Source organism: Oryza sativa, chromosome 5 (genome assembly GCF_034140825.1).
Source record: "Oryza sativa Japonica Group chromosome 5, ASM3414082v1".
NCBI classification, from domain to species: Eukaryota; Viridiplantae; Streptophyta; class Magnoliopsida; order Poales; family Poaceae; genus Oryza; species Oryza sativa.
In genome coordinates, this window is record NC_089039.1 from 23,041,104 (window position 1) to 23,155,402 (window position 114,299).

Genomic DNA, 114,299 nt, shown 5'->3' on the forward strand with positions numbered 1-114,299 from the left:
GCTCGGCCCGCGGCCCGCATATGCCCGGCGGCCGCTTCGGCGGCGGTGGCTTCGATGGCGTTCGGTGAGCCCAGCGGCGGTGGCGGTAGAGGCTACGGCGATGACTTCGACGATGGTCGACGAGATCAGGAAGCGGCTTCAACAACGGCAGTGGCGGCGGCGAGTGATGGCCGTGACGGAGGCAACAGCGGGAAACGGCGGTGACTTCGACGATGGTTGATGAGCCCAGCGGCAGCGGCTTCGATGGCGGTGGTGGCGACGGAGGTGGCTGTGGCCAGGCAGCAGTGAGCAACAGCGGCGGCATCGACGACGGTCAGTGAGCGCGGCGGCAGCGGCTTCGACGGTGGCAGATGGCGAGCGACGCTGAGGGCAATTTTGTCTTTTTGAAATTTCTCTCCCATCTTTTTAATCAGAAATGATAAAATATTGTCTCGGGTGTCTTATAACAAATTACATGAATTTTGTGGTATCCATCAGCAATGACACGATTTTATAGTGTCTCACAACCAATTACACAATTTTTGGGTGTCCCATGGCAAATTTTGCCTAGTAGTATAGCCCACTACTAGCTCCAACTCATCCATAGCCGATCTAATAGCCAATTCATACAATAGTTGCTTACTATACTATTAACGATGAATTGGAGCTAGTAGTTGGCTATAATATTAGAGCTCATTCATACAATAGTTACTTACTACACTATTAATATCTAGTCCCACCTGTCATACACACCGCGTCTTGGAGTCCGTGCTATAGCTAGCTACAAATCTGTAGCCCGCTGCTCTTCTCTCTCCCCATTTATCTTTTTAAAATATATTTGTAGCTGGCTTATAGCATGCTATTGTACCTGCTCTTATGGCACCCGCAATGGTTATCTATAGGTTCTCTGCAAGAGATCCATGTCAGCATATTTTCCTATTTGAAAGAGATTGAATGAAGAGAGAGAACAAAACTATCTACTAATCTGAAGATAGTCTATAGAGAAAAACGAGGCAATGCATTAGAGAGCTATAGATACCAATGTAGACATACTATTGAGGTGATTTACTATTAATCTAGTCTATTACTGAGATGTACATATTTTATAGAGAGCATCTTACTTTAATATTGCGGGTGCTCTTATACTTACTGTTATCATTGATCGCTCCTCGTAAAACGGCAAATTCCACAGCATTCCGCTAAACCCAAAAAGAAGCCCAGATTAACATTGCGAGTGTACGAGCGTGATGTTCGTACGTGTGTGTTATCCGCATAATAAAAAAAAACTGAATTACATTTTCGATAGAATAGATTTATCCCTATCGAAGAGCCATTGGTGCGCGTACCAAACCCCCGGGGATTAAACAAAACGGGCCTTGCCGTGCCGGTTCAGCCCAGCTTTACGCCTCCCTTTCCACGCCGAGGGCGCCATCATGCGCCGGCCCGCGCACGGTGTTCCCCTCCTCCCTTCCTTCCCTTGTGCCCCACTCCCGCCAAAAAGCAGGGCGCCTTCCTCCTAACCATTGGTGCCTTAATCTTAATCAAATCCCATCGCAATAATAACTCCCCGTCTAAGAGCGGGTATAATGGCAGGCTATAAGCTAGCTGCATATATATTTTAAGAAGATAAATAATAAGAGAGAAGGACAGCGGGCTACAGATTTGTAGCACGGACTCCAAAACGCAGTGTGTATGACATGTGAGACCAAGTATTAATAGTGTAGTACTCCCTCCATCTACTTTTAATAGTCATATTTCCAAATCTGAAAATTTTATTTTTGATATGCATATTTCAATCCAACAACTTATCATCTTAATGATTTTCTTGGATTTAATACATGACTCTTCATTCTTCCATATAAGATTGGTTGCATGAGCATCGAGAAATATAAATATTAATGAATCGCTTGTTTACGAGGAATGACTAGTAGCATATTTAAATGGATGATAAGTAGAATCACTTATTTTTTGTCTGTGTGTCAAGATGAAATATGACTATCAAAAGTAGATGAAGGGAGTATGTAACTATTATATGAATGAGCTATTAGATTGGCTATAAATGAATTGGAGCTAGTAGTTGGCTATACTATTAAAATTGCTCTAACTACCGAACAGCTGTTTGCTCTCATCGCAATAATAACTCCCCGTCTAACTACCGAACAACTGTGTTCGCATGCAACTTTTCCCATCCCCTCTCTAGTTTTCCACACGCACGCTTTTCAAACTGCTAAATGGTACGTTTTTACAAAAAGTTTCTATACGAAAGTTGATTAAAAAAATAAAATCAATATATTTTTAAAAAAGAATTTAGCTAATACTTAATTAATCACGCGTTAATAAACTGCTCCGTTTTTCGTGCGATAGGAGTTGGGTTCTCATATCCCCCGTCCGAACTCAGCCGCAGTCACGCGGGCAGCCTGCCTCGCTAGCTACCGCGTGTGCGTGTCCTACTCCTATCAGTATCACCACATGACCACATCGCACGTACGCACGCATTCGCGCTACGGTTGTGTTTGCAATCCTGTTACCAACCCCTCTCCATCGTATTCCACGCGCACGTTTTTCAAACTGCTAAACGGTATGTTTTTAAAAATATTTTTGTACGAAAGTTGCTTAAAAAATCATGTTGATCTATTTTTTTAAAAAATAATTAATACTTAATTAATCACGTGCTAATAGATCGTTCCGTTTTTCGTACGTACTATGCATGTCGGGAACCCAGGATTGCAAACACACCCGGTTCCGGTTAGCTGGCAGTGTGGGGCTTATGATGATTTCTAAACTTCAACTCTAATTTTTTTTTTGTATGTTAGTCGCTTTCCAAACCGATAAACAATGTGTTTTAAGTAAAAAAGAATTTCTTTACACAAGTGTTTAAATAAAAAAATGTTTTTAAATTTATAATAGTTAATACCTAACTAAGTACTCACTCCATTCCATAATATAATGCACAACCACTTTTTTTAGATGTTCCATAATATAAGACATGCATGCAAACATACAATCAACCATGGCATCTTCTCTATTAAATTATTACTTTTTCAAATTCTCCACTCTCATGTTATCTAATCCTATTGGATGCATGCATTACATTTATTAGGATGATTCAAACTACATTCTTGGTCTTTGGATTAAGGGTGACTGTGCCTTATATTTTGGAATGGATGGAGTATATTGTAATAAATCGCTTTTTTACTCAATGTTAATATGATATTTCAATATGTGGAGTTTCAATTTTCGAACTAGCCGTCAACTCGTAATAATCGTAGGGAAGCCTAAAACCGACCGCTGCGTGTCTGTTGCTGCTGTTGATATGGTGCCACAATGTCGCCTTGTCGCCTGTCGGACCATATAAGCCGAGATGACTGAACGAGTTGGAGTGGACACTGGAGTGCACAGTTCGGAGTTCGGTTAATGATTGCACGTTTCACTTTCGCCTTACACCACCAAAGTTTTACCGCACGAGTTCGAGTGGTGAGCACTTATGGCGTGTCGCTGGAAGAAAGGAAATATTTGAAGCTGTTCTCGTAGCATTCAGGCGGTAGAGAGAAGATTCTCTCTCAAAAGACGTAAGTCGAGGAAATTGCACAGGAATCGCCTTTGGAGTAGAGCATTTTCTTCCCGCCGGTAGAGGTAGCTCGTAGACTCGTAGTAGCTCCCGTTCTCCCAAAGCTGCACCGAAATTTACCAGAAAAGCGCCCAGTCATGCTGGAATAGTGCTTGACTTGATCACAATGGTGGTATGGAATTGGGCCGATGCTAATTGCTACCCATTTGGGAATAAGTCTATTTTGCCTCCCTCTTCTTTTACCTTGATCGAATCGCATACCTCAACCACAAAACTGGATATAACACATCCCTCAACTTCAGAAATCGGTGCAAATCAATTCCTTCGATGATTTAGAAAGTGGTTTACGTTGACATGGTAAGCTAACCACGTTTGACTTGCCGAGTCAGCAGAAAAACTTAAGGGCACGTTCACTTTTATGCTATTTTTAACTATATCATTTTTTGGTAAAGCTGCCAAAAAAATGTCTACATTTAGTTTGTTGCTAAATTTGGTCAATACATAAGAAATCCTGCCAAAATTTTGGCAATTATTACTATTATGCCAAAATTTTGGCATTGACAAAACTTAGTAAGGTTTATTTTGGCTACAATCCAAACAGCCACTAAAATATCATAGTGGCCCCCATGTGTCGTCCACCCATCTCTCTCCCTCATTCCATTGCCTCCTCATCCTCCACCGATGCTATTATTTGTTTATGTCCTTGTCCACCTCCACTCGCACGCTCCCGCTCCTCCTCTTCCTTGTGCTCCTCACCAACCTCACCTTCCTCCTATACCACTCTGCCCCCACCGCATGTGTGAGCTCCGCCTCGATCGATTCCACACCAACCTATTCATGTTCCTGGTCGTCAACCTCGAGGTTGCCGTGGAGGAAGATGGCAACATGAGGGGAAGAGAGGGCTACAGCGGTGGTAGTCATTGTTGTGGGCCCCGCGTGTCATCATCATTGCTGTCCTCTTCCGCCCGCCAAGCGCATCCTTTGCTGCCGACTGCCGTGACAGTCCCCTCCCCTTCCTCCTGCGGCAATGACGCCAAGGCGACATGTTGAGATGCGGGTTGCGTCTGCATGGTGCGTCGAGATTGAGAGGGGAGGAATAGGGCTGACAAGTGGGCACTATAGTTTCTTTTTTACCTTGTTACGGCCCCACTTTTATTTTCAATTCATTTGATGACTAGGCTTCCACATTAGCACAGATGGACCAAGTCAACCTACCACATCAGCATAAACTGCTTGCTAAATCTCTGAATAAATTGATTTGCACTAGTTCTAGAAGCTGAGGGAGGTGTTATAACCAGTTTTGTGATGAGGGATGCGATTCGACCGAGAGCAACAAATGAGGTAGTAGGCAACATAGACTTATTCCACCAAATGGTCTGCAAATCGCAGAGGGCTAGAGCCCATATTTCCAATCTAGCCCAGGAGGCCTAGAGCCCAACGAGACACTCTTGCAGAACACCGCGCGACCCAAAAAGACGGAGGTCGGCCTTCACCATCGGAGCGACGGAGCCCGACCACTACCAAAGATTCCCCCACCTTCCCGGCCTTGTTCGCGCTGTTCCTATAAACTCCCACTGACAACTGGGACCCGCATATCCGCGGCCCACCTGTCAGTGACCCAAGCGGAAGCTTCGTCGCTCCCTCATCGCATCGCGTCGCCGGTCGCGGGTCGTCCTCCTTCCGTTCCGCGTCCTCTCAAAAGGTTGGGAGGAGGAGGAGGCGACGCGGAGCGCAGCAGTGTGAGTAGTGGTAAGCCATGGACCGCGTGCAGCTCCTCCTCGTCGGTCTCCCCGCCCTCCTCTTCCTCTCCGACCTCTCCCACATCTTCGCGCCGCCGCCGCCGCATCTCCGGCACCCCCACCACCACCCGCCGCACCACCATCCCCATCCGCCTCACCACCACCCCCCGCATCACCCCCACCCGCCTCACCACCCGCATCCGCCGCATCACCCCCACCCGCCTCACCACCCGCATCCGCCGCACCATCACCCCCACCCTCACCCCGATCCCGCCGCGGAGGCCATACAGGTGGGTGGGTCGTGAACCCTAGCCCGAGTTTCTGTTGCTGCGATCTAAGCGGCGTGCTGATTTTCTTTTTTTTGGGGGGTTTGGCACGGTTGTAGCAGGCTAACGTTGATGGAGCTGGATATGGCACCACCGTCGAGCTGCAATTCTGCGCCTCCTGCTCGTACAAGTGAGTTTCGTTAGTCCAGTGTGTTTTGCGTTCATGTGGTATCAGTGGCCGCAGTTGGTTCGTTGGATTATTTCTGTGCAGATTAAATGAGCATACTATTGTTGTAGCGAGCACCAAGCGGCTTAGTTGTGTGCTTGCCACAGTTGATAATATTCAGTTCGATTTATCCTGCACAAAACCATCTAAAAAAAAATCTACTCCGCACAAAGATTTGCTAGGTGGGATTGCTTGGTACTCCACTCTAGTGCTACATATGATCGATTACTGCCATACGTCCTGTGTTCATATGTACACTCATAACACTCCATGCTTGGTAGTTGTAAGCCTCACTCCAGTTCGCTTCTTAAATTCACGATTACATCTTAGCAGTAGTGGGGAACTTTGTATGGGATATGGGTTCTGCAGTTATCGTTAATACACAGTGTGAATGATCTGTTGGACATATTAGAAAGAAAAATGTAAATGATAACAGTCATACACAGTGTGAATCACCTATATAAGGATGGAGGGGAGGACCCAGTCTAATCCTATCCAACCGACTCTATCCCGTCCCTAAGACCTCGATCTCTCTGCCCACCGCCTATGACACTCATCTCATTTAGCTCTTTCTATTTTGAGATGAGACAATTTGTGATGATACATTGCATATATGTGCTGATCCATGCTTTCAGCTGCTTTGCACATATAAGCCTCTAGCTTGCGTTCAGAATTTCAGATGTTACATGCCAATGCCGAGTATGTGTGATTCAGTTAGTATGAAATGCCGGTATTTGTGCATTCACTGAATATCACACTTTCCCTACTTATAGCTTTGGGATCAGAAAGTTTTAGCTTGGATTCGTTGTGGATCAATAGATATTTGCAGATTTTACTTTTTATGCTTAACTTGTTGCGATGTTCCTACACTCTCTATTTTTTTGGTAAAACACATTTTGTTCCATGGAATTAGTTATGCACCTGAGGAGGCTTATTTGTTCCATGGAAAGTTTGATTACTCAGACAAATACCACAAGTTTGCTCTAAGATCATGCTATGACAAAGTAGTAGGACATTCCAAAAATGCTCAATAGGCAGTAAAAGAACTCTTTGAATTATTTGTATACTGTTACCAGACAATTGAATTTTAGGTTACAGTGAAATATTGCATGCAATAAAATGTGATATGGACCATATAAAAAATTGTTATATATGGATATAGATCTCCTAAGCTGAAAGCATGAGTATTTACTTAATTTACTTTGTATTTATAACATAGAACATAATTAGTTATTATAGTTAAAGTTTGATATGTATATTTCTCAATCTGTGGACTTTGGTACTTGTTGTCTTACCTTGATTACTAATGGATTTTAGTTGAAAGAGCAATTAAAGTTGTGTGCCTAAATAGCCTCTCCTCTTCTTTCTAATTTATAAAAATATCTTTTGTCCATCCAAAAGACAATTCAATAGATTCTATGCTTTGCATCTGCAGGTTACACTGATAGTTTGAGTAACATTTTGTAGGGGGACTGCAATGACTATGAAGCGCATGCTGGAAACATCATTTCCAGGCATTCATGTTATCTTGCACAATTACCCTCCACCCTTCCCCAAACGTGTACTTGGCAAACTTGTGCCAATTCTTCAGGTTGGAGCCATTGCAACAATAATGGCTGGTGATCATATTTTCCCCAGACTTGGAATGGTTCCACCCCCATGGTACTACTCACTGCGTGCCAATAGATTTGGAACCATGGCAACAATCTGGCTATTTGGCAATTTTGCGCAATCTTTCCTACAAAGTTCTGGTGCCTTTGAAGTTTACTGCAATGGAGATTTGGTATGCTTTCTATGTCAGACACACCTGTAAAACTTCTTTTTATCTGCCATTTTTACATTACGGGCTAATTTTATTTCTAGGATTAAACCAATTAAAAATTACTTTTACCTTGATATGCAAGTACAGAGATATGTGAATACTTTGTTTCAGCATGTATGTTTTTCTCCATGTTTCTTTGTACCTTTCTACTAAGAACTGCTACATGGAAAGAGGCTTTGATTTACGATCATGACTTGAGCAGTAAACAACCTCCTTACTTCTTCCTTAACGAAAATTGCTTACACTTTTCAGGTTTTCTCAAAATTAGCTGAGCAGAGGTTCCCTAGTGAGTTTGAACTGCGGGATCTCATCAACAGCAGATTACCAGATTCTCTGGTTGGGAAAAATGTGGGAAAATCCTTGTCTTAGACAATGACATTGGAATATCACATGCCAATGCGACATCTTGCTATCAAGGTAGTACTATATTGTTTGCTGTTTGACGTCGAGCAGTTTGGAAGCTCTGCAGCTTGTCTGTGAACACTACTATTCAATTAAATGGCTTGTAAAGGATAACCTAGAGTGAGATAGTGACTCAATTGTATGAACTTATTAGTTATGCCACAAAAAAAATCATCATTTCCTGTTTATTTTCTGAGAGGTTGATAAAATATTGTAGTATTCGTCACCTTTGGTGTGATTCATACTGTTTTATACTTGTATGCATTATGTATTTCTGGGAAATTTCTATGCATGCTCAAGCGGGCATGAGAATTGAGACAGCGCTGAAATTGGAAACCGGAATGCAGGAGAGTGACAATCCTATGCTAGCCAGCTTCTGAATGTCTATCTGAAGCTGTAGGATATATCGCAAAACACCACTGCGCAGAACTCAATCTGAAGCTGTATGTTGCAGCCCTAGTATAAATTGCACATGATCTCAGTTCATATATTTAACCATCAATCTGAACCTGTGTCACCTTATGCATCATTCAGACACTCAGACCTGACATGGATGGCTCTGGCTCCCCGTATACCTGTTCGCCGACGGCCTCCGCCTCGCCATTGATGAAGCCTGAAGCACTCGTCGTTGTCTACGACCTCCACCCCAAAATTTATTTTTCATCTCAAAATATAAAAATAAAATATAGAAACCTAGTAGGGGATAGGATATTTTTTGAAGCACTCTCGTTGTTGTCTACTACCGCCACCCCGAAATTTAACTATCTTTATATCAAAATATAAAAATAAAATATATAAACTTAGTATGGAATATGATATTTCATAGTGCTATGAATCTGACGGATCTTTTATTAAGATTTATAATACTAAGAAATGTTTATTTCGTATTATGTTTTTATATTTTAAGATAGAGGGCATATTTGCCTCAAATCGAAGGCTCAATCACGTGTCGCCACTGGTGCAGTGGTGCTTTGCCAAGCCGGCAAAAGCCCCATGCTCGTCGGCTCGGCGCTGCCCTTTGGCGGGAAATTAATGGCTAGTTGTGTCATTAATGTGTTATAAACAGGATTCCAACTAAAGCCGAGGCAGCTCAAACAGTCAAAGCACATTCAAAGTTCAAACTCACCTCCTGCCTCCTGGACATCTGTTGCCCATCCTCTGTGAACAAGGTCCATAGACCTACAGTAACTGACAATACTCGTCTCCGCGGACCATCACCCAAACTGTTTCGTGGCACATGTCCACCGTGTCTTTAGCTGTGCCACCAGCTGTCAGACCTGCGCGAACCGAGTCCATGTGAACCGAAAAAACCCCAACTCCATCTCCATCCCAATCCACGGCACATGCAGTACTGCTCGCTGACACGTGGACCCCATATAACACTCGGGTCCACATAAACCCTCCTCCGGAAATGGATTCTAATAGTTCGAGTGGACGTCCACCCGTTTATTATATGTCAACTAAATGGCTATGAAAAATTTTCAAAAAAATTGGCAAGATAGATCAATATGTAATATATCACTCCACAAACATTCAAGTTAAAATTCAACTTCTACAAATTGTAACAAAAATAACAAATTTAACTGTAAATATACATATAGTATTTTGAGTTTTGTTTGTTATTTTTGTTACAATCTATAGAAGTTGAATTTTAACTTGTATGTTTGTGGATTGATATATTACATATTTATCTATCTTATTCATATATTTTTAATTTTTTTCATAACTATTTAGATGAGATGAAATAAACGGGTGGACATCACTCGAGCTGTTAAATAGTTTCCCACCCTCCTCCCTCTCCTCGACTCCTCCTCGCCGGCTTTGGGAAAATGTCGCTGCTGCTCCGCCGCCTCGCCGGCGCCGCAGCGGGCCGCCATCTCCGCCGCGCGCTCTCCACGGCCGCGTCACGCCCTCCGTGGCGCATGATCCTAACCGAGGCGGAGCTGGACAGGTCAGGGGCGCCGTCGCGGAGCGCGCGGGCGTCCTTGGACCTCGTCGAGCCCCCGCGCTCCTCCCGCCTCTCCGTCCCCGCCCACTTCGTCAACCCCGGCCCCCTCCCGGACGCCGAAGGGGACGCCGTCGGCTTCGTCGGCTGGGTCATCGGCGGCAGCGGCGACGGGCTCCTCCTCCTCAAGTTCTACGACACCCGCTACCACGCCCCCGTCGTCGCCAACGTCCGCCTCGCCGTGGCGCTCCAGCTGTCCAGGACGACGAGCGAGGGCGTCCTCGACCCGGACGTCGCGCACTTCGTCTGCAACCCGCTCAGCGGCCAGATGTACCGCCTCCCGCCCGCCATCGAGACCACCAAGTACAGCACGGGGCGCGGCCTCCTCACCCGATCCGAGTCCCGGCACGGGCCGCCCGACAGGTACGTGGTCGCGGAGCTCACCAGGGGGGAGTCCGGGAGCAGCGTGCTGCGCCGGTTCATGTCGGAGACCGAGGAGTGGGACGATGTGGCGACGGTGCGGTCCTCCTCGGGCTCGGAGAGGGCGGCGGCGGCCGAGCGGGTGATGCACCTGGACCACCAGGTGGTGGCCTTCGGCGGCCGGCTGTGGTGGGTGGACGTGAGCTGGGGCGCCCTCTCCGTCGACCCGTTCAGCGACCGGCCGGAGGAGCGCTTCGTCGAGCTGCCCAAGGGCAGCGTACTGCCGGACCTGACCGGAATTGGGGGGAGACGGATTCTTGGCTTGTATCGGCGGATGGGGGTCAGCGAGGGGAAGCTCCGGTACGTCGAGGTGTCCAATGCGAAGAAGCCGTTCGTGGTCAGCGCATTCTCGCTCGACGATGAGGGCAGCAGCTGGACGCTGGAGCACAGGATGGAGATCACCCCAAGCTGGAAGGGTGAGCTCAAGGTGCCCGAGAAGCCGCGGATCGGCGCCATCGATCCACTGAACGCCAACGTTGTGTACCTGATATTCCTCCACGAGGTTCTTGCCGTGGACATGGCCAAGGGCGAGGTGATTGGGAGGAGTTCTCCTGATGACGTCAACTCTAGTTCAGTTGTGCCATGCATCCTACCACCGTGGCTCGAATCATGTCAGATCCCCTCTGCAGGTATATCCTCGTATGTTCGATATGTTTGAGTATTGAGGTACTATACTGCAATTGTAATTGTTAAATTGCACCGAGTATTGGAAGTGCAGGAGTTCACTATGCTGCAATCATTGGATTGCACATACGGTTCTTTTGAAATCGCGTGCTTGCAGATTTGAGCAATTTATGGATTTCTGTTGATAAATACATACCTGCTGTATCCGTATTGTGGTTTCTCAAGGGAGTGCATCTGTTTGTCATCACTGTAGAAAGAGTCGAGTTTTTCTGCTTCAAACTATAGCAGCATGTCTAATATTGGGATTAGATTTATGCAGAGTTTGCGAATTTCGATTTTTTCACAAGGTTTTCCTTGATTCCTATCTTCTCAAATAGTCTAATGCAGTACTATTCAAATGTTCCATTGAAGTGGTGCTGCGTAGATGCCCTCAAATTAAGTGGTGCACTGGTGCTACTGATATGTTAAGCAGAGTCAATCGTCCCTGATAAGACTTACACTTACACAGTAAATTGACTATAGCAGTGATGATCATGGACAGATATCAGCACCAGAACTTGGTATTGGCAGAAGAACCTCACATCCTTTTGTCATTGGAGTGGAATGTCTGTTATGTAACACCTATGTTGTTCATGTGTAGTTAATGCCCGAGTGTTTTGATGCAATGTTCATTGCCAATGTCTTTTGCAATTATTGGATACATACATCGTTCCTGTCGCTATCATCTCTGTGCTACTATTGTTAAAGTTCTTGTACACATGGTTGCAGCAACCCTTTCGAGCAAGAAGACTGATGTTGAAAGAAATACTCTGGCAGACACACTGGTTCGTGTGGATAGAGGCAGTTAAAACTGAACTGCATCAGTCGATTCATCTTTTGGTATTTTTCTCGTCTAACTTGTGTCTGTGTACCCTTATTTTATTATCCATTATTAGCCGTATTTCATTGTTCTGTCCGGATTACTCATGCATTATCTGTAGTCAATGCAATGGGTAATGGTTTACTTTTAAGAAACAATTCGTTCAGTGTGCTAATTGTTACATCCTCAGTAGTCTCTCGTAATTACCTAATACTCCCGGAGAACTGAATTTTGTTCTCCTAGCGTCATTTTTTTTACTAGAGGGGGTATCTCAATGCTATTGATGTTTGTAATCCCATATTGTTTGGTTGAATTCTTTGTTGTTCTTAAATGATAGTTGTTACATTTGTCTGCCTCCTAAAATTGGCGTTACCTTTTAAATCTTATACTCAAATTGTGGTGAAGTACTTGCTCTGTTCATACATCTGAAGTGCCAGATGTTAGTGCTGCCGACTGCTGAGAATTGTCACTTCGCTAAAGGATGGTCACTACTGTCAGAACCAGCAGACATGAACTATCTCAAACCTAAAGTTACTCAGCGTCTTAACCAATTTCGCCTTCACTGTCCTCCCGAAAATTCTATAACCCGTTGATCAAGAGTAAACTAAAGCTTGTTGCCTGCTCCTTTACTACTAGTAGTCACTAGACAGGTTGTAATTTTTGCTTCAGTCAACACTTAGACATGCAATGCCACATCCTTGACTGATAGAGTAGGAACAAAACCAAAAGGATGCTCTGGTTTCAGTATATTTGTGGTTATACTGAATCAACTACTTTTTTTATCGGATGTATCCGAAGAGACTGAATCAACTTAATTTGACAATTGTTCATTTCATCTGTTCTGTTCTCTTCTCTGTTTATGAGATAGGGAGACTGATGTGTACTCATCTGCTTTGTAGGTTCCTTGGGACTGACTGGAAGAGATGTTCGAGAGAACTTGTTTAGATGGTAGCAGTTTCCTGAAGTACCTGAACTCTCGTTTTTGGGGGATGCTGTGAGAAGTTTGGGTTTTGATGCGCATTTGGACTTTGCTGGTCCAACTTGTTGAATTTCGTTTTGGACAAACACCGGGGAATGTTAACATATTTTCGTATTTTTCCTTTTCTTCCATACCTGTTGAATGGTTAAGTAGAATGAGTATCTCCAAGTAGAAGCTGGGCATGGTACTCCTATGAACCCAATGTTTGTTTTCAGGACACTTATCTCTCATAAGCATTTAAACTATCTTCGCTTGTAAGACGACATGTTTGATCGTGCAATTTCGAGGGATAAGTTTTTGCGTATCGTCATTAAGAAATAAGCAACACTATTCGTTCTTGTTGAATGAACTAGTGCTACTGAGAATTTTTTTTTTGAGGGAAACGTGCTACTGAGAATTTGGGTTTGTTTTCATCAGTTCCCTCTCTCGGCCCAGGGTCATCTGACTCATTTCTGGGCCTTATCTCCTAAGCGGGCCAATCAAAATGGGCCATCACTACAACTTTTTGGCGGGAAACTAGACGTAGTATCGGAGTGGATCACGGAAAGAGAAATCCTGCGTTCTCCTACAGTAGCACAGGTTTTCTCCGTGCCTCCGTCTCAGTGGACCATAGGCACTGACATGTGGGGTCCCTGAGCACGTGCTCAGGAGAGAAACCGGTGGACCAGGTGCACGCTGCTCTCTACTGTAGCTCTGTGGCACAGTGCCGCCACCTCAGAGCTGCGTGAACCAAGTCCACGAGACCACGACCACCTCCCAAAGCGGGAGCAGCGGCCGTCTTCTTCTTCCTCGATTCCGTCACGCCCCTCCTCCTCCTCCTCGCCGCCCGGCGGCGGCCGCCCCCTTCTCCTCTCCGCCAGCGCGGGCTCCCCCGTCGCAGTGCATCTGCGGCGCCGCCCACGATCGGTCGCCGACGCCCATCTACGCGCTGCCGCGCCGGCGTCGGCCGCAGGCTCGCCGTCGTCTCCGCAGGTTCAGCCTCGGACACCCCCACGCGCTGTACTCCTCGAACATTTGGTTACTTGCTTGCTTACTTTGGGTTTTTGTGTTGAGACTAGAGGATAGAGGGAAGACCCGCTTTCATGGCGATTAGGATTCCTTCTTCATATGAAATCCAAGCTAGAAACCCTCTCACTGGATCAGATGGGGTTAGGAACTGAGAACGCCGCGATGGTGCCAGACGAATGGCCGATATGGGGGTTCGGTGCGTCTCGTGAGTTAGCTGGGTCGCGGAACTGGGTGCTTGGTTGGGGTGGGGTGAGATGGGGGGGGGGGGGGGGGTGCGTCGCCGCGGCGGCGGGAGAGCGACGGGGAGCCCAGTTGAACGTTGGGAGCTCATTTTGCTATTGCTGATACCCGTAATCCAATCCAAACGACCTTTGTCTTACGGGGAAGGAGGAGGATTCTTCCAATTCCATATGAAAATGTGGTCGGATTTTAGTGAAAACTAAGCATCGGTGGAAGAAACCAAAGAGTAGTCCAACAGGAGTGGTTCAAAAGCCCTCTCATCTACCAACCTTAGTAGGGTTTCCTACTTGATATTTTGAGAAGTGAAGAGTTGCTGGGAGATGCTTCAGATATCTTGCCTCTGATCACTTAGTATCAGCCTGCAGAGATCTTGTGAGTTGCATACTCTGTTTGGATCAGGTCCTGGTGCATGCTGGTAGGCGTCGTAGTCCTCACTCCTCACACATCAAGAGCATGTCATTGTGCCGGAGCTCATAACTCCTGTTTTGTCCCTGATGTAAGGGATGAGAAGTCACTGGACTGTCTTTTAAATACAAATTGTTAATTAATTGTGGTGCTTACTACTTGATGGCTTATTTCTCAATTTTTCTCTGTTCTTATCAAACTTGTTCATTTGGCACAGGCAGGGATACATGAAGTAAATCGACATGATGGTGGTCACAGCGGAAGAACTTCACAGCATTATGTGCAATAAGAACAACATTCGGAATGTATTGGTTATTGCTGATGCTGGCCATGGTAAGATTGAAATGTAGTGGTGTGAGATTCTTAAAATGTGGTTGTTTTACTTGTTTGTTTATGAAATTACATTAATTCTCACATTTACGACGTGGCATCTTAGTAGAATTTCTAGTTATTCTTTTCAGCCATTTCTTTCCATTAACATATTGAATCTGAATGATTTGTATCGCTGGAATTATCTTCCTGTATGTAAATATCGATTTCTGGTGGGTCTAGTATATATTGAGATTGGTATGGAACTGTTGTACTACATAATGTCCGGAGTATTTGAGTTTGTAACCTTGATATCTTGTCTTTCTTCTACTATTCGTTATAGGATGTACTTCTCTTGTACTTTTTTTGCTGCTTCCATTTGTAATTTTGTTGTGAAAATATTTTTTGTACTAATATTTTGTCTTGTACCATTTTTAAAGGAAAAACTGCAATATTGGATTCCCTGGTAGCAACTGCTGGAATTACTTCCCAGGAAGTTACTGAAAGCAATAGCCTAATTTCTCTGTACTATGAAATGCCTGAAGATTCTCTGAGAAGCTACAAGGATAAGAGAGCTGGTAACGGACACTTGATCAATCTTATTGACTCTCCTGTGTGTTGCAACTTGTCTAATGATGTCCAACCTGCCCTTTGCATAATGGATGGTGCTCTAGTTGTAGTGGACAGTTTTGAGGGTGTTACTTTATGGACCAAGACTTCTATTCGTGAGGCTCTTAATATGAAGATTCAGCCTGTTTTTACTCTGAATAAGATCGACAGATTCTTCCTTGAGCAGAATGTTGATGGTGAGAAAGCTTATCAGACCCTCTCCAGTCTAATTGATAGTGTCAATGCTACCATGTCTTCACACAAAGATGCTCAGGTGTATCCCACTAAGGGAACTGTTGTGTTCTCATCTGGTCTGCACGGATGGGCAGTTGCAATTTCTAATTTTGCTAAGATGTATTCCTCCAAATTCAAAGTTGAGGAATCTAAGATGATAGACAGATTATGGGGTGAGAACTTCTTTGACCTGGCCACAAAGAAATGGACAAAAAAGAACACTGGCACAGCTACATGCAAGAGGGGCTTTGTTCAGTTTTGCTATGAACCTATCAGAGAGATCATGAACGCCTGCATGAATAGCAAGCACAAATTGTGGCCTATGCTAGAAAAGATTCATGTCACTGTGAGTTCTCCAGCTAAGGAACTTGTTGGCATTGAACTCGTAAAGTATGTGATCCAAGCTTGGCTGCCAGCATGCAGTGCACTTTCTGAGATGATGATGTACCACATCCCCTCTCCAGAGAAGGCGCAAAGACATTGTGTTGGGAATTTTGGTGTGGATCTTGACAACATTTACCATACCTCTGTTAGAAATTGTGATGCTGAAGGGCCCCTTGTTCTTTATGTTTCCAAGATGACCCTAGCATTAGGCAAAGGCAGGTATTTTGCTTTAGGACGTGTCTTCTCCGGGAAAGTCACATCTGGAATGAATGTCCAATTCTTGAGTCCCAGCTATGGTATTGGTGAAAGAAAAGATTTGTATATCAAATGCATTAAGAGTTCCCTTATTTGGATAGGAGATAAAAGGGAGTTAGTTGAGGGTTCTTCTTGCTCCTCTATCCCTGGTCATAGAGACTTATTTGACAAGGCCACATACACTACAGTTAATTGTATGGAACATAAACAGGGATTAGAAAATCATAGTCACTGGAAACATTGTGTATGTGTTTACTTCAGACCAGTTAATTAAGAAGAACTCTACATTGACAAGTGTGAAGGTTATGCCCATGAGAGCCCCTGCTGTAACAGTTCGTGTTGATTGCAAAGCCTACCCTGACCTTCCAAAGTTTCTTGAAGCTCTGAAGAAGTTGGCAAACACTCCAGTTAAGACTAGGTTAAATGACATCCCCTTAAGTGAATTAGAAGGCTGCAGCCGTTATCCACCAGTAAGTTTCTATCCGTTGCAACCTTTTAGTGCAATTTAATGACACTTCTTCCTTATCGTTTATACTTGTTGCTTCTTTTTACAGAACTATCACTTCCTGAATTTGGATGAACCTGATCCTTGGTTACTTTATGAGAATATGATGGACTGCATAGGCAATCATCGCTTCTGGACTCTATCTCACTCAGATAATGTTTATGACTTCGATTGTCCGGAATCCAGAAGTTGGACCACACCCCAAAAGGGCCACTATCTACAGTATGTCCAAGTAGATGGGATTGTGATGTGCTTTGTAGGCAATGCTTCAACAAGTTGGCTACATGGTGTTATCACAGAGGGGTTTGTTGCTGAATTTATTAAGAAGCCACCTGGAGATCCAAAAGAAGTTGCAAAACCGACACATTATATAACAACGCCAGAGAGGGAAAAGAGTGATAGATTTATTAAGAAGCCACCTGGAGATCCAAAACAAGTTGCAAAACCGACACATTATATAACAACGACAGGGCGGACAAGAAGTGATATACCTATATCAGGGAACTACCATCGCCGGTTGTCTACATTTGCATTTGGGCCAGCAGGCTTCAGAAAAGCTTGCAAAAGTCTCTATATGTATGTAATAGGTGAGTTGTCTGCTTCTGCGGACTATCTTGACATGATTGTTACAATCATTATTCTGCACCTTTGGGACACATCACGAAACAATGATGTGCTGGACAAAGCACTGATGGCATTTCATCCAGACAACACAGAACAGATAGTACTTGGAGATGATTGCCGTGTAATGCTGCAAAGGTGGAAAAGAGTTTCATGTGAAACTGTTAGCTCTATTGATGAAAGAAGAGATTATGTGCCTATTGCTTACACAACTCCCAAATGTGTTTCCAAAGCATGTGATATAATAAGAATCCTGTATGGTGAAGTCCATGACCATTCACCATTCGATGATAAATTTCTTCCCTTGAGCTTTGATGCTCAAATTGATTCACAATCTGATGATGAAAATGACAAGTCTGGGCATGGTAGGATCAAGGGAAACTATCATAGCAAAAAAGGTGACAAAACATACCCATCTTGGATTGTCAAACGATGTTCAGCATATGGATTTGCGCAAAATGACAGTACACACAGAGTGCATCGTTGTCTTTTACATGCCAATAAAATAAGGTGTAATTCTCGTTCATCTGTCTATATCTTTTGGATCACACTCATTGCTAATTATACAAACATTGTCTTGCAGAAGTGTACGGGTCAATGCGATGGAGCAATGCCAAGCTGAAAGCATTTGGTATATATCCGCTAAATCCTTAACTCTTAACCTGTTTTTCCTTACCAGATAATATCAATTGCTCACAATTCTTTGTGCTCTTCTATCAGTACCCGAGAGTCATCAACTCATATATGGACTGTTGATTACAAAGGATCCCTTCACTTATCAACTTTGAAAAGTTATAACTTCGAGGTAGGTGCAAATGCGTGCCGTGTCCTCAGGTTGTCAGTAAATGATCTGCATGTTCAACATTTGGGGGAAATCACGAAAAATATATTCAGCAGTAAACCCTAGATGGTAGTGAAGGTTATATACATATACATGGGCCAAATGGGCTAAGTGGACCAACTGAACCAAAACAGAAATATATATATGGTGTATACATTAACACCCCCCGTCAAACTCTAGGTGGATCAACAGCCTTGAGTTTGGAAAGAAGAAAATCATGCTGGTCTCGTGTTTGCGGTTTGGTGAAGAAGTCAGCAACTTGAAGTTCAGAGGGCAAGTAATGAAGACAGATTGTCCTGTGTTGATAATGAAATCGGGTAAAAGAAGCATCAGTCCCTATGTGTTTGCTGAGTTCATGTTTGACAGGATTTGAGGCTATTTGGATAGCACTTGTGTTATCACAAAACAATGAAGTTGGTTGTGAGAGGACAACACCAAGATCTGCAAGTAGCCAACGGAGCCATATAACTTCAGCTGTTGTAGTTGCAAGAGCTCGTAATTCAGCCTCAGCGCTTGAACGAGAGATAGCTGTCTGTTTCTTTGACTTCCAAGCAAGAAGAGAAGATCCCAGGAAGATACAATAACCAGTAATAGAGCATCGATCAACAGGGTCACTTGCCCAAGTGGAATCTGAATAAGCTTGAAGCTCTAGTGAGCTATCACGGGAGAAAAATATACCACGAGATGGTGTCCCACGTAGATAGCGGAGCACTCGTAATAGGTGAGCATAATGGACAGATGTAGGGGCACTAGTAAATTGACTGAGAACATGAACAGCATGTGAGATATCCGGTCGAGTAACAGCAAGATATACAAGACTTCCAACAATATGTCGGTATCGAGAAGGATCTGAAAGTGGATTCCCATCAGTAGGACGAATCTTGAGATGAAGCTCCATAGGAGTGGCAGCAGTTTTATCATCACTTAGACCAGAGCGAGATAGTAAGTCGAGAGTATATCGATGCTGAGACAAATGAAAACCATTCGGTGTTGAAGCAACCTCAATGCCCAGAAAATACTTTAGTGGTCCAAGATCAGTCATCATGAATTGCTCACTTAGACGTTGCTTCACGAAGGCAACATGAGAAGCGTCATCACCCGTTATGATCATATCATCAACATAGAGCAAGAGAATTGTACGACCTCGAGAAGAAGTGTGGATAAATAGGGCAGAATCATGCTCACTAGCAACAAATCCAGCTTTTAGAACAACTGAGCTAAAGCGCTCAAACCAAGCTCGTGGAGATTGCTTAAGACCATATAAAGCACGGCGTAGGCGCAACACATGACCAGATGGACATGTCAAACCTGGTGGAGGCTGCATGTAGACTTCCTCTTGCAAATCACCATGAAGAAATGCATTCTTCACGTCCATCTGTGAGATCTCCCATTGACGAGTTGCAGCTACAGCTATAAGGGTACGGACAGTAGTTATGTGAGCAACTGGGGCAAAAGTCTCATCATAATCTCGACCATATTCCTGCTGAAAACCACGAGCAACCAAGCGGGCCTTATACCGTTCAATAGATCCATTAGAGCGAGTTTTCACCTTAAACACCCACTTGCAAGTAATTGGAACAGCATGATGGGGAAGAGGAACAACATCCCATGTACCCGTGTGCTCTAAGGCAGAAAGTTCCTCATTCATAGCCAATTTCCATTCATTAATTGTAACAGCCTCTTGATATGTGCGAGGCTCCTGAACACCATCAGCTATTGCACAACTGTAACGAGGATGTGGCATAATTTTACTGCGATCTCGAAGACCATATCGTGCTGCAGGAGAAGATGGTGATGATGGTATAGGCATATCATCAACAGGTAGCTCATTAGAATCATCAATTGATAGCTCGCTGGATTTAGTCAAACGAGAGGGCGACTGATCACCTACAGTGATTTGAGGACGACGAGTGTAATGCAAAGGATAAGGTGAGACAGAAATGGGAGGCAAAGATGAAGTAGCAGGAGGAGTACTAGTCACTGGGGAAGAGGGAGTAACAGGAGGAACAATAGTAGTAGATGTAGGAGGAACAGAAGTAGTGGATGGAACAGTAGGATCTGTAGGGGTTTGAACAGGAGACAACTCAATTGGTGGAAGAAACAGAAAAGACACATCCTCAGTAGGAGAAGAAGAGCGTGTAGAGGAGGGCGAATAATAGAAAGGACGGTTCTCTACAAAAGAAACATCCCTAGAAATACGCATTCTACGATTAGAAGGATCATAACAACGATATCCTTTATGCTCAAGACTATAACCCAGAAAAACACATTCAACTGATTGAGCAGATAATTTGGTGCGTTCATGTTGTGGAAGAAGAACATAGCATGTACAACCAAAGACTCGAAGATGGTCATACCTTGGAGGAGAGGAATAAAGACACTCACCAGCACTGCGGCCTTGAAGGATTGATGAAGGCTGAAGATTAATTAGATAAACAGAGGTGGATACAGCCTCAGCCCAAAAATGTGGTGGAACATGAGACGCAATTAGAAGAGTACGAGCAGTCTCTATGATATGGCGGTGTTTTCGTTCAGCGACGCCATTTTGTGCATGAGCACCGGGACATGAAAGTTGTGGAAGAGTTCCATGGTCACTTAAAAGCTGGCGGAAGGCATTAGACAAGTACTCTCCCCCGGAGTCGGAACGAAAATTTTTTATAGATGTAGAAAACTGTGTATGAACCATGGAAGCAAAGGATTTGTAAACTTGATAGAGCTCACTGCGATGTTTCATGAAATAGATCCAAGTGTATCGAGAGAAATCATCGACAAAAATGACATAATATCGGTGACCTCCTTTAGAATGAAATGGGGCAGGACCCCATACATCTGAATGAACTAATGCAAAAGGAGAGGTAGACCGAGACATGCTAGAACGATAAGGAAGTTGTACTTGTTTACCGAGCTTGCAACCCTTGCACACGAAATCAGTCTCAATAGAGACATTTCCTAGGACACCCTGTTGAACAAGAGTAGACAAGCGAGAACCACATAAATGACCAAGTCTATGATGCCACTGAGGAAAAGAGGCTGACAAAGAGGAATAAACAGAGGAATTGGAAGTTATAGAGGTGGCAGAAGCAGAGTTTCCAGGAAAACCAGAGGAAGTAGAAGTGGGAAGATGCAAATGATCAAGCACATAAAGTCCCCTAGGACCATTGAGTCGATGACCAGCTCCAACAAGATTGCCTGTAGCACGATCCAGTACATAACAAGCAGCCTCATCAAAAACCACATGGCACTTCATATCGGTAAGCTGACCAACAGATATAAGTTTCATAGATAGATTGGGCACATAAAAGACATCTGGAATTGTGTATTCTTTAGTTTGGAGAGTGCCTTGAAGAGAAACCGGTAGAATGGTGCCATCAGCTGTCTGAACACTTGATGCTTTTGTCAAAGAGCATGACTGGAGCTGTGAAATGTCCGGTGTCATGTGAAAGGATGCCCCTGAGTCCAATATCCAACAAGAGTCTGTAACATTTGCTGAAAGTGAACAGCCCGTAATATCCATACTAACATCAGCAATACATGAGGATGGATCTGTTTTCAAAGGGGTGTGTGCAAGCTGGTTCAAGAATGTGGCAAATTCAGACTTAGCATCCTTATCATGAATATGTGGTTTATTTGACTGGAGATGACAACGATACTGATTGCAATTTCTTTGAATATGACCCCAGTTCAAACAGGAATGGCATTGTTTCAGCCAAGTAGGTGGAGAAATAGAGCTCACTGGGGGTAAAGGAAGAATCCCTACTGAAGAAATCATAATGGACAGAAGTGACAAATCCACAATAATACTTCAGTACTAGCAGCCTCTGTAACACACATGAACCAAGCTACAGACCAAATCAAACACCATGTAGCAGCAGTTTTTTTTTGAAAGAACCCAGCAAGCTGGTTTTATATTATAGAAGAAGTGAGAGAAACTGTACAGAACAGAAGGCAGGGGAGACGTTCCCGGAGGAATTCTTCCTGCCTGCACTCCCTAAAAAAACAAAAGCCTAATCTCTTAACATAATACACTTCACTCCCTTGGCACCTACCATTTCCCACAAACGAAGCTCATCTATGATCTTGCTAGCAAGTGCCGATGGTGTAGATTCTTTCCCTCTGAAGATGCGATCGTTCCTTTCCATCCAAATCTCCCAAAGCGTGGTCAAGACTGCTGAACGTAGCCCTTTCTGTTGCAACTTTTCTGCCTCATCTGTTTGCTCGCGCCACCAATTGAGGAGAGTGTTGTCTGTGGTCACATGTAGGAAACGTTGCGGTCTGAATTTGCGACCAATGTCCCGCCATACCTGCTGCGTGAAGGGGCACTCCATGAAGAGGTGTTGTACCGTTTCGAGATTTCTGAAACAGAGTTGGCAGAAATAGTTATTTGGCCAGCCCCTGCATTGCAAATGATCTGCCGTCCATATTCTATTTTGCGCCAGCAACCACGCGAAGAATTTGTGTTTCCCCGGTGCCCAAGTTTCCCATACAAGCTCAGTAGAATCCGAAAACGTTTTGCCCATGAACTGCATGACATATGCTGATTTTGCCGTATACAAGCCACTGGCCGACCACCTCCAGAGGATTGTGTCCTCAGCCCCTTCATGGATCACCTCTCCTGCGTTGTGGAGCACTTCCCATACGCATATATATTCCTGAAGCAGCTGTATTGTCACCCCTCCGCGGATGTCTTCGATCCAAGCATCATTGGTTATTGCCTCAAGAACCGACCTGTTTTTCCTTTTGGAGTGCTTGAAGAGGTTTGGGGCTAGGTATTTCAGCGGCTGATCTCCTATCTAGTTGGATTCCCAAAATTTTGCCTTTCGTCCATCTCCGACCGATACTTTGGTGGCAGCAGCAAACAAAGCACGATCGGTGTCATCACAGGGCGGCGGGGTTCCTATCCATGGTTTTTCCGGGCTTGTCCACTCATACCAGAGCCAACGTAGCCTCAGCGATTGTGAGAACTTCTCCAAACAAGGTATGCCCAATCCACCATGTATAGTCGGAGAACATACTTGCTGCCAATTCACTTTACATTTTCCGCCCAAGCTTTCTTGGTCTCTGGCCCAAAGAAATTTTCGTCGCGCTTTGTCAACATCATTTAGGAATCCTTTTGGTGGTTTAAGAATGGTCAGCAAGTAGGTTGGAATGGCACTGAGAACTAATTGCACAAGAACCTTCCGCCCGCTTTGATAAACTAGCTTGTTTTTTTAGCCCCCCATCCTTGCTCTGATTTTGTCCATTACCGGCTGCAAATGGACCCGCTTTAACTTCCCCGTAGTAAGAGGCAGTCCAACCATGTAGCAGCAGTAACCAGCAGCAGCCGTGGGTGTAGAGACAAGGGAAACCTATTGCTTCCTAGCAGATTCGGTAGGCAGCAGCAAAGAAGATTGAGGACAGGGGAAACTTGCCGGCGGAGGAGAAGAGATTATTAGCAGCAGAGCAGATCGCTGATGCGACGTCCAGGACGCAGCTCCGGCGAATCCCAGGCAAGCTCTGATACCATGTTCAACATTTGGGGGAAATCACGAAAAATATATTCAGCAGTAAACCCTAGATGGTAGTGAAGGTTATATACATATACATGGGCCAAATGGGCTAAGTGGGCCAACTGAACCAAAACAGAAATATATATATGGTGTATACATTAACACTGCATTCCTTCATACTGTCCTCAATTCTATATATGGAATTTTTGGGAAATTGGTTTCACATGAACCAGCAATTGGCCATTGATGTGTTCCAAAAAAATCTGTGCAGCATGTATGCAACCATGAATTTGTGAGTTTTAGGTACATTTATTTGATAAATTGACCCATACTTCATGTTTCCCTTATCACTTTATGTGCTGACCAGATATCAACATCATGTTCTAGTGTAACTTTGTTGCATTGCTGCTCAACAATTTGAAATTTAAAATGGTGTTTGTATTTTTTTTTGAAATGCCCCTGATGTGTATACAAATGATCATGGTACTATATTATTGATGGTCGCGTGACAGATGGATAAATGGTGGTACCTATGATCTTTGGGGTGCACCTATCACAGCATTTAGTTTCTTTTTTTAGCGAAGGGTTACACATTCCATATTTGTTTTCACGGTTGTCTGTTCCCATGTAGGCATCACAGCATGCTGGTATTCTGTTGTTCAGATTTGCTAAAGCACTTTTGGAAGACTTGTCCAGCACAAGATTTCTGTATGAAAGGAATGTGTGGCGTTGGCACGGGGTTAGTCAAGTGCATTACTTATTTTCTCTTCATAAACAAACAGAAAGTAACACTGAATCTGTGAGTTTCTCTTGATTTAGGCCGAAGGGAGAAGTTGTACCTCAAACATTGGAGTTTTGAACTCAGGAAGTCTCAATTATTGGTCTGCCCACAACTCTGAGGTAACTACGTAAGTTGTATCAGTAAGATTGCATTTTAGCAACATGCCACTGCAACTAAACTGAACTGGTAAATAACAGAACCTAACAAAGGTGCACTAGTTGTTAAACCACGCATTTGCATGGGCTATTGATATTAAGTATATCTGCCTAACTATACTAGTTATTAAATTGAAATTATATGTAAACAGATGTTTAGTAACCTTCTTTTTCGAAACCTATTTATATACAAATGAAATTTATATTTAATATTTACTAATTCTGAAGTTTTATGTGGGAATTTTCCTGAGGTAACTAGTTAGGTGTAGATAGATTTCTCTCTCTAGGATGTTACTACTACCTGGTCTCATACTTTCATCTAGTTGAGATGTTATTTTCTATCATTTGATCTTTATAATGCCAGTGGGCTAATTTCCTTCCAAAACTTAAATCCCATATATTCTCTTACAATCTAGTTTCTATTAATAGTTTGTAGTTTTTTCACGTATGTCAATTGTTGATTTTCTATGTTTACATCAAGAATGACAACCAAATGCAGGTATATTAGACTTACCAGATGGCACTCACTTACCCATTGTGGTTTCGTGTTTAAGGAAGAAGCTATGCCATAGTGGTAATATTATGACCTTAAGACTCAAAAGTAAAGAATTCCGAATTGTTACCTTTCTTCGCAGTTCCAGGAGATGAAGGATATGCTCTGGCGGACTGGTGGCTGCAGAACAGAGCACGTTGCCGGATGAGCTACAGAGCGTCCTTTGACTGCCTCTTCATACTGGTATGCTGGCTGATTTGGAAGGAAAGAAACGGGAGAATTTTCGACCAATGTCTCAGGACGATAGAGCACTTGGTGAATGACATCAAAGAGGAAATTATCATCTGGACAGAGGCATGAATTTTTCGCCCGGGTAATTAATTGAGTATACAGTTTCTGTCCAGTCTTTAGGCTTTTTCTGTTCACGGGACTGAGGCGTCTTGCATTGGACCTGATCGACATCCTCCTATCGATGTAACACACTTGTGCACTTTAATTTTCTTCCAATTCTTAATGAAATTGGTCAGCCACCTCTTCGGCCGACCCGACAAAAAAATTGTTCCCTTTCTTTTGTCTAATTCCGAACTGTTTTCTCTAGAGTAATAATAATATCTACTGAAAGTCCAATATCAAAAAGAAAAAGAAAATAGCATTTGAAAGTGTATATATGCAATTCAGTAATGACGGTTAACAATTTCTTTTATGCATATTAATCAGTTCCATTGGCGAATAAATCCTTTGTTTTGTTGCAGCTTAACCAGTTCCTTTGATGACTGCCTTGCAAATTCCAACAATACTGTTTGGTAATAGAACCTATTATCCATTTAACAGTAACAGGAAATGACTCAAAGCAACAGAGGAACAAGTAGTGTGTCGAGGATCATTGATCTTCCCGACTTCAACAAAATATCAAATAATGATATTCAAAACTGCGTATTACCTTTCTAATGATTTTTCTCCTGACTAGATCATATACTCAATTCGCATAATTGCACCTTTAATTTATTAAATGAGTGGCTCACATAGAAATTTGCTATTGGTTGCATTGAAAGATTTCCTTGATGAGATGGTGATGGTTAATTAGCACTACTCTACAGTCCTACTCGGGAAGTGTTTATTGCCGGCCGGTTAAAGATGACGGTTTTTTTTTTTTGAACGAAAATTAAAGATGAAGGTTGAGCCAGCCAAATTTGACCGGCTTCTTCTAGTAAATTATTACTGGCCTTATTTTAGACAATAGACCCATGATTTATGAACTTATAAAGAGACATTGGTTTATATATTATTGGGATTTGTCACAGTTTCATGCTAAGCATATTGGAGACTTCCCCTAAACTCCTCCCAAGCCCAAAATCAGAGACTTTTAGAGGTAAAAGCATCACTCCAACAGATCCCTTAACCACCTATCCGTCTCATTTTAGATGCAGTTATGGTTTTAATGTCTAATGTTTAACCGTCCGTTTTAATTTTAAAAAATATGACTCATATTTTTATTGTTATTAGATGATAAAACATAAATAGTACTTTATGTGTGACTTATTTTTAATTTTATAAGTTTTTCAAATAAGATGAATGGTCAAACGTTAGGCACGAAAATCCATGACTGCACTTAAAATAAGACGGAGAGAGTACCTAAGAATTGGAGAGTTAATTTCAGTCTTAGGGCATGTATAAAGGTGTCAGGTATGAGCTCTACGTTATTTAGAGATCCTACAATAGTTAGAGACAATATAAGCTCTAATCATTAATGTATTAAAATATTTTTTTTTTACTATTCTTTCCTTTCTTTCACCACCATGCAACAAAATTTGCTCTAATAAATGCTAAGAGTCGACTCTGAGCCGTTGCCATGCATAACAACCATATTTTTCTTTCCTCATTTATCTTTCATCTATGTTATCAAATTTACTTGCATGATAATAGAGAGATATAGAGACTATTGTAAATGTCCTTGTAAATTAGGAGGCTCACGATCCGCCACTCGAAGCTTCCCTGTACACGGGAAGCGCTGCACCGGGATAAGGAATTGAGCGTGTAGGGGAAAGGATTAATTCTGTTGATAGTTTTTGTCGTAGCCTACTTTTCTTGTTTTAGAAAGTTAATTAGGCCATCTGTTTGAGGGTAAGATATTTTTCATGCCTTTAAATCTCACTGAAGATATTTTTTTTAAAGAAAATATATAAGAGCATCACCGAATGGATCCTAATCCCAAAATTTTAGGCTTTTTCTTTTGAAAGTTGCCTCGAACAGTTTCCCTAATTACCTTCCTATAAAAACCAGAATCCTCTTTTCTATTCTTTAATTACCTTCCTAAAATTAGAATCCTCTTTTCTATCCTTCTTGCTCTTCACTAGTTGGTGTAGATATCTTTTGGTGATGCTATGATAGTTTAGTATTAATCGCATGTTATGAGAACATGTATTTCTAAGCACTGTATGGATTTTGTATTTTTTAAAAAAAATTACAGTAGGTATTCTGATTGCATAAAAACGCTTGTATTGATTAATCGACGCAATTAATTTGCCTACGTACTATGAAGATATCATCAACCTACATACTATAAAAAATCCATGGCAGCAAGTGCTAGATCAGCTCAGTTGTGAATTCATGACAAACAAGATTTGACTGCCCGTCTGTGGTCAGTCCCTACTTCAACGGGTGACTCAAACTTTGGAAAACATACAAGCATCCATATCACAGCGAAAGAAACTGACGATCGATAAAACATCATTATCGATTTCAGTTAAAATACAACTTACGGATTTCAGTATCAAATCACAACTCTTAAACATTTCACAGCCCAGGAAAACGAAATGCTCTAGAGCAAAATAGCAGTTCTTGCAGTCATTTGTTCTACATCTCTCCCGTGTTATAGTAACCCATCGTAGAAAACGTGACCTCCAGGCAAGCTCTAGGCAGATTCTTATGCCCCGACTTCTTCTCTGCCAACTGAAACCAAAACGGTTTCTTACAGCTTCCATGCTTTAATACAGGCACAGCAATATTGCCATCAAAATGAGACGAACCATACGTGCCAAATGCTTTGATATGTAACAACTCGTCTAAAGGAACAATTACAACGGCTGTAAACTTGGTATGCTGTCCAACACGGTCCTTGTAAAGCGTCATGGAATCCTCGCCTGAAAATGCTACAAGCAAAATATCATAAGCTTCAGATGTGCTGCCCAGATCAATATCGATAGTGGCCTCAATCCCATTCTTTAAGAAGATATAACGCATATCAAGTGGACCGAACGGGCCATCAATTCTTGATATCAACTTTTTGTCATGCTCAATGGTCTCATAGTCGAACTCCATACAGGCGTTAATGAGTATGTCATCATCTGAACTACTATCACTGTCACTGCCCTTAACCTTCAAGTGAAACTCGATTAAAGCACTGTCCCATACGGAGATGCCACGCATGGGGGGACTAATCTCCAATGAAGGCGAATCCTGCATTTTGACCAAAGAGAAAAGGATAAGGTCAAAATATGGTTATGTTACTCCACACATATCACTGGTTTGAATCAGATTATTAGGAATTCCAAAATAAACATGGTAAGCCGCTACCAATGTCAAGATGTTACCAAGATCTTAACAAGAAATAATGGGCTAGACCTACCTCATGTGATTCTATGCAAGTATAATTTGCACATTTGAACTAGAGACACTCCCTTCCAATATTATAAGTAGCTAGCACTTCATGCTCAATTTTTCCCAGCTTTTACCATCAATATATCAAAATAAAGGATTGACTACATGAGATTGGTACAATGAGATTCATCCTACACATATAATTTAGTGCAGTTTTTGTGATATGATTATATAGATATCAGTGAACAAAGAACTACATTCTATGCTAAGTCAAATGACAAAAATGACTGATTGAGGCTTAGAGGAATGCTATATTTAGCTACGGCAAGCTAAATGCTGCAAATAGTCTGAAGCAATAACATCATTTTCCATGTTAAATATAGGACTCTCATAGCATATTCAACCGTGTTTTTTAAAGTTTTCAGTCATATATATAGTTCCCTCTGTACAACCCAGTCAGGTGTGTTCTTTTCACTTCAAAATTGAACCAAATCATGATATTACTGAACACAGTGCAATCCAAAGAGTTTAGCGTACAACTGGAGTATTGGACTGAATATAAGATTTATTGGGCCAAAAAACAAAGAGAAGTGCTTTCTCTTCGTTTTCCTAGCACACACATATATATTCCTAGCACATTCATGGCGCCATTCTTTAGACATATTTACTAATATGTAGAAGTGCTTGTTCTGCTACAGAAGTCTTAAGCCGGACCTACCACTTATTCCTCCTACTTTCAGGTGGGTGTTTTCTACAAAGCATGCTCTACAATATGGATGGGAAAGGAAAAGGCATATGGCCATTTAAGAGGGAAAATGGGAGGGAAGGGAATGTTGTGCATTTAGGAGATTCTATACTCCTTTAAAAGGGAATAGTGGTGGTGGTTCAGCCACCTTCCTTTTTTCGGAGGAAAAAAAGACAGTTGGGCTAGAGGCCCCACATATCAACCCCACCCACCCCCCCCCCCCCCCCCCCCAAAACCAACTCTCTACTTTTTGCGAGAAAGGAAATGGATAGTGTAGGGCCAAAGAGGTCATATGGCAGTATCAAATATACACAGCAATTAAGAGGTAATATGTGCAGAAAATGATGGTAATAATGGGTTAATGATAATTTTCTTTAATTAAAATCCTGTTGCAATGCATGGGCAATATGCTACTAATCAATAAATCCTCCAAAGTTATAGACACTAAAAAAATAAGCGCTAGCTATGGACGCTCATTATATACCAATCAAAATACAATCAACTGTAGAAAAAGTCTTTGAGTATAGATGTACTAACCAGGTTCAATTGACAAGCCTTCTCCCTGCTGACATTGAAGATATAGTTCCTCAATGGCTCTTTATCATCCCTCACAGCCACAAAACCATAAACATGCATGGACCGGCCATGTGGGAAATCTCCAGTAAACACTAGTCCATTGATCCGCAGCATAGTTGATGCAACATACTTGTCTTCATGTGCAAAGCGCTTACACCCCCAAGTGGCTGTGAGTGGCATAAGCAATAGATCAAAATGAAACGTTACGACTCTGGGAAAACAAGAAATCAAAAAACAACAAAGATAATACGACAGTGCCCCTGAACTATTGCAGATCTAAGAAAGGACATAAGTTGCAGAGTCCTGCTATGGTTGACTGTAAAAGATTTGAAATCGATATTAGAAGCAGCTTGTACTCGTGTCAGGCAAGAGTACATTTTACTTCAGACTCCAATGTTTATGACATAATCACATATAGATATTATAATAACACCCTTAAATATATAAAACGTTGATCCTTATAATCCTAGATCAAATGAGTTAGAACTGATATAAACATATAACACTGACACTACTCCATGATTGTTTGCTAAACTATTTGAGATCCCTTGGGGTGCATGGGACAGACAGTACATGAAAAATCTAGAGTTATTTCAAATCCACTGATACTGGAACCTTCAATAATGAAGAAGCTAAGAAAAGCAACTTGTTTTAATAATAAACTGTAGAAGCATTTACTTGGAGAAGTGTCATTCAAGCGATAGTCAACGTAAAACCCAATCTTGGAAAAACGCAAGTCCTCAAGGTCCCGTGGCCAGATGCAGGCAGGGAAGAAATGCTGATCCAGAGGGAGAGTGGCATTCAACTCTACAATCTTTCTCATACAGTCTTCAGAGTAATTGATAATCTTCATTGCCATCTTTATACTGCGTTCTGAAAGTAGAAGTAAGCTCAGACCATTGGCAAATAAAATCTAACTGTACACAATGCCCGTAGCTCAAATAATATCACAAGTTGCGAACTTGCGACATGGGTCCAGCAAAGCAATTTAGGAAGCAGACTACATTGTTTTACAGTTAAAAAAAATCAGAGAAACTACCGTAATTCTTCTACCTCAGAGAAGCTACCCTAATTCTTCTACCCCATATCTCATTCTTTGTACAATGGCACCCCCATAAGTGAATAAACTTCCCCAAATAAGACTTCATAAGTGAATAAACTTCCCCAAATAAGACTTCATTATTTGCTTGCTCTTCTTTTCTTGTACAATAAAATCAATCATGTGCTTACTCCGTAAAGCTTTCTCTGAATCTTTCTTGGAATTGTCCAACGACGACTGAGCGACTGTGGGGGGATTTGGAGTCCTCTCCGATGAGGCTGCATGATCAGATAAATATTGTGTGAGATAGGGGGTTACCCAGTAACACGGGAAGGAGGGAAAAACAAATACGAAGAGAAACAAGGGGGAAAAACCAACTTACCCTGACCCTCTTCCATCCGCCTCGTCGCCGCACAAGGACAGCCACATCCTCCGGGGGCGGAAGTGCGGTGCGCGGCGAAGTGGGTGACCTTGATCAACGGGAGGAGGCGGTCTAGCTCGTCGTCATCTAGGTCTGCGAGGCGACGAGAATCGGTCGCCGCCATGAGGCCTCGGAGTGGATCGGAATCGGGTGGAGGAGCAATCGAGGAGGACGAGAGATGAGTAGCTCGGTTAGGGTTTCACTGGTCCCGCGCCTCGTCTCTCTAGAATCTCGATGTTTACGGTCGGGAAGACGAAGGAGACCGGCTATTCTTTTTTTTTTTAAGGAAATTTTTTTTCTTCAACTTTTGCTTTTCTCCTTTTTTTAAAAAAAAATCTCCAACTTGGAAAGGTTTGTAGTCTGAGATAAATTACTGTAGATGGGCTACAGGCCCAACAGTTAACTATAAAGGTTTCATTAGGCCCTTCGATTTTGTCACCTGAGAAAGCACTATAGACCCGTTCAGTTTGAAAACAGTCAATCCACGACGCAGAATCCTCGTCATTGTTCTGGACTTCAAGATTTTTTATCCCAGCACCACCTTTTTTCCTTCGGAGAACAAACAATGTCCCACGCAATTTTGCAGTTGTCACCATGGCAGTGTTCATCCCCTGTCCAGAAGAAAGCTCTTCGGCATTTGTCAATGGCGGCAACACACCCTTAGGGAGAAGGATGGCTCCCATCATATAGGAAGGGAGGGCGGAGAGCACCGAATTGATGAGAGTGAGCCGTCCATCAGAAGACAGAAGGTGACCGCGCCAACCGGCAAGACGTTCGTCAATCCTAGCGATGAGCGGTTGGAAGTCCGCGAGGCATAGCTTGGTAACAGAGAGAGGGAGGCCTAAATAAGGTTGGGGGAAGGAAGCTATCGGGCAACCGAGAGTCCCAGCCAGCCGAACCGCCTCATCATGCAGGACATTGATAGGGAGGAAGGTGCTCTTGTGAAAATTAATTTTTAGCCCAGTGGCCTCGGAGAAGGAATCAAGGATGGCTTTGAGCACCACAAGTTGTTCTTGCTCTGCCGGCAAGATGACGAGTCCAGCAAAGCAATCTAGGAAGCAGACTACATTTGTTTACAGAAAAAAAAACAGACAAACAATCGTAATTCTTCTACCCCATATCTCATTCTTTGTACAATGGCACCCCCATAAGTTTTTTTTTATGCTGGAAGGTAGATATACTCTACCTTATAACCATTTTATTAATGATGGGTCGGGTAATACATGCCACCCCCATAAGTGAGTAAATTAACTTCCCACAATTATTGGCTTTATTATTTGCTTGCTTTTCTTTTCTTGTATGATAAAATCATGTACTTACTGCGTAAAGCTTTCTCGGAGTCTTTCTTGGAATTGTCCAAAGGCGACTGAGCGATTGTGGGGGGGATTTGGAGTCCTCTCCGACGAGGCTGCATGATCAGATAAATCATGCAGATAGTCCTAAAACCAACACAAGAGAAATATGGGGAAAAAAACTATTTACCCTGAGACTCCTCCATCCGCCTCGGCGCCGCACAAGGACAACCACATCCTCTGGGGGCAGAAGTGCGGTGCGCGGCGAAGGGGGTGACCTTGATCAACGGGAGGAGGCGGTCCAGCTCGTCGACATCTAGGTCTGCAAGGCGACGAGAATCGGTCGCCGCCATGAGGCCTCGGAGTGGATCGGAATCAGGGGAGGAGCAATCGAGGAGGACGATTGATGAGTATAAGTCAGTTAGGGTTTACGGACGGGAAGATGAAGGAGACCGGCTTTTCTTTTTTTTTTAAAGGAAATTTTTTTTCTCCAACTTTGCTTTTCTCCTTTTTAAAAAAAAAATTCTACAACTCGGGAAGGTTTGTAGTCGGAGTCTCATAGATAAATTACTGTAGATGGGCTACAGGCCCAACAGTTATCTTAACTATAAAGGTTTTATTAGGCCCTTCGATTTTGTCACCTGAGAAAGCATTAGGGGCGCGTTCAGTTTGAGAAAATTTCTAAATTATTTGGATTTCTAAAAATTAATTCCTACTGAAATACCATTAAATGCAGCTTTGTAGTTAAAATATCCAAAGTAATTAAATGCAGCTTGTAATTAAAGAAAAAAAAATATCCGAGTACAGCTTGATAGTAAAGTCTGAAGAGTCTTCCCTTCTTCTTTTGACCACGCTGCTTTTCCTTGGTCCGTAGAGCGAGTTCATGTTCATTCCGCATCCCCTTCTCTCGGTTTCTCCCACAAACACAAAACCCTCTTCTCCCCTTCTCTGCTACCAGTAGTACACTACAGGCTACTACTACTACTACTACTACACCAAATCACCGCGACCTCCACCTCCACGCCTCCGCGCGCGATGCTCCGCCTCCGCCGCCTCACCGGCGCCGTCTCCGGCGGCCTCGCCCGCTACCTCTCCACGCGCGCCGCGTCGCCGGCGCGGCCCCCGTGGGCGCTGCTCCAGCTGTCGAAGATGGACCGGTCCGGGGCGTCGTCGCAGCCGGGCGCGTCGCTCCACGCCGACTACCCGCCGTGCGTCTCCTACCTCACCTTCGCCGCCAGCTTCGTCGACCCCCGCCTCCGCCACGACGCCGAGTCCGAGATGTTCGGCACGGTCTCCACGGACGTCCGCGCCACGAGCGGCGACGGCCTCGTCCCCGTCCGCTTCTACGACTCCCGCAACCACCTCCCCACCGTCGGCAGCCGCGGCGGCGAGCCGATGCGCGAGTGGGCCCTCGACGGCGTCGACCGCGACCCGGAGGTGACGCGGTTCATCTGCAACCCGCTCAGCGGCGAGATGTACCGCCTCCCCGACCTCAACGGCACGAAGAAGACCTCGAGGTACCTCCACTTCGGGCTCCTCACCCAGTCCGATGCCGGTCAGGGGCCGCCTGCTCGGTACGCGGTGGCGGAGCTCGACGGCAACCGCGAGGAAGACGGCCAGGGGTGGCTCGTGCGGCGATTTCTCTCGGATTCCGGGGAGTGGGACAAGCTGGTGGGCATGCCGTCCCCATTGCCAGCCAGGAGGACGGTCGACATCGACCAGGAGGTGGTGGCCTTCGGCGACCGGCTATGGTGGGTCGATGCGAGCTGGGGCGCCGTCACCATCGACCCCTTCAGCGACCGGCCGGAGCTCCGGTTCGTCGAGCTGCCCAAGGAGAGCGTGCTGCCTGACCTTGACGACGTGGTGATGCTAAGGGAGCTTGGCAAGTACAGGCGCATGGGGGTCAGCGAGGGCAAGCTCCGCTATGTCGAGGTGTCTTTGGGGAAGCAGTTCTTGATCAGGTCGTTCTCGCTCGCCGACGACGACGAGGGCGGCGACTCCTGGACGCTGGAGCACGAGGTGGCCTTCGGCCCGATCTGGAAGGATGAGCACCACGCGTCGGTTCCCTTGGGTGGCATGCCAAGGATTGGGGCCATTGATCCACTGAACGCCAACATCGTGCACCTCATAGTTGGTGATCAGATGCTCAGCATAGACATGATTAAGGAGAGGGCGATTGACAGTTCTCGTTTGGGTTGTGCTGACTTTCCCCTCCTGCCTTGTGTACTCCCACCGTGGCTTGAATCAAGCCAGATTCCTGAAGGTATTTGTTTACTTTTGAAACAAGATTCATACTTTTATTTGTAGTCACGCTTCTTCTATGATGCTTGTTTGAGTTATCCAATTGCTGAAGTGCACTATGTAAATGTTAGTTGGAGTTAGTATATTTCGTTTTAACATGTCTTTAAAATCCTTATTTTACCAATTGTACTAGAATTTTGGGGCAAATCGGGAATAGTTGTGGCGAAATGGTGAATTTGGGGAGAAAGAGTGGAACTTGGATACTTTTGTAGCCAAGGTTGAAACAGGAAGCATTTAGGAGTAGATGTAAAGCCAAAGGATGCTGATTTCTCTCTCTCTCTCTCTCTCTCTCTCTCTCTCTCTCTCTCTCTCTCTCTCTCTCTCTCTCTCTCTCGGCTAATTTGAATATAGTATGTTTATTATTATGCATTCCATTCATCTAATTTAGTGTAAACGCCGGAGATGTAATCCATTTCCATTATCTAAAAATTGGGTGTAAACGTATATCTATGTGATGCCCCTGTTCAGTGTCTTATTTCGTTTGCTGTTTTATATCTTGGATACATTGTAGAGAAGCATATACTGATTGTTTAGTTTCTTATCTTTGTGAATAAAGGGATCCATTGGAGCAAGAAGGCCAAGATGAAAAGCAATACTCCGTCATACTCAGACATGTCGGTTCATGTAGACATAGAACTGAAGAAGTGAATTTTATCAGCTTTTGATCTCATGGTACTTTCTGTTAACTAACTTTCACTGTTTTATCAATTAGTGGCGGTATCTGATTGCTTTCCAAGTTCAGGATGGTTTGTTTATTTACATGTATTTGCAATGTCATTTTTCTTTTGCGGAAGATGTAGAATAGTTGTGTATTTTGAATTAATTTGCAATAAGAGACTTGGCAGACACAAGTATAAATGTATAATGCTCAACTGTAAGTGTGCTGACTGCCAATAGGGACTATTGCTGCCCTCTAGTTCATTATGACTTATTGGAAAACATGGGGCTGTAAGTATATGGCACATATTATTACCAACTGATCTTGCCTAGACTGAATGCTGTTGTTGTTGTTGTTGCTCCTTAACTATTGATCATGTTAGAATTCTGTGTTATATAAATTGAATGAGTTCTTGGAGTGCCCTTGACTCCTTGGGAGTATTGACTATGGAGAGGTTCAGTATACAAACCCATGAGTCATGATTAACACTAGAACATACTCCCATGGACCCTAAAAACCCTCAAATTAAATTATGTCGCAATGCTGTTGAGACGCAGCTCATTATTTCAGTGTTTAAACTATAAAGCTAGACGGCATCTCATTATGTAGTGGCGTTTCTATTTACTTGTTTATTTTCACTGAATTAAAAACAGATAAATGTAGCTCTTCTTCATGTGTGTTCATATGCCCCTAGTGTTTACTTCTTTGTCAGAATTATTACAAAGATAGTAGAGACAAGGGAGTCTCATGTTTATTATTTGATTTGCAGGGTTTCTCAAAATTGACAGACGAGGTTTTTCTGGAGAATTAGGAGGCGAATGGTGATGGTTTCTGACACACCTTGTGGGAATGCTGTGAAAAGTTTGGGTTTTGGGGCTTTCCTGATGAACTTTGTGGCCCCTCATTTTGACAAATTCTGGGAAACATTTTGCAACTTCTCTTAGCTATGCACGAGCCATGTTTATTATTATTTCAGTGAAATGACTTGATTCCATCGCCAGTTGAGCTTTGAACCGCAGTCTAGAACAACACATACAACGATTACATTTTTGCATCATGCATATGCTCCTTATATCTAAGTTTTCTTCGATGTTATGTGTTCATCATTCATCAATGGAATATGTTTTTTCGGGGTCTTTTGAATTCTGACACTGGTGCTTTGCTTGCTAGCTATCTGACGGTAAAAAATAGAACCCCCCAACATTACATTCCAAACTACTCCCTCCGTTTCATATTATAAGACTTTCTAACATTGCCTACATCAATATAAATGTTAATGAATATATATATATATATAGATTTATTAATATCTATATAAATATGGGCAATGTTAGAAAGTATTGTATTATAAAACAGATGAGGTACCAATGGCGTAGGATAGACTTTCAAAGATCAGTTCAGCAAATTCATATCCTTATGTGCATGTTATGTTCTACCCCGTACAATATGAAGTAGGAATTGGAGATTGCTTCTCTGTACAGGTTGTTCCTTTGAAGACTCACAAGGACCCAAGTCCATAACTTGCTTGAGCTATTCAGTACTTCTCTAGAAATCCCTGGCCTTATGATGAATCTTTCAAGATTTAATTTTCTCTGTTAATTTTTTGGGTAAAATTCTTCCGTTCAAAAGAGAGATTATCTATTATCTCCGGTCGCTTGTCGTCTTGTCGATGCCTTCGATGTAGTAGATGCCTCCAGCTGAGCCGTGAGCCCATGGGCCGTGGCCACTTGTGGGCTATGATATGATATGACCCGCAGGCCCAATCAGCTACTAAGACCTAAAATATTTTTGGCGGGAAACAGGTGACGTGGATCGGGTCATGTGCAGACCTGCCACAGTCGCCACAGCCAATCGAGGCAATTCAAACGTTCAAAAAAAAATCCCTTCGCTTTTCGCACCAAAAAAGCAAGCAAACTTTGGGCCTGTTTAGTCCCCAAATTTTTTTTCCAAAAACATCACATCGAATCTTTGGACACATGTATAGAGCATCAAATATAGATAAAAAGACAAACTAATTGCACAGTTTGCATATAAATTGCGAGACGAATCTTTTGAGCTTAATTAGTCCATGATTAACCATAAGTGCTATAGTAACTCACATTTGCTGATGACGGATTAATTAGGTTTAAAAGATTCGTCTCGCGGTTTTCATGCGAGTTATGAAATTATTTTTTTCATTCATGTTCGAAAACCACTTCCGACATCCGGTCAAACGTGATATGACCCAAAATTTTTCATTTCGCCGACAGGCCGTAGTAGACTGTACTCGTATCGTACGGCCGTTCCAAATGGAGCAACGGCGAAAAGCCTCTCCGTGAACCAACACCCATAGACCATTGTGACTGACAAATGGGCCCGAGTAGAGCTCCCTCTCACCGCTCCCAGGAAGACCAACCCCACGGCCATTTCTCCACGCAACCAAACGTATCCTCGCCGCGTGCGCCGAGTCCACATGCACCAGGCTCTGCGCCTCTGCGCCTCTCTGAGGAGTAGTAATTGCAAAAGCCTCCTCCCGTTTTCTCAATTTTCTCATCCCCTCGACAAGGCGAGACGAGACGCCGCGCCGCGCCGCGCCGCCGCGATGCAGCTCCGGCGCCGCCTCCTTGGCCTCTCCGGTGAGGTCTCCGGCCGCCTCCGCCGCTCCCTCTCCACGGGCCCCTCGCGCCCTCAGTGGGCGATGGTGAACACCGTGACGCCGCTCCCCAAGCCGAACGTGCCGCTGGAGACGCGCGCGACGTTCCGCCTCGCCGAGCCCCCGCTCGCCTCCGAGCTCGTCGTCCCCTACGGCGCCCTCTGGCGCCGCCCCAGCGGGCCTGCAGCCGGCCTGGAGGGAGAGATCCGGCGGTACGGCCCGAGGTACACCGCGAACAGCGACGGCCTCCTCCTGCTCCGCGTCGTCGACGAGGTAGCCAAGCTGACCGGCCAAGCCGCGACGAACATGTTCGACAACCGCGGCGATCCTTCTTGGTTTGTGCAGTCCGGCATCAGGTACGACTTCGACAAGGTCGTCGCCCGCGTCGTGTGCAACCCTCTCAGCGGCGAGGTTCTCCGTCTCCCCGACGGCGGTCTGGCTCGGCAGGCGTACGCCGGCTTCCTCACCCAATCGGACAGCGGGGGCGGGCCGCCTGATCGATTCGCCGTGGTCGAGTTCATCGGCAAGGACCTCCCCATTCATCGCTTCCTCTCGGAGACGGGGAGATGGGACGCGCTGCCGGACTACCTGTTCGGGTGCGGGCTCACGAGGCCGCGCAAGGTTATAGTCGACCACCCGGTGGTCGCCGCCGGCGGCCGGCTGTGGTGGCTCGACATGACCTGGGGCGCCGTCCACGTCGACCCGTTCAGCCATGACCCAGACTTCCGCTTCCTCGAGCTGCCGATCGGCAGCGTGCTGCTCAATCCCGAGGCGACAAACCCCGAGTGGCGACACAAGCTGAGGCTGGGCGACTACCGGAGAATGGGGGTCAGTGAGGGGCGGCTGCGTTACACCGAGCTGTCCTGGGACGAGCCGTTCGTGCTCAGCTCCTTCGCGCTCGACGGTGACACCGTCGAGGGCAGCGGCTGGAAGTGGACGCTGGAGCATCGCGTGGAGCTCAGCCAGATCTGGGGCGACGGAGGCTACCCGTGGCTGCCATTCCGGGGCACCAAGCCGTGCGTTGGTTTCCTCGACCCGCTGAACGCCCATGTCGCCTATCCCACGGTCGGCGATCACGTCATCGGCGTCGACATGGAGAGAGGGGTGGTGATTGGGAGTAGTCTAGTGGAAGATCCCTCCGAGCTCATGCCTTGCGTTCTCCCTTCGTGGCTTGGGTCATGCCAGATCCCACCTTCAGGTTATCATTTCATCGCTTAATTAGCATGTCTCTTTTCAAGATGCAATTATCACTTTATTAGCACTATTTCACTTGTCTTGTTTTATAAGTTCAGTCACTTGTTTGGTTGGTTAAATTTAAGTCACTTGTGTGTAATGATGTTCATGGAATGCATCTGGGCATTGAAAGGAATTGGTCAGTAACTCTCAGCTAAACCACACTAGTGAGCCACAAGCTAATAGCAGCCTCTCTGGGAATTTGCTAGTACAAAATGTAGCTCATTTGCAATTTAGTGTTCTTGTGTAGAACATCACTGGATTTATACTGCGTGTTGAATCTCAAATGTACACTGTGTAATCTGCTTTTTTTTTTGTCTCCTTTTTGTGCAATACAGTGTTTAAAGGTTAGCATTAGGGATGTTGTTTCCATTTAATTGTGCCTTAAGACCTGTTTATTTGACCTGCTACTCGAACATACATCAGTTGTTAACAATGTAATCATTAATCAATTATTAGCAAACAAGCTTATTGGTAAAGGGACTGTTATGTTTTTGTTGCTTTTCTGACCAACATACTATTCTGAGTTATCTATGTCCAAATACTGCTATTTTCTCTCATTAACATCAACATATGTATGTTGTGTTGTATTGTTCGAATACATGTCAATTTAATTCCTTAGCTATTGTAGTAAGATTGTGTTACTTAGAATTGTAATGTATGGTTGTTGCTCAAGTTCTTGTGATTAAATTCAACGAAAAATCATTCAGGCAAGGACAATGCGAAAAATAAGACGTTGGGTGACATTCTGGTTCGTTCAGGCAGTGACAAGAAGTAGTTAATTTATCAGGTAACCAGCTACTACTAACTGTATTATAAATTTACTGGTGATTCTGGTTTGATTTGCTTCTACTTGTATGTCATTCAGGCTCAGTATTGTTTTCTGAACAAGCATGATTGAGTGCAAACTTAATACTGGGCCTATCTTATTAAGTTATTATTCATAAGAGCTTATGGTTCCCAGCCTTACTATAAAATATATTCATTATGTATTTTTGGCTTTTTGCCTTACAATACTTTATACTGTCACAAACTGATGAAGCCGGAAATGATGGTTGTTACTTCTTAGCAAGTACTCCCTCCATCCCACAAAAAATGAACCTAGTACTGGATGTGATACATTCTAGTACAATGAATCTGGACTGAGGTATGTCCAGATTCATAGTACTAGGATGTGTCGTATTGAGTACTAGGTTGATTTTTTATGGGACAGAGAGAGTATTGCTCTTGTTTCCTTCTTAATCAATGCATATCATCCAGAGGACAATAATCGATAACTCCTTTTCCATTTCAATCCCAAAGGAATGCAGAAAAAATGTTTTGTACTTGTTACAGTAGTCATAGATTCTGTTCACTTTTCATCCAGACTAAGCTCTAATAAAATACATCTCTATGTTTGTTTGTGTTCAAACTAACCTTGCTAAACTTGCCATTTTCCCAAAACACTCATTTTTGTTCCTATGGTTATTCAGGTTTTTAATGTTGCGCATTTACTTTTCAGGTTTTGTTAACCTAACACATGCAAGTGTTCTGATGAATTAGGATGCTGATGGTGGTAATTGCCGAACTCTTTTTGGTGGGGTTTGGAGAAGTTTTGTTGGTTGGTCTTTACTGATGAAATTCTGGGAGTTGTCATTTTGGGGCTTTGCTGCAGACTTGTTGGTCATTCCAGTAGAACGATTGGATTCCATCAGCATGTACTAATGGTTATCACAAAAACAACTTGCTTGCTATGCTTGTCTGCAGTGCTCCTATGCACAAGTCAATGCATGCGTACAGAAATTCAGTTATGTAACTAGTGAATTTGTGAGAGATCTTATTATTATGGCTATGGAAAGCGTGATGTTTATGTGCAAACACTTGACCTTGAGACTTTTCCCCAGCTCTTTTTTATGGAATTGAATTGTTCCTTGCGAAGTTGTTGTATTCCAAATGAGATTGTTGTTTCCAACAGTATGAGCTGGTAGATTTGTAGACTCTTGTTTGTTTTCCTTGCCAAATTTTGACAAAGCCAATTTTTTGGGGGCAAATTCAATTGTGGGATGTTTGATGTGAAATTTCTTCAGTTCGAAAGTGATATGAGGGCTTACTGCATAATCAGGGCTGAGGAGTCAGAAGAGGGAAATGCCGGAGTAGCACTTCGATAGCCTCGGGTTGGTTTGGTTTGTGGCCTAAATAGGCCTTACCAAATTTTGTCAATGCCAAATTTTGGCAAGTTTTGGCATGACTAATTTTGGTAAGGTAAAGTTGTGTTTAGATTGAAGCCAAAATAGCCTAAGTTCACTATTGAAATGGCCTATTTTCTTAGGCATGCCAAAATTTGGCTTCAAACCAAATAGACACTAAACACTATTGAAATTGCCAAATATTGGTAAGCCTAATTTAGGCCTCAAATCAAACCAGCCCCTCATTTTTTTGAGTGAGAGATGATTTTCCCTTTAATTTGAGGTGTTCATGTAGGCTAGTGGTTTTCTCAGCTGGGCCGTGGACCGTGGGCCCATGGTCACTGATGCTTCTACGGCCCAAGCAGCTCAGGCGTCAGGCCCAAAACACTTTTACGGGAAACTAGTGACGTGGAATAGCAGATCAGGGCAGCAGGCACGGTCGGGGGGGCAGCTCAAACGTTCAAAGCCATCTCCTTTTTCGCTGCTGCACTGCTACGTTCCAAATACTCATCCGTTTTTGTTCAGTAAATTTGAACAAAAAATTGATATCACATCTAATTCTGGGTTTGCTTTTTTCGACGGAGGGAATACTACTTCGCACGGAGGCGGGCCAGCAATGTAGTAGTGGTAGTAGGCCACTGACACTGACAAATGGGCCCAAATACTCACTGACAACTGGACCCGACAGTTTTCCCTACACCCCGCAGGCGTAGAACAACCCGATTTCTCCAGGAAACCAACGGAACATCACTGCGTGCACCGAGTCCACACGAACCGGGCGTGACAATTGCAAAAGCTTCCTCTCAGTTTCTCCTCCTCTCCTCTCTCTCAGCCACACCACCACCACCACCACCTACACGCCGCGCCGCCGCGATGCAGCTCCGGCGCCTCCTTGGCCTCTCCGGTGAGGTCTCCGGCCGCCTCCGCCGCTCCCTCTCCACGGCCGCCTCGCGCCCCGCCCCCGCGTGGGCCATGATGGACGACGCGGTGCGGTTGGACGAGCGAGTGCCGCCGGAGCGGCGCCCGACGCTCCGCCTCGCCGAGCCCCCGCGCGTCTCCCGCCTCACCGTCCCCCTCCACTGCCTCCTGTGCCCCGCTACACCGGGCACCGAAGGCAACGTCGCCTGCCGCATCAACATCTGCACGGCGAGCAGCGGCGGCCTCCTCCTCCTCCGCACCGTGTTCGATCTCGCCCAGGTGCCCGACCATGTCAAGTTCCCCATCCCCATCTCCAAGGACGACACCACCTGGCCTCCGCTCCCCGGCCTCAAGTCCCACACGGAGGTCTCCCGCGTCGTCTGCAACCCTCTCACCGCCGAGCTGCTCCGCCTCCCGGAGGACCCGGACACCGTCGGCGAGAGCAAGAGTTGGCACAATCTTCTCCACGGCTTCCTCACCCAAGCCGACCGCGCGGACGGGCCACCCGACAGGTTCGCGGTAGCCGAAATCAGAGGCGCGGATTGCGTCATGCACCGGTTTCTCTCGGAGAAGGGGAGGTGGGAGGCGACGATGAGCTTGTCCTCGCTGTCGTTCACGCGCCAGATTCTCATCGACCAGCCGGTGGTGTCCTTCGGCGGCAGGATGTGGTGGATCGACCTGGCCTGGGGCGCCGTCTCCGTCGACCCGTTCCCCGACCAGCCGGACGTCCGCTACGTCCTCCTGCCTAGCGGCAGCGTGCTGCCCGCCGACGCGGCGAGCATCGAGATGCGGCGGGGGAAGGTGGGGCTGAGAAGGTGGCGGCGCATCGGGGTCAGCGAAGGGAGGCTGCGGTACGTCGAGGTGTCCGGTGCCAAGCCGTTCGTGCTCAGCTCCTTCGTGCTCGACGACGACGGCGGCGGCCGCTGGACGCTGGCGCACCGCGTGGCGCTCGGCCCGCTCTCGCCGGCGGGGCCCTTGCAGATCGGCGCCATCGATCCGCTCAACGCCAGCGTCGTGTACCTCGTGGTTGGCGGCGACGACGGCAAGCACGTCATCGGCGTCGACATGGAAAGGCGCATGGTGATTGCGAGTTTTCTGCTCGACGAGCCCACCGTGTTTACGCCTTTCGTGCTCCCTCCGTGGCTTGCATCAAGCCGGATACAAGGTGACCACTTGACACAACTGTTGTACTGTGCTGTGAATTCAACAATTGTCTTCTTTCATGTAATCACCGATTCACAGTGTATAGTGGACTATATATGTCAGAAAGTGATCTTGATTAAACTGAACGATGTTCTTTCTACTACTTCTTTATTAGACAATGAAATTCATTCCGGCATTTACTTGAAAGAAACTACAGCAAATTACTCTTAATGTTAACTGTATTACCCATTTATTCAAATGAATGTTCAGATGACCCTAGTGTTTAACTGTTTATTCTTGGTCATCATCCGTTATTACGAAGTTTGATGTTTACTATTTGCATTGCAGGTTACTCACATTGACAGATGTTCGAGAGAATTAGGAAGCGAATGGTGACTACACGTCATTTTTGGGGAACGCTATGAGAAATTTGAGCTTGTTGGGCTTTATCACTGATTGTGGCGCTCATTTTGAAAACTATGGGGAATATGTTTCAACCTCTCTTTGCTGTGCTGTGTGCATGAAGTTGTGAACCCTGTTTTATTCAGTATAATGACTTGATTCGATCGACAAATGGCAGTCTAGAAACAATGTCTACGTTCAACTCATTTTGCTTCTCTTTGCTGCAAAATTTCTCATGCATGTGCTCCTTAGACCTTAATTATGACTTATCTAAGCTTTGTCCTCTGTTATATGGTCTCATTATCAATGTAATTTTTTGTCAGGCCATCTGATAGATTGATGCGTGATTGCTTTCTGATGGCAAACAAAAAAAAGTACTACTCCCTCCGTCCCATTTTAAGTGCAACCATAAGTTTTCACGCCCAAATTTGATCGTTCGTCTTATTTAAAAAAATTTTATAATTAGTATTTTTGTTGTTATGAGATGATAAAACATAAATAGTATTTTATTCGTGACTTATGTTTTTAATTTTTTTAAAAAAAAATTAAATAAGACAGACAATAAAAGTTGGACGCGGAAAACCATGGCTGCACTTAAAAATGCATGGAGGGAGTAGAAGGGAGTATATTGCCAGCTGCCAATTGCCTATTTGCTTGGAATAAACAACAGAATTACCATCAGCAAATGGATATCCTTATGCACGTGTTATACTCGACTCAGATCTGAAGTAGTAATTGGAGATTGCTTATGTGCTTCTGTGTACATGTTGTTCCTTTCAATGGTCTCACAAGGACCCAGGTCAGGAAATTGCTTGAGAAATTCATTAGCTGTGTCAAAATCGGTGGCCTTATGATGAACCTTTTTCAAGTTCCTGCGTCAATTTGTGTGCAAAATTCCTCAGTTTGAAAATGCTTATCATTTTTTTAATAGAATGGGCTTTATAAAAATAAAATAAAAGTTAATGAAAACGCTACCTATCGAGCCTCCGATGGATAAGAAAATATTGGGCTCCTCCCAACCGCTCATTCCACATATCCCATGACCCCCCGCCCCCTCCCTCTCTCATCTCTCTCCCACGCACGTCCTTAACGACGGAGATAGAGGGCCGGCGTGGCGGCGAACAGCGGTGGAGGAGAGGCAGCACCGATGAAGATGGATGTAGGGAGCCATCCCCCTAGCATCGGCGGCCCTGCAAAAGGCCAGCGGAGAAGCGATGAAGAGGAGGTTCATCCCCTAGTCGATGACTGAGTTTATGGCCATGCAGAGGGGATGGGGCCGACAGGGGTCGGTGGTGGCCGGTGGGGGTGGGGGGAGGGGGCGTCCTTCCTGTGTAGCTCCTAACAAGATATTGTGAACATCGACACGGGTGGAAGTTGCAGAAAGGCAATGGCCCCTACGTGGATCTGGAAGTGGCGTTACTCCTGTTCATCAGTGACTATGGGTGATGAAGGCTTGGGCAGCAGCAGTTACCCGCCTTGGTGGAGTAGAAAGGAATTGCACCATCCCGGCGTGGATTTGGAACAGTCGACGACCACCGGAGAGGAGGAATAAACTAGATCTGGATTGATACATTTTCGCAATTTTTTTATGTTCCAGCCAATATATTTGGATTTTTCTTCGTGTTGAATCGAAGTATTGCAATGGATACTTTGATGGTGTTTCATATTTCTTGCATATTTGGGATGTTTCAACGGGTTGAAGTTTGATGTTTCATCCATGAAAATGAAATGTTTCAATGGTATTTCAACTATGTTTCACAAATATTATAGTGGTCAAATATTTGTTATGGTGAAACAATGTCCGATTTTCTTTAAAAATCAGACGCCCGATTTGTAATCGTCTTGTCTAATCAGCTTAGGGGCAGTGAGTGAGAGAGAGAGAGAGAGAGAGAGATGATGGGCTGGTTTGGTTTGAGGCCTAAATTAGGCTTACCAATATTTGACAATTTCAATAGTGCTTAGTGTTTATTTGGTTTGAAGCCAAATTTTGACATGCCTAAGAAAATAGGTTATTTCAATAGTGAACTTAGGCTATTTTGACTTCAATCCAAACATAACTTTACCTTACCAAAATTAGCCATATCAAAACTTGCCAAAATTTGGCATTGATAAAATTTGGTAAGGCCTATTTAGGCCACAAACCAAACCAACCCGATATCTTTGATGTGGACGCCTTAAGCTATTCAGCTGGGCCGTGAACCCACGGCAACTTGTGGGCTGTAGGCCCATATGACCAAGCGGAGCCCAAGAATATTTTTGGCGGGAAACTTTGTGACGTACGATCGGCTCGTCGGCAGCGCAGGCACAGGCGATAGTCAGTTCAACTTCAAACGTTCAGGTTCGCTCAAAAAACTTCAAACGTTCAAAACAATCGCTTCGCTTTCCACCGGTTTCCCCTCCCGTTCAAAACAATCGCTTCGCTTTTCGCTCTACTCGTACGATCGTTCCAAATAGAGGAATTTTTTCGAAAGCCCGGACCTCGTGAACCAACTCCACCCATGGACTACTATAACTGACAAGTGGGACCCAGAAAAGCTGTTCTCACTGCACCCCCGTACAACAAGTCCACCACGCAACCAACAGATGACCATCGCTGCGTGCACCGAGTCCACATGAACCGTGTCTCCTCTCAATTTCTCATCCTCCCTTTCTCTCTCTTTCTCTCTCTCTCGCAATTTTTCCCCATCACCACAGCACCACTAGACGACAAGACGCCGTGGCGGCCATGATGCAGCTCCGGCACCTCCTTGGTCTCTCCGGCGAGGTCTCTGGCCGCCTCCGCCGCTCCCACTCGACGGCCGCCTCGCGACCCGCGTGGGCCATGATGGCCGACATGGGGTTGGTCCACACGGAGCAAGAACCGCCGGAGCCAATCACGACCGCGACCTTCTGCCTCGCCTCGCCACCGCGCGTCTCCCAGCTCGTCGTCCCCATCCGCTTCATCGTGTCCCTCGCTGTCCCCGTCGACGACGGCAGCAAGGGGGAGGTCATCTCCCGCGGCACCATCTGCGCGGCGAACAGCGGCGGCCTCTTCCTCGTCCGCACCGCGCTCGAGCTAGTCCAAGTTCCTGCCCATGGCGGAAACCCCGTCTTCATCCCCAGGCCCAAGGATGACACCTGGCCGCCGCTCCCTGGCCTCAAGTCCGACACCAAAGTCGTCCGCGTCGTCTGCAACCCTCTCACCGGCGGCGAGCTGCTCCCCCTCCCGGAGGAGGACCCTGACACCGGCGACACGGGCGGTACTTGGCGCTTTGTCAAGCCCGGCTTCCTCACCCAAGCCGACCGCGGCGACGGGCCGCCTGATCGATACGCGGTGGCGGAGATCAGAGGCGAGGATTCCATCATGCACCGATTCCTCTCGGAGACGGGGAGGTGGGACGCGACGCCGGGCTTCTCGTCCGCGATCCCCGCGGCGCGTCCAGCGATCACCGCGGACCATCCGGTGGTGAGCTTCGGAGGCCGGATGTGGTGGATCGACCTGGCCTGGGGCGCCGTCTCCGTCGACCCGTTCGCGGCCGAGCCGGACTTCCGCTTCGTCGAGCTGCCGAGCGGCAGCGTGCTGCCCGCCGCCGACGCGATAAGCTTCGAGAGGCGGCGGCTGCAGGAGGCGCCGCTGAGCAGGTACCGGCGCGTCGGGGTCAGCGAGGGGAGGCTGCGCTACGTCGAGGTGTCCGAGGCGTCGCCGTTCGTGCTCAGCTGCTTCACGCTCGACGACGAAGGCGGCAGCGGCTGGACTCTGGAGCACAGAGTGGCGCTCGGCCGGCTCTGGTCGGAGCCATTGCAGGAGACACCGCGGATCGGTGCTCTCGATCCGCTGAAAGCTAGTGTGGTGTACCTCATGATCGGCGAGGATGGTAGGCACGTTGTCGGGGTGGACTTGGAGAAGGGGGTGATGATCGGGAGCTGTCTGCTGGAGCATCCCATCGGGCTGACACCCTGCGTGCTCCCGCCATGGCTTGAAACAAGCCGGATCCCTTCTACAGGTGTTTGATCTACTAAGCATTTTTCCTTCTCTCTGTATGTGTGTGTGTGTTTTTTTTTCAGTGGCTCTTGTTACTATGTTAGTGCATCCATGTTTATCACTGCCTGATTTTTGCTAAAAATGGGCGTCGTAACTATTTTTGCTGTTTGCTGCTAACTCGCGTGAATGTTCGAGTAATGCATTTGGGCTTTGGCAGGGGTTGGTTAGTTCTTCTAAGCCTCCTGTTGTAAGTTGCTACAGGTTATAGCTCATTTTCATCCATAGGCTTAAATGTTATTATAGGTATATTTTGTGAATTCAGATTTACAATGTTCTACATTTGCTTCCATCGTTTTGTAATTCGGAGTTGCAATGCAATAAAAATGATGTTTGATGTCTAATATTTGCTTTGCAGTTTTCTAACTTAATTCGGATTATGTTTCTGAACTCCATATTCTGCATCAAGTTTTCCTTAATTTCTATGTCTCTACTAGTCTAATGCAGTACTATTGAAATGTTACTTTGAAATGGTGCCGCGTAGCTGCCCTCAAAGTGGTGCCACTGCTATGTTAAGCTGAGTAAATCCTCCCTGATAGGACTTACACTTCTAGTAAATTGACTATAGCAGTGATAATCATCGACAAATATCAGCACCAGAACTTAGTATTTCCCAGAAGAATCTCACATGTTGCTGTCATTGGAGAGGAATGCCTGTTATGTAGCACTTCCTCCGTTTCAGGTTATAAGACTTTCTAGCATTGTCCACATTCATATAGATGTTAATGAAACTAGGCACACGTATATGTCTTGATTCATTAACATATATATGAATATGGGCAATGCTAGAAAGTCTTATAACCTGAAAACTTAGGTAGTAACAGTTATTATTTGTTCATGTAGTTAATGCCCAAGTGTTTTGATGCAATGTTCATTGCCACGTTTTTTTCAATTATTGGATACATACATTGTTCTTGTCACTATCATGGCTATGCTATTATTGTCTCTTGATTAAATTCTTGTATACATGATTGCAGGAACCCTTTCGAGCAAGAAGACCAATGCTGAAAGTAAGAGTTTGGGAGACATGCTGGTTCGTGTAGATAGAGGCTGTTAAAAATGAAGCGTACTTGCTAATTCATCTTTTGGTATTTTTCTCTTCCTAACTCATGTGCTTGTGTACCCTTGTTATATCCACTACTTGTCATATTTCATCAGTCCTTCCGGATCTCTCATATATTAGTTGCAGTCATTCAATAGGTTACTTTTAAGAAACAACTCGCTCATAGTCTGTTCAGTCCAATTCTACCATGTGGATAAGTCTCTCGTGGTTGACTAATACTTGGATGCTATTGATGTTACTAATCTTGTATTTTTTGTTTGAATTCTTTGGTGTTTATGAATGATACTAGTTACATCTGTCTGCCTCCTTATGATGGTGTTACCATTTCTAAAGCTTATACTCGAATTGTCACGGAGTACTTGTTCTGCTCATACATCTTTATTGCCGAATGTTGCTGCTGCTGAGAATTGCTGCTTCGGTAAAGGACAATCACTCCTATCAGAACAAGCAGACATGAACTATCTCAAACCTAAAAGTTTCTCAGAATCTTCATGTTGATGTGTCTTTTACTATGCTGAAATATTTGTAACTAGTCGATCAAGATTCAAGAGTAGACTGAACTACTAAAGTATGTTGCATCTTGCATGCTACTTTACTAGTTACTAGTACTATATTATCAGGCTGTAATTTGTGCTGTAGCCTGTAGTCAAGACTTAAGTCATGCAATGCTTCACGCTTGACTGATAGCTTAGGTACAAAACCAAATGGATGTTCTGGTTTCAGTGTTACTTTTGGTTAACCACCAAAACTGGCGATTGTTCATTTCACTTGTTCTGTGCTATTCTCTGTTTGTGAGATAGGGAGACTGATGTTTACTCATTGATTGCAGGTTCCTTGAAATTTACTGGTAGAGATCCAGAGATTCCCTTTGATGGTAGCAGTTTCTTCAAGTACCTGAACTCTCATTTTGGGGATGCTGGGAGAAGTTTGGGTTTTGCTGTGCATCTGGACTTTGCTGGTGCTACCTGTTGAATTTTGAGGGTTTTGATGCGAGAAATTTGAGTTTGTTGGGCTTTACTGATGGAACTTTGTGTCCCTCATTTGACAAATTATGGCAAACGTTTTGCAACTTCTCCTTGCTGTATGTGCTATGAACCATGTTTACTTTATTCAGTGATAGACTTGGTTCGATTGACAATTGAAGTCTGAATGGCAGTCAAGAAAATCTGTAGAATGTTTACGTGCAACACATTATGGTTCTCTTCTCTGTAAAATTATGGTAGCTTGCATCATGCATGTGCTCCTTAGTTATGAGTACTACTGTGTGTTCTCATCTTCAATCTTGACAGATTGCTTGCTGATGGCGAAAAATAGAACCCCACATTATAACAGAAGTTGGTTTTGGCTGAGTTTAGTTTCAAACTTTTTCGTCAAACTTTTAACTTTTTCATCACATCAAAACTTTTTTACACACACAAACTTTCAACTTTTTTGTCACATCGTTTCAATTTTAACTAAACTTTTAATTTTGACGTGAACTAAACACACGCTTTATTGCGAAAGCTAGAAGAATCCATGACATATTGACATTGGTCTTCCTGCACTGCACCCATAGATTAATCACTGACAAATGGGCCCCAAGATTTCCTCGTAGAAGAATCGCACGGTCATTTTCTCCACGCAACCAACGGATCATCGCTGCGCGCACCGAGTCCACATGCACCGGCTCTGACAAATTGCAAAAGCATCCTCTCAATTTCTAATCCTCCGTCCTCTCCCTCTCCTCTCCCAAGTCCCCACCGCCGCCACGATGCAGCTCCGGCGACTCCTTGCTCTCTCCGGTGAGGTCTCCGGCCGCCTCCGCCGCCGCTCCCACTCGACGTTCGCCTCTCCCTCGCGTCCTGCGTGGGCCATGGTGGTCAGCGAGCCGCAAGAGGAGGCGCCGGAGCTACGCGCGACCTTCCGCCTCGCAGAGCCCCCGCGTGCCTCCCAACTCCTCGTCCCCTACGACGCCATCCGTCCCCGCGGTAGCCAGGGCCCCCTTTGTGCCGCCGCCGAGGAAGCGACCAGCGAGGACGGCCTGCTCCTCCTCCGCGCCATTGTTGCGCATGGCGCCTGCGCCTGCGCCCACGCGACGGCTCCCAACCTCCCCGCTTCGTCTCGGCCTCCGGGCCAGAGGAGCGTCGCTCGCGTCGTCTGCAACCCTCTCACCGGCCAGCTGCTCCGCCTCCCGGACATCGACGGTGCAAGCAGCGAGGTTTCGCCCGGTCTGATGGGCTACGCCGGCTTGCTCACCCAAGCCGACGGCGGCGACGGGCCGCCCGACAGGTACGCGGTGGCCGAGGTCAGCTGCGACGACTTCGTCATGCACCGATTCCTCTCGGAGACGGGGAGGTGGGACGCGATGCCGGGATTCCTGTCCCCGCTGCCGGCCGCGCGCCCGATCGTCGTGGACCAGCCGGTGGTGGCTTTCGGCGGCCGGCTGTGGTGGATCGACCTCGCCTGGGGCGCCGTCTCCGTCGACCCGTTCGCCGACGAGCCCGATTTCCGATTCGTCGAGCTGCCGAGGGGCAGAGTGCTGCCTTCATCCAACGAGATGAGCTTCGAGAGGCGACGACGGAAGAAGGTGCTGAGCACGCACCGGCGCGTCGGGGTCAGCGAGGGGACGCTGCGCTACGTCGAGGTGTCCGGAGTGGAGCAGTTCGTGGTCAGGTCCTACGTGCTCGACGACGATGGCAGCAGCTGGACGATGGAGCAGAGCACAGCGCTGCGGGCGCAAGGGGCGCCCTTCCCGGGGATGCCAGGCATCGCTTGCATCGATCCGGTTAACGCCGACGTCGTGTACATCATGGTCGGGAGCGGGCTCGTTTTGGGAGTGGATATGGAGAGGGGGATGGGGTTTGGGCTTTCTGTGCTGGATGAGCCTGCCTGGCCGACACCCTGCGTGCTCCCGCCGTGGCTTGAATCAACCCGGATCCCTTCTTCTACAGGTGTTTGATCAACTAAGCATTTTTTCTTCTCATGTGGTTATCTGTTCTGCACTTCCCATCTAACTAAAAATGTCTGAATTTTATTAAAAATGGATGCCATAACGATTTTCCTGTTCGCTGCTAACGCGCCTGAATTTTCATGTAACACGTTTGGGCTTATACAGGTGTTGGTCAGTGTAGTTCCTCTAAGCATCCTATTGCAATTTGATACAGATTATATCTCATTAGGGTCCCTGGCTTAAATCTTATTACTGTTATCCACTGAGTTTCTAATTTATAGTGTTCTACAATTGCTTCCATCTTTATGTAATTCGGACTAATGCAATAAAAAGGATGTTTGATGCTAACTGTTTGCTTTTCAGGTTACTAAATTGACTGGTGAATTCTATTCAGATTTTGTTTGTGAACTCCAAATTTTGCATCTAGTTTACCTTAATTTCTATCTTTCTCTACTAGTCTAATGCAGTACTATTGAAAATGTTCCATTGAAGTGATCCTGCATAGCTGCCCTCAAAGTGGTGCCACCGCTAGGTTAAGCAGAGTCAATCCTCTCTGATAGGGCTTGCACTTCTAGTAAATTGACTATACCAGTGATAATCATCGACATATATCAGCACCAGAACTTGGTATTTCCCAGAAGAATCTCGCATATTGTGGTCTTGGAGAGGAATGTCTGTTGTGTAACACTTGTTATTTTGTTCATATAGTTAATGCCCAGGTGTTTTGATGCAATGTTCATTACCATGTCTTTTGCAATTATTGGATATATACGCATATTGTTTCTTGTCACTATCATGGCTGTGTTACTACTGTTCAAATTCTTGTATACATGATTGCAGAAACCCTTTTGAGCAAGAAGACCAATGTTGAAAGGAAGTCTTTGGCAGACATGCTGGTTCGTGTAGATAGATGCTGTTAAAAATGAAGCACACTGGCTAATTCATCTATTGGTATTTTCTCTTCTAACTCATGTGTTTGTGTACCCTTGTTTTATCCACTATTTGTCATATTTCATTGCTCCTTCCGGATCTCTCATATTAGTTGCAGGCTTTTTTTTTACGGGTATTAGTTGCAGGCTTGCAGCTAATGCAATAGGTTACTTTTGAGAAACAACTTGCTCATAATCTGTTAGTTATTACATCGTCAGTCCAATGCTATCGTGTGGATGAGTCTATCATGGTTGACCAATACTTCGATGCTATCGATGTTCCTAATCTTTTTTTTTCTGAATTCGTTGGAGTTTATGAATGATACTAGGTACATTTGTCTACCTCCTTATAATGGTGTTACCATTTCTAGAGCTTATACTCAAATTGTTGTGGAGTACTTGATTTGCTCATACATCCTTATTCCCAAATGTTAGTGCTGCTGAGAATAGCTGCTTAAGCTTAAATGCCACAGGTTGCCTGGCCAGCTGGCATTACCATCAGGATGAATCATGTTCTTTTTGTCCTACAATATTGTGGCCAACTTATGAAGTCAGAAATTCTGCTTGCTAACATGTATATATCACTATCTGCTCTAATTTCTTTTAATTTATCCATATAGAGAATGCATATGTTCCAGGGAACAATAATTGACAATTCATTTTTTTTATTTCATACTTTCTAAAGGAACACATAAAAAAGGCCTTGTATCTGTACAAAAATTGTTGATTTTGTTTCCTTTTTATTCTGACTAAACTCTAAAAGACGATGTTTACTTGTGTTCACACGATAACATGCATACGGTGTTTATTAGTGGTCTCTCTCTATTGCCATGCAAGTAAATTTGATGACATGGAGGAAAGAGAAAGGAGTATGGTTGTTATGTATGACAACGGCTCAGAGTCGACTCTTAGCATTTACTAGAGCAAATTTTGTTGCATGGTGGTGAAAGAAAGGAAATAAAAGTAAGAAAAAATATTTTGATACATTAATGATTAGAGACCATATTGTCTCTAACTGTTGTAGGATGCTAATCTCTAAATAACGTAGAGCTCATATCCGACTCTACCTTTGTACATGCCCTAATGTTTTCCGTTTACTTTCCAGGGTTCATAATCTAAATGCAAGTGCTATGATCAATTAAGATGTTAATGGTGGTAATTGCTGAACTCTTTTTTTTTGTGAAAATCTGGGGAATGAAGAAGTTTGGTTTGTTTGTCTTTGCTGATAAAATCAGTTAAGTCTTATTTTGGTGAGGTTGTGGGAGTTTCGCCATTTCAGTGCTCCGACTTGTTGGTCGTTCCATCAGAATGATTCGGTTCAATCAGCATGTAATGGCTACTATAAAGTACAAACAGCTTGCATGGCATCAGTTCTGTTACTTTGTAAGCATATTATGGATGGCTTCGCATCTCTTGTGCAAATGCTTGGCCTTAATATTTTTTTTCTTTTATCCTAGATCCTTTATGACTCCTCGCAAAGAACTTGAATTTAAAATGGAATTGTACATCCCAGTTGTTTCAAATTTGCCAGAATTTTTATTTGATAGACTTGGTGAAATTTTTTTTATGGCCTTCTGTATTTTCTTTTTGAGCGAATTTTGGGCCTGTTTGGGAAACAGGTACTTACAATAAGTCCCTGTCACATCGAACGTTTGGACACTAATTTGGAGTATTAAACATACACTAATTATAAAACCCATTCCATAACCTTGGACTAATTCGTGAGACGAATCTTTTGAGTCTAATTACGCCATAATTTGACAATGTGATGGTAAAGTAAACTTTTCATAATTATGGATTAATTAGGTTTAAAAAATTCGTCTCGCAGATTAGCTCTTATTTATGAAATTAGTTTTTTTATTAGTCTATATTTAATACTCTAAATTAGCGTCCAAACATCCGATGTGACATGGATTAAAAAGTTTTAGGGCCTGTTTGGTTTCTAGAGACTTATTCCAAGTCCCTGTCACATCGGATGTTTGGACACTAATTTAGAGTATTAAACATACACTAATTACAAAATCCAGTCCATAACCTTGGACTAATTCGCGAGACGAATCTTTTGAGTCTAATTACGCCATGATTTTGACAATGTGATGCTACAGTAAACTTTTGATAATTATGGATTAATTAGGCTTAAAAAATTCGTCTCGCGGATTAGCTCTCATTTATGAAATTAGTTTTTTTACTAGTCTAGGTTTAATACTCTAAATTAGCGTCCAAACATCCGATGTGACATAGGCTAAAAAGTTTTAGCCCCATCTAAACACCCCCTAGTCCCATCTAAACACCCGCTTTATGGTCTTCTGTAATTCCGACAAGTTGTCCGAGCCTGTGAAGTGAGTTCGTGCCAGCCCATGGACCCTTGCTTGTACTAGACCCAACCAGCCCATCATAAGACAGTTTTGGCGGGAAAACCGGTGGAGTCAGACCTTGTGAACAACCAATGGGAAACACGCAACACCGCCATTAGACATGACTGGGCATTCAAACCTTCAAACACGGCACCTCTTCGCCTTTCCGCTAAAAGACAAAGATGCTTTCCCCTCGCTGTTTTACTTCCGTTGTACTACTACATACTTGCTCGTTTTAAAAAAAATTATACTACCTCCATCTTAAAATAAGTACAGTCATAAGTTTCAGCTCTCAAATTTGATCATTCGTTTTATTTAAAAAAAATTTATAATTAGCATTTTTGTTGTTATAAGATAATAAAACATAAATAGTACTTTACTCGTAACATATGTTTTTAATTTTTTTTAAATAAGACGAACGGTCAAAGTTAGGCGCGGAAAACTATGGCTGCACTTATTTTGGGACGGAGGAAGTAATTGGTTGTAAGACATAATACTCTAATCTAAACAGAGATATCTCTAAATTTGTAGTATTAGGATTTGTCATATCCAATTTTTTTCCGTCATGTTTGGTAGAATAGATCCGTGGTACTTTCCGTATGCGGTTCGTATGCTCTACCATAATAACATTATCATTATTATAAACACTGATACGCGAGATAATAGAAAAGTGAGACCACGTAGGACGTAGGAGTACTAGTGAATGTTAAGCATCCTCACCCTCCGCATACACCACCTGTAGAACAAGTGGGTCCATGTTCAACCCCAGTAGAACAGTCCCACTCCCACGGTCCAGGCAAAACCAACGGATCATCACTGCGCGCACCGAGTCCACATGCACCGGCTCTGTCGAAATTGCAAAAGCAACGGATCCTCTCCCAATTTCTCATCCTCCGTCCTCCCCTCTCCCCCACTCTTCACTCCCCACCGCCGCCACCATGCAGCTCCGCCGCCTCCTTGGTCTCTCCGGTGAGGTCTCCGGCCGCCTCCGCCGCTCCCACTCGACGGTCGCCTCTCCCTCGCGCCCTGCGTGGGCCATGATAGACATCGCGCGGCAGGACCCGCCGGAGCTACACGCGACCTCCCGCATCGCCGAGCCCCCGTGCGCCTCCCAACTCTTCTTCCCCTTGGGCGTCCTCTCTCCCCGCGGCCGCCACGGCCCCGGCGCTCACGCAAAGCAAGTCCCCCCCCTTCGCCGGCTTCATCGACAGAGCGACCAGCGACGGCTTCCTCCTCCGCGGGGTGTACGAGAACGACGTCGCCCGCGTCGTCTGCAACCCGCTCACCGGCCAGCTGTTCCGCCTCCCGGACATCGGCGGCGCGAGAAGCGAGGCCTCGCCCGGCGGCGCGGCGGGGCTCCTCACCCAGGCCGATCGCGGGGACGGGCACGGGCCGCCTGATCGGTACGCGGTGATCGAGGTCGGCGTCAACGGCCACGTCATGCACCGTTTCCTCTCGGAGACGGGGAGGTGGGAGGCGATGCCGAGCTTCTTCTCCTCGCTGCCGTTCGGGCGTTCCACTATCATCGACCACCCACCGGTGGCGTTCGGCGGGCGGATGTGGTGGATCGACCTGGGCTGGGGCGCCGTCTCATTCGACCCGTTCGCCGACGAGCCGGACTTCCGCATCGTCGCGCTGCCGACCGGCAGCGTGCTGCCCGCCGAGGCGTCGGGCTTCGCGACGCGACGGAAGCTGAGGCTGAGCAGGTATCGGCGAGTCGGGGTCAGCGACGGGAGGCTGCGCTACGTCGAGGTGCCCGCGTCGGCCGGGGCCGAGCCGTTCGAGCTAAACTCCTTCGTTCTCGACGAAGCGGGCAACCGCTGGACGCTGGTGTCCAGCGGGGAGCCCTTGGCTGACGGGAGACAGCTCTGCCCGGACGGAAGCCACATCTTCGCGGAGGCGCCGTTCATCTGTTGCATCGATCCGCTTAAAGGCAACGTCGTGTACCTCATGGCCGGTCCAGGCAACCAGGTGGTTATCGGCGTGGACATGGAGACGGGGTTGGTGACTGGGGCCACTCTGTTAGACCAACTCAACTGGCTGACACCCTGCTTGCTCCCGCCGTGGCTTGGATCATGCCAGATTCCTTCTTCAGGTAATCACTTGTACTTGCTTGTTTGATTGTTTCTTTCAAAATGTGATTATGTACTCTGCAGTTCGCTTCTCGATCTTGTTTACCCAAGTTAGTACATCCACATGTTTATTGTTTTAATTTTGTTAAAATGGATATCATAGAGATTCTTCCTGTTTGCTAAGGCGTGTGTTTCTCAAGGAAGGCATATTGGGCCTTGGTCACTGCCTCCGAGTCTCCCATGGGAATTTATTAGAGATTGTAGCTCATTAACGTTCCTGACTTAAGCTTATTGGAGTTATTTGTTAGATACCATACCACTAACGAATTCTCACATACAAGTTCTCACTACAATTTAATCCAATCCTATTAGAGTTATTTGTTAGATACCACTAGCGATACCACTAATGAATTCTTACTACAATTTAACTGGATATAGATGAATACACATACAAGTTCTGTTGATCCGACTGGATCGAGCCACCTATGCCAGTATGCCTACACCTCCGCATAATCCAGTTCTTCGCTAGCTTCATTTGGGAATTTGCTACCAAGTACCAACTAAAATGTTCCTGTCTAAAATTAGTTATCTGTTGTTTGTGAATGGTAATTTGCTACCAACTTGAGGGTTTCAATGTAAAATCTGTTACCTTACCTGCTATTTGTGATTTTTAAATTTACTTGTCCAAAATTTTCTTCCATCTCTATGTAAAGTCAAGCTTAAAAAGGTTGGGGTGTTTGATTGGCCTCAAGTATTTATTATAGTTAGCAATGTTAATGTTGGCAAAATATCACTTACAAGTTCATTGCCCTTTGATTTTCTCAGGTATAAGATTGTCATTTATGTTAAAACAATTATATTTGTGTTCTGTTAATAGTAACATAGAGATGACTTCTAAAAAGCCTGCCAGTTTCATTGACTAAATTATCGTGTGCAGAGCAGGCAAATTGGCTTGTTTTTTTAGACAGATCACAGGGAGGTGAAATGCCCACCTGGATGAATATATTACTTCAAACCAAACGATCTTACACAAATCGACTTGTTATAACTCATTTGTCTTGATATTGCAACTTTTGGCTATTGCTTATTTCTTTGTGCTTAAATTCAATGGATAACCTTTCAGGCAAGAACAATGTGAAAAATGAGGCGTTGGCTGAAATTCTGGTTCGTTCAGACAGAGCCAAGTAGATACAAAGTTTTCCAGGTTTAGTACTTTACTTCCCCAGCAGTCCTAGTTTATTTCATTATTAGATGTATCTCAATAAGGTGCATTGTTATTTTCTCAACTAGCAAGCATGGTTAAGTGCAGGAACAATACCATGAAAACTTTCAAGGGTTTTTCATGAAGAGTATCATGAAACAAAGTAGGGCAAGGAAAGACATAGCATCATGGTTAAGTGCATGAAGAGTATTATCAAAAGTATTACTCTTCATGATACTAAGGAGGGGCTTAAGGGTGCCTATGTCTTTCTTTATTCTATTTTTTTTCAATTATCCTAAAAATATTATTGGCCATAATTGCAAATGATATTTTAGTTTTTCCGAAGTAATACAGAATAATTGTCATTATCCAAACAAATTATCCTCGTATGATTATTCATGTGTCCATAGTTTCCCCTTTTTTCAGGGTTTTAAATCCTTGTATGATTATTCAAGTGTCCATAATTTCCCCCTTTTTCAGGTTTTTAAGATTAAGAGACAGGCGTTTTGATGGATTAGGAAACTGATTTTGGTAGTTGTCGAACTCTCTTTTTGGGAAGATTTGGAGACAGGAGTTTCTTCAGTTTTTGGGAAGATATGAACTCTCTTTTGGGGGAAAATTCTGACTGTTTCTTCAGTTTTTGGGAGCTTTTTCTGCAGACCTGTTATTTGTATTAGAATGGCAATTCAATCAGCGTGTGATAACCGTCACAGGACAGCATATATGTTTAACTGCAAGTCAGTAACGTCCTTTCTATGGATAGGCCTATGCATGTTTTGTACCTTGTGACAAATCTAATTAGGGAGCCCTTATTCGTCCTGTTCTGCAAGTTAACTGTGATTGTATTGTTTCATCAACAGAACAGTATATGCATTGGTCGAATATGGAAGACGAAATATCTATGCTCTTACGTTCCAATGTATTACACTAATTTGTTACTAGTAGGCAGTGTATGTATGACAAATCAATCTATGAGATGACTTGTTTGAACAATCCAAACTGAAACAATCTTCGAGAGAATGCTGTTAGAAATGCGAGTTTGTTGGGCTTTATACTGTGGTATTGATTAACTTTGTGGCCCTGGTTTTGAGAAATACTAACGGGAACGATTTGCAACTTCTCCTTGCAGTGCGTGACACTGTTTTATTAATACAGTGAAATGACTTGATTCGATCGATAATTGAACTTTGGAGTAGAAAATAGAAACAAATAGAAAATATTGGTTTTGTGGTGGACGTTTATTTTCTTATGTTTTTGGGTGCAAAACATGTACTCCCTCCATTTCCATGTTTAACTTTAATCGTCCATTTTATTTAATTTTTTCATAATCAATATTTTTATTGTTATTAGATGATAAAACATAAATAATTTGACTAAACATTTTTAAATAAGACGATTAAGTTGAACATAGAAATTTATAATTGCACTTAAAATGAGACAGAGAGAGTAAATTTTAATAATAATAATAATAATAATAATAATAATAATATCTTTATCGATTATTACTGTATTAAATTTTAGTTTTTCTAATTTCTGTCAACGTCGCATTGAAGTTAACACTAAATGTCAAATTCATAAATATGAAAAATTCTCTCCTGTTTTCAACCATTTCCTTAAGTAAAAAAAACGTTTCCGACCGATTTCTTCTCCACCATTCCCATTTCCTAGTGAATCATCTACATACTGTACTGAACTACTGACTGAGAATCTGAGATGGAGCACGCCTTCTCTGCCCGTGACTGCCGTGAGGCCATGACATCACCACTACGCAGAAAACTCCGTGCACCGAGTCCACAAACACCCACAGTCCCTCACATCTCTCCTCTTGTCCTCGAAAAGCACAAGTGCAGAACCCTCTCGGCCTCCTTTCTCTCTCTGTCTCTCTACTCCAAAATGCTCTGCCACCGTGGCCTCTCCGCCGTCGCCTCCGGCCGTCTCCGCCGCGCCCTCACCACCGCCGCCTCGCGTCCTCCGTGGGCGCTGATCCACCGGATCTCGACAGCGGACGGGTCCACCGGAGCCGGCGTGTCGCTCGCCCTCGCGCCGCCCCCGCGCGCCTCCCGCGTCACCATCCCGGCGAAGGCCATAGCGCTCAACGACCGCCCGATCAGCGCCGACGAGAGCCGCGTCGCCCTCCGCGGCCGCGGCGTCCTCGCCGCGAGCGGCGACGGCCTCCTCCTCGTCTACACCTTCAAGGCCTGCTTCCGTGGCCCGGCTCACCCCGTCCCGGAGCTTCCGCTTGACGTCATCATCCCAGAGCTCGCCAGGACCACCGTCGAGACCACCTACGAGCACTTCGCGAGCTTCGTCTGCAACCCGCTCACCGGCGAGCTCTTCCGGCTGCCGGACTTCGACGGCACGGAGAACACCGTGGACGTCCACCACACCGGCATCCTCACCCAACGCGACGGCGGCGGCGAGGACGGGCCGCCGAAGAGGTACGCCGCAGCGCAGCTCAGCAACGTCGACGGCGACGACGAGGGCCGGCGATTCCTGCTGCGCAGGTACTCCTCGGAGACAAGGGAATGGAGCAAGCTGGTCATGCCGTCTCCGCTGCCGCCCGGGCGGGCAATGGGAATGAACCACGAGGTGGTGGCATTCGGTGGCCGGCTGTGGTGGGTGGACGTGAGCTGGGGCGCCGTCGCTGTCGACCCGTTCAGCCACCGGCCTGAGCCCCGTTCCATCAAGCTGCCGGCAGGTAGCATCCTCTCTGAGAAACCGTGCTCGAGAGAGATGGAACGAATCGTCAAGCACCGGCGAATGGGGGTCAGCAACGGCAAGCTGCGCTACGTCGAGGTCTCCGATCAGGAGCCGTTCGTTGTCATGTCGTTCACGCTGGACGACGAGAGTGGCCACTGGACGCTGGATCACCAGGTGGCGCTGTCTACGCTCGGGGCCAAAGGGGGATCTCCTAAGGGGATACCGTACATCGGTGCCATTGATCCGTTTAACGCGGATGTCCTGTACCTCGCGATTGAGAGGGTTAGTGTTAGCGTGGACATGCGCTTGAAGAAGGTGATTCAGTGCTCTGAGCTATGCAGCGACGTTTTCCCGACAGTGAGCTCGTCAGGTGTCTTGCTTCCATGTGTGCTCCCACCGTGGCTCGATTCTTTCCCGATCCCTAATGCAGGTAACTCAATGAATGCGTGTACGTTTTTTAGTCAATTTTGCTGCATTGTGCATTTTGTTTGGCGGCCCTGGAATTTGTTTATGTACACGTTTCTTGAAGCGTCTGAACATTTTCGATATCGACCAAAGCCTTAGTTATAAAGAAGAGTAATTCTACGGTACTTTAGGAGGTACCATGAGGTACCAAAATTTTAGTGTAAATTTTGGTACCTCATAGTACCTAGGTATCATGAGGTACCAAATTTACAATAGAAAAAATGGTACTTCATGGTATCTCCTCAAGTACCATAAAATTGCCCTATAAAGAAAGTTTCTTGGAGATGTTTAACATGTTACTACTAGCTTAGCTCATTATCTAAAAAAAAACTACTAGCTTAGCTTGTGGAATTAAAGTGTTTTTCTTGCTGTCATAAGTGGGTTTATTAGAATAATCCTATTGTAGTCTACATTATGTTTCTCAGTTCTCATGAACCTGTTGATACTTTTGTGTCTTCATAATATCACTCTCTGTTCTTTACAAAATGTGTATGAAATTTCACCGGATCCATCTTGGCTCTGGGCTACACTACTGATTACAGTCAGTGAGTCAGACTGTGTTCTTCCCTTAAAAAAGGAGAACTGCGCTACAATATAACAGTAGGCACATTTAGGAATTTGCTACCAAGTAACAACTGCTCCCTCCAGTTAAGTATACTAGACATTTAGGACAGCTTAGTTGTGCTATTATGAAGTATATTCTGTTGTCCTAAACGTCATGTAAACATGACTGGAAGGAGTATAAAGTTCCGGTGTAAATTTTTTTTATCTGCTGTTTGTGAAATTTAAATTTGAACCTTCTTCTAAATTATGCTTACATGTTTATGTAAAGTCAAGCTTAAAAGGCACATGTTAAGATGATTCATACTCTAGGCCTCTTTATGTGTTTATTTGAGTTTCTCAGATATAAGTTATCAGTTATGTTAAAATATTTATATTTTCTTGTGTTAATGGCAACATATTGATATGCTGAGACAAATACTCATAAGCCTCTGTCAGTATCATTGACTAGCTCAATTATTACTATATGACTGTATGTAGTGCAGAACTGCACACAAATCGACATGTTATAACTCATTTGTGTTGATTGCAACTGTTGGCCATTGCTCAAGTTTTGTGCTTACATTCAAAGATCAACCTTTCAGGCAAGAACAATATGAAAAATGAGACGCTGGCTGACATTCTGGTCCGTTCAGACAGAGGCAAGTAAAGATGATGTTTATTAGGGTAAGTACGTTATTTGTCCCAATAGTCCTTGTTTTCTATAGCAAGTATGATTGACTGCTTAAAAACTGAAAATTGTGAAATTGTGAGTGTCATAATACTGGGCTTAAGCGTGCCTGACCTTCTTTCTTGTCTTAAAAAAATATATTTATCCAGAATTGCAGATGATAACTCACTTTTTTTTTAGTTTTTTCCAAATTAACACAGAATAATTGTCATTTTCCAAACAAATTTTCATATGACTATTCATGTGTCCATAATGTTTCCTGTTTGCTTTTTCAGGTTATTAATATTAAGACAGGAATTTTGATGGATTAGGAAGCTTATAGTGGTAGTTGCCAAACTCACTTTTTTGGGGGAAAATTTGGAGACAAGGAGAAGTTTGCTTTTAGGGGCTTGATGATAAACTATTTTATTTTTTGGGAAAATTATGGGAGTTTCGTCAGTTATTTTGGGGTTTGCCTGCAGACCTGTTATTCGTAGTAGAATGGCGATTCTATCAGCGAGTCATAACCGTCACAGTTCAGTAACACACTTTCTATGGATAGGTCTCTGCATGTTCTTTAGATCGTGACAGATCAATTAGGGCCTCCTTATTCTTCCTGTTCAGTAAGATTTAGGAGTCTGTGATTGTACTGTTTGACTGTTTGAACATATCAGTAATTCAGTATATGCAGGGCCAAATGTGAAGAAAATATCCATGCGCTTGATTTCTAATCTAGATATACTAGTAGACAATGTAAATGGCAAATCAATCTGTTGTCTGTGACTGCGACTATGAGATGGCTCACAATTCCTTTGAATAAACCAAACTGAATTAAAATTAACCCTGTGTACACATCCTGCACTGAATATCTGCCCACTCTACGGGCATCATCAATGTTTGTGGTGTAGTGTAACCTTAATAAGCCATTGTTAAAGCCATACTAACAATATTATGGTTAGAATTTAGCCATAAGATGGGCCCACATAGAATGGAAAAATAATTGTTTCATCTCTTGTTCATGAAGTGAATGAAAGAGAAAATATTTTCTTTTTGCTTGTGGTAGACCTTAAGCATAAGGTGCACCCTAAACTAATGCTACTTTTCACAATGTATATGGCTCACTTTACAAGTGCAATCATTGACTTAAGGTTACCTTTTTCATACATTGTGGTTGCCCCTAACCCTATACGGATGGACCAACTAATAACATATGTATGCAAAAGAGTAAAGTCCATCACCGGTCCCTAAATTGTACTGTTGTGTCATTCCGGTCCCTAAACTCGCAAATCGACCGTTCAGGTCCTCAAACTTGTTCGACTGTGTCATCCCGGTCTCTAAACTTGCAGATTACTCATTTAGGTCCTCCAACTTGTTCAGTTGTGTCACCCCGGTCCCTAAACAGTACGGTCTAAAAACTTTATATCAAAAAATAATTCATAACTTTTTCATGTGAACTCTAATGAAGACAAACTTTATATTAAAATTGTAGCCCTTGACGTGACCTACAACTTTGTAGTTTAAAAGTTTTTGAATTAAAACTGTTTAGGGTCCCAAAATATTGTTGCATGTTTATAGATTTTGAAATTTTAATTTTGAAATTACATTTTGGGACAAAAAATGACTTAAAATAAAAAAAAATCAACTACAAAGTTGTAGATCGCGTCGAGGGCTACAAGTTTGATATAAAGTTTGTCTTCATTAGAGTTCACATGAAAAAGTTATGAATTATTTTTAAATATAAAGTCTTTAGACCGTCCTATTTGACCCAGATGATATTCAAATCCAAGTTTAGAGACCGGGGTGACACAACTGAACAAGTTGGAGGACCTAAACGAGTGATCTGCAAGTTTAGGGACCGAGATTTGCGAGTTTAGGGACCGGGATGACACAGCGGTACAAGTTTAGGGACCGGTGATGGACTTTACTCTATGCAAAAACTCTATAGCTACTGAACCATGCATATCTATTATTCTTAATAATTAGTTTAACACACTGGACACTAAACTATGCTACGGACCATCTAATTACTGCATGAGCTGCGGCACGTGCGACTTGACGATCTCATCGGCGAGAGCCTTGTAGGTGGCCTGCGTCGGGTGCACGGAGTCGAAGAACATGTACTGCGACGGCGACTGGCACTGCGGCAGCGCGCTGGTGCAGAGCGCCCCCATCTCCATCATCCCCGTCCCGCAGCAGCCGAGGCTCGCCTGGGTGAAACCTGCAATATCACACACACACACACCATGATCAAATAAATCAAAAGTTCACCGGATGCAACGTGATCTTGTGCATGAGTACTCCCTTATTCTCCAAAAAAAAAACTCGATTCGTTGTACTAGGTTAGGTTATGTCCCATCGTTATTTAAGGTTAGTTTTTTTTTGGACGGAAGGAGATCAGATGAGGAGCATTGCTCACCGTATTTCTTGGGGTTCTCGGCCATGTCCTTGAGAGGGGTGTAGATGTCGACGTAGGCGATCTTGGCGCCGGGTGAGTCGGCCTCCAGCTTGGAGAGTGCCTTCTGGAGCGCGGCGTTGTACCGCTCCGCCGCCTCGTTCTGCTCCGTGACGCAGCCTCCGGAACCCGCCCCGCGGAGGCTCTTCTGCACCGGGAGGCAGCCCAACGGCGGCAACCCGGCCACCATCATCTTCCGAGCCCCCATCTTGTACAGGCTCTGCACGGTCAATAATAACACACAAAGGCATTGTGAGTTTTAACTTTTGATCATGAAGATGAGTATGTCATCCTCTTTGGCATAGCTGCGGATTCAAGATTTTTTTTTTTTAGAGATGGATAATTTTAGCTCTACAAGTCTATAATATTAGATCTACGATTACGTTGATAATATTTGGATAAATCATTTTGTTTCTATTTTAGATGAAATTTAAAATTCTAAACCACTATAATTTAACACACAAATTTCAACTCTACCGTGAATCTAAGATCTAAAGTGACCTATGTAAGATTGAAAGAAGATCAGATCAAAGAGAGAGAGTTGTGATGTGTAGATTGATCTGACGTTGAGGTTGGACTGGAGAAGGCCGATGAGGTAGTCGCCGTACTGGTCGACGGTGGGGAAGTTCGTGGCGCGGAACGGCAGGAGGTAGTACATGGTGACGTCGTTGGTGCCGGCGGAGATCACGTACAGGGACTTGCCGGCGATCTCGTCGGACTTGGGCGAGCCAATGTGTCCGAGGAGCTCCTGGAAGTCGTTGAGCTGCGAGCCGAACGTGGACACCAGGGCGTTGTTCGCGGTCAGGTCGTCGAGGCCGGAGCCGCCCGACGCGAAGCTGACGCCGGTGGAGGCGTCGGCGACGGCGAGGCCGCTGGAGTGGTACGCCGGGAGGAGGTCCTTGATGCCGAGCGACGAGACGATGTAGTCGGTGATGAGCTTGCCGTCGGTGAACCGGCCCGTGGCCGCGCCGCCGGGGAAGTCGCGGCCGTAGGGCGCGTGGTCGGCGCGCACCAGCGTGGCGAGGCGGTTGTTGTTGCCCGGGTCCAGCGTCGAGTCGCCGAACGCGAACACCGCCGGGACGCCATGCCCGGCCGCAGCCGGCGCTGGCGCGGACGAAGCGGCGGCGCAGGGTGGTGGCGACGAGAGGAGGATGGCGGCGAGGAAGATCGCAACGACGGTGGCTAGCGACGGCGCCATTGCTACGAGAGTGAAGCGATCTCGAGGTGGTTTGGTGTGTGTTCATGGGGTCGGGTACCTGGTCGCCTTATATAGTGGCGGGGCGATGAGAGATTTACGCGTGCAGGAGATTTAAATTTTTCAAACGAAGGTGTAATCGTTTCGTTAAGACATCGAGCTTTTTCGTTCCCGCCTTATCTCCAACAGCCAAAGCTCTCGTGCTGTTCGTTAAGACATGCTCGATCAAAGTGACCGGTGCATGCACGTGTGTTTCATCAGTCGTTTTAACTCAAATGTTTTCCTTTTGTGATACGGTTGGAATTTGAATTGAGGAGCTGATAATTAAGTGCTGGGTTTATCTGCAGCTCTGGCCTGATTGAATTGCTTTCCGTGTGCCCTGTGTACACGGTTGAGGATACACCTAAACTCTATCAACAGGAAACATTGCAGATGTAATAATGCTTCCAACATCTAAACTTTGTTAACACTAATGATTTTTTTTGGCATTCTTATCTTTAACAATTTACCGTATTGATGTTAAACACTACCTTTTGAGTCTGGTGCTGGGAGCCTGGGACCGTAACGATGGCGTTCCATCCAAATTTCTTTGGGCCTCTCCTCCCCAAAAATATCTCTTTGGGCCACCTTGCTTAGCCCAAGTCAAATACTCAAACCAGAAGGCCTGAGCCCTCGTTTCGGAGGCCCAATTTCTGGCTTACATTGATCAAAGAACAAAATTTGGAAAAAGTACACCGAAGGTCCCTCAACTTGTCATCGAGTTACCTTCTCAAAAAAAAAAAAAACTTGTCATCGAGTTAAAAAACATCCTCAAACCGCAAAACCAGATATCCGGCGTCCCTTAAATAGTCAAAACTGGTCACAATACGTCTTTCGGTGGTTTTGACCCCGGCTTTGGCCTACGTGGGGCTGAGTCAGCGTGGAACCCACATGGGCCCCACATGTTAGGGTGATCCACATCATCACCCTCCCTCTTTCTCCTCTTCTCTCTTTCTGGGCGAGGCAAAGCGGTGGGTGCAGAGACCGGTAGGCGAGGCGGGAGAGAAGATGGCGGCGGGCCGCAACGGTGGCCTGCGGCGGGGAAACACAGCGACACGGCGCCGGCGGCTACGTGGGAGAAGGGGAGGGCGGCGGCAACAGTAGCACAGGGGAAGAGCGAAGAGGACAGAGGGGAGCATGGTGCCAGCGACGTCAGACATCGGAAAAGGGGCAACGTGGCGACAGGCGAGATATCAAGACCGCTCTTGGCAAGATGACGTGAGCGACAGGAGGGGCTCTACGAGGTTCACCTGCGCTGGGGGACGATGACGGCTTGGGGTAGTCGCGGCGCCACGCCTGGTCGGAGGCCGCCTCGGCATGCGCTAGCAAGAGGAGCGTCGGCACACCAAGAGCGGTCTCGCCCGCTACCGCCGCCGCTCCGCCCGCGTCCGGAACCGCTGCTCACCCGCCGTCGCCTCTCCGTAGCCGCGCTTGCCTGCCGACGCCGCCACACCGCCTGCTCGACATCGCCATTGTCGTCCAAGTCGAGCCCTAATGAGCCGCTCGCCCCTCTAGCTTCCAGCGACGGCGACGCCCTTTAGCTCCTGGCAACGACGACGCTTGGTCCTGGAGAGCTACCGCCGTCGCGCCTGTCCCTGCCTCCCGCCTCACCGCCGCCACCAAGCCGAAGCCGAGACCAGTCTTCCCCGTGCCTCCCCACCATCGTAGCATTGGTCCTCAAGCGCCCTCATGGCGTCGCCCTCCTCGCTGCATTCCTCCCGCCTTGCCGCCACCGCCAAGCCAAAGCCGACATCGGATTTGTACTTGGGAGGAGCTCACCAGCCTCCCAGCGTCCACGCCCGCCGCATCGTGCCCATCCTCTTCGTCCCGCACACGTTTGTGTCATCTCTACGTGCTTCCCCACTGTGACCGCCACCGTCGTGGCACCGCGCTCCTTCTCTCCTGCCTCGCCCTGGCCAGCTTGTAGAGAAGTGTGTGTGAGAGAGAGAGATGATGACGGGAGAGAAAAGGGGAAAGAAGGATAGGAGGCTGACGTGGATAACCTTGACACGTGGGGCCCACGCTGACTCAGCCGCCACGTAGGCCAAAACCAAGGGTCAAAACCACATAAGGATCTATTGTGACCAGCTTTGATTAGTTAAGGGACGCCGGATATCTGGTTTTGCGGTTTGAGGATATTTTTTAACTCGATGAGAAGTTGAGGGACCTTCGGTGTACTTTTTCCTCAAAATTTTCCATTTTTTTCTGATCCATACACAGTAATGGACCCATATTTTTGGTCTTACCAAACAGGCCCTAAATGGGCTACGAGCAACGAAGTTTCAAGAAGCAGCCCACGGCCCCACCAGAAAACAGCAAAAAGATCACCTGACAAGTGACAACCGGCGCGCCGGGCGCGCGTCTTCCGCGACGCCCGCGCGCACGCAGGGGTACCCGAGATTCCGCCCGAGAGCATATGCCCCCTTCGCTTTCGCTCTCGCGGTCTCGCCGTCCTCCTCTTATCCATTCTCTCCCTCGTTCTCAAGTCTCACCTCTCCCCCCCCTCCTCCCGCCCGCTCGCTCTCCACCACCACCACCTCCTCTGCTCTCCACTCCTCGCATGGCCTCTCGCACGCTGCCTCCACCCCACCTCCGCCTCGACCTCTGCTCGCCCCGCCTCCCGCCGCTCCGCTCCCCCGGCTGCCGCCGCCGCCGCCGCCGTGGACGTGTCCTCTCCGCGCTCTCCTCCCCATCCCCGTCCCCGTCCTCGGCCTCCCGCTCGCAGAGCGTCTCCACCGCGCCACTCGAGCGAGGGGTTGGGCCCGGGCCGGCCACCTCCCGCGAGCAGCCGCGCGGCGGCGGGGACCTGGCGCTCGCGGCGGAGCTCGCGCGCCTCTCCGCCCTGCGCGCGCGCCTCCGCGGGGCTCGCTCCCTCGCCGACAAGCTCCGCGCGCTCGACGCCGAGACCCGGGTGGTCGAGTTCTTCGGGGAGGGGTCGAATGGTGGGGTTCTGGGCGCGCTCGAGCCGCGGGAGGTGTTCCTGCTCAAATGCCTAGTCGCCGCCGGCCAGGAACACGTGCTCGGCGCGGAGCTCGACTGGGACGGTCGCGGCCACGAGCACCATCACCACCATAACGGCGGGAGCGATGGTCGGAGCGCCCTGCGGCAGGCGCTGTCTAGCTTGGCTGCTTTGGTCGGCAAGTGGAGCTCGGAGGGAGTGGTGGAGGGTGTGGCGGAGAGCGGGGAATCGGAGCTTCTCCGGCGTCTGCTCAAATTCCTCGGCGACATCGACGTGTTCTATGACTGCATTGGAGGCATCATCGGGTGAGAAACTGAGAATTGCTTGTTTGCTGCTTTGCTTTAGTTGTAGACTTAGTAAAACGAGGGATTAACTAAAGTTGCCAAGCAATCCTGTGCTCCTGGCCAAAATCTGGGAGTTGGTAACCTTATTGCCATAGCTTGTTTGTACTCTAGTGCAGTGCTCTTTAAAACATCACTAAAATTTAAACAATGTTTTGCTTTCACCCTGATATCTGAAACACTATCGGTATTCCTTTATTGGTTCCAGCTATCAGATTATGGCATTGGAGTTGCTTTCAGCCTCGAAGGACCACAAGCACCGGCCTAGCAAACACAAGTCTATTGACTTCCATGTTCCAAGTGGACTTAATCTATTGGAAGATACGGAATATGCATCTCAAGCTGCTCTGTGGGGGATTGAGGTTACTTCCTAGTCTACATTACCTAAAATTGACCAAAGAGATCAATAGCATAGTCCGTGCGATTTGTGGTCTGATTTTTTTAGTGCGGGACATTTTGTCAAAGACATTACATTCTCTTTAGATGAACTGAAATTTGACCGTTTCTAGGGTTTGCCAGAACTAGGAGAGATTTATCCGATTGGTGGTGCTGGTGATCGTCTTGGTTTAGTGGACTCGGATACTGGTGAATCCCTCCCTGCTGCATTGCTTCCTTATTGTGGGAGATCTCTATTAGAAGGCCTCATACGTGATCTGCAGGTACTTCTGCTAAGTATATGGAACTTTTGTTTATTTGTAATATTTTTACTGAGGGTATCACTTGAAAGTTGAAAACAATAGGGGATTGACTGGCTTAGCTTTCAGGTTATAAGACTTTCTAGCATTGCCCATATTCATATAGATGTTAATAAATCTAGGCACACGTATATGTCTCGATTCATTAACATATATGTGAATGTGGGCAATGCTAGAAAGTCTTATAATATGAAATGGAGGAAGTAGAAACCACCTGGTTTGCTCCTTCCGCATTCTATTTATGCAGTACACCTCATTAGGTGACACTAACTTCTATATGAAAAATATTCTAGCAAACCACATTTATGTAATGTTCTTTCACAAGGATTGAAAAGGGTGTAAAGTGTCTATGGTTACATATGTATTACTTGCATAACTTTTCCTTTGTAGCACTCTGTCATGAGAAATTTAAAAAGGTTCAAAGAACTATGACCAGTAATATAATTGTGTGAATGGCACCATATTTGGCAGGCTAGGGAATTTTTGCATTTCAAGATTTTTGGGAAACAATGTATAACTCCTGTCGCGATCATGACAAGCTCTGTGAAGGATAACCATGAGCATATAACTGCAATATGTGAAAGACTTGAATGGTTTGGCAGAGGCCGTGAGAATTTCCGCTTATTTGAACAGGTATATAATCAAGATTTCTAGTATTTATTTATTTATTTATTTATTTATTGGTGTGTGTCTTTCTAGTCTGTAAAATCGGTACTCATTCTGTCCAAAACTATGGTACAGTGCTAACTAAATCTCATCATGACTTTTATAGCCTTTGGTACCTGTAGTAAATGCTAAGGATGGTAAATGGTTAACCAGCGGAGCACTTTTTCCTGTTGGTAAGCCTGGTGGTCATGGTGCTATTTGGAAACTTGCATGTGATAGAGGTATATTCCAATGGCTTTACCAAAATGGCAGAAAAGGCGCAACTGTACGTCAAGTCAGGTTATCCTAAGAATCAAATGTTTGTTAATCATTGTCAAAACATATTATTTGGAAAGGAAGTAACTGTGCATGTCTTGTAATTTTCAGCAATGTTGTGGCTGCAACTGATTTAACACTGATGGCATTGGCAGGAATAGGCCTGCGTCACGATAAGGTAAAAGTTTTCCCAGGGGTAATATGAAACTCTTTTTCATTTTACCTTTTGAGTGTTCCATATTAGCTACTGATGCAAATCCTGGCTGCCATGTTAACTTTGCACCTTTGAATTCAACTATTGTGTTCTCTTTCCATATTCTGACATATCATACTCCAGAAATTAGGTTTTGCGTCTTGTGAACGAAGACCAGGTGCTACTGAAGGGGTAAATGTACTAATCGAAAAAGAAAACCAGGATGGACAATGGGCATATGGTATCACTTGCATTGAATACACTGAGTTTGAAAAATATGGCATCCCAGAACCAACAGTAACAAATGGCAGGTAAATATTTCTTTCAATTTTATCCAACCGCGTACTTATTTTTCTGCTCGTGATGCTTTACCCTTCCTCCTGTTTTAATTTTCCTATATATTAAATTGTTAATCATACTGGAATGTTCATATGATTAGGAAGAAATTTGATGGCTAATTTTAATATCTTAATAAATGCGAGTTATAAACTTAGGTTCTTAGTATCAAAACTGTAACAGAAAGGTTTATGAAGCAGTCTTCGAGAGTGATACTTTCTGTTGGTAAAAGTATCAAGGGGAAAAAAAATCAAGATTCCAGAACAATACCAATAGTTTGTGTTACTTTGACTTTTGGAAATAGTAAATGCAATGCAAGTATGCAAACCTACCTGAATATTAAAATATTGATGCTGTATGGCAACATATACTTTATCTGCTTCACCCTTTATGTTTGATGCATATGAATAAGGCTGTTTTCCTTTTATAGGTATTGACATTTTATCATCTATACTTTTCTTAATTTAGTTTGCAGGCTAACTATCCAGCAAATACAAATATACTATATGTTGATCTGCAAGCAGCAGAGGAAGTTGGTTCGCGCAAAAATGCTAGCTGTTTACCCGGAATGGTGCTAAATTTGAAAAAAGCTGTGTCATACTTGGATCATCTGGGCTTTGAGTGTAGGTACTTGCTTTCCAATAAATTCACTTTAGACTTCTGGTCCATCTATAAGCACCGTTGCATTTTATTTGTACTTGTACAGTTTGGGTCATGGTTCTTACTAGTGCACTTAGGCTTATGTTTCTATCTTAAAGTATAATTAATTTCCAAACATATATCAAAATCATGCTGATTTCTGTGGTATCCACATAAAGAAAGAAAAATCCACGTCAAGAAATGATACAGTGGCAAGCATGGGCGCTTCATAACATATTTGCGCGATTGCTTATAATGAAAGCAGTTGTTTTACTCTATTCATGTTGGCATAAACTCCCTGAGTATAGCTTGGTGGTTTTTTGTAGCAAGGGCATGAAACCTGAAATAATTTAGTGACTTCATATAAGAATTCTACATATGCAAGAAAGTCAAATCGGACCAAAGATAAAACTGAATGTTTCTATCAACTGAAGATTGAGTCACCATTTTATCCTAATTGTTTGGTGCAGATTGACCACTTAACTCCTCTTTTGGTTTGGAATGAATTGGTGCATTATGCTTTCTATAGTTGAATCACGCCTCAAAAGCTATCCTTTTCTGTTAGTTAGAGAAAAAAATGGTATCCCACATAATGCTTCAATTTGTTTATCTTTGCGGTTACATGTCAATGTCCCTCTGTCATGCCATATAGAAGTACTGTTAGTTTGAACAGGTGCAAAGATTCAATTTAACAAACATCAAAGGCTTTCCTAGTCTCAATTTCCATAGCTCCTCATTCGTGTCTTAATTTCCCCAGATATTTAGGAACTCTGCTGTTTAAATTATTATTATTGTTTCAGTGTAGATATGCTTCTGAGCGATGGGTTCAATGATGTAGAATATATTTCTCTCATTTTGCGTAGTATTGATTACTCCATTTCTTGTGTAAGGTGGGCATTGGAGGCACATTAAAGATATTACCAAGTCTTGTTTAGTTTATTCAATTTACTACGATAGTATTATAGTATCTCTCTTCTTTAATGATTAACTTTTCCTCTCTTACAGTGCTGCTGGAGGCAGGTTAGAATGCACGATGCAAAACATAGCGGATAATTTTATGAACACATATAACTACAGGTGCAGTAAAGGAATAGAAAGTATGTCATTGTTTTCATATGTGATATTCATCGTGTATCCATCAAACTACCCTTTCCCCTTTGTTTGTTGGGATACTTGATGTTTAGCAATCTCATGTCACAGGTGAGCTAGACACATTCATTGTGTACAACGAAAGGAAAAAAGTCACTTCGTCAGCTAAAAGGAAGCTGAAATCAGAAGATAAGTCATTGCACCAGGTTAGTATACCATGCTTCTCAATCCAATTATTGGATTCTCATGTTTTCTTAATTTATAAAATCAACTACTGGGCGAAGCCTGGTAGTATACTTCTGTAACCTCCCCACCACCACCACACACACCCCACCACCACCAAAAATCCCCAAGTTGGTATATTTTCACAATTTGCCTGATGTCTGGTTGACCACACTGCAGATCCAAATAAGTGAATCAGAAATGACAAAATTGCTTGTTTATATTGATTGTGAAATCTGATTATTGTCATGACAGTTACTGAGAATTTCATTTGGTGGATCAGCACTTAGCAATATGTACTGCCAAAGTGCCAAGCGTTCAAAGTTATATGCTGGTGCTTGCATGAATGTTTGCCTGTCTAGAACTCTATATCATGCCTTTTATTATTGTTATAATAATATTTCTTTTCTACCCTGTAATTGAGCCCGTTTTGAACATAAAACTGTTGATTCATTAATTTATTTTGGGACTCAAAAGTGTGCATAGCATGATGACATTGATTCTAGATCTTTCTGGCATGCACTTGGTTGTGCAATTCGCTATTTCTTCTAAAACTTGCCATAATAACTTGAGCAACTGAAAGTTTCTCAAACTTGCATGTCACAAGTATACACTTTGCTTGCTTTACAGACTCCAGAGGGTTCACTCCTTGACATTATGCGTAATGCTTATGATCTCCTTTCTAGCTGCAATGTAAAGGTTCCCAAGGTAGATTTACTTTTGTTTTTTTTTCTTAATTTTATTTTTTTACATGTGACATGAATCGACATTCCATGTAATGCTAGCCTACTTCAGTAACACAGAACCTATGGTGTTATGGTTGGTTAACGCTGGTTGTAGTTCTACCTAGCAATAGTATTTTAGTTGATATTTTGAAACTTTAAAACTTGGTTCATTAAAATGTCATCCAGTAAGGTAACATGAATATCTATATTTGGAAGTATCAACTTTCTATTTCGTATTGATTTCATTAAACCGAAACAATATTACATTCACATGAGAACAAATCAACAGACTCAAATTTGTTTGATAGATATGGTTATCTGATTTACTTCTGCTGTTAGATAGAATAATGAAAAGATTAAAAAAAAATACTATGTAGTTTCAAATACCTGGATTCCTGGACCATTGCCTCATCTTGAGGTGGGGCCATATTGATGTTTAGTCAATTAATGGCAACATTGCAACTTAGTCACTTACTCCCTTCGTCCGAAAATATAAGCATTTTAGGACACTGACACGGTCTCCAAGATGTTACTTTGACTAACAATATCTATAGAAGTAAGATGTTTTAAATAAAAAGAGTTTATATTATGATAGTTTGTTTAATGATATATCTAATAACATTAATTTTATATGATTGATCTTTTTTATTTTTTTGTTATTAATGGTCAAAGTTAAAAATGTTTGACTTGTCACTATGCTAAAAATGCTTATATTTTGGGATGGAGGGAGTATGTGCTAGGGAGTAAAAGTTCCTGGTGACATGTTCTGCTGGAACATAAAATCTGTATATGAAAAATATTAGATGCCAATTGGATTCCAACTTCCTATGATTTTTTCAGTTGTCTGGTCAAAAGACAAACTTAGTGAGCACTGACCACTTATATTGTGCGTGGGCTACCTTTCTAATGGCTTATTTAAATTTATTCTTTCCTATTTTCAGGTCAAAGACAACTGTGAATACTTGCGTTCTGGACCACCTTTTCTTATATTTCTTCATCCTGCTTTAGGTCCATTTTGGGATATCACAAGGCAGAAGGTATGTTACTGAGTTACTGTAATTGTGTAACAGCAAATATGAAAACATGACTCTGAGGCTTTCTTCTCTAAACGAACATATTAACTACCTGCCTATTCCAAAATGGTAAACGTGCTGTGGCTTTCTTACCTATACGAATAGCTTAGCTACTTGCCTATAACTGCAACTGTCAAGGCACAATCGAGAAAGGCAGAGTTCTTTTTACCTGGGCCCCTTGATGCCCCCATATTCCTGTTTGTGCAGATATAATTTTTAGCAGATATATTGGCAGCAAATGCTTACATTTAGCTCCTGACTGTTTTTACTTTAAAAAGGCAGTCATTTGGACCTTAAAACAAAAACAAGTACTAGCACAGTATTTAATGCTCACGAGTGAATAAATGCCATTCTGCTGTTTCTTTAGAGAACAAGCTATTCTGCTGTTTTGTGCTGTTTCTTTGAGCTTGTTAGATAGGTTTGATAAATTGTTCATAGAAAAGGGGGCCAATTGCAGAAACTAGAAGCTGAATGATGGAGCAGTATGCGATACTCAGGCCATTGACACCCTATGTATTATATAATTTACATGCTTAGGTGCTAATAGTTACAATCTGAAACTGTTTATATATTGTCACTTTTATAGCTTAGTTATCTTTGACGGTCAGTTAGTAGCCTAAGTTTCCGTACATGCAGTTTGTAGGTGGCTCGGTCTCTCAAGGTTCAGAATTGCAAATAGAGGTGGCAGAATTTCTATGGCAAGATGTTGAGGTAAGTAGTAACCATCAAAGGACATAGTTTCCTTCTACATTTTCCTTTATATGGCAAACTAACTTTATTTGTTTAAGTTTTAGCTCGATGGAAGCCTAATCGTTTTAGCTGACAATATTATGGGTTCAACCAACAAGAATAATACTGGAGAACAAATAATGCACTATGGTGCCAGGTAAAATCCTTTCCTTGCACTCTTATCTGTAAACTCTTGTCCTGTACAGACGAAACTCAAAACTCCATGGTTGTTGAAAGGTGTGGGAGATGCAAACTGCAAAGTGTTAAAATTGTGAATAAAGGGATCAACTGGAGTTCTGCCAATAATGTCTACTGGAAGCATGATGTCGAGAGATCAGAATCTGTGAAGATCATTCTTCATGAAAATGCCGAATTTGAGGCAAAAGATGTTGTCCTTAAGGTGCAATTATTTATAAACACTTTGAATTCCATTATCTAAAAAATAAACACTTTGAATAGTGTCCCCGCTTTTTCTTTTTTCTTACTATTGTATATCCTTGTTCTACCAGGGTAACCATATCTTTGAAGTTCCCACTGGTCATAGAATGCGCATTGTTCAAGATGGACCAGGTTTGTTAATTACATGTCCTATTTTCCTCTTATCTTTGGTGCCATTTTGCGAAAAGGCTACCACCTTGACCTATTTTTCTACTAAGATTACTTGTGATGTGAAAAGAGTCGTGCATAATGCATCAGTTTTTCTCCTTGAAGTTTACTATTCAATAAACTACCTGTGCTGAAAACCTTTATTTTGTGTCTCATTGTATCTGACTGAATTTCTCTATCACCAGAATTTGTTGCTAAGTTAGATCCCATAAGCAAGGAAATGATGGACAGTGGAACCTGGTACTGGAAGTATGCAGTAGATGGAGCTCATGTGAAGTTGGAAATGGTAGAACTATAAGGGCATTATCAACACTAAATTCTTGATTCATTGATTTCCAGCTAGCTTAATCATATCGAGGGCACACGTGACTAATGAATTTTGTTGACTAAAGTCCATCCTGTAGTTGCTGTTGTAAAGGTTTTAGGTCTAAATAGATTGATGTACAGTGCACTTGAATATTAAGGCATGCTGTCAGCCTATTCTCTTACTCATTCAATAAGTGATGTACGGACAGAGATATTTATAAATGTTGAGGAGAATTCTCATTCTCCGAAATTCCCCCAAAAATGTCTCCTTTTGTTTCCATCACTGTTATATGTTATGAGCAACATTCAAGTTACAAACTTCCATTGTTTCAACCTTTGAGGTATGCTTGAATCAACTTATTTAGTAAAACGTCATTCTTTACAGCACCTTTTGTAAACATGTTACAACTTGTGCCTTGGGCTTTTACAGGACCTATTTATTTTGAAACAGCATGTCAATGATCTGGAGCATTGGTGATCAAAGTTGAGCTTGGCTGCTGCAGTGGGTATGGAAACTAAAAGTCAGGAGAAAGCAAATTGAGGGATTTGAGGTACTGTGCATGCTTGTTGATAAAGTTGGAATATTCAACACTGCCTGGATAGTTAAGATTGACAGTAACAGTTTATTGCATTGTGTTGGTGACTTGGTGGTAAATTACCTGGATATGAATAGCACAACAGTTACAGATAGTCAGAATTTGAACTATTATCCCCTTTTGACTGCTTTAGAATAATGATGCTGACGTGAATTTGACAAAGAAATGTTGTGTCAAACCTGTATGCGTTGCATGAACTGGAGTTGTCGGATGCAAATGGCTATTAGCTAATATTTTTAATTTACATATACCTAGAATGACTAAACCGTACTATACTGCTATGGTTTAATTGGATGATGTGCAATGCCTACAGAATAAAACAAGTATCCACTTGATGGATTAGTTCGCTCTCTACCACACAAAAGGAGTTAGGATTGGAGATCCATTTGCATTTATTATGTACATCTAGCAAAATAATACTATGCACATCCAGCAAAATAATACTATGCATTTGTCTAAACCTGTTACCTACATGTTCTATCTGAGCTTTTTATTCATGTATGACCACACGCTCGGTTTGAACAAGGCTGGAAAAAGTGTTTACTCTATGCTACCCTAAGAATTAAGGAAACATCATTTTCATTAGAATTGAGTTCCTATTTAAACTTTTGGTTGTTTTTCTCCAGAATGGGGTGGGGAAGGGAGGAGGGATGCATAATTAATACTAGCGTATTAAACAAACACCTGTGTCCAGATACCAAGGTACTAGTCATCACTGATGTAGTCAGCTAGATTCACTCTGCCTTGCCAGATCCAGGAGGCAAGCTTCTTGTCCCTCGAGCATTTCATTTCATTCATGTGTAGATGACTAAGGGCTGACCTAATTTGATTCCTTTATTGTGGATCAGCAGAAGTTTATATCAACTTGGCGTGGCTGATGCGTTCATTATTCAGCGGTGCTGCAGGATGGTGGACATGTCTCCCAGCACTTCAGCTCTCTCTCTCGGTAAGTGTTCTGGTGCACCTGGTCTCTCTCATATACCCCTCTTGGGGATGTGCAGTTTTTATACACTACTAGTACAGTAAATCATTATCCTGAAACTGGGGTTGCCCTGGTCTTTGCCACAACATGTATTCATATGCTTCAAATTGCTGCAAGCATTGTGTAATGCAAGTTGTGGCTACAAAATTGGGTGATTGACTAAACAAAGAAGTAGCAAACCATAAATGCTGGGATCTAATGTCGAGTCGACGGCCCCGGTTTTGGTTCATCAGAATCACCCTTACACGACGTGCAATTATATACTGGTACAACAAAATGGTGGATCTATAGTTTGGACTGAACATTAGTCATCTTGTCCAGTATTGTATTATACCTTGGCAACTTACTCTAGATTCCAAAAGAAAAAAACATTTTCACGTTGAGAATTACATTATATATTTGTGAATTGTGAGAATATTCTAGAGAAGATGAGATATACCCTATTGGGGCCGTATGATGGGAGACGAATAGACGATTGGGGTGGAGTTGGGGCAAGACTTTTTTTTTGAGAACCAGTTGGGGCAAGACTTGAGAGGGTGGGTATATCTTGTCCATGTTTTTTGCACATCTTTTCCCACTTTTCACCTTGTTTCTAGGGATGTCATATGTATATACGAGAAAATTGCATCTTGCACCAGGTCTATCCGCATATTTTGGATGACAATGTAATTAGTATTTGAAAACAAAAATTCGTAAAGCAAACTCTTCGGTCAGTGTACCAACGTACGTACAGTGTATACCGTTGTCAGTTAAAAACTTCAAGATAAGTGCTCGGGGGTAAGCCAAGAATAATCCAAAAAACACTTCAAACGGTTTTGACTTAAAAAAAGGTTCTGGTCTACAACAGCTTTCTTGGTCAGAAAGCGTGCCAACTGGCCACCATCTATAGTACATCGTCTCAAATCTAGAAATTGTTTTCTAGCATGAAACTAGTTGAATTTGCCGCAAAAATTGTTTGAAATAAAATTGTATCTCTTCTGCAACTATATTTCTATTTCTAAATTATATTTATGTTATGTATAGACGAGCTGATGTCAAATGTAGTCTTCGCCAACAAATGGTTTGTCACCGTATTTTTTTTGTCACAGAGTAAGGCTGTCTTTAGTTCCTTAAAAAAGTTGGAAGTTTGAAAAAAAAAAGTTGAAAGTTTATGTGTGTAGGAAAGTTTTAAGGGTAGTTGGGGATAAACTAAACACGGCAGTAGTCGGGTGGCTAAGCGGTGCCTACCTCGCCTAGCACCTCTTTTTAGAAACACACACATATTATGTAGTCAACAGTACTCTCCTGTTTCAAAAAATGTATGTCTAGATTATTTTATAGGATTTGAGTTTTTTTAGACAAAGGGAGTACTTCCTCCGTACCTGTAAAGGAAGTCGTTTTGTACAGCGACACGATCTCCAAAACACAACTTTGACTTCTTGTTTCTATAAAAATATTTATTGAAAAGTTATATATGTATACTTTTATGAAAGTATTTTTCAAGATAAATCTATTCATATAATTTTTACATTTTCAAACTTAACAACTTTAGAGTTATTCATGATTTATATTCCTAAGGTTTGGCTTAAACATTATCCTAAACGACTTTCTTTACGAGTACGGAGGGAGTATATATCATTATAATTTGCACCTACTTGTTATAAACGTAAATATTGTGATTTGCCACTCGAATGACGGTTCTAGTTGCATTTTTGCAATTTTCTAGTGGTAGTTTTGCAATAACGATTCAAAGTAGTGGTAAATTTACAATTGCCCCTAATTTTTAGACCTTGATTGGCTTCTTTCAGGCTGCTCAAGTGATTGGATTTTCTCTAACAGCCCTTTCCCATATGGAGCTGATTTTTTGGGATAGTTTGGAATATCCCATTATTCAAACATGCCCTTAGTATCTCCTGTTCGTGCAGGTAGTACATCGTATCTGCTCCGTGAGTTGGTTTCGTGCGCATCAATTACACTGTACTCCTTCTATAGTACAAGAGGAGATTCTTTTTTCAGAACAAGCTCAAATTCTAATACAAGTAGGATGATACCCAAGGTCCGATACAAGGAGGGTGGCGATACTGCTGAATCTACATGTCTATTCTCCACAAAGAAGCCAATCAAGGTTTGGACTTAGGAATCTCCTCAACTACCATCATTAAAAAGACAAAGTGGGCATAAAGAACACGAAAAACTCAAGTCATGTATCAGGCCTATTTATTTTCTTTTCCTTCAGGACAAACCAAGACATGCCACATCTATGAAGAGAAGAAAAGTTTTAAGTAAAAACTAAGGAAGAAAAGGCGCATCACGCCACACACAACCATATCCCGTGGGCCATCTTGCGAGAAATGGCTGCCTCCGGCGTTGACTCGGAGGCTTTGGCTACCCTGCTCCCCTCGCCATTTCATTGGCCGTTTCGTGGCCATCCATCACGAACTCGATCGATTCCCCTCTTCGAGCCCGTACCAATTATTAGCTAGTTTAACTCGTACGATGAATCACGCCGAAACACAATATAAATGGTGGAGTCGGCTCGCTGTCAAACGCGCGGGAGCTCGCGCCACTTGTAATTTTTCGCGTCTCCTCTCGTCCGGCACAGCACAGGAGCGCGGACTTGAAGACCTCAAGTAGCGATTCGTCCGTGCGGCGCGGCGCAAGAAGGGAAGGGAAGGGGACTAGGGGAGGGCGAGATGGCGGCGGCGGGGGCGTACTCGGCGAGCCTACCGGCGGTGCCGGACTGGCTGAACAAGGGGGACAACGCGTGGCAGCTGACGGCGTCGACGCTGGTGGGGATCCAGTCGATGCCCGGGCTGGTGGTGCTGTACGGCAGCATCGTGAAGAAGAAGTGGGCGGTGAACTCGGCGTTCATGGCGCTCTACGCCTACGCGTCGTCGCTGCTGGTGTGGGTGCTGGTCGGCTTCCGCATGGCGTTCGGCGACCAGCTGCTGCCGTTCTGGGGCAAGGCCGGCGTGGCGCTGACCCAGAGCTACCTCGTCGGCCGCGCCACGCTGCCGGCCACCGCGCACGGCGCCATCCCGCGCACCGAGCCCTTCTACCCGGAGGCCACGCTGGTGCTCTTCCAGTTCGAGTTCGCCGCCATCACGCTCGTCCTCCTCGCCGGCTCCGTCCTCGGCCGCATGAACATCAAGGCCTGGATGGCCTTCACCCCGCTCTGGCTCCTCCTCTCCTACACCGTCGGCGCCTTCAGCCTCTGGGGCGGCGGCTTCCTCTACCGCTGGGGCGTCATCGACTACTCCGGCGGCTACGTCATCCACCTCTCCTCCGGCATCGCCGGCTTCACCGCCGCCTACTGGGTACGTTCGTCTCTCGTTTTTTTTCCTTTCTTTCTTTCTTTCCTCTCCTCAGTTGGATCACATGTCATTGTCGGAATCATGACGTCACCCACCCCGGTTTTTTTGATCCGGCGACTTCACTGTTCCGGCGTCTCGGGTTTGTCCAACGCGTGTTAGGTACTGGTACTACCCTGTACCATTTGTTTGACCCATCAATCTGGATTCCTCATGAGAATGCATCACACTCCATGACAAAATTCTCAATAGAATTTAGTCGTAGTACGTACAATGTCTAGACCAGAAATTACTTCATGTTCAAAGTCACCATGGGGGAAAATTAGTAGAAAATAATGGAAATCAATGCATCAGCTGGTTGTAGATTTTTTTTTCTACCCTTTGGGAAGTCACATGATACGTAGCATCACATTGCCGCTGATAGGCTGATAGCTGCACCCAATAAAAGGGTTAAAACACCTTTTACCACATGGAATGTGTGAACATTGGACCGCGTCCATTTGCTTCGGCTGGTGGGCGGCGGTGATGGCTGCCGCTGCCTGCCGTGCCCGGAAGACTTCGTTGGCGCGCGCTCCATTTTTTTTCCTTCCTTTTGTTCTTGCGGTTGCTGTTGTGTTTGGGGTCGCAATCGTGTGTGCCACTTTGCAGCAGCAAGCAGATACACGCGAGCTTATTAAGAAATGGTGTGGTTCCACACCAACACCAGGAAATTCAGTCTAGCGTCGTGGCCGGAAATTTATTATCTCGATCGTTGTCGTCGATAGTAACTGCACGCTAAAATATCTGGTGATATTGCTTCTCGTGTTATCCAACTTGTGTGGCTAATGGTTTGGGTCAAGAATAGAGAAAACGGCAAGTTAAAAATGGGCTTATTTTCTGAGTTTCTTTTGTGATCGGACTATCTGAATTTTGCAAGGACTGTACTAGCTAGGCACGTTTGGAATGAAAATCTTTTTCCGTAATAATCCGAAAATAAACTTTTTCTACAAAGTCGAATAGAATCATCTTGCGCGTTGAATTTTGCAAGGACTGTACTAGTTAGTAGCTTTTTCATGCACGGATGGTTTTTTACATTAAAAATTTTGACACCTTGAGTTACCTACCAAATTTTATAATTTAAAAATGTATGACTCCTAATATATTTTCAAAGATGCTAAAACCACCCTTTAACCAATCGTCCATTAAGACTTCTAATGCGTGTGGCTGGCAGGTGGGGCCAAGGCTGAAGAGCGACCGTGAGCGGTTCTCACCGAACAACATCCTGCTGATGATCGCGGGCGGCGGGCTGCTGTGGATGGGGTGGGCCGGGTTCAACGGCGGCGCGCCGTACGCCGCCAACATCGCGGCGTCGGTCGCCGTGCTCAACACCAACGTCTGCGCCGCCACCAGCCTCCTCATGTGGACCTGCCTCGACGTCATCTTCTTCCGCAAGCCGTCCGTCATCGGCGCCGTGCAGGGCATGATGACCGGCCTCGTCTGCATCACCCCCGGCGCAGGTACCATCACGAAAAATCTCCACTCCTTATAATTTCTGAATTTATCATGTCCCATTTAGAACACGGAGATTTTATATATTTGAAATGATAAAATATTAATAGTGGTAATGTTCGTTATTTCACATCATCCCTAATCCCCTATTACTGATATTTGAGCCTTACAATCAACGAGTCTATCAACGAGTCTTCTTCCATTTTATTATTGGCTCTTTCTAAATTTCGAAATAACCTAATTGATTGTGAATATGTTATTAATTGACTTAGTAAGCTATAAAAGGGAGAATAGCTAATATGGTCCTTAATCTTTCATATTGTACAAACAAGCCCTTTAATTTTGTCATATGTGTTATATAGTCCTTGGTCTCACCAAAATCGTCACATAGATATGCCATGTCACATTCCTATGCAAAATCTATATGATTTGTCCAATTTACCTTACATATATCATAGGAAAATAAAAAACAAAAGGTAAAATATAAGAGCAAAAATATACCTCAAAAGGGTGAAAAAAAGGATAACTATTTTTTCCTATAGTTATGTCTAATTCACCCTTATATTTATTTTTCTACGATATACACGTAAGGGTAAATTGGACAATTCATCATAGATTTTGCATAAATGATGACATGGCATATCCATATAATGATTTTGGTGGATCCAAGAACTATTCTAGACCTTATGACAAAGTTTAAGGATTTCTTTAGACCATTTAAAAGGTTAGGGACTAAACTGATCCTACAGAAAAACTTTAGGGACTAAAGTAGCTATTCTCCCGCTATAAAAACTCTTCTTTCTTTTTTGCAACGCACGGTTCCTGGCTAGTCTTGGAATGATTCTACATTTATATCCGAGGCAAATAAAAAGAAGTTTCGTATGTTTTTAGGTCCGGTTTTGCAATTGTTGTCCTATGCTGCGTTGTGCTTGTGCTTATTTTTCCAAATGTCAGCAGTAATTTGTTGGTTTTATTCACAATTGTGTAAGCAGGGCTGGTGCAGACCTGGGCGGCCGTGGTAATGGGCATCTTCGCCGGCAGCGTGCCGTGGTTCACCATGATGATCCTGCACAAGAAGTCAGCGCTGCTGATGAAGGTGGACGACACGCTCGCCGTGTTCCACACCCACGCCGTGGCGGGGCTCCTCGGCGGCATCCTCACGGGCCTCCTGGCCACCCCGGAGCTCTTCTCCCTCGAGTCCACGGTGCCGGGACTCCGCGGCGCGTTCTACGGCGGCGGTATCAAGCAGATCGGCAAGCAGCTCGGCGGCGCCGCGTTCGTGATCGCGTGGAACCTCGTGGTCACCACGGCCATCCTCCTCGGCATCGGCCTGTTCATCCCGCTGCGGATGCCCGACGAGCAGCTCATGATCGGCGACGACGCGGCGCACGGCGAGGAGGCCTACGCGCTGTGGGGCGACGGCGAGAAGTTCGACGCGACGCGGCACGACCTGTCGAGGGGCGGCGGAGGCGGCGACAGGGACGGCCCCGCCGGCGAGCGCCTCTCCGCCCTAGGCGCCAGGGGCGTCACCATCCAGCTCTAGGCGCGCCACGCCACGCCACGCCGCGCCGCGCCGCGGCCTGGCCTCTAATTACACGCGCGTTTGTACTGTTTTTGGACGTGTTATTGTTTAGGAGTAGTGAAGTGAACCAACGATTGACTGCAAGGTGAAGGGTGAGAACGCGAGAGACCAGACCACTATAGTCTATAGTACATATGGATGCTGTAATGATGTTGATCCGAGTTCGTTTTTCCAACACGATAAAGGCCGACATGCCTATTAAATTTTCCAATCTATCAGGTCGTGCTTGCTACGTGCAACCGCTCTCTGATCAACTAGTACGCGACGTGATCCAATGTTGCAATAACGTAGTAGATGCATGCTGTATTCAATAACACCACCACCCAAGTGACTTGTTTTTTATTGGATAAAAGTTCAACAAGTTTGTGATATGGTACAAGCTCTGCAAAGAACAGTCTCACAGGGGTGTCAAAATGCAGAGAGCTCGCGTCCTAGAAGACGGCCATGAGCTCGGCTTCTCCCAGCACATGCCCCTCGATGGCGTCCATCAGCTTGTCCTTGGTCACCTGCAAGCAATCAAGAATCAACCACCGTTAAACTAATCCTTAAAACAGCACATGTAATCGCAACAAGATATGGTTCGATCGGATCAAAACTTGCCTTGTTGCCGAGGTGCACCTCGTCGTCGAGGGCGTAGAGCTTGAACTGGATGCGGTGGCCGCGGGAGGGAGGGATGGGGCCGCGCCAGCCGGGCTGCTTCCAGTCGTTGACGCCCTCCTGGATGCCGCCGTACTCGCGGGCGGCGGCGCCCTCCTTGCCGGAGAAGCCCTCGGGGAGGCCCTTGACGGAGGGCGGGATGTTGGCGACGACCCAGTGCGTCCACGGCACGATGGGGCCGTCCGGGTCCGGGGCGTCGACGTCGTGCACCACCAGCGCCAGCGACCGCGTCCCGTCGGGCACCCCGTACCACTCCACCGGCGGCGAGATGTCCTTCTTCGCGCCCTGCCCCTCCAGCGTGTAGTGCCGCGGCAGCCGCCCCTCGTGCGCCGCGATCGGGTGCGACACCAGCCTCAGGCTCTCCTGCGCCATCGCGGCACAAACAAACTCTGTTCTTGCTTGACGAACGCTTCGTGTGTTCGCTTCGCGCTCGTGGCGTCTCTTGGTTGATGCGAGAATGGATGACGATGACGACGAGTGCCGCGGCGTGCGCGGCGCGGGGGTTTAATAAACGGAGGAGGAGCGATTCGAGCAGCGTGGCGCGGCGGACGTACGCGTGGCGAGGGTGGTGGAGGGGGTACGTGGAGGTCGGCGCCGGAGTCGTGTCGCGTTTTCCAGAGACGGGGGAAAAAGGCGCGTTGGGGTCGGCCGCGTGACGAAGTTTCGAGAGGCTTACAGGTTTATCCTTTAAGGCCCGTTTGGTTGGAGGGATTTTTACCTGTTTAGAAGGATGAGGTTATTACCTGTTTTGTTTGGTTGGGAGACATGAAAATTTTGATGGGATGGAGATGGGGAATTGAGGAAGGAACTCTTTCCTTTTCAATACCTTGGTAGGGGTGGTAATTTGGAGGGAATTCCTCATTTACTTTACCTAAACAAATCTCAGCTAACCGTTTTCATTAATGACCTAATCTCTAACTAAACTCTATGTCAATTTCCACCACCTCTGCCAAACAAGATATTGGGAATAAAAATCAAATTCCCATCTTAATCTCACCATCAATTTCCTCATGTAAGCTCCCAATCCCCTTCACTTAAGTTGCCAAACAAACCGTAAGCACTTGTTAATCGGCGCAGTGTTTTTCTCTTCTCTGTCCGTCTAGGTGTCTCCCGCTCCCCCGCGCGCGTTTTAGCGCGGAGGAAAGAGAGAGAGAGTTTGGATTTCTCGTAGGAACTGGGCCTGAATTATTATCCATACAAGGCCTGAGCCCGTTCCGATTATATTATAGATGGGTTTAGGCCGTGACAAAATTCCTTCAGCTGGAAAAAGGCCGTGAGGAAGGCCTGTCACTGTAAGGAAGTCCGTTCGGATTGCCTTAAGGAGTAAGTCCACTTGGAGCCCCTCAAATATCCGGTGCAATATAGCTCCCTCGAAGATATCGGTATCACGTACGGATGAGGGATACGAATTAGATTTGACCTATATTTAAGGGAGTTAAAATGGACTTATTCCTTTTCCTTATGCCGATTATATACGGGCCCAATCATCAATACTTCTAAAGCTAGATGGGGACCCAGCCAGCTGATTGGTCCACTTGTCCCATAAGTTTTTCGACACGTGTCGCTTCTAGACTCTCAAATCGATCGCTTCAGTAGGCACCGGCTGGGCCGTGGATCCGCGCATACTTGTGAGCTAGGCCACGCCGGCCTAACCAGCTCCTGGGCTGAAAAAAAATATAAACAAACAAGAGAGCTGCCCCTGCTCCTAAAAAAAAGTGAGAGAAAATAAAATATGAAAAACATATCCAAGGAGGATGTAATGATAAATTACATCAGTTTACTGCTAATTAATACTACCATGAACTAGCCTATACTGTGAGCTTGGGTATTTCTTAATCCTCTAAAAACGTTACATTCAATAGTAACTTAAGAAACTGCACATGTTTTAAAGTAGCGAGCGTGCCGATTCTGGATATACAGGAACAATATGGTTCTCTGCCCATTTCAAAATAATTTATGTTGAATTACTATGAAAATTTTGTATTACAAATTGATCATTCAATGAAAAAAGTGGTAGCTGAAAGTCATTTCCCCAGAAAATAATAATGAATCTAATTCAATTCAATTTTTCTAAGCTGAATTGAGTTTTTCAATTTTTCTAAGCCACACACTACAGTACTGACTATCCACGATTTAACCCGTGATAAATACTAAGTTGTTTTTTCCTTTGACGACCAATATCTACCAACTTCTATTCTAATACCATTTTCATTGATTTATTCAATATTTAACTATCTAGCTAGCACAAGTTCATAAACGCAACAACTATTTTAGTCACCAGCTTTTACGAATCCAGAAGAACGAAACTATAATAAATCAATTCTACTATGAAACAAGCAGGTTATAAAATAGTAGGCGTGCCTATCGGCACGCTAATTTTCTAGTTTAGTTTAAATTCACAACTTGGATATCAGGTCATTAATGGATTTGGGTCGTGATTTTAGTCTTAATTTCAGCCTACAAATACGGATGGGTGAAAATTTCGGACACTAACTGAACCAAGTTGGGCTCGGCCTGGTTAAGACTACGCACTAAAGGAGGTCTTTTTTCTCGTCGCGTCCTTTACGTGGAAATCCAGGCCAGTTGGCCATTCCTTGACTCGTACCGAACTACCGATGAGAATTTTTTTACTCTATGAGAAACTGAACAAAAAGCTACTAAATTGGCTTATTTTTTACGTATACCAATGAGAATTTTGAGTACCATTTGCATTTTTTTAAATGAATTGAATGAAGAAGAACTAAAAGAAGAAAAGTTTTCTCAACACGAGGAGAGATCCCTTCAAAATTGCATTATTGTAAAGGGATTTTAAGTATTTATCTAGGGCTAAGCTCTGGGCCTCTAGCTAGGTTGCATTCCGGCTAATTGGCGCCTCTACTTCTCTGCACTACACTGTAACACTATCTGCACGCCACAGGATCAAACGGTGATTCTATCATGAGCTAATTAGTAGATTAACTGTACTCCCTTATAACTTAAGACGAGAAATGATACATTCTAACACTATGAATCTGAACATACACATATATTTGTAGTATTATAATATATCACATCTCTCTCTGTTTTTTTTTGAGTAGATCGCTGCTTGCATCCATCCATGCATATATCATTCGATGGTCACTTCAGCTTTGACAACAGTGCCACTCTATATTCAGAACACCGCTAAACGATGCAGTCATGCAACAGGGCAGGGCCTCGCTGCTTTCGGCGGTTCGGCCCCCGCCGCAATACATTTCCTTGAGCTGATAACAGCGACGGATCAATGAACCGTACATGCGAGCCATCATCCACCTGACCGGACCACCAGTCCTCCACCACAAACCTCCTCCCTTCCTCGAGGCTCGATCGATGAACCGCACGCGATCCGTCGTCAGATCGATGCAACACCATCGTGCAACAGTGGTCACAGGAAACTGATCAGCTCGCTTTAGCATCAGACTCGCACTCGCCCAGCCACAATTAGCCCAAGTAGGCTACCTCTTTTTCGCGAGATGTTATAGTACATTTACCGTGCATGCATCTGCTCATCGTTTCTGCTGGACAGCTGAATGTGGGCACAGGGCACCGCACGTCGATCTTGCGTCTACTCTCCATCATCAGCTGCGAGAAAATCGATCGATCCAAAGCAAGCTAGATAGGAGTAGCAATTATATGATCCATCGTCCATCCAATCGCATGACAGCGTACTCCGTTTTCTAACTTGCACTGCGTGAAAAAAGTTGTCACTTCACTGATATGATCATGCTTTGGCTAAGTAGCCAACAACTACTGGCAAGTACGAGAACAGCGAGTAGAATGTAGCCATGACGGAAACCGTACGATGGGGATGAGTGGGATCAGGGGACTCATAGTGCGATGCTGGTGAAGAAGATATGGCGCTTTTGCAGTTTTTGTCCGGTTGGATCGCCTACTTTTTCCGCCCACAGCTTAGCTAGTTCGCACTTTGCCATATGCAACCTGGGCAGGGCAACGCCATATGCGCCTTTTACCCGAGCACCGTGCCTAATCTAAGCTTAAGCTCAGCCCAATCGTAATGTGCACTAGGTGCAACAAGGCAACAACAACTGCACTGCACTAGACGTAAGCCCAAGAAAGGAAGAAAGCTAGGAATTGGTGATAGAACGCACGGAAAGTAGCCTGGACAGCCTTCGTCTCCTTCCTCCAGGATATTTTTCAGAAATGATGATAGATAATGGAAGTGATCAGACACATGGCTTTCTGGCTTTAATTCAGTCATTGCCCCTTTTTTGGAGCTGCTAGCTAAGCTAGCTAGCTATCTGTTTCTCTGCTTTAATTTGTGTGTAGCGGTCATTGTTAGGCATGCAATAATCTATTAGCAAAAGGAGCATGATAGTAGATTAGATTGGGAATTAAAGGGTGGTGTGTGTGATATATATGTATGCAGCTAGTGATATGTGTGATCGACCACTCAAAGCCCGGCCGGGGTCCATGGTGTGCAGCGAGCTTTTCGATCGGGCCACAGCCTTATCTCGATCAATCGAGCTCAAAGCGATCTGTGATTTGTGACCGCTACCGTTGCTGCCTTTGATCTCGCGCGCCGCGCGCGCGCGGTCGAGCCGAGAGATCAGGGTGGATTTCACGTAACGTCGCACGCCATGTGTCTTGTTGGCTTCCTGTCTCGGTGGCTAGAGGCGTAGTGCACATCAGAACAGAGGCGCCAAACTGAACAGTTACTACTATTGGTATTTTCTCCTTTTCTTTATCTTTCGAGATAGAGAAAAAAACAAGTGCTGGTATTCTTTTTAGCGGTCTAGATATTTTGTTTTCATGTTTTCTGTTTGATTTACATTATTCAGTTTACTATCGTAGATTTTCTACTTGAATATAGGAACAATTCAATTAGGTATTTTTAAAAAAAAAATAAAAACAAGTGGTCTGAACAAACAAAAGAAGAAAGTTTTTTTTTGAGAAAACATATTTTTTTTGAAGAGCAGAATAAATAATCCATTTTAATGATTCGGTAAATAATATGAAAAGATTACTTAGGTTATTGCTGCATGAGCATTGCTTCAAGTTATTTCAAGTGTTAACTACTGAAAATTGCTTGAAACAAGACGGTATGAAGGCGAAAAAGGCCGCACTACTTTTGTCTTGCTCGATTTTATTATCATCCGGTTCAACTTCCGGTTGTAAATAAAATGGTCATGTTAACTCATGTGTCTACTTGTACCAGCAGCTGTTAGGCGCATAGCATGAAGACATGTACACTCCAATCATACAAACCTGCGTGGAAAGTCGTCTACCGGATGCAATAATATATGGAGCAGTACACACCAACTTATGTACACAAACAATTTGAATATTTACATGACTTTTGTGGCTCAAAACCAACGCCCTCCATTGCGACTTGCGAGTCAATAATATTCCCACAAGCCAGCAAACGTGCCAGCGACATCGCTCGGTCAACAGCTAGCGACCAAATCTTTCCAAGTCGACGCGAAAACGAGCGCGCGGAGCCAGTCGGCCGAGCCCGAAAACGACCGGATCGCTCCGAAGCTTAGCCAGCCGGCCGAGCCGGATGCATCCGTTCGAGCGGCTGTCTTCGTTGCTGCCCCTTTCCCGGAAAACGGAGCGGTTCACTAGTACTTAAAAAAAACATATCGTTTACTCCCTCTGGGTTGATAATACTTATCGTTTTGGATAAGGGCACGGTCTCTAAAAAATAATTTTGACCATTATTTTTTATTATAACATGTATAAAAGTGTTAACAAATATATGATTTTATTAAAGTACTTTTTAAGACTAATCTATACATGTTATTATCATGTTTGAAAGATAAATATTTTAAAAATAATTCATAATCAAAGATTCTAAAATTTGACTTCACTCTTGTCTAAAACGACAAGTATTATTAGCCCGGAGAAAATAGTAGTTTGAAAAGCGTGAGCGCGAAAAACGAGAGCGGGGAGTTGGTAACCAGGGGAAATGAACTAGGATGGACTCCTCCGTTTTCATATTGTAGGTCTTTTTAACTTGTTTTTTTAAACATTTTTAGTTCGAGTAAGATTATGAAAAAAATTAGTAACATCAGTTTTATTAAAAATATATTTTCATAATATGTCTATTTATACTAGAAATATTGATATATTTTTCCATAATTTTAGAAAAAAAATTAAAAATGTTTAACTAGGAAAAAAATGACTTATAATACAAAACAGAGGGGTATTTGAGAAGACGGGGAAATGAGAAAATTTAAAAGATGTGAGAAATGAGGTGTGCCATTGGTGTATGATTAATTAAATATTAACTATTTTAAATTTAAAACAAAAATTAATATAATTTTAAAAACAACTTTTCTGTATGTTTCTTTTTCTTTTCTTTTTTTTTTGAAAAAACGAACCTTTTAGCGTTTAGGTGTTCGACTGCGCGCGCGGCAGCCACGCCTTTACCAACCTTAAAAGGGACGGCCCTGCCGCCTTGAATTTGTTAAAACCCACACGACACCCATCGCGTTTCGCACTCCGGTACACCACGGTGCTCGCGCTCGCGTCGCTCGCCACACCACACGCCACCACCGCGCGGGCACGCGCGCCACTTGCGCGCAGACGCGCCGAAGCTTCTTCGTCTCGATCGCGCCGCGCGCGATCGAGCGCGACGTACGGCTAGCTGCCGCCACCACCACCACCACACGCCGGCCGGAGGACTGGTCAATCTCCCATGTGCCTCCACCGCATATAGCGTGGAGAGCTAGCTAGCTCTACTACTGTGGCTGTGGCCTGTGGGAGCAGGGAGCAATGGCCGCGCAGGAGAGCGCCGCGGGGACGACGAACCAGGTGATGCGGTGGCGGTACGGGGACGTCGACGACAGCAACTTCGCGGTGCACGGCCGCGCCGTGTACCTGCTGGTCGGGCTGCTCGTCGCCGTCGTGGTGTTCGTCGCCCTCTGCCTCTACCTCCGCTGGGCGTGCCACCGGTACACGCCCGACCCGGAGGCCTCCTCCTCGTCGTCGGCGGCGGGGGCGGCGGGGGCCGCAGCGGCGGCGTCGATGCACGGGCTCGACGCCGAGGCGATCGGGGGCCTGCCGGTGACGCTGTACCGCCCGCGCGACTCCTCGTCGCCTCCCGCCGGGAAGGGCGGCGGCGGTGGCGTCGACGACGACCAGGCGGCGCAGTGCTCGATATGCATCAGCGCGCTGGTCGCCGGCGAGAAGGTGAAGGCCCTCCCGCCGTGCGGCCACTGCTTCCACCCGGACTGCGTCGACGCCTGGCTCCGTTCCCAGCCCAGCTGCCCGCTCTGCCGGAGCCTCCTCCTCGCCGCCGCCGCCACCGCCGCCAAACCCGACGTCAACGGCGGCGACGACGACGACTCCGCCGTGTGAAGTGCAACCAGCGCGGCTAGCTGCCAACGCCAAGCTGCTCCGATCCGTCACCCCCACTGACGAAGCGGCCCCACCTGTAAGCTATCACACCACTTGCAGTTGCCTAGCTTGACCGCTTCAGAAAGATCTCGCAATTAAAAAAGAAAAACGCCCGGTTCAACGGCGCGCGGTGCCTAACCACCAATGCGCCACGGCGAGGTGCGTCCTGTCGTGTGGAGGTCGCCGGAAATGGAGCCCTCACCATCGTTCTTTAGTCGCCGGCGTGGGGGCCATGACCTCGCCGGCGATCACTTTAATCTCCTAGCTTTCTGTTCAAGTCTCCAGGGGGAATTTGGAGTGCTGTAAGCTGTACATACCTTTTGAGTATTTAAAACGGGAGAGGAAAAACGCAATGTATGCGGTGGTAGTTCAGGTGGAATCTCTGTAGCTTAATTAACAGCATTAGGGCACTAAGCCAACTGACACGATCGAACACGCAAACTTACCTTTTGTTGTACATACTGTAATCTACTCTACATATGCTGATTGCTACAGGGGATGGATTCTAATAGCTCGAGTGGACGTCCACCCGTTTATTGTATGTCAACTAAATGACTACGAAAAATTTTCAAAAAAATCGGCAAGATAGATCAATATGTAATATATCACTCCACAAATATGCAAGTTAAAATTCAACTTCTACAAGTTGTAACAAAAATAACAAATTTAACTGTAAATATACATATAGTAATTTGAGTTTTGTTTGTTATTTTTGTTACAATCTGTAGAAGTTGAATTTTAACTTGTATGTTTGTGGATTGATACATTACATATTGATCTATCTTATCCATATTTTTTCAATTCCTTTTATAATTATTTAGATGACATGCAATAAATGGGTGGACATTCACTCAAGCGGTTAAAATAGTTTCTCGATTGCAACAGGGAATTCGCTGCGGTTCAGTAAAGTATTTGTGGCTGGATTGTTGGAGTTATCGCGAACAGTGGCACCACAGGCTGAAGCTGCCTGCCCACTACGTAATATTATTTTAAGCGAGACTTGATTAGTTTTCACGCATGCACTCCTGATGTCGTCCACCACCGGCATTTCGATCCAACCGGGGCAACATTCGCTCTGATCCAACATTCGCTCTGATCCTGAAGAAGAGCATGCTCGCAGTAGCAGCAACTTGCAAGCTAGTAGCTAGCAACAAAGTCGACCAGTGATATGTTGATGGAATTGTGGGTGTATAATACTCACGAATGTTACGCATATATAAATAGACTATAAATATAATTTTAGTAAGACTAGAGATATACCGTTGGTTTTCGTCTTTGAGATTAGCGTGTGTTAGAGGGTGCAGTTGTGAAGGTGTGAGTGTGATATTTTTTGCGTTTGTTTACCGTGTAATGAAAAGAAAGAAGTCGACCGGAGATATTCTCCTGCCGAAAAGTGATCGATCGACATAAGAAAATTCAACAGGTGCTGTATCCTTTCTTTTCTGTTCCATAGTGCAGCGGTTCAATTTTAAATTCAGTTTAAAGGGGAGAGATTAATTTGAAAGGGAGACACGACAGGATTGGGGTTATCGCTAATGAAATCATCATCATGGCCCGGTGGTCTACCAGGTGCAACAAGGTTAGCCACTGGCCCGGTGCTTTTGATCATTTTTGATGAACCAGTGCAGCACAAGTAGCTGATGCTGACGGCCGGCGCCTGTCCTTTCCGCGAGCAAGAGGTGGCTTTATTACTCTTTCCGTTACTAAATATTTAACACCATTAACTTTTTAGCACATGTTTGATCGTAAGTCTTATTTAAATTTTTTTATAAAATATGTAAAACTATATGTATACATAAAAGTATATTTGGCAATGAATCAAATGATAGAAAAAAATTAATAATTATTTAATTTTTTTATATAAGATGAACGGTCAAACATATTTAAAAAAGTCAATGGCGTCAAATAAAATATATTTAAAAAAATCAACGCCGTCAAATATTTAGATACGGGGAGAACTTCGTAAGCGGGGTTGTTGATTGCAAACTTGGGACTACTGGAGACATGGGCCCGGAGGATCGATTGGGCGCGACTCCCTCGGCAATTCGCCATGTTCCTGTATGGTCTTCTGCCGGCGCCATTGTAGCGTAATCTATTGGATGAGCGGCGGCGAAGCTGAGCTGCCGTCTTAATTTTGCTTGAGTTATATATATATATATATATGAAACGAAATCGTGCTGTTCCGGTAGCCGGCGCTGCTGATTTTATGAGTTTGTTAGTAAATTAGGTACATGAATTTGTGAGACAATTAACTAGCGCAGCAACCAAAAAGGAAATACGTACAATTTGGTATTCGGAGAGAACTCGAGAGCTCAATGGAACCATGTCAGACTATGATCCAAAAATGCACTTCTCTTTTGCTTTTTAGCCCTAGCGGACAACTTTAGATGCAATTATTGCAGCAACGTGCAGATAAATTCGACGATTGTACGAAGTGAGCATAACTCAACTGATTAAATTCATTATGATGGAACCAACTAACCCGGATTAATTGAAGTTCTAGACTTTAACGGCTAAATATTTTTCAGTGGTAGGCGACGTACCTGTCGTGAGCGAAACGTCTGTGATGACATTGTTAATCTCAAGATATGTCTAACAAGTCTTCCAGAGATGCTCATAGGAGTAGAGTGTGCGTGTGTGTTCGTAGGGGTGAGTGTGCGTGTGTGTTCGTAGGGGTGAGTGTGCGCGCGTTACTAGCGTCTTTTTTTCACGAATTGTATATTATATAATAAGTTGTACCTGTCCTTCTACTGATATTGTCGAGGGGTGACCCTCTCTAGCGGGAGGCTGTGAGGCCCCCCTTTGAGAGTTCGGTCGGGGGCAGCGGGTGAGATTCGAGGATTTGGTGAGCAAAACTGTGTGTGATCTTGATCTCGGAAGCTCCTCCAAGACGATGAGACAAAAGAGGTTTATACAGGTTCGGGCCGCTATGAAGCGTAATACCCTACTCCTGTGTGTATGATTCTTCTGTGCTTAGAAAGTCCCTGAATCCCTGGTATGCAAGCTAGGGTTAGACAAGCTTTGGCTCAGGGATCCTCAGTCCAATCCCCCTTCCTCGCTAGGTATGGTCCTCCTTTTATACTTCTAAGGGGATATCACATGTGCTGCGAGTGCTACCTAGGGAGAAGGGAAAATATTCTCTATATTAATTACATGTCTTGTGCCTTAGCCCAGAAGCTATCTGCACGTCGGTTGCTGCGCGGGGCCCATCAAATCATGCAGGGCGCCCTTGTCATTTGCCATTTAATGGATGAGGACTTCCGGGTTCTCGTTCACACCAGAAAACGGGAACCCGGGTCAGTTCAGAGTGGTTGGACCAGCTCTGACCGGGGTAAGAGGCTGTGAAACCCCTCATCATTATGATGGGACGGGACGGAGCACGCCGCTCGCCGCCTGACACACTGACAGGGCGGGGGTACACAGTCGCCGTCCCATCGGTCATTCAACCGGTCACAGACCGGTCAGATGCGCAGCACGCCACATTAAATACGGCATGGCGCGGTTGCATAGACCGCTTTAAATGCAGTTAGGTGGGCGTTAGGCGCGCCCACCTAACCCTGTACACGTGGGCTGATACGTGGAGGGGGTCGGGGCAGCTCGACCCCAAGCAAGGGCGGCCTCCTCCCTCTAGCTTGGAGGGGGCAGCCGCCGTGCCACCCCGGGCTCGACCCCCCTCGGGGGGAACCACGTGGGTTTGGGGGCGGCCCAACCCCAAGCTGGGAGGGGGCAGCCGCCGCAACACCCCGGGCTCGACCCCCCTCGGGGAGAGCCACGTGAGTTTGAGGGCGGCCTGCTCCCTCTAGCTGGGAGGGGGTAGCCGCCGCGCCACCCCGGGCTCGACCCCCCCTCGGGGGGAGCCACGTGGGTTTGGGGGCAGCCCGACCCCAAGCTGGGAGGGGGCAGCCGCCGCAACACCCGGGCTCGACCCCCCTCGGGGAGAGCCACGTGGGTTTGAGGGCGGCCTCCTCCCTCTAGCTGGGAGGGGGTAGCCACCGCTCCACCCCGGGCTTGATCCCCCCTCACGGGGAGCTACGTGGGTTGGGGGCTGCCCGACCCCAAGCTGGGAGGGGGCAGCCGCCGCAACACCCCGGGCTCGACCCCCCTCGGGGAGAGCCATGTGGGTTTGAGGGCGGCCTCCTCCCTCTAGCTGGGAGGGGGTAGCCACCGCTCCACCCCGGGCTTGATCCCCCTCGCAGGGAGCCACGTGGGTTTGAGGGCGGCCCCCTCTCTCTAGACGTGATACCCCCGGGCCCATATCACCGATAGTAGCCCCCGGCATTAGCCCTGACCAAAACCTTCCCCCAGTGGCCAGGGTTGACGCCACTCTCCTAGTCTAACGATGTGGGCCCGGTCTCTTCTCCATTCTTTGCTGGCACTAGGGCCCATGCGCCTTTTTCGCCCCAACTTGAGGGCGACTCGCCAGCCCGTACCTTGGGTTGTGAATTTATTTTCTGTATATATTCAGCAAACGTTGTTAGATTCTCTCGGGCCCGCGGCGCACCTTGCTTGCCCCTGCCTTTTGTTAACCTCTGTTCATGTTCTACTTCATCTATTCAAACGATTATTTTCGTGTGAGTGTGAGGACTGAACTTTCCATAGCCAGCAATCCTCACCCGCGATCAAGCCAAGCTGGGTGCCATAGCCAGCCGGCGGGGCCAAAGCCAGTTGCTACGGGAGAGCCAGCACAGGGGGCTCCGGGCGTCAACGGCGTCCAGAGCTCGACGCAGGTCTAGGATAGAGCTAGGAATCGTAGCCCCCACACTTTTAGCAAAGAATCATTTTAATGGGTGAAGTGAATACAAACTTTTTGTTACCAAGGGGGGCAAATGAGCGTGTGACACGTGGGAATCATGGGACCGCGAGGAAGAGATGGGTGAGAGATAAATATAAGCCATGATAATTTTGCTGATAAGCATGAATAAAGAAGATATATACTTAAAGGAAGTATTACAAATGCTATGCTCAAAAAGAGTCCCCGGCCAACGCTGAGCTTTCCCAGAGAGGTCTGCTTTGGTCCGGGTATTGTAACACCTCCTTTGTTACCTTTGTTTATCCTTGTTTACACGTTGCGACCTTTCAAACCTTTGGCTCGAAGAGGGCTCCCCACCCTGGGCTCCGAACCCTTTAGGGAAGCTGTTGACAGAAACACGTGGCTTGGGAGATCCGCTTAACTCCAGTGTAGGTCCAAAACTCGCCTTCGGATGTGTTAGCGTGCCAGTTGATTTAATCCTGTAATCAACAAGAAATAGAAGCGAAGAAATCGTAGTTAAATTTATAAATGATAGCCGATCAGCTAGATGCCGATGACATATCATTTATCTTTGAGCCGATGTCATCTGTGTATCGATCGGCAGTTATAAATAAGTAAAGAAGAACTAAATCTACTTGATCGGCTGTAGATATTAACAATATATACTCCTTATATCGATATATACTTAAATCAAGTGATTAGGATAGATCGGTCATCATGCCAAGACAGTATAAATCACTTAGATCAAAATATATGTCAATAACAAGATTATATATGCTTATAGCATAGCTGATCAGATAGATATAGCATGTATCGGCTAATACTCCGATACTACTCTATATCAAGATGTTAAAGCAAGTATAATATATTGAGCAAAAGCCTAATATACTTAAATACGGCAAGATCTTAACGCAAAGGGCAGATTTAACATGTCAATCAAGCGTATAGGATAAAAAGTAGTTAAATCAGATACGATCGGCTGAAACCCCGATGCTATTCTAATCGGCAACTAGAAGGCATGCTAGGGATTGATATTCTAAGCACGACTTAATAGATCAAACTTAACTGATGCAGCATTAAGTATGAAAAGAAGAACGATATCTAGACAATCAAGCCGCTAGAAGTCTCATAGAATGGTAGATGTCTCATATAATCTAGACCAATATCAATATTTAACCTAATCGGCTACCCTCTATTGACAGATATTAACCGACGTCAGGTTAGATGATGATATTGCTAGAGATTATGTAAGACATATGATAACTCGACGAATTACATAAACAAGATTAGAGTGTCATAAAGATGGAAGCACTAATCCCGAGAACGCAAGCCACCATAACAAGTTTACCTCTTGTTGAAGATCAAAACCGATGCAGCTCAACCCGAAAGCAACAACTCGTCGAAATAAAACGAAAGTAAAAAGGGTGGCGATGCGCCGAGATTGTATTGAACGTGTGTGTTTTATTACATAGGGCTCGGGGTCTATTTATACCCGAGGATTACAAGATATGCCCATACCGGACACAACCATTATCTCTAACAAACTCTAAGATACCACAAGTCTTTGCGGCAGACTTTTGCCCACACTTATCTATAAGGAATTCACATAAAATATCCTAGTTAATAGATACAATTGCCTTCCCAGGACTCTATCCATGCGTGGCAATCATCTTGAAGTACATTAACTTGAACCCGATGTCGCGCACAAGCCGTATTGTCGGAATCGTCTATATCGACTTATTTAGCTCGACTCAGACTCAGCCGATCTTGTCGTAGCTGATCCGGACTTTAGCCGATTCCTGCCCTGTTTTCAAACTCGATCTCCGCTTCTGACTTTGCTTCGATCTAATCTTCTCTCCGATGCTGATGTTACCAAATTTGGTTGTTAACACATGCCCCACAAGTCCGGCATATTTGATAATGTTCTGGATTTGCCATAAGCCGACTCCGAGCAAGTCTCACACTCCGCCACTTTTAACCGTTATTCCAGCGCTTTAAATACTACCTGTTACCCCCGAGAAATCTCACGCCGTGACTTCCTTTTTCACCGCTCAAGCGAAACCTTTTCTCTCTCTTCTTGGCGATTCCCCCGGCGCAAAGGCAATTCCTAGGCGACTTCCTTCCCAGCGAGATCTCCGCCCGCACCAATGTCGTCTTCCGCCAGCCCACTTCGTGCACCATCGGCCGAATACGCTGAGGTAATTTCTCATTGGCTAAATCCCCTTCTTTAGCAGCAAATCGATCTTCTTCAATCTGATATCACTCTCTCCCTCTGAATTGCTTTGGATTTGCAGCACCTTTCCAACCTAGTTGTCATTCCCAGCCTGGCGCATGAAAATCACTACTTTCTTGGCCCAATCGGCAATCCAGACCCCACCGAGTTTATTATTGGTGAAACCAATAGGATCCCCTTCAGATTAACCAACCCAGATCTAGGTCACTGGAAGAATACCTTCAAATCCTGGCCATCCCTAGAGAAAGTTCCACCAGAAAAGAGCTGGACCACATGGTTCAAACGTGTATCAGCCAGCAAGAGGGTTCACTGGGATGAAATTGGAATCGGCCAAGCACTTGACCTTACTATAGCGAATTCGGCCAAAGATGAACCCCTGATGGCAACTGCTTCTTACTTTTGGTCAAACACTACCAATGCCTTTCTGTTCAATCAAGGGCTGATGACTCTAACTCTCATAGATATCATTATGATCACAGGTCTGGATGTTACCTCATCTGGCAGCATACATGGGCCAGGGCTCGGTCACCCCTCGAGAACATGTGGCTTTCCTATTAATGTGGCTAGAAAAATTTCTTTTTTGTGGATCAAGTTGTGGCCCCACAACCAACTGGCAATTTCTGGCTGAAGCTCTAGAAACAAAGAGACAATTCCCCTTGGGCAAAATTCTCCTCGGCTATCTATACCAGATGCTGAGCAATGCATCAGCTAAGATAGCAGTCGGCTCAGTAGTTGGAGCAGGTGGACATTGGTGGCTACTGCAAACCTGGTTAAACCTGATAGTCATGAAGGTTGTCAATTGGCCATCCGTATCAGAAACTGAATTCCCAAGACTAGAGCCGATTGTAGATGATGATGGAGAAGAGCGTACTCATCGGAGATGCACATCCTATGGAGAATACGCTTCTACACCAACTGATGCCGGAGCAAAACTATCGGCTGAACTGCTCAAGGATTGGTTTTGTAGCTTCTATGAATGCTTTCAGAAAGATGCTAGAATCTGGTTCCTTTATGAAGACTCTGCACAACTTGAGCACCCAGTGGACTTCAGATTCGAAGACATCAACCATGAAGTATACCAATCATCCAGGGAAATCTTCTCGGCTGCAATCAGCCCATGTGTCCTCCCTGTTGGCATTCATCAAGGAAGAAACATCCAAGCTTCTTATAAATTCTATCATCCAATGAGCTCAACTAGATAACTCGGAATGGGCCAACTCCCAATCGGCTTGTTCTTTGCCGACAAGATCCAATGCCGAGGAGGAATTTCATGAACCCTGATGATGGATCGGCTGCTTAGCCTTCAAGGACCCCCTCTGGGCAGTATTGGCAACATAGAACTGGCAACATTCAGAAGCAAAAGCTTCGATAGGTGGTGGGGTGAATGGAAACTGCATTTACTTCACTAACCAGCTTTGATGTATATGACAGACCTCTTTCCAGATGTTGTCCCTCAAGTAAGCCTCCAACTTCGCTCAATTTTAGTTAAATAATTGTTTGGCCGATTAATCTTAACCAATCATCCTTTTGGTTTGCAGACAACAGAATCTTCCCCTCCTCACCAAAGCAACAGCGGCAAAGACATCCAGTATGCCCCAGGTTTGATTCCTAACGGAGGTGGGCTATCTCCTCCAGTTATCGGCTATGATGCCCCCAAGACCTCAGCTCTTCTTCAAGGGCTCGTTAGAGAACCAGCCGATGCCGGCAAAAAGAGGAAAACCAGATCGTCGGCTGTAAGCATCATAGCCCCAATTAAGGAGAAGAAGACAAAGAAAACCAAGCCAGCTGATGATCTGCCTACCCTGGATCCATCCATCGAACAAGCTCTGGATGAAGAGGCCATTGGAGACGAGGTTGATCAGGCCGCAGCCGAGGTAAGTGACACTGAAAGAACACCATCGGCTTCGCCTAAACAAACCTCTCCAACTCCTTCTGCTCCAGTTCATTTCTCAAGGGTAAGTGTTTCTCGTTAATCTCTTTCGTGATTATTTTGTCTTATAGCCGATCATTCCCAAGTCTTATAATTGCAGAAAAAGAAGACTGCAGTGAAGAAGAAATCGGCTGCAACAACATCTAAACCAGCTTCACCAGTAAGATAGTTTTAACTTTCATTAGTTAATTTTTTAGCCGATTCTATCTTACACTTGCTTCCTTTCAGCCTTCACCTCCTCCTTCTCCTCCTGTTCAACAATCATCAAGTGATCAGACCTCTTCAGCTACGGGAAGTTATCACATCGAGGAAGAAGAACAACCAGCTGCTCCTACTATCCCAGTACATTTCTTTTATCATAACAAGCATTCAGATCGGCTACACTTGTTTAACCTCTAACTGCTTCTAAATTGTCCCTACATGTCACGCCCGGATTTTTGTTTCAGGATTTATAAATTATTTAATAAATTATTAATAGAATTTATATTAAATGTTCATTAATTTACAAGTGAAGTTAAATGTGGGAAATAAAATTTCCTAAATATAAAGCATGGATGGATTTAAATTTTATTAAATTCTCCATGGTTAATTATACTCTCTGGAATTTTCTCGGATTTTTCGGAGCTCAATTCCTAATTTTAATCATACAAAGAGCATTTCAGTAATTACCCACATATTAAATTAATCATTAAATGGTCTAATTATAATTTTGTTAAGTACTTTGAGTGTCCAAGTATGTTCAAGATTTTTCTTGGAATTATTTGAGCATTGGAAGTATTTTTAACAATTCAAAGATCATTTCATTGATTAATTTAATTGGGAAAGTAATAAAATCCTTCTCCTCAGCTTGGGCCATTTTCAGCCCATTCCTTCCTTTCCTTCCTCTCTCTTCCGCCGGCCCAACCTGAGCCGCCTCCTCTCCTCTCAGCTCAGCCGGAAAAGTCTACTTTACCTCCCTAGCACTGTTCATCTTCTACCTCTAGCAGCCGAACTGAGACCGAGTGGGCTCGGTTTTTCCCCTCCAAATCCGACCTTTTCTCTTGTGTTTTCCTAAAATTAGTTGAGGGGAAATATTCCTCTTATCCTCATCTATCTTTACCCCCAAAAATCGGAGTAAATCGTTGAGTATTTTATCCGAATCGAACTCGTTTTTGAGTTTATCTCCAAAACCGAGTTTTTGATTTCCCGGATCGATTTCTTGCGGGAGGAGTCCGATCTCTTCAATCCAAGGCTATAAATAGGACCCCCTAGTCCTCCTCTTTCGTTTGCCCCCTCTCCCGTGGTCTCCCGTGCCTCGTAGCGCTGCCGCCACGTGCTCCACCCCGCCGTCGTCGCCGGCCGAGCTCCATCCGCGTCGCGCCGCCGCCTCCGTCGTCGCCGCCGGTCGCCGTCACCGCCGTAAGGTGCGCCGAGGTGTGGGCTAGCCCGGCCGCCCCTTCCCCGTCGTCGCCGGCCACCGGAGCCCCTCCGCCGCCGGTCAACCGAGCCGCCGCCGTCGCCCCTCTCGTCGCCGGCCGTCGTCGGTCGTCGTTCGGCACTTCGGTGAGCACCATCGGGTTCGTCTCGTCGTTCTCTACGTGTAGGTGTCCTCCAAATCCGCAGCCGGTCGCCCTAGCTCCGGCGAGGTCGCCATCCGAGCCGGCCGCCTTTGATGATGTCATCATGACATCATCGGTTTTTCTTTTTCCCGTTTTTCTAATAGATTAAATCTTCGGAAATTCATAACTAAATCATCGTAACTCGGTTTTGAGTGGTTCAAGTTGCTAAATTCATCTAAAATCATGATCTACATGTTTGTTTACTTTATATGTATTGTTTATTTGGTTTTTATTAGTCTTTTTCTTCGTTTTGCGTGTTAGCTTGTCGTTTCCGTCGTTGCGAAGGTTCGTGAGTGCGTCAGGAGTGTTCAGAAGATTAATTGAAGACCGATTATTGCAAGGCAAGTCACACAGATCCTAAACACAATCCTTTGAGCATGTTGATCCTATATTTAAATTCTCTATTTATTTCAACTGTGCATTTATTTTCGAATGTCACCGGGTGGTGTGAACTTATTCCTTTGTTATGGCCAATTTGCATTGATTACTTTATTCCTTGATACCTTGGGTTATTATAACTTGACTAGTTAGGCTTTATATATTGGTTCAGCTAGATATTAGTTATGATTGCTTAGCCATGCTTAGAAACATTAGCACACTATTGGGATAACTTATGACTCACTATTATTTAAGGATGGCTTAATGATAGTTCACGATGGTTAATCGTGATTGGTTAATTAATTACTTGCCAACTAAAACTTGATAATGGTGGGTTGTGAGCACATGGTTTTGAGAGTCGTGCTCATGACAATTAAGGACCGGTTCGCGAGCTACTGTTGTGAGACATTTACCGTGCCAACCACAAGCCAGCGTGGGCAACGGCTTTATCTTTTGTATAGCGTGATTCATTATAGTGCGCCAGACTGAGAAGTAGCGAGAAGTCCACGGGGGTCGCTGGGGAGTCCATGCCTTGTTTATAAGGGGGTGATTATGATCCAGGAAAGGTGCGCTGTAATGGGTTATGTTGTGCAAGGGGTATTGTCACAACTCCTTTCCGAGGTACCGTGGTGGTATTGAGGCACATGGCGACATGATGTGGGGTTGTGTCTTGTGGGTACAGTGGTACACCTCTGGCCAGAGTAAAACTATTCGAATAGCCGTGCCCGCGGTTATGGGCGGGTTGAGCAATGTTTTTCGTGATTAGTCTCACACCTCTCACAATAATTATGGATGTTATAACTGGTAATAATTTGCTTAGCTCCTGGTTTGGAGTTAGATCTGTACAGCCGGGTATGGTTGTTCAGGATGGTTAGGCCTGTGCAGCATGGGTGTGCTGTTCAGTGTTGATTAAAATTGATGATTAATTACTCTACTATTTTAATTATCTTAAATGTTTTGCTAAATGCTGCTTTTTGCAAATGGGCCTATATTATGCCATCCTTTGGTATCCTTGTGCACTTGCATATTTGCTGTGTGGCTTGTTGAGTATGTCATATGCTCATTCTTGCAATAATCAATCAACCTCAGTTGAAGAAAAAGGATCCAGAAGGAGAAGACGTTTGGCTTATACCCCAGTTGAGCTGCCTGTGGGAGTGGAGCCGGAGCTTCGCTAGACCGTAATTCCGCTGCTGTTTTCTTTTCTTTTGTAAGTGTGTAACGTTATTATTATGATGGATTTGTATATTAAATTGTCAGTTTGTGTACCTCGGCTGATTCCTGGACGAGGATTTTATGCACAAATAAGTTCGGAAATTACTAGTGAATTTCCGGGCGTGACACTGCAGGTCTTAGCTGATCTTTTCTCTTTCGATATCAGAGACTATCTTGATGAAGGAGAAGAAGATACTACAAGCAAAGCATTGGCTCCTTTATCTGATGATGTGAAGAAAACTCTAGGAAGTATTTTGGATCGGCTAGAGGCATCATCACTAGATAGTTTGGTAGTTGACTGTGGCTCAATCAGGGCTCGGCTGCATGAGATTCAAGCCTTAATTCCAGATGAATTAGCCGATATCCTTACTCCAGCTGTTTACCTTGAGCAACACCAATTCAAACTGGAGAAAGCCAAGTTAAGACTAGCCGAACGGCGAGAACGTAAGGACATTGAAGCCACTATCCAAGCCAACCGACAACTTGTGCATGAAGAGAAGTCCAAGCTTGATCAATTATCTGAAGGCCCAATCAAATCTAACATTGATCGGCTTGAGGCTCCCAAAATTGAACTCTTAGCACAACTTGAAGAATGTAATGCTGAGCTAGATATGGAACACAAGAAACTGGCCGATCTCCCAAAATCTATTGAAGAACAAAAAACAAGACTCAAATCGGCTATTAAGCATGTTGCTGAACTGACCAAGTCCCTGAAAGTTATCCCTGGAACCGATGCTCACGATGCCCAAGCCATAGAAGAAGTAGAGCAGATTAGGCAGAAAGCTATATCGGTTATACAGCGATACTTATCACTGTAATCTTAGTGCAATAGGACTTAGAATTCTTGTAATCGGCTAAAACATTCTGACTCTTCCAAATCATCGGCCGACATAAAACCTTAGAATTTCCTTTGAAATTTGCACAGAAAATTTTATGAATCTGAAATGAATCTGAAAATTTTATGAATCTGATATATATATGCCCCCCTAGTTTTATAATGGCGAGAGCATTGATAAAATTATGCACCAACTAAGGGCGATATAACAATATCGGCCATTGTACATCGGCAAACCACAACCGATGACATTATAAAAACAACTAAGGGCGATATAACAATATCAGCTATCTCAAGGCGATGTAAACACATCGGCTGTCGTGTATCGGCAATAGTAGCCAATCATGCGTGAACCCACACACTTGGGTAATATTTCTTCAAGTATTTACCATTAAGCGCTCGCCCATAGACTTCCCCGTCAAGCCCTTGCAACATATATGCTCCCTTAGAAACAACCTTATGAATTAGGAACGGTCCTTCCCAATTCGGCGACCATTTGCCGAATTTACTATCACGAGTACCAATCGGCAAAATCAGCTTCCATACAAGTTCTCCCTCCAAAAATCTTTAGACACAACTTTCTTATTACAATGCCGAGCAACACGTTCCTTATCTTTAGTAACCTTCGCAAGGGCTCGCAATCGTGACTGAACCAAATCTTCCCTCTCATCAGCCATAAGATTGTAATACTCATCACGATGTTCTACAATAAAATCGGCTATAGCCTGTCCCTTAATCGCTTTCGGTGATTCATACCGAAGATCAAACTCAGTCAAGGAAAATATCCACTTCCCAACTCGTCCCTTTAATATTGGAGCCGACAGCATATACTTGACTACATCGGCTTTGCATATAACAGTGCACTTGTTAGATAACAGATAATGCCTCAACCTCGTACACGAAAAATACAGGCACAAGCATAACTTCTCCACAGGAGAATACCGAGTCTCAGCATCCAAGAGCCGTCGACTGAGATAAAACACAACTCGCTCCTTCCCTTCCAATTCTTGAATCAGAACCGAGCCGATTGACTTCTCACCAGCCGATAAATATAACCTAAACGGTATCCCTTTCTGTGGAGGAATCAAAACAGGAGGAGAGCTGAGATACTCCTTGATATTATCCAAAGCCTTTTGCTGCTCTGCCCCCCAAGTGAATTGCTGATTGGCTTTTAATTTCAATAAGGGTGTAAAAGGTTCCAACCTCCTGGACAAATTTGAAATAAACCTTCTAACAAAATTTATCTTGCCGATCATCTCTTGTAGCTCTGTCTTATTTTCTGGGGGCTGAATTTTCTTGATCGCATTAACGCTCCTTTGAGTCACCTCAATCCCCCTCTCATGAACAAGAAATCCCAAACGATCATCTCTTGTAGCTCTGTCGAAGGGATGCAACAATTGGCATGAATCTAATCCCTTCCAAGCAATAAGCTGTACGAACCCTTTCCACCGATGACAAAAAAAGGTGGTAGGAATAGTCTTGCTGCCGACTGTCAACTCCACATTTAGAACACCTTTGGTCTCCGATGGATTACCACCAAAGTCTTTGAGCACCATATTTGTCTTGATGAGATCCTCGGCGTTCCTACCCAGCTTCCTGAACGTAGCATAAGGCATCAAATTCACCGCGGCCCCACCATCGACCATCATCTTAGACATCGGCTTCCCATTGACGTAGCCGTTTATATATAATGGTTTAAGATGCCGATTTTCTGTCCCCTCAGGTTTCTCGAATACTGCTTGTTCTGGCAACAGGACCAACTTAGCCGACTCCTCTTCCACTTCGTCAACATCGGCCTGGTCAATCCCGAATTCAGCTGGCAATGTAAAGACCATGTTAATCGGTGCCGCTATAACACTCTTTCCTTTTCCCAACCTCTTCACCTCATCAGCTGCAGCATCATCGGCTACGGGAACCTAATTCTTGACACGCCACTCCTGTCATGGCTTTGGTTTCCTCAGCCGATGGTTGATTTCCTTCTCAACCTCCTGAAAACGCTCCCTGCTCCTCAATCTCTGGACCCTCCTCTTCTGATTCTTCGTGAAAATATCAGAAGGACACCATTGATTCTTCCTGATCGCTTCTTCCTCTTGGCCACAATCCTGATTCATCGGACCCAATCTCTGATGAACAGGGAGTCTTGCCTGTTTCAGCCGATTATCCCTATTATATGATCGGCTCGAGCCCTCGATGATATCACTGCATCCAGGGCAATTTTCAATAGATGGCAACCTCATCCTTTCGTTCCAGCAGAATCTGAAGAATTCACAACCCCGATGAGGATCAAAACCATCGTCGTATTCTTCGTAATGCCTTTCCTGCTGCTTATCATATTTCCTCTGATACTTGTTGATAATCTTAGCCGAATTTACTCGAAAACCCTTTGCATGGGCTCTATTGGCTGCTTGACCAGCTGTATGCACCATATTCACGGGAAAAGGATTCCCATCGACCTTCATCGGCTTCTTGGAATCATCAAACCTAATCTTTCCCCCTTCAATGGCAACCTGGATTTGCTGTCTAAAGACCTTACAATCATTAGTAGAATGGGAACCAGAATTGTGCCATTTGCAATATCTTCTCTTGCCTAATTCCTCAGCCGATGGGATCGTATGACCAGCAGGAAGCTGAATCTGCTTTTCTCGGAGTAGCAAATCAAAAATCTTGTCAGCTTTGGTGATATCAAAGTCATACTTCTCCTCTTTCCCATGACTTTTCCCCCATTGGCATGGTATAACTTTCTTACTCCTCACCCATTCGGCTGCAGCTATCTCAGAATCATCTTCTTCGTCATCCGACCAATACATATATGGACAAACGTGATTAACTTTCTTAGAGCTTTTCCTGACTTCCGCCGACCTATGCTCGTGCAAGGTTACCTTCTGTATTAGATGCGATAAGCTATCGAAGTCTTCGGATGAGAATTTCTCCCTGATTGGAGGAATCATACCCTGGAAGGCCAAATCGGCTAACTGAGCATCAGTTAAACTCAAGCTAAAGTACTTGTTCCTCATCTCTCTGAACCTCTGAATATACTCGTGCACGGTTTCATCATGCCGCTGCTTGATCACTGTCAAGTCGGACAACTTCATCTCATGGACCCCACTGTAGAAATAGCTGTGGAATTGCTTCTCCAAATTGGCCCAACTATTGATCGACCCATATGGCAAAGAGGAAAACCAAGTAAAAGCTGATCCGGACAGAAATAACCGGAACAACCTAACTCTCAAGGCGTCTACAGCCGATGCTTCACCGCACTGAGCAAGAAATCGGCTGATGTGCTCATAAGTCGACACGCCCTCTTGTCCCGAAAACTTGGAGAAATCTGGAACTTTAAACCGATTGGGAAGAGGAACTCTTTCAAACCACTCAGGGTAAGGCTGCCGATACAAACTTCTAGTTTCTTTTGGTTTAAGCCCAAATTGCTCCCTCATTACATCGGCAATCACATCGGCCCACGGTCGTTGCTGAGCTGCTCCTTGTGGTTGTTGCTGCATGGGCTCGAATTGACCAAACTGAGATGCAAACTGGGGCTGAGCCAATCCCCCTGGCCGATATTGGGCTTGCGGGGAAGGAGGCTGATATTGATAGCTCAAGTTTCCCCCTTGGTAGTTATGAAGATTCGGCTGGGTATTGCGTACCAAGTGCTCAGGAACCATCTGAGGCACCATCGTGCCATCCGGTTGTGCATGGTGAACCAAATGCTCTGAGACGACTTGGTTTACAAATTGCTGTGCAGGTTGCCCACCAGGTGCTGTGAACCCAGCCGATGCATTTGCTGACCCCGGGTGCTGAATCGGCTGGACGATCTACTGTCGTACCGGAGTCTGTTGGATCGGCTGAAGCCGCTGCCTTGATGGCGTTTGCTGAATCGGTTGCAGAGGCTGCTGTCTTGATGGTGTTTGCTGAGCTGGTTGTACGACCTGTTGTTGGATCGGCTGTACAACTGGCTGGATTGGTGGTGTCTGCTGAATCGGCTACTGCTGCACTGGATCAACAATAAGTGGAGGTGGCAAAAACATGGCAGCAACTTGATCTTGGGTCGGCTGATTCGTGATCTGCCCAGTAGACTGTGGATGTTCCCTCATTAACAACCGAGGGTTCATCGGCTGGCCTGACGCCATAGCTGATGTAGCAAGTAGGGGAGTTGACGCTGGCGCCGTTGACTGAATTGTGGGTGCAATAGAGGGAATCACTTGGACAGATGGTTGAACATCAGTGATCAAAGATCGATAATTCGGGAAGACACCTCCTTGCAAATAAACTGGGCCTGTAGCCTGATGCTCGGCTATCGAACCATCGGCTATTTTCTTCATCATGTTTGACAATGTATTTACTAAAACCCCGGACTGATTGATCAGAGCATGATGCACAGCGTAATCAACCCGATCTTGGAAGTTGTTGAAAAAGTCCTGTGATAGCTCATTATTCTGATTAAGATTTCCTCCTTGCGGCCCTTGAGCACCATTACCTTGAGCCCCATACGCTCCATCACCTTGTACTCCATGGACTCCTTGAGGGTTGTCGCCTTGATTTCCCAGAGAATCACCAGTATCACCTTTGTTGCTTGGCTGAGCCGAGCCTCCTGGAGCTTGTTTCACCTCTCCATCTTTAGAAGAACCGGTTCCAGGACTATCAGCAACCACTTTTATCTTATACTTCTGAACAAACGTTCCCTTGCGAGTCTGCATGAATGAATTCAGGAACTGGTCACGTGCTTGCTGCATCGTTGCTTCAAACTCCTGCTTTTGCTCAGGCGTGAATTTCTCTGGATCGATCGGCATGACGTTGTCATCAATGATGTCGGTCAATCCCGGCTTCGGCGCCTTGCCTTTAACGAAACCTGGGCTTGATGGTGGCGGTGGCTGTTTCTCGGCCATCAGGAGGGACTGACGTCTGACTTCTAATCAGGTCCCACCAGGCGTGCCAAAAGCGTGTTGACAGAAAACACATGGCCTGGGAGATCCGCTTAACTCCAGTGCAGGTCCAAAACTCGCCTTCGGATGTGTTAGCGTGCCAGTTGATTTGATCCTGTAATCAACAAGAAATAGAAGCAAAGAAATCGTAGTTAAATTTATAAATGATAGGCGATCGGCTAGATGCCGATGACATATCATTTATCTTTGAGCCGATGTCATCTATGTATCGATCGGCAGTTATAAATAAGTAAAGAAGAACTAAATCTACTTGATCGGCTGTAGATATTAACAATATATACTCCTTATATCGATATATACTTAAATCAAGTGATTGGGATAGATCAGTCATCATGCCAAGACAGTATAAATCACTTAGATCAAAATATATGTCAATAACAAGATTATATATGATTATAGCATAGCCGATCAGATAGATCTAGCATGTATCGGCTAATACTTCGATACTACTCTATATCAAGATGTTAAAGCAAGTATAATATATTGAGCAAAAGCCTAATATACTTAAATGCGGCAAGATCTTAACGCAAAGGGCAGATTTAACATGTCATTCAAGCATATAGGATAAAAAGTAGTTAAATCAGATACAATCGGCTGAAACCCCGATGCTATTCTAATCGGCAACTAGAAGGCAGGCTAGGGATTGATATTCTAAGCACGACTTAATAGATCAAACTTAACTGATGCAGCATTAAGGATGAAAAGAAGAACAATATCTAGACAATCAAGCCGCTAGAAGTCTCATAGAATGGTAGATGTCTCATATAATCTAGACCAATATCAATATTTAACCTAATCGGCTACCCTCTATTGACAGATATTAACCGACGGCAGGTTAGATGATGATATTGCTAGAGATTATGTAAGACATATGATAACTCGACGAATTACATAAACAAGATTAGAGTGTCATAAAGATGGAAGCACTAATCCCGAGAACGCAAGCCGCCATAACAAGTTTACCTCTTGTTGAAGATCGAAACCGATGCAACTCAACCCGAAAGCAAGAACTCGTCGAAATAAAACGAAAGTAAAAAGGGTGGCGATGCGCCAAGATTGTATTGAACGTGTGTGTTTTATTACATAGGGCTCGGGGTCTATTTATACCCGAGGATTGCAAGATATGCCCATACCGGACACAACCATTATCTCTAACAAACTCTAAGATACCATAAGTCTTTGCGGCAGTCTTTTGCCCACACTTATCTATAAGGAATTCACATAAAATATCCTAGTTAATAGATACAATTGCCTTCCCAGGACTCTATCCATGGGTGGCAATCATCTTGAAGTACATTAACTTGAACCCGATGTCGCGCACAACGCGTATTGTCGGAATCGGCTATATCGACTTATTTAGCTCGACTCAGACTCAGCCGATCTTGTCGTAGCCGATCTGGACTTTAGCCGATTCCTGCCCTGTTTTCAAACTCGATCTCCGCTTCCGACTTTGCTTCGATCTAATCTTCTCTCCGATGCTGATGTTACCAAATTTGGTTGTTAACAGAAGCCTGCGACCACTTAGCAAACGAGGTCAAGCTCCCATGAGCCTGCGCCCCAACGCTACACATTTTGTTCGCTCTTTCCTTTCGGTGGCCTCCTTCCAATCTCTCTTCCTTCTTCATGGACGATTACTTCCGCACGAGTGTGAGAGCCGAAAAATTCTAGAGCCAGCAATCCCTGTCCACAGTTGAGCCGGGTTGGGCACCGTAGCCAGCCGGCGGGTCCAAAGCCAGCCGCTATGGAAGAGCCAGCACAGGGGGTCCCGGGCTTCGACGGCACCTGGAGCTCAACTTAAGGCTAGGATAAGGCTAGAAGACTTAGCCCCCACACTTAGCAAAGAATCGTTCATATAGATGGGAGAGAGGTTGGGCTCTTACCACCCAGGGGCCAAACAAATGCGCAACACGCGAGCGTCGCAGGGTCATGAGAATAGAATGGGGGAAATTAAATATAAGATTTTAAGCTAATGAATTGGAAAATTGAAAAAAACTTGAAGCTTGAAAGGACGATCAGTTGAGCCAGGCCAGGCACCGTAGCCAGCCGTCGGGACCAAAGCCAGCCGCTACAGAAGAGCCAGCACAGGGGGTCCCAGGCTTCGACGGCACCCGAAGCTCAAAACTGCAAGAGTCCTCCTAGGAGTGAACCGAGGCGGCAGCAGGTTCATGGGATAACCCCGCGCTTGGCCCCTGAGGGCCATGGGGAAGACGTTTGCCATGACCCGGTCGCCACCCCCCGCCGCCTCTATGATCGTCGTGCAGATCTGGAGGGACTCGGAGGGGTCGGCGCCATCGTCGTACTTCTCGGTGAGGCAGGGCTAGATCTTTGGGGGCCCTCAGACATTCCGAAAACTCGCCACAAAGACCTGGTAGCCAAGCTTACCTAGTGGGGACGTGGGGGGCCTTGCCCCCTGCCTGGGGTGGCGCGACACTCCTGAGGATGCTGCGCCTTCCCTCGTAGCGGCGACGCGACAATCACCACGCCGGCGATCGAAAGAACCTCAAAAATCACGAACGCGCCTCCTACCTGGCGCGCCAGCTGTCGAGAGGTGACCCTCTCTAGCAGGCGGCTGTGAGGCCCCCCTTTGAGAGTTCGGCCGGGGGCAGCGGGTGAGATTCGAGGATTTGGTGAGCGAAACTGTGTGTGATCTTGA

The 114,299-nt window shown here is 44.9% G+C and overlaps 16 protein-coding genes and 1 long non-coding RNA gene across 23 annotated transcripts; 14 read left to right on the forward strand and 3 right to left on the reverse strand.

Annotated features, from left to right (window-relative positions):
- The first annotated feature begins 5,218 nt into the window (after positions 1-5,218).
- Positions 5,219-8,228, forward strand: LOC4339054 (selT-like protein). Of its 2 annotated transcripts, none has more exons than XM_015781896.3 (4): positions 5,219-5,576; positions 5,672-5,742; positions 7,246-7,561; positions 7,853-8,228. In XM_015781896.3, the coding sequence occupies exons 1-4, from the start codon at positions 5,304-5,306 to the stop codon at positions 7,967-7,969; spliced, it is 777 nt and encodes a 258-aa protein (XP_015637382.1). In that variant the 5' UTR covers positions 5,219-5,303; the 3' UTR covers positions 7,970-8,228. The 2 variants fall into 2 exon arrangements, with proteins under 2 accessions (XP_015637382.1, XP_015637383.1); XM_015781897.3 differs by having other exon boundaries at positions 5,675-5,742.
- A 1,545-nt stretch (positions 8,229-9,773) lies between these two features.
- On the forward strand, positions 9,774-13,147 carry LOC4339055 (uncharacterized). Its single transcript, XM_015782510.3, has 3 exons — positions 9,774-11,056; positions 11,820-11,930; positions 12,810-13,147. Exons 1-2 carry the CDS (start codon positions 9,832-9,834, stop codon positions 11,897-11,899), a joined length of 1,305 nt encoding a protein of 434 aa, XP_015637996.1. The 5' UTR covers positions 9,774-9,831; the 3' UTR covers positions 11,900-11,930; positions 12,810-13,147.
- A 1,637-nt stretch (positions 13,148-14,784) lies between these two features.
- Positions 14,785-16,765, forward strand: LOC107278139 (elongation factor 2). The gene is made up of 2 exons (XM_026025341.2): positions 14,785-14,875; positions 15,292-16,765. The coding sequence occupies exons 1-2, from the start codon at positions 14,785-14,787 to the stop codon at positions 16,605-16,607; spliced, it is 1,407 nt and encodes a 468-aa protein (XP_025881126.2). The 3' UTR covers positions 16,608-16,765.
- An 11,142-nt stretch (positions 16,766-27,907) lies between these two features.
- Positions 27,908-33,299, reverse strand: LOC4339056 (uncharacterized). Of its 3 annotated transcripts, XM_015782274.3 has the most exons (6): positions 33,076-33,299; positions 31,555-33,001; positions 31,364-31,450; positions 30,812-31,006; positions 30,095-30,300; positions 27,908-28,671 (listed from the first exon to the last, which is right to left on the reverse strand). In XM_015782274.3, the coding sequence occupies exons 2-6, from the start codon at positions 31,715-31,717 to the stop codon at positions 28,069-28,071; spliced, it is 1,254 nt and encodes a 417-aa protein (XP_015637760.1). In that variant the 5' UTR covers positions 31,718-33,001; positions 33,076-33,299; the 3' UTR covers positions 27,908-28,068. The 3 variants fall into 3 exon arrangements, with proteins under 3 accessions (XP_015637760.1, XP_066167149.1, XP_066167150.1); XM_066311052.1 differs by lacking the exon at positions 31,364-31,450 and having other exon boundaries at positions 30,812-30,999; positions 32,914-33,001; XM_066311053.1 differs by lacking the exon at positions 33,076-33,299 and having other exon boundaries at positions 30,812-30,999; positions 31,555-31,851.
- A 475-nt stretch (positions 33,300-33,774) lies between these two features.
- On the forward strand, positions 33,775-36,844 carry LOC4339057 (uncharacterized). The gene is made up of 3 exons (XM_015782750.3): positions 33,775-35,148; positions 35,743-35,858; positions 36,614-36,844. The coding sequence occupies exons 1-2, from the start codon at positions 33,921-33,923 to the stop codon at positions 35,832-35,834; spliced, it is 1,320 nt and encodes a 439-aa protein (XP_015638236.1). The 5' UTR covers positions 33,775-33,920; the 3' UTR covers positions 35,835-35,858; positions 36,614-36,844.
- Positions 36,845-38,366: 1,522 nt separating this feature from the next.
- Positions 38,367-41,626, forward strand: LOC9266331 (uncharacterized). Of its 2 annotated transcripts, none has more exons than XM_015783386.3 (3): positions 38,367-39,674; positions 40,420-40,499; positions 41,211-41,626. In XM_015783386.3, exons 1-2 carry the CDS (start codon positions 38,426-38,428, stop codon positions 40,485-40,487), a joined length of 1,317 nt encoding a protein of 438 aa, XP_015638872.2. In that variant the 5' UTR covers positions 38,367-38,425; the 3' UTR covers positions 40,488-40,499; positions 41,211-41,626. The 2 variants fall into 2 exon arrangements, with proteins under 2 accessions (XP_015638872.2, XP_015638873.2); XM_015783387.3 differs by having other exon boundaries at positions 41,252-41,626.
- Positions 41,627-42,621: 995 nt separating this feature from the next.
- Positions 42,622-44,634, forward strand: LOC107276762 (uncharacterized). The gene is made up of 2 exons (XM_015783533.3): positions 42,622-43,957; positions 44,284-44,634. Exons 1-2 carry the CDS (start codon positions 42,748-42,750, stop codon positions 44,295-44,297), a joined length of 1,224 nt encoding a protein of 407 aa, XP_015639019.1. The 5' UTR covers positions 42,622-42,747; the 3' UTR covers positions 44,298-44,634.
- A 2,342-nt stretch (positions 44,635-46,976) lies between these two features.
- LOC4339059 (uncharacterized) lies at positions 46,977-50,650 on the forward strand. The gene is made up of 3 exons (XM_015783260.3): positions 46,977-48,320; positions 49,333-49,443; positions 50,248-50,650. Exons 1-2 carry the CDS (start codon positions 47,063-47,065, stop codon positions 49,410-49,412), a joined length of 1,338 nt encoding a protein of 445 aa, XP_015638746.1. The 5' UTR covers positions 46,977-47,062; the 3' UTR covers positions 49,413-49,443; positions 50,248-50,650.
- A 477-nt stretch (positions 50,651-51,127) lies between these two features.
- Positions 51,128-54,696, forward strand: LOC4339060 (uncharacterized). The gene is made up of 3 exons (XM_015783552.3): positions 51,128-52,348; positions 53,188-53,298; positions 54,382-54,696. Exons 1-2 carry the CDS (start codon positions 51,169-51,171, stop codon positions 53,265-53,267), a joined length of 1,260 nt encoding a protein of 419 aa, XP_015639038.1. The 5' UTR covers positions 51,128-51,168; the 3' UTR covers positions 53,268-53,298; positions 54,382-54,696.
- A 1,827-nt stretch (positions 54,697-56,523) lies between these two features.
- Positions 56,524-59,825, forward strand: LOC107281069 (uncharacterized). 2 transcript variants are annotated; one of them, XM_066310844.1, is made up of 3 exons: positions 56,524-57,725; positions 58,826-58,906; positions 59,384-59,825. In XM_066310844.1, the coding sequence occupies exons 1-2, from the start codon at positions 57,071-57,073 to the stop codon at positions 58,888-58,890; spliced, it is 720 nt and encodes a 239-aa protein (XP_066166941.1). In that variant the 5' UTR covers positions 56,524-57,070; the 3' UTR covers positions 58,891-58,906; positions 59,384-59,825. The 2 variants fall into 2 exon arrangements, with proteins under 2 accessions (XP_066166941.1, XP_066166942.1); XM_066310845.1 differs by having other exon boundaries at positions 56,539-57,725; positions 58,826-59,825.
- A 926-nt stretch (positions 59,826-60,751) lies between these two features.
- LOC4339061 (uncharacterized) lies at positions 60,752-63,987 on the forward strand. Its single transcript, XM_015783618.3, has 3 exons — positions 60,752-62,033; positions 63,214-63,295; positions 63,575-63,987. Exons 1-2 carry the CDS (start codon positions 60,797-60,799, stop codon positions 63,276-63,278), a joined length of 1,302 nt encoding a protein of 433 aa, XP_015639104.1. The 5' UTR covers positions 60,752-60,796; the 3' UTR covers positions 63,279-63,295; positions 63,575-63,987.
- A 1,050-nt stretch (positions 63,988-65,037) lies between these two features.
- LOC4339062 (GDSL esterase/lipase At2g31550) lies at positions 65,038-66,962 on the reverse strand. The gene is made up of 3 exons (XM_015783615.3): positions 66,296-66,962; positions 65,695-65,950; positions 65,038-65,496 (listed from the first exon to the last, which is right to left on the reverse strand). Exons 1-3 carry the CDS (start codon positions 66,926-66,928, stop codon positions 65,303-65,305), a joined length of 1,083 nt encoding a protein of 360 aa, XP_015639101.1. The 5' UTR covers positions 66,929-66,962; the 3' UTR covers positions 65,038-65,302.
- A 2,432-nt stretch (positions 66,963-69,394) lies between these two features.
- On the forward strand, positions 69,395-78,060 carry LOC4339063 (UTP--glucose-1-phosphate uridylyltransferase 3, chloroplastic). 2 transcript variants are annotated; one of them, XM_015784074.3, is made up of 17 exons: positions 69,395-70,228; positions 70,473-70,626; positions 70,774-70,923; positions 71,431-71,592; positions 71,732-71,904; positions 71,992-72,058; positions 72,218-72,384; positions 72,878-73,036; positions 74,054-74,145; positions 74,249-74,343; positions 74,990-75,067; positions 76,026-76,121; positions 76,794-76,868; positions 76,952-77,043; positions 77,124-77,286; positions 77,396-77,456; positions 77,678-78,060. In XM_015784074.3, exons 1-17 carry the CDS (start codon positions 69,525-69,527, stop codon positions 77,788-77,790), a joined length of 2,601 nt encoding a protein of 866 aa, XP_015639560.1. In that variant the 5' UTR covers positions 69,395-69,524; the 3' UTR covers positions 77,791-78,060. The 2 variants fall into 2 exon arrangements, with proteins under 2 accessions (XP_015639560.1, XP_015639561.1); XM_015784075.3 differs by lacking the exon at positions 74,990-75,067.
- Positions 78,061-81,797: 3,737 nt separating this feature from the next.
- Positions 81,798-85,949, forward strand: LOC4339064 (ammonium transporter 2 member 1-like). Its single transcript, NM_001420531.1, has 3 exons — positions 81,798-82,672; positions 83,877-84,162; positions 85,147-85,949. The coding sequence occupies exons 1-3, from the start codon at positions 82,049-82,051 to the stop codon at positions 85,695-85,697; spliced, it is 1,461 nt and encodes a 486-aa protein (NP_001407460.1). The 5' UTR covers positions 81,798-82,048; the 3' UTR covers positions 85,698-85,949.
- Positions 85,950-86,040: 91 nt separating this feature from the next.
- Positions 86,041-86,868, reverse strand: LOC4339065 (uncharacterized). The gene is made up of 2 exons (XM_015784077.3): positions 86,337-86,868; positions 86,041-86,242 (listed from the first exon to the last, which is right to left on the reverse strand). The coding sequence occupies exons 1-2, from the start codon at positions 86,763-86,765 to the stop codon at positions 86,168-86,170; spliced, it is 504 nt and encodes a 167-aa protein (XP_015639563.1). The 5' UTR covers positions 86,766-86,868; the 3' UTR covers positions 86,041-86,167.
- A 5,984-nt stretch (positions 86,869-92,852) lies between these two features.
- Positions 92,853-95,195, forward strand: LOC9267076 (RING-H2 finger protein ATL66). Its single transcript, XM_015782375.3, has 2 exons — positions 92,853-93,810; positions 94,659-95,195. Exon 1 carries the CDS (start codon positions 93,150-93,152, stop codon positions 93,732-93,734), a length of 585 nt encoding a protein of 194 aa, XP_015637861.1. The 5' UTR covers positions 92,853-93,149; the 3' UTR covers positions 93,735-93,810; positions 94,659-95,195.
- An 8,770-nt stretch (positions 95,196-103,965) lies between these two features.
- LOC112939088 (uncharacterized) lies at positions 103,966-106,788 on the forward strand. Its single transcript, XR_003242563.2, has 4 exons — positions 103,966-104,228; positions 104,546-104,625; positions 105,752-105,869; positions 106,041-106,788. It is a non-coding gene; the product is annotated as an uncharacterized lncRNA (long non-coding RNA).
- The last annotated feature ends 7,511 nt before the right edge of the window (positions 106,789-114,299 follow it).

Excerpts from the sequence above, each read along its gene's own strand:
- LOC4339063 (XM_015784074.3), top strand. The coding sequence starts at position 69,525 with ATGGCCTCTCGCACGCTGCCTCCACCCCACCTCCGCCTCGACCTCTGC. Across the intron at positions 72,059-72,217 it reads TAGGCCTGCGTCACGATAAG|AAATTAGGTTTTGCGTCTTG; the intron begins GTAAAAGTTTTC and ends ATCATACTCCAG. Across the intron at positions 77,287-77,395 it reads CAAAAGATGTTGTCCTTAAG|GGTAACCATATCTTTGAAGT; the intron begins GTGCAATTATTT and ends TTGTTCTACCAG.
- LOC4339055 (XM_015782510.3), top strand. The coding sequence starts at position 9,832 with ATGTCGCTGCTGCTCCGCCGCCTCGCCGGCGCCGCAGCGGGCCGCCAT. Across the intron at positions 11,057-11,819 it reads ATGTCAGATCCCCTCTGCAG|CAACCCTTTCGAGCAAGAAG; the intron begins GTATATCCTCGT and ends ACATGGTTGCAG.
- LOC107278139 (XM_026025341.2), top strand. The coding sequence starts at position 14,785 with ATGATGGTGGTCACAGCGGAAGAACTTCACAGCATTATGTGCAATAAG. Across the intron at positions 14,876-15,291 it reads TATTGCTGATGCTGGCCATG|GAAAAACTGCAATATTGGAT; the intron begins GTAAGATTGAAA and ends CCATTTTTAAAG.
- LOC4339056 (XM_015782274.3), bottom strand. The coding sequence starts at position 31,717 with ATGGCGGCGACCGATTCTCGTCGCCTCGCAGACCTAGATGACGACGAG. Across the intron at positions 31,451-31,554 it reads GCGGATGGAAGAGGGTCAGG|CCTCATCGGAGAGGACTCCA; the intron begins GTAAGTTGGTTT and ends CTGATCATGCAG. Across the intron at positions 31,007-31,363 it reads TTCAGAGAAAGCTTTACGGA|AACGCAGTATAAAGATGGCA; the intron begins GTAAGCACATGA and ends TTCTACTTTCAG.
- LOC4339054 (XM_015781896.3), top strand. The coding sequence starts at position 5,304 with ATGGACCGCGTGCAGCTCCTCCTCGTCGGTCTCCCCGCCCTCCTCTTC. Across the intron at positions 5,577-5,671 it reads CCGCCGCGGAGGCCATACAG|CAGGCTAACGTTGATGGAGC; the intron begins GTGGGTGGGTCG and ends GCACGGTTGTAG. Across the intron at positions 5,743-7,245 it reads TGCGCCTCCTGCTCGTACAA|GGGGACTGCAATGACTATGA; the intron begins GTGAGTTTCGTT and ends AACATTTTGTAG.
- LOC4339062 (XM_015783615.3), bottom strand. The coding sequence starts at position 66,928 with ATGGCGCCGTCGCTAGCCACCGTCGTTGCGATCTTCCTCGCCGCCATC. Across the intron at positions 65,951-66,295 it reads TTCTCCAGTCCAACCTCAAC|AGCCTGTACAAGATGGGGGC; the intron begins GTCAGATCAATC and ends TTGACCGTGCAG. Across the intron at positions 65,497-65,694 it reads CGAGAACCCCAAGAAATACG|GTTTCACCCAGGCGAGCCTC; the intron begins GTGAGCAATGCT and ends GTGATATTGCAG.
- LOC107276762 (XM_015783533.3), top strand. The coding sequence starts at position 42,748 with ATGCAGCTCCGGCGCCTCCTTGGCCTCTCCGGTGAGGTCTCCGGCCGC.
- LOC4339057 (XM_015782750.3), top strand. The coding sequence starts at position 33,921 with ATGCTCCGCCTCCGCCGCCTCACCGGCGCCGTCTCCGGCGGCCTCGCC. Across the intron at positions 35,149-35,742 it reads ATCAAGCCAGATTCCTGAAG|GGATCCATTGGAGCAAGAAG; the intron begins GTATTTGTTTAC and ends TTGTGAATAAAG.
- LOC4339064 (NM_001420531.1), top strand. The coding sequence starts at position 82,049 with ATGGCGGCGGCGGGGGCGTACTCGGCGAGCCTACCGGCGGTGCCGGAC. Across the intron at positions 82,673-83,876 it reads GCTTCACCGCCGCCTACTGG|GTGGGGCCAAGGCTGAAGAG; the intron begins GTACGTTCGTCT and ends TGTGGCTGGCAG. Across the intron at positions 84,163-85,146 it reads CTGCATCACCCCCGGCGCAG|GGCTGGTGCAGACCTGGGCG; the intron begins GTACCATCACGA and ends TTGTGTAAGCAG.
- LOC4339060 (XM_015783552.3), top strand. The coding sequence starts at position 51,169 with ATGCAGCTCCGGCGACTCCTTGCTCTCTCCGGTGAGGTCTCCGGCCGC. Across the intron at positions 52,349-53,187 it reads CCGGATCCCTTCTTCTACAG|AAACCCTTTTGAGCAAGAAG; the intron begins GTGTTTGATCAA and ends ACATGATTGCAG.
- LOC4339065 (XM_015784077.3), bottom strand. The coding sequence starts at position 86,765 with ATGGCGCAGGAGAGCCTGAGGCTGGTGTCGCACCCGATCGCGGCGCAC. Across the intron at positions 86,243-86,336 it reads AGGTGCACCTCGGCAACAAG|GTGACCAAGGACAAGCTGAT; the intron begins GCAAGTTTTGAT and ends GATTGCTTGCAG.
- LOC4339061 (XM_015783618.3), top strand. The coding sequence starts at position 60,797 with ATGCTCTGCCACCGTGGCCTCTCCGCCGTCGCCTCCGGCCGTCTCCGC. Across the intron at positions 62,034-63,213 it reads TTTCCCGATCCCTAATGCAG|GCAAGAACAATATGAAAAAT; the intron begins GTAACTCAATGA and ends TCAACCTTTCAG.
- LOC9267076 (XM_015782375.3), top strand. The coding sequence starts at position 93,150 with ATGGCCGCGCAGGAGAGCGCCGCGGGGACGACGAACCAGGTGATGCGG.
- LOC9266331 (XM_015783386.3), top strand. The coding sequence starts at position 38,426 with ATGCAGCTCCGGCGCCGCCTCCTTGGCCTCTCCGGTGAGGTCTCCGGC. Across the intron at positions 39,675-40,419 it reads ATGCCAGATCCCACCTTCAG|GCAAGGACAATGCGAAAAAT; the intron begins GTTATCATTTCA and ends AAAATCATTCAG.
- LOC107281069 (XM_066310844.1), top strand. The coding sequence starts at position 57,071 with ATGCACCGTTTCCTCTCGGAGACGGGGAGGTGGGAGGCGATGCCGAGC. Across the intron at positions 57,726-58,825 it reads ATGCCAGATTCCTTCTTCAG|GCAAGAACAATGTGAAAAAT; the intron begins GTAATCACTTGT and ends ATAACCTTTCAG.
- LOC4339059 (XM_015783260.3), top strand. The coding sequence starts at position 47,063 with ATGATGCAGCTCCGGCACCTCCTTGGTCTCTCCGGCGAGGTCTCTGGC. Across the intron at positions 48,321-49,332 it reads AAGCCGGATCCCTTCTACAG|GAACCCTTTCGAGCAAGAAG; the intron begins GTGTTTGATCTA and ends ACATGATTGCAG.